The 144,179-nt window shown below is 34.0% G+C and overlaps 1 protein-coding gene across 1 annotated transcript; it reads left to right on the top strand.

The window, feature by feature from the left end:
- The first annotated feature begins 41,651 nt into the window (after positions 1–41,651).
- Positions 41,652–133,416, top strand: LOC149535557 (uncharacterized). The gene is made up of 2 exons (XM_089806158.1): positions 41,652–41,720; positions 132,817–133,416. Exons 1-2 carry the CDS (start codon positions 41,652–41,654, stop codon positions 133,414–133,416), a joined length of 669 nt encoding a protein of 222 aa, XP_089662284.1.
- Positions 133,417–144,179: the final 10,763 nt, after the last annotated feature.

Here is a 144,179-nt window from a genome sequence, read left to right as displayed (position 1 = left end):
ATCCCAAAGAGATGTTTTTTAGTTGCCCATAGTAGAAAATTTAGCCTTTGAAGGAGTTTTTTTTGGAAAATACCGATTTGAAAGAAGCTGGTTTTGCACCAAGATTGAATAACATTCAAGAGGAGGGTAATGAGAGATAGAGCACTTAGGACACTTAGAGTGAGGAAATTTATGATGAGGATTCATTGTTGGCACCAACACTAGCTATATGTAGGATGAATATCGAGACATTTAACTACAATCATAACCAAAATGGACTCCTAGGGCTAGACCCCTGCCCACTCCCATAGTTTTTGCTAGAGCTACTAGAAAAGGGAAGAGGAATATCTAGACTAATTTTATATTTTACTTGACATGTATATTTGTCTATCTTTTTACAATTATAATTTTCTATTACTAGTTTGTTTTACAGTTCAGAGTCTCTAACTATGGTCGTTGACCATTGACATTCCACATGAGAATGAGATTTTGTTACATATTGCATTTATATAATATCTAGATTAACTTGTTTGGCTTGTTTACTCATTTACTGAATCATTAGATGTGTCCCTTTATTGATTTTAAAAATAAAAATTAAATTTAGTTCATTTTTTAAAATTTCCTAATATTCTCTTGAGTAGTTATCGATTTAGCTCTAATATTTGTTGTGAATAGTTTGTATATCTCATCGAAAGTGGAAGGAGATAAGATTTTGAACTTTAAACTTGTCAATTGGAAGTGACCAATTAAAAATCACAAATCTCAACATAATTGCCATGTTATATGTGTGTATGGTAAATGTCGAGGCATATGAAATGTTTTAAGGATTCAACCAATATGATGGGCATGTATGCAAATAGTGAAAGCAAAGATTAGCGATGTGAAATGTATGACATGGTGCCATAGAAAATATTCAATATTTTTTCACACTTTAAGAGAAGAACTTACACATCCTACAAGCAATGGAAAGCATGTTCATTATTGTAAGGAAAATTAGTATATCGACCAATTTAATATAGTGAGAGTAGTCCTTGTTATCTTGATTTTCTTTATCGATATAGATTTTGTCTTCTTCTCTTGCCCAAGTTTTGAAAAGATAATTTGGCTAGACCAAATCATGTAGAAACCTTGAGCAATAATTTTCATGGATAAGAGTAAGTAGGAATTAGTAAGTTGTGAAAAGTTGTCAATTTTTCCTTTGTACTTGCTACATAGATTTTTTGCAAAGTCTTTCCTATAATAAAAAAAAATCATGGATTTTTGTAAGCATGATATAAAAGCCATTTTAAAAAATAGTCTCAAATAGGAGAGATGTGCTAGTAGCTATTTTTGGCTCTCTTCCATCCACTTATGTGTAATCTATGAAAGTTGTTTCTTATAACAAAAATAAAAGCTAATAATTAGTCAAGGAGGAAGTTGAAATTGTTAGCATCACATGTTGCTCAAAAGTTTCACTTTAAGTAATTGACTAACAAACAATGTTGGTGAGAAATATAAGTGATCCTAAAAGCTACTGTATTGTACACATGATTTGATGAATAGTTTTGCAAAGTACAATATATTCATAGAAAACATTTGTATGTAACACAAGGCAATGAAATGGACTTTTATTGAAAATTGTTTAAAAATTATGAAATTGATGACTAAATATCAATTGTAACTAGAGGCTAAACTGATTTACCAATGCTATAAAAGTCTGAAGTTTGGTTAGATGAAAATAAAAAGGGTTTGAAACCAATTAATTACAACCAATTTTTTTGATTTCTTAGTGTAATGTGTATGCAACTATCAGCATACCAGTTGACAAGGAAAGGGGCTTCAAGTCTCTACCAACAACAAAGCTCATGGTTTTTTATTTCTTGTTTTTTGGTTCCCCTTTTAAAGCCTTCCTGTAAAGCCTTCCAATAATTACATGAGAGCAAAAAATGCATATATAGATTTAAGAAAATGTTTGCTCAATTTATCTATAAACAACAACAACCAAAATCATAATCCATAAAAATTCATTAGTTATGCACTCCTATTAGAATTCATATGTATAGAAGTATTTTTTTGAAATCTCAATTGTGTACATGTACAAGGTACACATGATTCATGGGATTTTAGCGTAGGAGTCATTAGAAAGGGAGGGAAGTTTAAAATTTATTTTATCAATACCATTGAAAAAAATTAAGAATCCCTTACAAGTAACCAAGTTTAGCTCTTGGTTCTAAAATCTGACACATTGGTGGAAATGAAGAATAAAGGGAAGAAAATAAAATGGAACAACCAAAGACATTGAAAAGACATACCTAATCATGAATCAATAGGTGAAAAGCCAAGGAATCTTGTGCTTTGATAAAGTTCAGTTTTGATAATAAAGGGACCTCCATCAGCAACAAGCAAGGGTTGTGGAAGTAAGGAGACACATGACTATGCAGTCATGTCATGTAATAGCTATGTGTTGTATGTGCCAACGAACACATGGTACAATGAAAGGCTACAATAAAGTTGATTTTAATGTTAATAAATAAAAAGATAATTAAGAAAATTGTGTGAAAACTAACACTATTGTAGTCACTGATTATTAATATACTATTGTAAATGATTATTAAACTATCGTAAATCAATTCACAGCTAATATCAAAAAATAACACAACAGCAACTTCACCAATAAAATACGAAAAGAAATTCACAAAACAAAGAACACAATATTTTCGAATAAATTGTCCCTGGAAAAACCCCTAAGTGAAAACCAGTTCTGCAAATGGAAAATATATTAACTTCAGCAAATCAAAAGATACAAAATTCTTTTCCTCTCACCGGCAAAATTTAGTCAGCCTCCTAATTTCTCCTACTGATATTCTCCACTATTATCTCCAACATTATCACTGCACTCTTGCTAATACTGCAATATTGTTTGCTATCACTATTAGACTATTTGCTATCATTGCAAACTCATTTGCTAACACTGCAAATGTTTCTAAAACTAGTGTTCCTTTGCTATGTTTTCTTCTATTCTTCAAATGCCTCCCTTGACCCCCCTTTATACTATCTAACCAAGAAGTTTTTAGTTGCTTTTTGATCAAGACAATCTAACCAAGAAGTTTCAAATTGCTTTTCGATAACAACTTAATCAAAAAGTTTCAAGATGTTTCTCGATTAAAACAACCTAACCAATAAGTTATTAGTTGCTTCTAAAAGAAGTCAATTAATTAACAAATATTTGCTAATTAATCACAAGAATGAACAGCTGTCCAAGCTACCTAAAACTAACAAATCGTCCCTAGGAAAATTCACAAGGAAAATAGCGATAAATAGAGCTGAAGTAACAAGGTGGATTCTTCTACGTTGTTTTAGCATTTTGGCGGAGTCCCCAGAACTAATGGAGAAATGCAGTGAAAACATTATGGGCGGGAGGACGTAACAAGAATAGAACAATGGGACCACAATTTACAAGGCACGAGAGTACCGAGCATAGGACAGAGAAAATACTAGAGATGCACGCTGCTGTCCAAAGAAATAAAACGTATGCAGATAAAAATAAAGGTAAGAGTGACATATTTGTCGATTAAATCTGGAGTGGAAGCAGAAAGCTTTGGAATGTTGGTCCCATACGTGTCGAGGAAATCGACCAAGCAAGAATGTAGCGTGAGATGGTTGATCCCTTCTATGTGTACTGCGGAAGGGCGATTACGTTCTATAAATTGCATTGCAACTCCTTCACAACACATGATAAAATGGCAATGGCAATGTCAATGAATTTGTTGGGCGTGCTGCTAAAAATGTGGTGTGTGGTGACAACAATATTATATTATAATAATATTAATAAAGATATGTGTTCTTAATGGGTAAAATAAGATTTTTATTTTAGATTATATATTATTGTATAGATTATTCAAGTTAGAAAGAAATATAGCTATGGATATATGTCATCTTATATCTTTATTTTTTGTTGGGAACATGTATATTTCTCATAATAATCATTAGGTACTATTCAATTGTAGAATCATCATAGTTAGAAAATAGATGGTCAATTTATTGCATGTAGTATATAATTCTCTTAGATTGGGAATAGATACAAGGGAGATGATTGTTTTGTGAGGGAGATTTTATTATTTTGTAATGATTATGTTAAATAAGGGAGATGATGATGTGTGCTTATCTACAGGTACTTTTTGCGCCTCATTCTAATTCAGTGTCTATTAATATATGTGCAATGTCTTCATCTATTATCTTTACATATAAATGAATGCCCTTGTTTGAGGACTGTTCCCTTTAATAACTAGAAAAAAATATTTGTGTAATTTTCCTTTCCTAATTATTCCTATCTTCATTTGCAAAACTAGATATTTTTCATGAATTGAATAATAAACTATTTTTTTTTATAGTTTCTATAGGAAATTATTATACTCATTAATGTGTCTATGAATTAGTGAAAGATTTTATTATGTATTAAGTATCTTTTATGATACTTGATCTACTAAAGTGACCACTTACTCTCAACTTGGAAAGTTCCAAGTTATTGAAGTGGGAATATGTTTTATTCCTCCTCTCAATTCAATAAGCATGCAAAAAGGGAGATGAAGTAGGTTTTTCTTACTTTTTTTTTAATATCTATATTTTAATTGTTTCCAATATTGCAAAATGAAGGAGATGCTAAGATAAAACAAAGATATTGTAGATGCAATCTCAAGATGTCCAATTGACTTTCAAACAGGTAGAATACTTCATCACAGGTACAAAGGTTTTAATTTGTATTTATTTAGTTATTGTATGGTATATGAAATATTTTTACATATTCAACAATCAATGATCTATATTCCAAGAGATCTTTTGTTGTCAAAATAGAAGTTTGAAAATTGATGAAAATCTAATATAAGTTTATGTTGAAAATGGTTCTAATCTTTTAAATTAAATTCACCAAATAAAGTTATTTGAAAACATATTTTGTAGTCAATAAAGAAGTTTGAAACATAGAAAATGTTATTTATTTTTTATTTGTTTCATAGAAAGATTTTGAAGTCAACAAAAGGAAAATCAAGTGATGAGATTTGGTTCCTCTTATATTCAATGATATAGTTCTATTATCTATCATTTTAAAAAAAAATTATTGAATATATAACTTAAATTTATTTTAAATAAGTCTTAGGTTCAAATTTATTCAATATTTGATTTTTTTTTCAAAAACAAGAAATTCTAACCCACTTGAAGATTTTTTGTGACATATGACTTTTGATGAAATGGTGTATTCACAAAATAAGAAGTATTACCAATGTAGGATGGAATAAATTATTTATTATATCATCCCCAAAATACCTCAATAGGAGACAAGAGATAGTTGAATCATGAACTTTCCATTGAGTTTGAAGTTATTTCTAGAAAAAAAAAATGTTTTTTTGGAGAATGGTAACACTATAAAAGACAAGTTATCTAAATAGATTATTGAATTTTTTCTTAGAAAATATCAACTAGGATAAGATTATAAATCAAGGATAACAACATGATTTGGTATCCTATTTCCAAGATAAAATGGGCTACAAAAAAAGCAAAGTGGTTCACTCATAATATTATAAAATGCTAATTTGGGTATAAATTATGTCTTGTAGTCTTTATGTGGTTCATTTGGTTGGTCATTATTTGAAAACTAGGAAAATATAAAGATCAATTAAATAGTGATAATCATTTATAGTTTTTGTATGAATGCATTTAGACTATTTTAAATTAAATATATTGATTTTCCTTTTCATTGAGTTGTTATGATAATGTTGTTTGTTTCAAATCCATATAGTAGATTAAATAAAATGTCTCATTATTTCTATATTCACCACTACTTATAGGTGAGAAAAGAACATTCAAGCATTCAAGGACTATTGTGATATTTTTTATGCTAGCTCACAATGTCCAATAGACTTTCAAACAACTAGAATACTTCATCACATGTATGAAAGATTTAATTTATAAAATGGTTATTATGTGGTATATGAAATATTGTATATATTCAACAATGAACATTCTATTGTTCTCTTGTAACATTTAGCAAATAGTCTAAATACTTGACTTTCTATAATATTTTTTACGCACATTTTTGGGGAGCCAAATGACAAAGATGAGCTTGAAACATTTGAATACATTCCTTTTCATATGAGTGATTACGAACATATGTCAAGATAGATTGAAATATACATATATATTGATATCACACACTTATGTAGTGCACATATTTAGACATATGTAATTGCTTTTAAACATGTTAATCTAGTGTAACTTATAAATTGTCTAGTATAAGTCTAGGTTGAAAAAGGTTATAATTTTTAAAATGGAATTTGTCAAATAAAGTTATTTGAAAGGATTTTTTTTAGTCAACATATAAGTTTGAAACAAAGAAAATGTTGTTTATTACTTTATTTGCTTCATAGAAAGATCATGAAGTCAACAAAAGAAAAAATAGGTGATAAAATTTTATTCCTGGGTAGGGCCACAATAATGGTTCCCACTTTCTATAATGAAGAAATCAGATGGAAAGTGGGGAAGTTAAATTTTAGGGGGCTTCAAATGAAGATAAATCTTTGAATGAAGGTCCCAAGGGGCTTCACTCGAAGTCTTCATGCCGATATTGATGTTGGGGCTTTGAATGAATCATAGGGATTCATTCAAAGACGACATGCAGACTTCATTCATAGTCCTAATAAATGGTTAGAAAAGTTTTTAAATCCAACATTTTCACTTTTTTGTTCTATGGTTGCATGTATGAATTGGTGGACTAGGGCACTTAGAGAGAATTCCATAACACCATACCTTGCATCAACATCTCTGTCTGCCATTTTCTTACCTCTTTGGAGCATTTGATTATGTATTTTCTTCATTTTTTTGTTATTCATGAATATTCAATTGTTTTTAATGAGTATTTAGTTAATTGCAATGAATGTGTAGCTATTTTGAATGAAATTTTAGTTATTTTAAAAAAATTTCTTGATTAATTTTATGTTTAGATGTTATCATAGTTAGTTTTATGTGTACATGTTGTAGTTAGTTTTATGTACATAGATTAGTAATTTTTTACTATGTTAGATAGCTTTTAACACAACAATAGTTGGAAAAATATTGAAGAAACATAGTTTTCTAAGTATTAGTTACCAACCAAAAGAAAGCACGGCTAACCCCAGATTACAAAAAGGCTCAAGTACAATTGAGAGTCACCTCCCTTTTATCTAACCGATACTAGTTTTATGCTTTAAAAACCAAATAATGTTTAGCTCCAAAAAAGAGTAACCCTTATCAACAATCTTACCCCTACTAAACATGTAAAATGGAAATTTATACTAGTAGGCATAAAATTTATTGTTGCTACTAGTCTAGTTCATGATCATATTCAAAACAAAAACTCCATAGTGCACTAAGTTCAACAGGATCCAAAACATAACAGAAAACCAAAAATAAAGAAATAGGGGCTAATTTCCCACTTTCTCTCCTTGTTCCTCCTCCTTTTCCATAGGCTCCTCCTTGTTCAAATCTACCCCTCCTCTTTGATGGGTTTAACAAGCTTCATCTTGAACAAGCTGTAGATGGAGTAGGTAGTTTTTCTCTATTTTCTCATATCTTTCTTGTCCTTGTTCACCTGCAGAAAATAGAAGGTGGTGGCAGAAAAGTGCATCACCTTCATGGTGAATTTTACAAGGTGTCATTTTTTGGCAAATGCCAATGTGGTCATCCTCAGGCTCCTTCATCAAGCTCTCCAGCCTCTCTAGCTAAGCTGTGTTTTGGCTCTATCTGTGGTTATCTCTCCCTTTCTTCACCTTGCCTTTAAGAGTTTCTTTCATAGGGAAGGTGATATCCTCATGCACCTCCCAGCTTCTATTCAGGGACAAGATGGCTTTTAGGGCATCTAAGGAACTAAAATCTTGTTTAGGGGGATTTTTTATGTTTTCCATTTGGAGTTGTTTACTAGCTCTCCTAGCAGTTTGCTTGTTCCTCATCATATCCATGTTAGACTTAATGACACTTATTTTTACCAAATAATTAGGGATTTTTTGACTTTTCTATGGCCTAAGCTAGGGCTAAGGTTTGTGGAGACTTAGGGAGTAATAGTAGCTAGTAGATTGACAAGAAGTAGTAGGTTTATGGCAAGATGGTGTTTGTAAAGTTTGTTCATGAAGCCTTGTTGGATTATATAGAAGGATTTGCCTCCCTCTTTCTTTTTCCTATCCTTAAAAACACAGTATTCCATGGAATGAAGAATAAGGTACAAAAAATAAATCAAACCTTGGTTCCTAAAGTGGTTGAGAATGGGGAAGTGGTAGTAGTATAGTACCTAGAACTAATCTTCAAGAGTAATGTATCGCATAATGGTGTAACAAATCACATCCTAGGGCTTCGGTAGATCTTCTATGCACCTCTCATGCATACCAAATCCTCTTTAGGTTTAAAGAACTTCCTCAAAATCATTTCATCAAACACCCTAACTTGCTTGCACCATTCTTACCCTCCAAGGATAACTCTCCAACCCTAGTAATGAGCTCCTTCATTATTTCAAAAGCCATCCCATTAATGTTTACCTTCTAGTCATTATAAGAGTTGATGAATTGCATGGACATTTTCTCATCATGATCTTCCATGCCTTCTATGAATCACAAAAAACCTCCTTCCTATAGGTAAACCCATGCAACTCACTCTTTTTGATGTAATCCTCAATCTTCGCTAGTTTAATGTGGTCACTAGCACCCATTTCTTCACCAAGATCAACCACCAACTTAAAGTCTTTTGAAATCCACTTCTTTTGGACCAAATTGTAATAACCACAACAAATTAATGTTTTTAGATTTAATCTAAAATTGTGAAGGCAACCAAAACTCATCATAAGATTACTAGGTTTCTGAGCTTCTAAAAACCCTCTCTTAATGGCATGCATGATTGCTACCTTTCCTTCCAAAATTCATCATTGTCAGTTGTAGAGTTGGAGTTAGGTTTGGTAAAAGTTTCCTTGCAATTCTTCCCTATCAGTTTTTTGATTTTGACAGAATTGGCACCTCTCATCCTTTTCCAAAAATAATTAATGCTCTTGATGATAAAATCCCAAAAGAAAATCTTCACTAAATCTTTCCAAAGATCAATATTATAATAAAAATTCCAATTATTTTCTCACCCATGCAGATTTACATAACTATGCCACCTATTGTAATGATTCATGAAACATTGTGAGAAGTATGCTCATTTTCCACCATATCTTGAGTTGATAATGGGGTTTGGCTTACATCCTCCCATTTTATTATTTTCATGATATTGTGGCCAATTTTTTTCAAATCATCTGCCACTCCATTTCCTTTAGAGTAGGTGTGGCCCACATGGACTTCTTCACACCCTTCCATCAAAGTGTTAATTTGTTCTATTATTATTTTGATCTTCTAGTTGAACTAGCCCTTTCCTTCCATTCCTTTAATAATCAACATTGAATCCCCCCGGATTATCAATTTATTAAGCTCTCTAGCTCTCACAATTCTCATTCCCCATGGCAGCGTAAGAGCTTCAACTTCATTGTTCGACCCTCCTCCATAGTTCCTATTATAGGAAACCACCAGCTTCTTAGTATTATTCTGGAAGATACCCCTAGCTGATGTGCTCCCAACCAAGGCTGTCCCATAAAATTTAGTTTTATCCATGCTTTAGGAGGGGGCTACTAAGTCTACTCACTCTTTTGGAGTTATCAAAATTTTCCACCATTGGGCTTAAGTCTAGAGTGGAAACTCACATCATATGTTGTCTTCCCAAGGGATTCAGGGGTTTTCAATTGCCAACTCCCACTGCATTCCTTTAAGATTCTTCTTATATGTTAAACCACTACTGAACTAGGATAGGCTTTATTCCTAAATATTTTGTTATTTCTCTCCTTCCAAATTTTCCACAAACCATATGGGGGAATTATTCTACATAAGATTTTGAGATATGGATGATTAGAGGGCCCATCCCAGTTAACAGATTGATGTAAGTTCTCATTGACAAACCACTGGACCTCCCATAATGTAAGGATTCCCCTCTAGACTTCCAAGGCAAAAAGACAGTGAATGAAGAAACATAGCTAAAACTATATTTGGAAAAATAATAGGTTTAGAAAATAAAAATATATAGTTCTACATAGAAAACAAAAAATATAAATGTAGTACTAGGTGTATAGTAAACAAATAATAATTTAACTCACTCTCTCTCTCTATTATCACTCTCCTCACTTCAGTCTATCTCCTCACTCTCTCTCCTCTCACTTTTTCTCTCCTTACCATCTCTCTTTAGTTTCTCTATCCTCACTTTCTCTCTCCTCACACTAGACCTCTCCTCTTTTTTTCTCTCATCATTCCCTCTCCTCACTTTCTCTCCACTATTACTCCCTCTGCTCTAACTTTCTGTCTCCTCATCATCTCTCTTTGGTTTCTCTCTCTTGTCCTTACTCTCTCAATTTCTCTCCCCTAACTCTCTCTCAATTTTCTCTCTCCTTACTATCTTCTCAATTCTCTCTCTCTCTCTCTCTCTCTCTCTCTCTCTCTCTCTCTCTCTCTCTCTCTCTCTCTCTCTCTCTCTCTCTCCTACTCCTATTAACACCTAATTTAACCTATTAATGCAAATTCTAGTCACATTAACATTCAAATCTATCCTATTAACCCCTAATAAAACATAGATGAAGATGTAGTATGACCTATACATGTTCCCTTAATAAGATAAGTCTTATGGCCTAATAGTCCACCTCTTAACTTGTGATAGGATAGATTTTAACATTTAATAAAGCCTAGTTAACATTTCATTTGCACATGCTACCCATGTAGATGACATCACATGATAGAGATCAAGTTCAAGGACAAGATCATGGTCAGCCTCGAGATCAGGGTCAAGATCATGAGTAGCCTCAAGGTCAGGGACAAGATCATGAGCATGGACATGGTCAAAGGTAGGAAGAGAGGGAAGTAGAGGAACAGGGATGTGGATAGTGAGTTTGTGTTCACCCATGCACTCCCCATGGAGATAGTATATTCCATTTTGCATCTACAAAGATTGCATGACTCAGAGAATCAATTTATAGATCTATTGATCATCTACATAGATGTATTTATGAGTAGATTTATATGATTCTTCAAGATCTTACTAATAGACTTATATCATGGACTAAATTTTCACCACATTCTATTGATAGGATTTTAATAGAGCTCAGAGCAGATGTATCAAGTGATATGTCCCTAGCCTAGGTTTAGACCCTAGTCCCTATGGAGATTATCTAACAAGATGTATTCCCATATTATGAGGGTTCAGCCTAGGTGAACTAATATCAATTTATGGAATGTATTATTCCATTGATTTCATGCATGATATAGTCTCGACTTCTTGTGGCACATGGTTGTTATCCCAATAATGATAAAATACCATTATATTTTTCCCAACAATTGTACATGGATGCTCATTTAGGGCACATAGTCAACTATTTAGATCTTCCACGATATTATGGTTAGGGACATGGCAGAGTTGCAGATCATGATGAGTATCATACAATTAGTTGACCTTAACATGATCTTCAATAATTAGTCAGTCAAAGGACTCCATTTGTGATCCAAATGATGGTTGCTACTATAGATAGAGTTGTTATTACTTCTCAAAGGGAAGAAATCAATAGGATGCGAAACATTGCAATTTTAGCTAGTAGTATTACATATAATACTCTGATTAGATATATTATTAGTAGACCTAGTCAATCAAGATCATCTTTAAAGGTGTCATCCAATACTACATCTATTTTGCTAAGTGGTGAGATTTATAAAGTTACATGTCTTCCTGCTACTAAAAATGTACATGGCCTTAGTCGGGGAGAGTAGACATATGGATATGGAATTGTATCTTTTAGATGAATTCTTACAAGAATAGTCTTACATTGATGATATTCAGAGGATATTGTTATAAGACATGGCAGATAGGATTAGAGATACACAACAAGGTGCACTCAGCAAAACACCCAGCACATTTTTCATCTTAGCACTTAGCTAAGCACCCATCACAATGCTTGGCACAACACTAAGATGTACAATAGTCTACTACAACTCCAGTGGATGGGATAAAATTTGTAGATGTTACTATTACTACTGATAGAGTAGAGAATATTTAGGAGTAGTTGCGAGAGTTGAGTAAGATTGAGGTTAGCACTAGGATACTAGAATCATATATGGAGATCATATTTCGTCATAATACCACTGACTCTACACCACTTCCATCTCACCTTGTGACCCCTTTGAACCCTTCATTATTGTAGAGGATGGAGATGATTGGAGACGGAGTTTCTATTGATGACACTACAATATGCTTCATGGATGACCCTCTTGCTCATCATATCTAGGTGCCTCTTTAAGAAAGAAATTGTATAATAGTTTAATTCTATACACATTTGTATATACATGTATTGATATTTGTGAATGAATAATCCAGACACAAATAGTTGAGCTTACTTCTTCCATTGTGGGATCTTATCATGGAGGGAATAGAGACATTATCAATATGGCACCTACTTGATGAAGGGCCACACCACCCTACCAACTCATAACCATGAATACAACAAAATGGAGACAAGAGATGACCAAAATGCTTCCCAAGAAATTTTATTATACTTAAAAATCAAATAGCAATTACAATAACATTTCTACAAGATCTCTCAAGATCCAATCCAAACCCAAGCTAGTCCAGATCTACTCTTTGGTAGAAACCTCTAAGATCTCAACTTGTGCTCGCAAGCCACCAAGAAACCTCCTTGTTTCTAAACCATAGCCACTAGCTCTTCTCCAACTTTACCCAAGATCCAAGTGTAAACTACCTCACATTCAACACTCTCTCCACACATTCACAACTCCATCACAATCCTACTTTAAACTGCCTAACATTCGGTGCTCTGTCCATAGACTCAGAAAAACTCACTCCTCTACTTCCTCCTCCAAAGAAGAGATCACTCTTCAAGCTTCCACACCTTGAAGCCTTCACACCTTCCAGCTTTCACACCTTGAAGCTTTTCCTTCCAAAGCTTGATTAGAAATGCTCATATGCCTTGCTTAAATAGGCACTTACCACCCAATGCATGATTTATCCACAATATTCTAGAATTCCACCTACACAATATCCACAACCTTCTAGGATTCCACCTACACACCTCGAAAATATAAATTCCTCTTTTCTTTTCTCCTTTTTCCTTTTTTAAATTATTTTTCTTTCTATTTTTGTCATTTTCTCTCTCCTCCATAAATTTTTCTTTTTAAAAAACCATCTTCATCTTCACCAAAGGCTTCCACCTCAATAGGGACAAGAAAACCAACATGCAAATCCTCCACATTTGCATCACTCTATCAAACACTAGAATCTCAATCATCCAATCATCATGCTCATTCCCAGAGACAAACTAAATGTAATGCTTCATTAGCAAACCCTCATCCACATCAACAACTAGTAAATCCACACCAATCGCAAAAAAATTCATATCAACAACAATATGTAACTCCTCAGCAACATATGCCAAACCAATGATGTCATTGCTCACAACAAGATGCTCTGCAGCATACAAGTCACCACCAACAACAACTAAACCATCCATGACCAAGTGCCCTGCAATATCCATGTTAGACCTAACCAACTGATCATAAAATCCAATCTCCATCCCAACATCAACAAGGTTAGGAATATCTTTAGCAAAAACCTCTAGTTGCTTTGCAAGTTCTGTATCAAGCTCCACAATCTGATCAACAAAACCAACTTCTTCTACCTCAACCTTGTGATGCCATCTTCTCTCTCGAACAAGTCTCTTAACTAGCCAAACAACTCTCTTCCACATCGGTAGACTCTAGCTTCACAAACGTTCACAAAATTCTTTCCTCACTTCATTCTTAACTCAATCAACCAAGCTAACTTCAAACTGAGCAGTCATCTCAGAAAACCTTCTCTCCACTATAACATGGAGTTTTGTAATCATCTCAGGGTCCAATCCTCTTGGATCCATCTCCTAAGATCTTTGTAAACCCTCTACAAAAAATCCTTCCCATGCTCCTTGTGACAACCTTGAATTGTTTACAAGTCAAATCGCAATTGGCCACCTCACATGAACAATCAAGAACTACATCACAAGTCTAGGACAATGGATCTGCAATCCACAAAATCTCTATGATCATGCTTCAACAAGATCAGTCTTCCATATTTGCATCCATCTACAATTGCAAGCTAGAACCACGATCGGCCACCTCACAACCAGGAGATCTAGGACTCGAAAAAGTACAATACACAACCAAATCATGATCAACTCAGATCTACTTCTCTAACCCAAGTCCTAGTGCAAACTGCCACAATTTTGGTGATCTATCTACATGCTTAGGAACAACTATGCTCTAATAAACTTCACCCAACCAAGGTCCTGGTAAAAGTTGCCTCACAATTTGGTGATCTGCTTGTACACTCAAGAACTCTCACTCTGATACCACTTGATGAAGGGCCACACCACCCTACCAACTCATAACCATGAATGAAATAAAATGGAGACAAGAGATGATTACAATGCTTCCCAAGCAATTTTATTATACTTGAAAATCCAATAGCAATTACAATAACATTTCTACAAGATCTCTCAAGATCCAATCCAAACCCAACCTAGTCCAGATCTACTCTCTGGTAGAAACCTCTAAGATCTCAACTTGTGCTCGCAAGCCACCAAGTAATCTCCTTGTTTCTAAACTGCTCTTCTCCAACTTTACCCAAGATCCAAGTGTAAACTGCCTCACATTCGATTCTATGTCCACACATTCACAACTCCATCACAATCCTGCTTTAAAATGCCTCACATTCAGTGCTCTATCCACAGACTCAAGAAAACTCACTCCTCTACTTCCTCCTTCTCCAAAGAAGAGATCACTCTTCAAGCTTTCACGCCTTGAAGCCTTCACACTTTTCATCTTTAACACCTTGAAGCTTTTCTGTCATGCCCAAACTATGAGGGCAAAAAATTTTTTTTTTTAAAAAATTAATAATTAGAATGCTCAAAGTTCGATAAGGTTGAGATCACATTACAAGAAAAGATTATCTTCATTACATCTTAAGTTACATATGATGTGAAGGCATACATTGTTAAAATTTGATGCTCTCGCTATCAGGTTGATATTGACAAAAGTTATGTTTGTACATTTCTTATATAACATTATAGTTAAAATTAATTAAATCAAAAAGTGTAGATGACTTCAAGTTAGTTGGGTCGAAATATCTAAAAAAATAGAAACTACTTATGAACTAGTTTTAATTAGCCAATAACCTTTAAATTAAAACCAATTAATACTCAAAAAATTAAACTAACTTTAATACTAAAACTATCTAAACTTTTAACTAATCAGAAAATTTGTTTTTTCTAAATTAATTAAATAACTTAATTGAAACCTTAATATTAAAAATAACCATAATTCTAAATTTAAATACATAAATTAATCATAAATTTAAACTTAGTTAAACTTAAACTAACTATCTTCACTTAAATTTAAAAACTAAATTAAATTACATGACAACATTAAACAAACCTATATATATATATATATATATATATATATATATATATATATATATATATATATATATATATATATATATATATATATATATATATATATATATATATATATATACATATAACTAACTAAAAACTATTATCAAAAACATAAAATAAAAATTTGCAAACATAACATAACTAAACTTAACACTAATACTAACAACTAATACTAATTAAACAAACTAAACTACAATTTAAAAAATTAAATATTAAATTATACTAACTTAAAACTAAAATGCTAAGTCTAAAATAACTTACAATTTAAATTAATTCAACTAACACTAAAACCTAACATACTAAATTTAATTTAAATTAAAATTTGAATTAACTGAACACAATTTCCTAACACCTATACTAACTTTCTCCCATCCTACACTAACCTCTAACTCTACCCCTATGCCCACCCTATTCCCTAAGCCCCACATGCTCCATGGGCAAGCACTTCCCAAGGAGTGCTTCCCAAGCGCCATCCTTGGGACAACGCTCTGCCCAAGGGAGGCGCTGACAGACCGCCCCCTCCCTCATCAAAACATGCAATATAAAAGGAGGGCAGTTGGGAGAAAAGCAAGTGAAATTACTTGCTGACTTTGCTTTAAAACAAAACTTTATTGTTTCCCCTCATGTGAGCACCCATCTTGGGAGGAGATGGGGATGGGACATGGGGACAGGGTGACATCACCCCCCATGATTAATTGTTGACTAGCACAAACATATTTTTTTTAAAACCTTTTTAAAAGCATCTCCCAAACTGACGTGCAAGGGGAGATGGTTAAGAATTAAAGACAAAAAGTTTTCTAGGTAAGAAGGATGTTAAAAAAGGTATGATAGATATTTTTTTTGAAGTTTCTTTTGTTATTTAAACATATATATTTATGTTTTCTTTCTATTTGGTTTTACTTCCAATTTTAAATATAAGAATATTCTCTATTGTAAGGAGACATTTAATTTCTAAGCCCATACAAAATACAAAGGGCCTTTGCTCTTGGGCAAACAATTATTTTTTTGACAATATTTCTCCTAAGTGTAGATTACAAAGTAAAGTATATATATTTCAAGGGTATATTATTTGAATGGATTAAAAACATGGAATTAATAATTGTGTCACAATAAAAACATGATTAATTCATCTTCTAACAAAATTGAAATTGAAATATATCAACCATATCCTTTTTTTTTCTTTCCTCAACATAGTTTTCATATTTAACATATAAGGGAAACTTAAAATTTTTTCTTTACTAACCCATCATCATTTCATCCTATTTTTGATGTGCATCCATCTAAATTAAAATTACGATTAAATCACATGATAAACAATTATACTCAAACACCAATTTTATTCGCAAACCTGATTTAAAGGCTCAGCTAGGAAAGAACTAGGAAGAAAACCCGGCTTCGTTGCCATTACAACAAGGTCTTGAAATACACTTACCTAGGATTTCCTATCCCAAAATTACAACAATTTAATTGAATTTCTTTCATGACCCTCATCAAGGGTTTCACATCATTTTTCTACAACACATTTCTAAGAACCGTGGAGGGAACAAAATCTAATTAGGTGACAACAAGCATGACCAAGAAATAATTCAAACATTCATATTCATACAAGGTTTTTACAATAGGATTCACAATGAATCAAAACTAGGGAAAGGTGGATTTTTCCAACAGGAGATGTCAGACACAACACCAAACCAGGTGCCCAATCGGGGCTATAAATCAAGAACTTCTGTTCTTCCATTCTTACATGCCAAAAATCATATGTGGTTTGTGCTGATAGGTAGGGGCCCATAACACCATACCCTCAAAATTACTACTACTAGTGGGAGCATAGATATGATGGATGTGACACCAACTAGTGCTTAGGTAAAATTTTAGTTTAGACATTTAAATTAATTTAATTTTCATTCACTCACACACACAAACACACACATAGATGTATGTCTAACAAGTTGTTATACACCAAATTTGTAGGCATCAGTTGATATATCACGAGCACATTATGCTTATTAGTCTCACTCGGACTGTCGGGCAGTTCGTATGTGCATCAATGACTCTCTAGTTTATGATGTATGCATGATATATTTAATTTAATATTTATCTTTTGAGTGAAACATATACACATGTTTATGATTTGAAATGTATATAGGTATTGACATGTATTTACATGTTTATGGTCTATTTATGATACATGACACATTTGTATGATTCATATGATTAAATATTTTATATATCTTTCTAGTTTATGCTCAATGTGATATATCTTCATAGTTTATGATTACATGTATATACATGATTCTCATTAATTACTAGGTTCTATTTAATTTATAGGTTTATGATTACATGTCATTGATTACATTTGCAATCTTGATTGAATTGCATTGTTTAGATATTGTTTACGTGTGTGGTCCTTATTCAACTTAGGTGATTCAATATCTTATAACTTGCACACAATAACTAGATACATATAAGTCATTTAGGTTGTGATTTTTGAATAATTAGGAAATTCAAAATTATAGCACTTGAAAACTCATTAAAATGATTGGCCGAATGATTGATTAAATTGAACATGTACACATATCTATAAGTCCTAAAACATGATTTATGAACACATTGTATATACATACAAACTTCCTAAGTTATGTACAAACATGCCCATGTGCACATGTAAGTCCTAAATGCTAAATTAATTTACATATATGTACACATGTATATAAGTGGAAAAAGTGTTAATCTCATTTTATTTTTGACAAGGTAGTAACAAAAAACTCAAATCATTACTTAACAAAACTTTGTATAGGTCAAGTAAGTAGTGTATGCCAAGCAATGTACATAGTTAGTGCCAAACACTAGTATGTGTTGAGTCACTCAAGTACCAAGCAAGTTATATATGTTGAGTTATTCATATGCTGAGTCATTTAGGAACCAAGTTACAAAATTAAGGATATAGTGAATGTTGAGCATTAGAGATTTCAAGTGGCGAAAATAAATAGTTTTTGGCATAGTTTTTTGTAATGGCACAAACTCCTATATAAATTATTTTTGGGCCAACTTAAGGATTTTTTTACAATTATAGAAGATATATACATAGGTATATTAAAAATCCCTATGATTTACATGTAACTGATTAGAATAAGGGATGTTCAAAGTAGAAAAATGGATGAATCATAGTCACTAATTCCAACCTAACCCTATCTCACCTAAGTCTTCTTAAGGAGGGAAAAACCTAAAGAGTTTGTATTCAAGGTGAGAATAGAAGGGTGAATGCTAGGTGTAGAGAGAGAATTTGTGGTGACTAAGGAGGTTGTGAGAGAGGAATAAATTGTAGAATTAGGTAAAGGACAATAGAACAGAGCAAAGAGAGGATATAATAGGTATGTCCAATCAAGAGGATCAAGTACACATCAGGAAAGAGGAGATTTTATATCTAGTAGAGAGGTGCTAACTAAAGGATCAATATTGAAACATTCTAATAGGTAAATGAATGCAAATCTCTTAACTAAGTAGTCTTAACATGTTTTTGTAAATATTTTAACAAGGTGCTTGTTTTATTGCAAGTTTAAGTCCTCTAACAAGGCACACTTGTAGCAAGGTCTTGAAATCATTTAATAGGGTAAGATCTAAAAGTCTTTGTGAGCCTTTAACAAGGAAGACCTTTCACAAGGTAGATCATAGTTTATGATCAAACAATTGTAACCTTAATTGGATACACTTTACAACTACAATAGTGAAGATTTGTGGGTGTCATCTCCACTTCATTTTTACCTTCTCATTAGAGGGTTTTTGGCTAACAAACTTATTGTGTTGTGTTATTTTTTTCATGCTATGGATGAACATGTGTATATAGTTATTTCATTTAACATGATACATTATGAGATGGATGTGTGGTGAAAATTTTATGGTTAAAATTTTGAAGTCACCCCCCCACCCCCTCGAAATTCACTTTTCCATTGTAATTTCCAACAACTAGTATTAGATCTTAGTTCTCTAGAAATGAAATATTTACAGCTTGGAGGAAAGGTATTGAAGATGAAAGTCTACAAGTTGGAAAAGACTATTGAGAACCAAAAGATTGAAATCTAGCTTGCCCTACACCAACTTATGAGAGTAAGAGATGAATTAGATCATTCATTGAAGAGAAGGAATGAGATAGCTATTGAGGAAAATGATACTCATTACCAAGAGGAAGACACTAAATTCTTTGCAAATAGAAACTCAAGTGAGTTTGATGCAAGAGTTGTAGATCTAATGGAAAAGAATGGTGCCCTCACTAAAGAGGTCAAGACTATTAAGATAGAATACAAAGTCCAATTAGTATTATCATGTGAGGTGACTAAGTCGAAAAAGAAGATGACAAAGAGAAAGTCATGATTAAAGTTGACAAAAGAACATTGACCAATAGATTAGAAGAGAAGACATCACAGCTATAAAGGATTGCTAACATGCAACTGGAAATAATGAATCAAGTGATAGTTGCTAATCATGAATTGAATGGAAAGGATATTGAAATCAAAACCCTAAAGTTATAGAATGAACAAGTGATGAATGAACTGAGAAAAGAAAAGGAATATCTTGAAAGTTTCAACAAACTCGGTGAAGTCATCAAATACTTTGAGAGATTGATGAGATCTCCTAGATCTAACAATGATACTACTAGATTGGATACACTAGTACTAAGGAAGAAGAATCATCTAAAAGTGGTGGACAAAGAAACAACAAAGGTAAGAAATATAAATCCACTTGTCTTAATTTTGGAAAGTTAGGTCATAAATCAGATGTTTGTAGGAGCAACAATTTAAATTAGAACCCTACAAAGAAATTCAAAGGTTATTGTCATAAGTGAAACAAGAAAGGATATCAGTCACATAATGAAAGACCAAGACCTTAATGACATGGAGATTTCAAGGATATTTCAAAGTGGACATAAAAAAAAATACAAAGGTGCAATAAAGTGGAAAATCTTACAATTGGGATTACAACAAAAGATATAGTTGTCACTATTTTCAAGAGTATGGACATGTTCCTAAGAATTGAATTAGAACATATTTCAAAGGAAACTACAATAGATGGTTGAGTGAAACTAAATGCTTTAGCTATTTGAGGAGTAGTCACATTAGTAGGAAGTGTCTAACTAGATCACTAATGCCAAGTAATGGAAACAATAAAGGCAAAGAAAAGGTCAATGTTGAGAAGGTCAAAGTGCATATGAACAAATCATGGAAGCAGAAGGAATATTGCAGCACATCAAGTTTAGATGAGGTCACTTCATCGAATGGATTAGGAGATCACATCATCCCAAACTAAGAAATCATAATGTATGTGTGGGACTGATATTTCAAAGTTATTTCATACATTAGCTCCAAGAATTTGAGTTTTGAAAAGATAATATATAATCCATCAATTAATATGCAATGTATTGGTTAGAACCTATAATAAATCTATAGTTTTGTTAGTTTTCATGGTGTTTCCAAGTGATGGAATTATGGTAGTAGTGGTTGATCTTGTTGTGGTTTCCATCCATAGTGGAAATCATGTATAAGCTGAGTGAGTGGCAAATCCTATAATAGCTAAGCTTATAGTTGTATAAGCATTAAACATTTATTGTAAAATATCAAGGGTTATATAGTCCATTTTCAAGTCATTTTCCTTCATCAAAGATCTAAGAGTGCACAAAGAGCATAAGGAAAACTAAGGAGAAATATTCATAAGGTATTTATTGAGTGTCGAGTTATGCTATTTGAATTCTTACAAACACTAGTTACATAAAATGGCATCTAGCTCTTCTGCAAATGTTAGGAAGGAATGAAAATAAGTTTTTAATGTACAATTAATCATTAATGAAATTAGACAACCACCCTTTCAAGCTATTCATGAGATAGAATATAAGGGAGACCCATGTAGTGCACTATTGATGACACCACCACAAGTTTTAATAATAAAAGATGTTAGATGTTGCTACATTGGAAAGATAGGAAATGTTGGAGACATCAATATAAGAGATTTATATAATAGATAATGTGATAATGGAGTTTTGAGGGAAGAATATAGGATTTTTGAACAAAAAGGGTTAAATCATGCCTTAGATTTTCTCCAATTTTTTAAGAATGATCTGATATACATTGTTCTAAGCCATATTCATAAAAATTTCATTTGCTTAGAAAATGGACTCATTAAGTTCACTAAAATGATCATCAACCAAGTGATAGGGTATCCAACCCTAGATAGACCTACAACTATGAGGAGTTATGCAAAGGAGGTGATTGAGAAAAATACAAGGGCAATTTGGAATAAGAGATGAATGTCATAGACACAATTTCTAATCCCCTAATTGACTTTGGAGTGAGAGTAATTTCTCACAATTTCTTTCAATCAAGTATATTGAATAGTGTATCTTGCATGGTTGTGGATTTAGGTTACAAGATAGTGAAGAAAGACCACACTTATGACCTTGTCAAGTTACAACTTTAGCTATTATAAAAAAACTTGGAATTCATAAGGAAGACAAAGAGTGCACAATACAAATTTGGTTGCAAAATACATTTCCCGCATTTGAAAGATTGTGTGGAAGACAAACAAGCTAGTGATAGTGCATATTTCAGAGTTGATAGAGAAACTTGGAGAGAGTTTTGAAATGGTGATGACAAGCTACTTTGAAGATTTTAAGAAGTCTATGAAGCTAAGACTAAGGATTCTAGTGTCACTAGTGTAGAAACATTATAATGATGTTTTCTTTCTAGTTAATGCCTATTACACATATGTATAGGTTGCAATATCAAGATTCAGATAGATTAAGCCATTATCTTATGAAAATAATGTGGATGAGGCATCTATAGCCATCACAACAATATTGGAAAAGGAAGTAGACGAGAGTGCCACATCATTTGGAAATTATGAGGAAGCCAAGTCAAGAATAATAATAAACTTGAAAACAATTTATGTTCTTAGGAAGAAGAACAAATTAGTAAAAATGTTGAAGGAGAGAGTTGGTGAAGGGGGAGAAGGAGAAGAAGATGAACATGAAGAGGATGAAGAATGGGTCCAAGCCCCATTGGAACTCACACAAGGTCAATGTGAAGAAAAAGAAAAAGAATATAGAAGGTTTCAAGGAAGTAGAAGCCGAGGAAGCACCCAAATCTAAGAAGAAAAAGAGGAAGGCAAACGAGTCTATAGAAGAAAAGACAAAGAAAGTTGGGAATCCTACACAAAATAAGCTAGCTATACTTATTACTAGGGATAGCACAAGGGAAAATACAAGAAAAGAAAAAGAAGCTAGAAAACTTAAGGGTAAAAGGACTATTGCTACTATAGAGCAGAGTTAGACAAAAAGAAAAAGAGAAGAAAATACATTGCTTTAGTAGAGTTATATGAGGAGAAGAAATATTTAGATGACATGAGTCAATTTTAGGTGGTATAAGCCACTGTCCCTCATCTAACTTAGATAGCTTATGTGATAATATTAGACATAATAGTGATTGTCAAGATTCACACATGTTGAATTTAATAAGATAGGAAAATTAGATATGAATAAGGTGGAGGAAGCGATATATGAGATGATGGCCACATTTAAGACCACACATATTGAGATTACCAACTCATTACCCAAAAGTTTGTATGAAAGAGTTGAGCAGAAATGGCTATACAATTTACAAACTAAAAGACAAATAAGGGAAACTACTTTAGCCCAAGTCATCCCTAAATTGCCAAAGCAAATGATAGATGAGGCTATAGAGTTCCACAAAAGTAAATTTACTTCCAAAATACATAGCATTCAATATCTTGAAGAAGAATATAGAGGATGTGGTAACTAAGAGTAAATCTATATGGAGATCTATTTATAAATTACCCATTCCTTCTATAATAGAGAAATGTGAGAAAAAAATGCAAAATCCAAAGAAAGATGAACAAAAGGCAAAAAAGACTACAAAGATGTATCATTAAAGGATGGTCATGTGGAAGGAACTAAGGAAATAGTAGGAGAAGAGGCCACAGCTAAGGATGAGTATCAAGATTATCAAAGTGTACCAAAGGTACAAGTGTTAAGTGTCAGTCCTCCAAATGTAGACCAAGTAAGTCAGCAAGACTTAATAAAAATCAAAGATGTTTCTAACAATTCTAGTTAGAAAATCAATCCATTAATAGATGATGATTTGAAGAATATTTTGAAGGATTCCACCATGGTAGCACAACTGTGCTCAAATCCTATATTTATTAGAATAGGTGAAACTAAAAAGGCAAAAATGGCATCAACAAGGGAGAAGAAAATTGACACTTCTAGTGTGTCCCAAGAGGTACAAATTATAGAAGATCTAAGTGCAAGAACTAAAAAGAAAGATGTCATTACAACACTAGTTGCATTACCTCTTGTGCCATTCATTCACATAATAAAGCTTTAATTAAAGTTGAAAAGGATGGAACTAAATTTAAACTAGGTCAAGAAGCAAGTTCTACACCTCCATCATAAACAAAAGGGGAAAAGAAGGAAAAGGCAAGTTAGATCAACAAGTCTGAAGAATTGAAGGTGACTACTACTATAGAGGAATAAGTTACCATCTAGACTCTAGCCACTTTACTAGTTTCTATTACTCCTACCAATATTCAAGTTATTTAGAGGACGAGCAGTCATGCCAACCCAATGCAAGTATCAAGGCCAAGTCAAAATACATCTAGAAGATCAAAAGATATACCTTATGAAAATGTAAGTCTTGATGAGGTGATTGAAATTCCAAATTTTGATCTTACAACAATCACCATTGAGAAAATGAGCATTCTATAGGAATCTCTACATAGGAAGAAACAGAAAGAGTTGCTAAGAAGGTAGCACAAGTAGAAGCAAGTTCTTCATGAAATAAAAGACATATTTCTTGATTCTTTTAGCCTCCCAACCCCTAATCAAGAGAAAAATAATCTTGAACAACTAGTACATATTATTGAGAATATTTGTGATGAAGGCCTTGACAAAAAAACCAAAACATTGGAATGGACTAAAAGAAAGTTTCACTCTAAAGTCCTTGAAAATATTTCTAGTGCTATTGCACTAAGACAAGTTGACTTAGCAACTAAAATGGAGGATGTGTAAAAGATGTTGGAGAATATCTTTTCTCTATACACAAAGCTTTGTGATGTGAATTAATTAACACAAGAAGTACAGAGGGCTATTGACTAGATCCAAGGAGATCAATAGTCCATAGGTACAATAATGAAACTATCTCTTGGTCATAGATAGACTCATTTTTAGAGACTACTATCTACTCATGGTAAGATGACCACATTACATTCAAAATATGAAAATATAAGGGCTACCTTAAATTAATATCCATTCCATGTTGACCACACACATTGAAGTATTGCATAAGGAACTAGCCTTTGCTGAAACATTAATGAAGAGAGATAATCAACTTTCAACACATGATGGCCTAGTTGACCTTGCTACCCAGCTAGATGTTCAATAACAATCTCTAGAGGTAGCATGCAATAATTGGGATTTAACATTGAAAATAATCATGGAGGTCCACAAAACATTTTTGGACAAACACACTATCAATGTACCACCCAAATGACATAAGTGTCAAAAAAGAGCAATAGTAGCTATAAGGGGATAGTGAATAAAAGGCCCAATAGTAAATGAACTACACATGTAAAACACAATTTTGAGATAGAAACAAGGGACAATAGTAGTACACCACATTTACTTATTAATAAATAGGAGTTATACAAAATTTAGTTACAAAAAGGAAATATCAACTCAAGGGGAGTTATGAAATTATGATGCAACAAGGTATGATAGTTGTGTCATCAGTTTTGTAAATTTTGTAATTTTGTAAGAGAGACAAGTAATTTATATAGATTATTTGAGTTATGCACATAAGTTACATACAAACATGCCCATGTATACATGTAAGTCCTAAATGCGAAATGAATTTACATATATGTACACATGTATATATGTGGATAAAGTGTTGATTTTATTTTGGTTTGACAAGGTGGTGACAAAACACTTAAGTCATTACTTTAAAAAACTATGTATGTGCCGAGTAAGTAGTATATGTTGAGCAATATACATAGTTAGTGTCGAGCACTAGTATGTGACAAGAAAATGATATGTGTTGAGTCACTCAAGTGTCGTGAAAGTCATATATTCTAATTGATTCATATGGTGAGTAATGCAATAGATGCTGAGTCATTTAGGAGCCGAGTTACAACATTAAGTATATAGTGAATGTTGAGCATTAGATCTTTCAAGTTCTGAGAAAATAGTTTTTGGCATAGTTATTTGTAATGGCACAAACTCCTATGTAAACCATTTTTGAGCTGACTTAAGGATTGTTTTATGATTATAGAAGATATATACATAGGTATATTAAGAATTCTTATGCAATACATGCAACCAATTAGAATAGGGGATGTTCTAAGAGGAAAAATGGATGAACCACAACCATTGATTCCTTCTTGATGTAGGAGCATCTAGTGGTGCAAGGAAAATTTTGTATCACCCAAAAATATGCTTTAAAATAGTTTCTGTTTAATGTATTTTCATTTTTAGATACCCATTTGCGTCAAATAAAGGTTCCAACTCTCATAATTCCACTATTAGTGTTTTGGGTTAGAGTTTTTAAGCACCTTCGAATACGTGTAAATGTTGGAAAATAGGACTATGTAAATGAGCCATAATTATGGTGAGTTAGAGAGTGTAAATTGGAGGGATGGTTATATTTATAATTTAGAACACTCGAAAAAAAGAATTAGGTCAAAAGGCTTCACAGTTAGAAAGTTATTGCAATTTTTTGGTTCTTGGAGACCTCCTAAGAGCACTTCAAAGTTAGATATGGGAAACTAAATGGCCTCATATAGGGCCAAAAAATTGGGGATGAGTGAAGCCAGTCCATAAGGTTGTAGAGCACATTGAGAGTTTTCCATAAATATAAATTGTTTGTCAATCGGAGCTACGGTTCAAAAGTTATGACTCCCGAAAGTTTGACTACCATTTCTAGATTCTTCTAATTTTACACCAACTTCTAATGTGATTTTTGGAACTTTTTGTTTTATTGGTGGATGCAAACTAGCATATTCTAGAATATATTCCAAACCTTAAACCATTTGGGGCTTATTTAAGAACATTTCTGGCATTGTAAAGGAAGAACTTAGTGGAGTTAGAGAGAAGGTACTGTGGAATATTTATTTCTCTAGAATCATATTGTTGTAAGCCCATAGGGAGTTTTTTATTGATGATAATATTTTCCCTTTTCTATTGTGTTCATTCTAGTCTTTGGTTGTATCTCCATCAAGTGGTATTAGAGCAGGTCTTCCTGAGTGTGTAGACAGAGTGTTGACTATGAGGTAGTTTGCACCAGGACTTTGTGGTTGTGGGTTTTAGTCAAGAAGATGCCTCCATGAAGAAATAATGGTGGAAGAGCTGACATTTTTAATCCTAAGGAGGTTAGAGCCCTCCAGAGGTAGGTTCAAGCATTACAGGAGGAGATTCGTAGAGGATTGAATGTTGTCGCAGGCAACGAAAGTGAGGAATAAAATGAAGAAAAAGAAATTGTATAGGAAGGGGAAGGTGAAGGGGAAGTCCTAAATAAGGTAGAGGAGAGGATTTTTAGGGCCATTTCTAAGCTTGGAAAAAGACCTAAAATTGATGTGGGTATGCTTTTGGGAACCCTAAATTCGGATGAGTTGATCGATTGGATCAATGAACTAGAGGAGTATTTTGATTATAAGGATATCAGAGACCCTAAGACGGTTAAATTTGTGAAGGCCAAAATGAAAGGCCATGCCAAAATTTGGTGGTAAGAGGTTCAGCTAGAAAGGAATAGAAGAGGAAAGGAGAAAATCATAAGGTGGGATCGCATGGTGGACAAACTAAAGAAGCAATTCGTTCCTGTAAATTATGAGCTTGATTTGTTCAAGAAAATGCAAGGGTTAAAACAAGAAGGAAATTCTATCCAAGAATATATAGAGGAATTTTATCAACTTCTTATTAGGGTAGGGCATGTAGAAGCTAATAAGGAGAAGGTTTCTCATTACCTCAGTGGGTTACAACCTAGCATTCAGGAGTTAAGTTTGGTTAGAATGACTAGCATTGAAGAGGCATACTAGTTTGTCTTACAAGTTGAAGAGAAGTTAAATAAAAGGTTTGAAGGAAGGAAAAGAGGGCATGGTCAAGGAGGAAGGGGAAAAAATAGGTCATCTAGAGGCCGAAATGAGAACCAAAAGAAAAATGAAGATGTGGGTACTAGCAGAAACCAAAGAAATGAGGGTTTCAACTGCTCCCATGATCAAAAATTTGGAGGAAGAGGTAGAGGATGTGGACAAGGATCATGAAGAGGAGGCTTATGTGCTACCTATTTTCATTTCAATGAAGAAGGTCATCATGCCTTTAAATGCCCTCAATGAAAAGGAAGGATAGATGGGAGGGCTGATGGTCAAGCAAGGGTTGCTCATGTTGACAAAGATGCATAGTCATTGTATTCTGAGGATGCAGAAAGAGGAGAGATTCTCATAAATGAAAGGGTCTTAGTAAGTGGTGAGACTGAACTTGGACAAAGGAGGAGTTTGTTTCATACCAGGTGCAAGTGTGAGGATAAGTGTTCTGATGTGATTATTGATGGTGGCAACACTGAAAACTTGGTGTTTGAAGAGATGGTCTCTAAGCTAAAGCTCAAAATGGAGAAACACCCCCAACCCTATCAGATTGCTTGGGTAAAGGATGATCATAAGGTCCTAGTTAGTGAGCAGTGTTTGGTGAAGTTCAAGATTGGGAGTTTACATGATGAAGTTCTCTGTGACATTATTCTAATGGATGTCTACCATTTATTGTTGGGAAGACCATGGCAATTTGATAGACATGCTATACATGATGGTCATGCAAATACATACTCTCTGACCAGGGATGAAGTTTTCCACAAACTAAAGCCCATGATAAAGGAAGGTGAAAAAGTATGCAGTAGTGCTAGGATATGTCTTGTTGATGAAAAAAAAATTTGGATGGTATGAAACATCAATGTATGTGTTATGCTTTGATTCCTAGAAGAGATAAGGAAGGTAGTCGTGAAATTCCACCTAAAGTTTCAGGCCTCTTAAGTGAGTATGGAGATGTCATCTCTGATAATGTTCTAGAAGGGTTTCCACCAATAAGACAAATCAGTCATCAGATAGATTTAATTCTTGGAGCTAGTTTTCCTAACAAGGATGCTCATAGGATGACTCCTACTAAAACTGAGGAGCTAATAGATAGGTTTAGGAGCTATTAAGGAAAGGTTTTTTTTAGGAGAGCCTGAGTCCATGTGTAGTACCTATAGTACTAGCACCAAAGAAGGATGGAGATTGGAGAATGTGCACTAAATCTTGAGCTATAAATAGGATAACCATCAAGTATTAGTTTCCTTTGCCAAGAATGGATGATCTTATGGACTGCTTGAGTGAAGTTTAGTACTTGAAAAATATAGATTTCAAGAGTGGCTATCACCAAATATGGATCTGAGAAGGAGATGAGTGGAATACTACATTCAAGACCAAGGAGGGTCTATATGAATAGTTAGTCATGCCTTTTGGACTGACCAACATGTCAAGTACCTTCACACGGCTTATGAATGAGGTACTAAAGAAATTCTTGGGAAAATTTGTTATTGTCTATTTAGATAATATTTTAATTTTCAGTAAGACTTTGGATGAACATTTATTGCACATTCTTAGTGTCCTTGAAAGGTTGAGGGAAGAGAAAATGTTGATTAATTTGAAGAAGTGTAGCTTTGTAAAAAATGAGTTAGTCTACTTGGGGTTTGTTGTATCATTTGAGGGTCTAAAAATGGATCCAAAAAAGGTAAAAGCCATCTTGGAATGGTTTACTCCAAGGTCTTCTACTAAGGTAAGATCATTTCATGGTTTGGTTAGTTTTTACAGAAAGTTCATTAAGAATTTCAGTGGCATATGTGCACCCCTAACAGAAACAATAAGGAGAGATATAGAAAAGAGTTCAAATGGACTACAACAACTGCAAGGAGTTTTGAATTGTTGAAGAAGAAGGTGACAGAGAAACCTATGTTGGTACTTATAGATTTTAGTAAAGTGTTTCAAGTAGATTGTGATGCTAGTGGCAGTGCTATTGGGGCTGTATTGAGCCAAGAAGGTAAGCCTATTCCATATTTTAGTGAAAAATTGAATGATGCAAAGAAGAAGTATTATGTTTATGACCAAGAGTTCTATGCAATAGTTCAGACCTTAAAGAAATGGAGGCACTATTTATTGCCAAAAGAATTTGTCTTCTATATTGATCACCAAGCATTGCAGTACCTAAATAGCCAATGTAAATTGAACCAGAGACATATGGAGTGGGTAGAGTTCTTGTAGAGCTATACATTTGTGTTGAAACATAGAAGTGGAAAGTCTAATAGGGTTGCAGATGCATTGAGTAGGAGATAGTTGTTGCTTATTGTAATTTTGGTTGAAGTGGTTGGGTTTGATGAACTCAAACGTTTGTACCCTGAGGATCCTGATTTTGTTGAAGCATGGAGGGCTTGTAGAAAACTTGTTATTGTAGATAGAACTAGGTGGCTAGACTATTTGATTCAGAATGGTATGTTGTTCAAGGGCAGTCAATTATGCATTCCAAGGAGTTCCATGAGGGAAAACCTGATCAAAGAGAAATACAGTGCGGGAATGGTAGCACACTTTGGTCAAGATAAGACCTTTTCCATTCTTAAAGAACATTATTTTTTGGCCTCAATTGTCACAAGATGTGAAGAAATTTTTGTAGAGTTGTCAAGTGTGTCAAGTAGCCAAAGGATTTAGTCACAATACTGGACTTTATCAGCCATTACTTGTTCTATCAAAGCCTTGGGAGGACATAAGTATGGATTTTGTTCTTGTATTACTGAGGACACAAAGGGGTAATGACTCAGTATTTGTGGTGGTTGATAGGTTCTCCAAGATGACACATTTCATCCCATGCCACAAGACTCATGATGCTGTACATAGTGCAATTTTTTTTTCCAAAAGGTGGTGAGACTGCATGGTCTCCCAAAGAGTATTGTTTCTAATAGAGATACTAAATTTTTGGGGTATTTCTAGAGGACTTTATGGAAGAAGTTGAGGAAAAAATTGAGGTTCAATTCCACATATCATCCACAATTTGTTGGATAGACCAAAGTGGTAAATAGAATTTTGGGCAATTTGATGAGATGTTTAGTGGGAGATATAAGCTCAAGGGGTGAGATTTGATTTTACCACAAGAAAAATTTTCTTACAATAACTCTATAAATAGGAGTACTAGTAGATCACCATTCTAAATTTTGTATAGAAGTAGCCCAAAGACTGCACCAGAATTGAGGAAGATGGAGCAAGGGGAGAGGACAAGTGCTGAGGCAGAAGAATTTGCTAAACATATCAAGAGCCTACATGAGGAGGTCCATGCACACATTACCAAGATGAATCAATAGTATAAAGCTAGGGCTGATCAAAGGAGGAGACATAAGGAGTTTCAAGTAGGGGATATGGTTATGGTACACTTATGAAAGGAACGATTTTCAGTGGATACTTACAACACGTTGAAGATGAAGAAATTTGGCCCTTGTAAAATTTTGAAGAAACATGACTCAAGAAATGCATATGAGGTGGAGTTGCTGGATGGGATTCATATTTCTCCTATCTTCAACATTGTAGACTTAACAAAATTTCATTATGATGGAGCAGATGAGGTTTTGATGCTAGAACCATGTCCAATTCCTACTTCTAAGAAGGAGGAGATAGAAGATATTCTGGATAGTTGTGTGGGAAGGAGTACCAGAAATAGGCAATATGAGGAGTACCTGGTGAAGTGGAAAGGATGACCGATAGAGAATTCAACTTGGATATCAATAGTGGAGGTTAGCCATTTGGGTTTTCCTCTACCATAAAGTGACAGGGTCACTTTTCAATCTACCTTGGGTGTCTGATGCAAGAGCATCCAATTTTAAGTACCTTGGGATACATGTAAATTCCAAAAAATAGGACTATGTAATTGAGCCATAATTATGTTGAGTTAGAGGGTTCAAATTGTAGGGATGGTTATATTTGTAATTTAGAACGCTCCAAAAAAAGAATCAGGACAGAAGGCTTCACGGTTAGAAAATTATTGCAATTTTTTGGTTCCTAGAGACCTCCTAAGAGTGCTTCAAAGTCATCTATGGGGCACTAAATGGCCTTTTATAGGGTCAAAAAATGGGGGATGAGTGAAGCTAGTCCATAGGGCTGTAGATCACTTCAAGAGATTTTTGGAAATGTAAACAATTCATCAATCGGAGATACAGTTCAAAAGTTATGCCTCCCAAAAGTTCGACTACCATTTTTGGATTCTTCTAATTTTACACTGACTTCTAACATGATTTATGGAACCTTATGCTTTGGTGGTGGATGCCAACTAGCATATTATAGAATGTATTCCTAACCCTAAACCATTTGGGGATTATTTAAGAACATTTTTGTCATTGTGAAGGCAACACTTCGTGGAGTTAGAGAGAAGGTACTGTGTGGAGGACTTCTTTCTGTAGAATCATATTGTTGTAAGCCCATAGGGAACTTTTCATTGATAATAATATTTTCCCTTTTCCTATGTATTCATTCTGGTCTTTGGTTGTGTCTCCATCACTTCCTAACCCTTGCTCACCTAAGTCTTCTTAACGAGGGAAACCCCTAAGGATTTTTGTATGCATGGGTGAAAGAGAAGGGAAAATACTAAGTGTAGAGAGAGAATTCATGGTGACTAAGGTGGGTGTCAAAGAGAAATGAATTGCATAATTTGTTAAAGGATAAAAAAATAGAGAAGAGAGATTACAAAAGATACAACTGATTAGGAGGATCAAGTACACATCAAGAAAGAGATTTGATATCTAGTAGGGAGGTGCTAACAAAAGGATCAACATTGAAATATTCTAACATGTGAATTAGTGCAAATCTCTTAACCTAGTAGTCTTAATAGGCTTTTGTAAATACTTTGATAGGTTGCTTGTTTTATTGCAATTTTAAGTCCTCTAAGAAGGCACACTTTTAGTAGGGCGTTGAAATCAATTAACAGGGTGGGCCTTTCACAAGGTAGATCATAGTTTATGATCAAATAATTGTAACCTTAATTGGATACACTTAGCAACTACAATAGTGAAGATTTTTGGGTATCATCTCCACTCTATTTTTATCTTCTCATTGGAGGGTTTTTGGGTAACAAACTTATTGTGTTATGTGTTATTTGTTTCATACTATAGATGAACATGTGTAGCTAGCTATTTCATTTTACATGATAAATTATGAGATGGATACGAGATAAATATTTTATGGTTAGAGATTTGAACTACTAATTTAACCACCCACCCCCCCCCCCCCCCCCCCCCCCCCCTCCCCCCCTAGAATTGACTTTCCTATTGTAATTTCCAACAATAAGTTCATGAAATGAACATAAATAGTAACTTATCAACTTATGTGACTCAATATATGTTATAACTTGCACATGATTAGTGAAATTAGAGTAATTCCATGACATCAATGAACATCATATAACTTATCATTGTGTGTGAATTATGACATGTGTGGTCTTGATTCAACTTAGGTGATTCAATATGTTATAACTTTCATGAAATTAATGAAATTAATTTAATGCCCTAAACATGAAATGAACATTATATAACTTATTAATGTATGAGAATTGTGACATGTATTGTCTTCATTCAACTTAGGTAATTTAATATATTGCACAAGTCAACATGAACATACACATGTACACATATAAGTCTTATGTCCTAAACATACACATTAATTATAAATGATTGATTAAATTTAACATGTACACATATCTATATGTCCTTTAAACATGAAATGAACATATGAATATGCACATATACACATATAAGTCATAAATTTTAAATAAATGTACATATATATGTACATGTGTACATAAGTCAACTAAACATGACACATGAACTTAAATACACATGTGTATAAGGCCTAAACTTTATACATGAAATGAACATATCATAGACATACACATGTAATATAAGTAGACTAAACAAGAAATGAAATGAAATGAACTTGAACATCTATAAATCTTGAACATAAAATGAATGTATGTACATGTGTACATATATGTTGTAAATATTAAATGAATATACATGTGTACACATAGACATGCATAAGCCCTAAATGTGTTAAATGAACATACATTTTAAATATCTCTTAACTGAAGATAAATATGAAACATATCTAAAAACTTCCTAATTATATTATATCTCACGTGGTTCCAAGTGGATCCACATGCTCATGGAAGACATTTAATATTCTCTCATGGTCCTCTCTATCTAGTCTTCACTTGTGACATCAAGTTTTATTTTTAACTATATGTAGATAAATGGAGGTAGTAACTATAGGCTAACTATATTGATGCACCTTATTTTTAGGTTTGTAATCGACAAAGTGAATTCCATGTTCCACTAATATGGTTTTTCCTAGATGTGGTCCCTCCAAAAAAATTGAACCTCAGACAACTGTTAACCTTAGATTGGTTTTGACATATGAGTGAAAATATAATTAAGTCATTTACTTATTTCATGTTCAACAAGTAATACATGTTGAGAAATTGTCAGATAATATATCCCAAGCAAGAGATATTTAGTATGTGTCGTATAACTAGTAAGTGCCGAGTCACTCAAGTGCTAAGAAAATAGTAACTAGTGAGTCATTCAGATGCTAAGTGATCAATGCATGCTAAATCATTCAGAGGCCAAGTTACAACATTGAATTTTCAATTGATGTGCAACATTAGGGACTTCAAGTGTTGAGTAATACAGTTTTGACATAGTTGTTTGTAATGGATCAAACTACTATGTAAATTGTTTTGGAGCTGACTTGAGGATTGTTTTGTGATCCTAGATGATAAGGGTGAATCTTTGTTGAGAATCCCTATGCATTGCATGCAGTTGATTAGAAAATGGGAATAATTAAGTAACAATTTTGGTGAATCACAATCATTGATTCATACCTAACTCTAAGTTACATAGGTCTTCTTAATGACAAAAATCCCTAAAATGTTATGTCTATGGAAGGAGAAAAAGAGAGAAGTTTATATGCACAAGTAGAGTATTCATGGTGACTAAGGTATTGTGAATTTTGATACATTGTAGAATTAGTTTGAGCTGAATAGAGGAAAGAAGGTTAAAGGACATGAGATAGACATTTGATCAGTGAGGATCAAGTACACATCAGGAAAGAAGTGGTCTACTATGTAGTAGCTGAGTGTTAACTAAAGAATCATTACTAAGACATTCTAACATGTGAATCAATTAAATTTCTTAATTGATTATTTTTAACAAGCTATTGTAAATCCTTTAATAGGGTGCTTATGTCATTTTAAGTTAAAGTCCTTTTACTAGGCACACTTATAACAAGGTGTTGAAATCCTTTATCAGGGTGAGGTCTAACAATCTTGTAAGCATGTAATAGGGAAGACCTTTTCTAAGACAGGTCATGTTTCATGATCAAACATTGTAACCTTCATTGGATACACTTTATTACTACAATTGTGGAGATTTGTGGGTGTCATCCCCACCTCAGTTTTACCTTCTCCTTGGAGGATTTCTGGATAACCAAATATCTTGTGCCATACATGTGTTGAATGTTATTTACTTTCAAGTTATGAATGTATGTGATTAATTTAGTGTTTTAGTTTATATATATATATATAGTGAGATGGTTGTGTGGTAAATGAATTTATGATCAAAGTTTTGAGACACTAATTCTTCCCTCACACTTAGAGTTTACTTTCCCTATTGTGTTTCCAAAAATTGGTATTAGAGCCTAGCTCTCTAGAAAGTAAGGCTTTGCAACTTTGAGTAATGATCTTGGAGATGGAACTCTACAAGTTGGCAAAGATTATTGAGAACTAGAAGATTGAAATAAAAATTTCCTTACATCAACTAAATCAAACAAGAGGTGACTTGAAGCAATCATTGGTAAGAAAGAAAGAGATAGCTATTGAAGAGAATGACATGCATTACAAAAAAAATAATACTACTAAATTATTTGTAGATGGAAACTAAAGTGAATTTGATATAGTAGTTATAGATCTAATGGAAAATAATGAAACCCTAACTGAAGAGTTTAAAAGTCTCAAGATAGAGCAAGAAGTCCAATTAGTATTTCTATGTGAGGTGACTAAGAAGAAAAACAAAGATGAAGAGGAAAAAGTCACAATTGAACATAACAAAAGGATACTAACCAACAAACTAGAAGAGAAAACATTAGAGATCACCATGATCACTCACATGCAATTGGAAACATTGAATCAAATGATGATTACAAGTCATGAATTAAATGAAAAAGATATTGAGACCGTAACACTAAAGTTTTAGAATGAACAACTGAGAGATGATCTAAAAGGAGAAAAATAGTTTTCTAAAATCTTTAACAGACCTACTAAAGCTATCAAGTATTCTGAGAAAGTGATGAGATCTCCTAGATCCAATAACAATACTATTGGATAAGGATAAACTATCACTAAAGAAAGGGAATCATCTAAAAGTGGTGAGGAGAGAAGTAACAAAGGAAATAACTCAAAACCTACTTTTCATAATTGTGGTAAGATAGGTCATACTGCCAATATTTGTAGGAAGAAGACTACAAATCTGAATCCTAAGCAAAAGTTCATAGGTCACTACCATAAATGCAACAAGTAAGGACATCAAACACATGAATGTAGAACCAAGACCATAAGTACACAAATATTTCAAGGATACTATTATAACTATCATAAGTATGTACATAGAGCATATGAATGTAGATCCAACCCCAAATGGTCATCTAACAAGAAGACAAAGATAAAGCACAATGACAACTCTTACAATTGGTATTATAATACTAGGTATAGTTGTCACTATTGTCAAGAATATGAAAATTTCCTAAAAAATGCATTAGAACACATTTTGCAAGTGACTACAAAAGATGGTTAAGTCAAACTACACGTTTTAGCTATTTGAAAATTGGTCACATAAGAAGGAATTCTCAAACAAGGTCAAGGGCACCAAGTAGTTAGTTGTACAAAGGTAAAGGAAAGGTAGATATTGAGAATGTCAGAGATGAGATGAACAAGATGTGGAAGATAAAGGAAGATTGCAACACATCAAGTTCAAATGGGATCACTTCACCCAATGGGTCAAGTGATTACACCACCTCCAATTTAGAAATCAAGAGGTATGTGTGGGATTGGTATTTAAAAGATAGACTATACATTAGTTGCAAGGATTTAGTTTTGAAAAATATTATATTTGCATGAAGAAATATTTAAAATTTTGTTTATAATTTTGAAGAAATATTTAAGTTTTATCAGTTTTTATGTTATTGTCGAGCATGAAAAGTTTCACTATGGTTGCTGAGTGAAATATAGTTAATGCTGAGCTATCGCAAGTGATAGCGTTGATTGAGCTCATAGTGGTTGTTGAGCATAAAATAAACTACATGAAAGTTGAGTAAGTTGAAATTTTTATTCAAGCGGAGCTTACATCTATGTAAGAAATGAGTATTAATTATGAAGTTTTAAGGTCTAGATGATCAATTTTTTGACTCATTTGACATCATTCGAAATTGGAGAGAGCATGAAGAGCTGAAGAAAAATTAAAGAGCTCACTCCAAGCATTTTTAGAGAAAATTCAACCACCATTTGACACCATTCATCATATTTGTGAAGGTATTTATGATGTGTTGAGCTACACTATTTGAATTTGTGCAAACCCTAGGTATTGAATATAATGTCAAGTTATTCTTCTACTAAGCTCAAAGAGGGAAATGAATTTTTTAAATGTTAAATTAATAAGGAATGGTATTAAACAACCAAATTTCAATTCTATTCACAACATTACTTATAAACAAGACTCGTCTAGTGCATTGTCCATGATACCACTACAAGTCTTAATGATTCAAGATGTGAGATGTTGTTACACATGCAAGGTGGGTAGCATAGGACATATGTATATCAAAGACCTATGTGGAAAACTATGTGAAAAAAAGATATAGAAGGAAGAATATAAAACAATAGAAAGAGAAGGGTTAATGTGCGCCCTTGATTTTTCAAACGTCTTTAAGATATAATGGATAAAGATTGTTTTGAGCATAAGTCATGATAATTCTATATGGTTAGAGAATTGACCTATCAAGATCACTAAGAAGATTTTGAAGAGGGCAATAGGGTATCCAACCCTAGATAGACCCAATGCTATGAGAAGTGATGCAAAATAAGTCATTGACAAAAATATAGCGGTAGTATGGAACAAAAGAGGAATGATAATTGATACCATCACAAATCCCCTAATTAATTTTGTAGTAAGGATTATTTTACACAAATTATTTCAATCAAGAAGGTTGAATAGTGTACCTTGTATTGCTATTGATGTAGGTAAAGAAGGATCAAACTGATGACCTTGTTGAGCTATAGTAGCAAAAATTATCAAAAAACTTGGGAGCCATAAGGAAAACCAAAAGTGCACCATGCAAGTTTGGATCAATACTTGTATGTATATTTTTCTATGTTTACAACACATTTCTTTCATTTGGAAAAGTTTATTGGAAGACAAAAAAATCTATTACAGTACAAATAGGTGAATTTATTGAGCAAATGAGAGAGAATTTTGAGTCTATAATGACTAGTTACTTTGAGGACTTTAAGAAGTCTATGAAACAAAGACATAGGATTCCTATGTTACTAGATGAAAATTTTTTTAATGATGTTTTCTTTCTAGTTGATACTGATTAAACACATGTACATTCTATGATTCTAAGGGTAAGATGGTTAAGACCTCTAGGATATGACATTGATGTGGATGAGACATCTGCAAAAATTAGAACTTTTCTTGTAGAAGAAGTAGATAATAAGGCTAATGCCTTTAGAAATTATGAAATTGAAAAATCAAAGATAACTATGGACTTGAAGACAACATCAATGATAAGAAAGATGAAAAAATTTGTTAGGAAGCTTTTTTTTAAATTGGTGAAGGACCAAAGGAAGATGAAGAAGAGGAAGACAATAAAGATGATGAAGAAGATGATGCTCCTACTCAATAACTATTGGCCCTAATACAAGGACAATCAAAATATCAAGATGAAGAGGAAGCCAAGCTTGAAGAAGGTGCCAAGGGAGAAGAAGATAGTGAAGCACCTATTGCTACAAAGAAGAAGAGGAGAAAAGCTAAATCTCTAGTAGTTAGCAAACCCAAGAAGGTTGTAAAACCTAAGCTGGCAATTCCTCCTACTAGAACTAGCACAAGAGTTACTACTAAGAAAGCTAGAGAAGTCAAAAATCCAAAAGAAATAAAGGCCAGGTAAACTATATAAGTTGATGAGTCTCAGAAGAGACAAAGGAGAAAGTACATTTCTCTAGCTAAATCAAATGAGGAGAGGACACAATCTGATGATAAAATCTAATTACAAGTGGTAAGTCATAGTCCTTCTTTTCATTTGGATAATCTATGTGAAAACATAAAGAATAATGTAGATTTAAATGGATTTTTCATATTACATTTGATAATCTTGGAAAATTGGATATGGATAAGGTAGAAGAGTTAGTATATACCATGATGGAAACATTTAAGATGACTCCAATAGAGGTTACCAACTCTCTACCAAAGAATTTATATGATAGAGTTGAGCAAAGATGGATATATAGTCTTACAACAAAGAGAAATATAAGAGAAACCACACTCGCAAGATTGATGCTAGATTTATATAAATCTGAGATGAAAAAGGCCATGAAGAAGTATATAGGAAAATTTTCTCCAAAGTTCCAAGCATTCAATATTTTGTAGAATAAAATTGAACATATTGTTTAATAGAGTACCCAAATTTGTAAGGTAGGTTTTGGGCTAACAATAATTAAGGAAATTGAGCATACACCTATTGAGGTAGGTGAGAAAGAAATAACTGAGGTTACTATTGTCACTTAGGTTTGCACCCTTGTCCAAGGCCTATGCACGAGGACAACCTAGTGAAACATGGAAACAACCTCCAAGCTGTGGGACTTGAACTGTGAGGTTGAGTCTCTGGAGAAGGCCGACTTCCTCTTACTATCAGGGTGCACCTAACTACTCTTGGAAGGAAAAGGGGAAGGACGAGATGCAGAAAACAACTCTACCCTACCTAAACTACAGAGGTGATGCACCAAATAGAGTGTTTAGACTCACTTCTGCCCATATATGCACTACAAAACCAAGGTAACATTCAAAAGACATACACATCTAGACTTATGTCAATTAATAACCACATACAGATCAGGGAACCAAACTGAATAACATAAGGAAAGAGGGATTTCACTTATATGTTATCCAATAGGGCCAAAATAGATACAACATGCAAGCTATAGATCTCAATAATACACCAATGAGAGGCAAGATTCATGCACATGCACATTAATGGTTGAAGGAGATGATATAGAATGTTGTACAGCTCAGAGAAAAAGGGAATTTTACATTGTAAATCTACAAGCAGTAGCAGAGAAATCAGAAAGGAGTCGACCTTAAAAAATGAAAACAAAACTTGCCTTGATAGTTCAGGCATAACTGAGGATTTTTGCATTACATTTACTTCTCACCCTGAGAATCTGATCAAAGATCTAATTTGAATAGGGTTTTGAGTACCAAAAATCTGATATTCCTTTGAGAAAGAGCTTGGAGAAGACAGAAATGGTGCCAAAAAAATCCCCTAACATAGTAGATAGATCTATAATGGTGGTAGAATGTCCTTGCACTTTGCATTCACTTCTGAGTTGGTGGCATTGATCACATGATCAAAATCTTGCAGCAAAAACCTGATTCATTGTTTCTGGCTCATGAATCCGCGAGGTCAAAGCAAGTCAAACAGTTCCTTATGTGCCAACTAGGCCACACAGGCCAATCATCTTTATTTTTCCACCTCCTCAAGGTTCCACACACTGACCATGTTCCATTAAAGTGCTTGGGCACTATGTCGCTATGGGCACCATGCCCTGAGGATCATTATAGCGACATAGTGCCCCACTGTTATCTCTAACTACGTTGGTCACCAACCTGACTGCTACATCACCAAACTATTACTACGATGCCCTAACTTGACTGCCAGCATCAAACTGCTTATGTTACTATGCCTCCTTCCCAGGCCCACGAGGACACGTGTCCTTAGGGTGCTAACTCGCTATGGAAAAATATCGAGTACTTCTTGATAGCGAGTTAGTGCCCAGTGTTGATCTCTGTAGATCTGACATTCACGAGCAACCCAAACCCTTTACTGCGCTGGCTACATGAAAATATGGTCCCACTAGGACACGTGGTGCCCAGGTGCTATGTTGCTATTAATATCTCTTGAGCAGTTCCTCATAGCGCGATGGCACCCGTCGTAGATCAATCTCAATCTGACGATCAGAACCACCTCATACTCTGCACATCCTTCCCCCTAAAAATTGCTGGGCCCGTGAACCACATATGCTCTGACTCATACACTTGGTACCTCACTATTGGCCTTCAAAGCACCAACCTAGCAGATTTTGGTATTGTTTGATCCTGACCACGCCACGTGTCAACCAGGTGCTACGTCGCTATCGGGAAATCGAGGCCAAATTCCCATAGCGCCATAGCACCCAACGATAATACTCCCTTCCTTCGTAAACATGTCTTCATCTGATTGGCTGCTATAGCATTGGACTTTCTTACCATGCATGTGAAGTACTTTTTGGGACCCACCGTGCCTAATTGCTCTTGTCGTGGTCTGATCTTCTGTTTGGGTGCTATGTCGCTAATGGAAAACTTGTGAGTTTTTCGTTGGTGCCATGGCGCCTTACTACTTTTTGAAACATTCCAGCCCCTCAAAACATGTTTGCTCAAACCTTCATAAACATTTTTCGATATCGCAAAACTTGCCCGCCGAACACTGGGACTCACCGTCGAAGCACCCTCCGGCCGGCTGGGCGCTATGTCACTATGACATTATTCCGACCAACACACGATAGCGACATGGCACCCATGGTGCAGCAAAACTTTTTTGACCTGCCCCCAACCTCTGCCTTGCAAGCTAGACCCACCGAACATGCGTCAACAGGTGCTATGTCACTAACAAAAATCTCGTCCAACTTCTCCATAGTACGATGGCGCCTGCCCCTGATCTTTGCACATCTGACGATGGAGAACTTGCAGGCCACAAAATATATCATAAGGTTTAAAACTTTGGTATTTAAATATTTCCACGGGTATTTTACTATGGATATTTCAAAGGCGGGAAGGGCAATATGAATTATGAATTTGGTGGGAAGATTAAAATACAACAGTTACTACAATTGATACTAAGAAAGATGCACATATGGAAGGCACTAAAAAAAATATAGATGCATAGGCAATAGCTAAAGATGAGAAGCAAATAGAATAGAGTATACCAGATATATAGATGTCAAGTATCAATCCATAATATGTGACAAAAGTAGACATTGAAACTATAAATATGAAGGATGTTTCTGACAATATGACTCAAAACATCAATAACCTAATAGGGGAGCACATCTAGAAGATATTGTGATACACCACCACCAAGGCACAATTATGTAGTAATCCTATATTTGTGAGTATAGAGGAACTTAAGAAGGTAGCGAAGACATCTGAAAGGGTGGAAACATAAGACATATCACAAACCCCTCAATTTACTATGATATAACCTACATTACCCATTGTAGTGTATCAAAGAAAGGAGTCATCAATGACAAATATCAAAAAATTGGTGCATACTGTGTCAATACTAGAAGTTGCAATAGAAATATAGGATGGAACACAAGTTTCAATAGGTTAGGTAGACAGTCATGTACCTACAACACAAGTTCAAGGTGAAATCAAAAATAAAAGACACGAGGAGAAGAGGATTGAAGAAATAGACTTGACAAAAATTCCTAAGGAGAAATTAGAACTACAAACACTGGTTACCTTGCCAACAACTACTACTCCTCCAATTCAAGCACTTCATAGACCAAGTGTAGAAGCTACATCATTGTAGTCATCAAGGCCTAGTCCTAGTACATCTATAAGAAATGATAAGATAGAGAAAGGAAAGAAAACAATCCAAGCAAGTTAAGTGTGAAATAATGTCACCATGAGATAAGAAAAATCCCAGAGCATACACCAAGATAGTTCAACAATGGAGACAAGGATTTGAAATGGGAGAGAAAATAAAACCCCTTGTGAGTATTATGAATGAAGAAAAATGCCTAGAGAGAGAGAGAGAGAGAGAGAGAGAGAGAGAGAGAGAGAGAGAGAGAGAGTGGTGGAGAAAAAATAGCTCAATAAAATAACATCAAAATGATGTGTAAAGAGGAAAGAGAGAGGAGCATCTCTTTTAAAGAGATGAGAAAGGATTTGCATGTGTTCACATGTGTAACTCCCATTTCTATGAATGCCACATTCATAATAGGTGTGTGCAAAGTGTCAAGATCCTCGTAAGGAGGATAAACTAAATTCCTTAATAAAGGAATTATAAAAATAAGTTGTCCTCACATGTGGACTAAAGGACAAGTAAATGACATGTCCTTGACATGTGTACAATAGGATAAAATACATTTAGCAATCCTTCAAATATCCCAATTAAATACATCCAAGGGAAGATTAATATTTCTAACACCCCCCCTTAATCTTTACTTGGGGAGCTTACATAAAAGGGTTGTAAACCCAAATTTTTACAATGAAATTGAAATCTCTCTTTAGAAAGTGGTGTTTTCAAAATATCAGCCACTTGATGTTCACCCTTACAATAAAGGAGGGTAACTTCCTTGTCTTCAACTTGTTCTCGAATGAAGTGATGTTGAAGAGAAATATGTTTGGTCCTTGCATGAAAAACTAGATTCTTCGCCAAGGCAATGGCACTTTGATTGTCACAATATATAGGGGTAGGTGAATCTTAAGGTAGACCCAAATCTTCTAGAAGTCTTCTAAGCCATAAGCCTTCCTTAGCTGCATTAGTACAACCTTTGTATTCAGTTTTAGTTGAGCAAAGAGAAATATAGTGTTCTTTTTTACTTTTCCAAGAAATTGCACCTAAACCAACAAAGAAACAATAGCCACAAGTGGATTTCCTATCATTGGGATCCCCACCTAGATCGAAATCAATATAGCCTTGTAAAATAAATGCAGAATTGGCATCATAAAATAATCCCATATTAATAGTTCCTTTATGTACCTTAAGATTCTTTTAGCAACTTTAAAATTAGTTTGTTGAGGTTTAGACATAAATCTAGAAACTAAACCAACACTATAAACAATATCAGGTCTAGTAAGAGTTAAATAATTTAAACTTCCTACTAGATTCCTATACAAAGTTTCATCAACAAAATGAGTATTCATATCAACCATTAATTTAGTTCCTAATTCACATGGAATTGAAACATGGTTAGAATCATTCATCTTAAATTTTTCTACAAGTTCATGAGCATACTTTCTTTGAGAAATAAAGATACCCTTAGGAGTTTGCCAAATTTTCATACCTAAGAAGTAATGTAAAATACCTAAATCAGTCATCTGGAATTTCTATGTAAGCTGAAACTTAATATCAGAAATCAAAGCATCTGAACTCAAAGTGAGAATTAGATCATCCACATAAATAATAACAATGATAATATCTTCTTGAGTATGTTTAATATATAATTTAGGATCATTATTACTTCTAGAAAAACCTTGAGAAATAAAGAATGAATTAATCTTAGAATACCATTCTCTAGGTGATTTTTTGAGACCATAAATAGATTTTTTTAATTTGCAAACCAGATTTTCACTACCTTTCTTAACAAATCTAGGGGGTTGAGCCATATAGATTTCTTCATGTAAATCACCATTTAAGAAGGCACTTTTAACATCCATTTGGTGAAAGGGCCAATTCATTTTAGATGCTAAAGAAAGAACTAATTTGATAGTAGGCATTTTAGCAACAGGGGCAAAAGTTTCATTATAGTCTAATCCTTCTATTTGTAAAAAACCTCTAGCAACTAATCTAGCCTTAAATTTACTAATTTCATTATTATCATTCAATTTCATTTTGTATAACCATTTACATGAAACTATATTCTTGCCATGAGGTAACTTGACTAAGTCCCAAGTTTGATTAGCAATTAAAGAGTCATATTCCTCTTTCATGGCCTTTTCCCAATGAGGTTCAGAGTTAGCTTGATAAAAAGACTTAGGATCATTAGAATTCATAATAGTATTCATCAAAGAATAATTACAATAATTAATCCTTCTAGCTTTAATTCCACCAAATCTAGTAATATAGTCATCACTTTCATTAATTAAGCTTTGGGCCCATTTAGGTTTATGTTTAGTTGTAATAGAATCATCACTAGAGGATGAATCATTATCAATAAAAGCATCATTAGTAGCTATTTTAATATCATTACTAGTAGAAGCAAAAATAATAGGTGGAGCTTGAGTTGTAGGCTTAAGAGGAGTAGGGTTAAGAGAAGGAGGTTGGTCCTCCACTAGCACAATTTTAGTGCCACTGAATTTTGCATCATGTGTAGTAGAACAGTCGTGAACACCATTTTTTGCAATGAAAACATCTCTAGCAACTTGAACTTTGTTAGTAGTAGAATCATAAACATGATAACCCTTAGTATTTTCATCATAACCCACAAAAAAATAAGGATAAGACTTAGCATCAAATTTATGTCATTTCTATTTAGGAGTATGAACATAAGTAATAGATCCAAAAATTCACAAATGATGTAAATTAGGTTTCCTACTAGACCAAGCCTCTTCTAGAGTAATATCCTCGAGAGCTTTGGTAGGAGTCCTATTAAGAAGATAAGTTGCACAAAACATGGCTTTACCCCAAAATTTATAATGCAAATTCTTAGCATGTAACATACATCTAGCCATTTCAACAATGGCCATATGCTTTCTTTCCATCACACCATTGTGTTGTGGTGTATAAGGAATAGTAAGCTCGTGTTTAATTCCACATGATTTCAAATAAGAGTGAAAAGCATTATTCCCATATTCCTTTCCATTATCAGTTCTAAGAATTTTAAGTTTAAAACCATATTTCCTTTCAACATATAACTGAAATTCAATTAATATATCAAGAACTTGATCCTTGCTATGCAAAAAATAGATCCAAGTTCATCTAGAAAAATCATCAACAAAGGTAAGTGCATACCAACAACCTTGGATGTAGTTATTCTCCATGGGGCCCAAAAGGTCACTATGGACAAGGTACAACTTATAAGTTGCCTACCATGATTTACCACTTGGAAAGGGCTCCCTATGCATCTTACCACTCATACAACAAGTGCACGCAATCTTAGAAGGAATAATGTGAGGCAAACCATCAACCATATTGCTTTTTTGCAATAAAGTAATATAATCCGAATTTAAATGGCCAAGTCTTTCATGCCATATATTGAAATCAATGGAAGTATGTAAAGAATATCGTGAACTAGAAAATTCATGAAATTTAAATAAATTATCATTATCCATTTTAGCATGAGCAATTACTTGTTTAGTTTGAGGATCTATCACATAACACATATCTTTATAGAATTCAACTTTATAGTCTTGACATAACTTTGAAATAGAAAGCAGATTAGTTTTCAAATCAAGTACATATAGTACATCATTCAATTTACCATTAGGAATAGTTACATCACCTAAACCTTCAAATTTACAAGTCTGATTATTAGCTAACTAAATAGGAATATTAGCAATATCAAGTTGCAAAGAATCAAAAATTTCCTTATGAGAAGTGACATGTTGTGAAGCACCACTATCAACAATCCATTCTGAAGGTCTACAAACATTATAGCTACAAGTAAAAGCATGACAAGAATTAGAACCATTAGAGTTACCTTTTTTATGATTTGATTTTTTATTATGGTTACTATTGTTCATAGGTTTTCAATCATTTTTTCTTTTTAAAATAGTTATTGATAACATGACCATCTTTGCCACAATAAGAACAATGAGGTTTGGAATTTGAATCATTCCTTTTATTATTATTATTATTATTACAATTGTGATTATGATGATTGTTATGGTTATTGTTAGTATTGTTATGTTTGACATTAGATTTATTATTGGAATTATTAGAATTATTATTATAGTGTTTGTTATTACGATGATGATTATTATTATTATTTGAATGAAAGTTATTACTGTTTGAATTCTGAGACATAAATGCACATTCAGTTGATTTAAGAGTACCAAACTAAATTAGCTTAGCTTCTTCCTATCATAATAAATTTTGTGAAATAACATAAGTTAACTAAGTAGTTAATGTAGGAATAGCAAGTTCTGCATGAATATTAGTTATAAACTATTGAACCTGTCTAGGAAGACACTTTTTAAGAATACCATGAATTAACCATATGTCAGCTAAGTTAATACCTAAACTAACTAGATCACTTTTAATAGAATCAAATTTTAATAAAAATTCATCCATGGTCTTAAAATATATATACCTGAGATCTTCAAGTTGATCCTACAACTGTATTTTGTAGGATTCATCTGCACTATCATACTAGGTTTGCAAAATTGTCCAGGACTCATGAGCTTTGGAACAATTTGCAATTAAAACATATAAATCTAGAATCATGGAAATACCAATTAAACTTAAATCTTCTTCATTTTTAAGTTTCCAAGTATCTTTTTCATCTTGGGTAGCTGATGAACCAGATTCAATAGAAGGATCGGTGCCTATCAAGAACAAGTGTTTAAAACAAAAAATGAACGAAAAATGTGTTTTCTAGGAGTGATAATTAGAGCTATTAAGCTTTATTTCTAGAATTAAGGTTGACATCTTTATGGGGAAAAAATATGTCCCCCTTATAGAAATATGAGTTAAAAGTTAAATGAAATTAAAAGAACACTTGTTGATGAAACTATGAATAAGTTTCTGAAAGAAAAAAAAAATGATACAACCCTGCAAAGAAAAGAAACTCAACAAATGAAAACAAAATGATAAAGATAAAAACAAAATGATACAGCCCTGCAAGAAAATATTAGAATAATGATTAATTTTTAATGTAAAAGAATAATACATAATTGTTATGAAATGATTTAAATGATTATAGCATTAAAAAAGAATGAATGATAGATGAATCCAACTAGCTATAATTAGGATTCCTAATGATTCAAAATGATTAAAAAAAAAACTTATAAGGGGTCAAAATTTGAAGTTATGAATTAATTTTATAACTCTCTATTATGAACACAATAAATGATAAAGAAAACAAAACAAAACTAAACAAGCTTTCAACAAAGGACAAACTAACACTTTGATAATTAAGACTTAAAAAACTTGTTAATAGAAATGATTTAAAAAAAAAATTAACAAGACTTAAAACTTTAAAAAACTTAACAATGCTTAATGCTTTAAAAACTCAAAAAAGTTGTAATACTTTTTAAAAAAAAAACTTAACACACCTTCAGAAAAAGAAACATAAACATCCAGTCACATTTCATAACCTCACCATAAATTTAAGCAACCCAGATTCTTCTCTACTTAATTTAGGGCATTTAAGTTATGGAAGCAGCGATGAGAGATCAAGCTAATGGCTACCAGAGAAATGATACGCTAGGGGTGCATGCCAAACCCCTTCCAATCTTACCAGAAAAAAGGGTTTCGAGGAATGAGTTTGCCATTAGAGGATCTTAGATAAGTAAAAAATTTGGGAAAACCCTTGCTCAAAAGTTGAGAAAAAATATATATAACCCTCAATGAGAAAATATCAGGCTAAAAAAAAATGCAAAGTAATGAGAACTAATAACAAAGCTTGAGAAAATGATGGAGAAATGTGAAATCTTTATAGATGCACAATAGATATAGAATGAGAAGAGCTGAAAAGTAAACCCTATGCCTCCAAATTTTTTTCTCAGGAAGCCGCTTAGGGTACTAACAGATATTAATAGGCTTGGCTTCAAGAATCTGCCAGTTAAATCTACAACCTAAGCAAAAATTCTATAAATTTTGACTTGCTCAAATTTCTTATGCCAAAGGCAGCTAAAAACCATGAAAGTGTAGTGCATATGCCAAACGCCTTCCACGGTAGCTCTCAAACCTAGCAAAAATTCAAAATTTTCCAAGCAGTGCTTAGAAAATGTTTTCAATCCTACAGAAAACATACATTTGAAGATTACACAGAGACAATGATCAAAGAAAATAGAGTAAAATGGAAGGCTTAAAAATTAGGAATGAGATTTAGAAAGAGGAGTTGGGAAAAGACACAAAACAGGAATAAACAAGGAAAGATTCTTTAAAAAATTCTAGAAAATATGCTAAATGATCTTGAAAGAAAATCAAAAGGTAAGATTCAGATTTGGGAAGTATGACATACTAAAAAAATTTAAAATCTCATAGATTAAAATAATTTTTTAAATTTCAAAAGAGATATATTTTAAATTTCAAAAGAAATGAAGATTAAAATATATTTTAAGATATAGATTAAAATATATTTTAAAGTTCAAAAGAGATTTAGATTAGGAAATGTTTAAAATTTTAAAAAAAATATGAATAGGAAATATTTTAAATTTCAAAAAAAATAAGTTTTAATTAATCTATTGCATGTAGGATAAAAAAATAATAATCACACTTAGGATTATTTAAGTATTCCCTACAATAATAATTTTAGGGAAATAAATTTTTTAATTAAATGATGATAATTAATCTATGAAATTGCACAACTTAAATTCTATTGAAATAAGTGATGATAAATATTTAAAATATTTAAAATTAAAAAATGCACGATTTATAATAAATGAGTGCTATATAAAATGAATGATAAATGCTTCTTGTTTTGGCGACACACCTTCCAAAATAAGAGAATTTTTTTTTTGAAATTTTTGATAAGATAGAGCAAGGAAAGAAAACAATCCAAGTAAGTTAAGTGTGAAATAATGTTACCATGAGATAAGAAAAATTCAAGAGCATACACCAAGATAGTTCAACAATGGAGACAAGGATTTGAAAGGGGAAAGCAAAGAAAACCCCTTGTGAGTATTATGAATGAAGGAAAATTTCTAGAGAGAGAGAGAGAGAGTGGTGGAGCAAAAATAGCTCAATACAATAACATCAAAATGATGTGTAAAGAAGAAAGAGAGAGGAGCATCTCTATTAAAGAGATGGGAAAGGAGTTGCATGTGTTCATATGTGCAACTCCCATTTCTATGAATGCCACATTCATAATAGGTGTGTGCAAAGTGTCAAGATCCTCTTAAGGAGGATAAACCAAATTCCTTAATAAAGGAATTATAAAAATGAGTTGTCCTCACATGTGGACTAAAGGATAAGTAAATGACATGTCCTTCACATGTGTACAATAGGACAAACTACATTTAGGGATCCTTGGAATATCCCAATTAAATACATCTAAGGGAAGATTAATATTTCTAACAACATCCAAGGTAGATAAGGTTACATCATTTGGTGATTGAAAATTGTATGAAGTGATATTTTTACCAAAGTTTGACCTTGCCACAATCACTATTGAACAAATGGGCATGCTATAGGATGCACTTGTACAAAAAAAGAAACAAGAACTAATCAGAAGGGAACTTAGAAACAAAAAAGCATTTCAAGACATCAAGGATATATTTCTTGAAGCATTTAGCCTACGGTACCTAAAGAAGACAAGCCTATTATGGAGTAGTTGGTAAACATTGTAATCCAGATTAATGATGCAGACCTGGATTCTAATGTAAAATTACTTAAATCATCTAAAAGAAAATTTCAATGAAAATTTTATGAGAAGATATCAAATGCTATTGCACTTAGTTAGGTTTAGCTAGCAACCAAGATTTATAGTGTAAAGAAAGTATTAGAGAATATTTTCTCAATTTACACCAAGTTGTGTGATACATCTTTGTTCCCACAAGTGTAGTGCCACATTGACAATTTGGAGGGAGATATGAAGGAAAAAGGTACAACTCTATCTCATTCTCCAGCTCAAAGTCAAAATAACTTTAGGAATTTGATGATTTCCCAAGGTCAGTTGGCATCACTAAATGCTCAAGATGTAAATATTTGAGCTATGTTGATCAACATCCAATCCATGTTGAACCCACACATAGAAATACTTCATAAGGAGCTAGCCTTTTTCAAGACATTAATGCAAAAAGATTCCTATCTTTCTATACTTGAAGGCTTAGTTCAACTTGTTGTCGAGTTAGCCATCCAAATCCAATTATTTGAGGTAACTTGTGATAATTGGGATGTAGCTCTAAAGATAATACTTGAGGTCCACAAAATTTTTGTGGAAAAACACATTATAAGTGTACAACCCATGACATAAGTGTTAAAAGGGGGAGAATAACTAAAGGGGGAGGATGAATGAATGAAGAGATAAGTTATGGGGGAGACTAAATAGAGTTAGTGACTCAGGATATGTAGAATCTACTCAGAAGTAGTATTCAATTCTTAGTTTAGAATGGGAAAATCAATTTAGGAGGACTTATTGAATTTTGAGGTATGACTAATGAGTGATGCATCATCAGTTTTGCACAATTTTTGAAGTTTTAAAATTTTGTATGTAAATGGATATTATCTAAGTTATGCTTGAAAGGTTAAGGTTATTCATGAATGACCAAATATTTTTCCACTCATGTCAAAGAAGGAAATTGTTAATGAAATGTCCCTTTACTGATTTTTATTGATATTTCCAGCCTCAAATCAGAACTTTAAAATCAAACAACCAATATTACAAAGATCTGCCAATTTCCCAATAAAACCCAAATCGGGTATGTCCAAATTAGTGCCAAAAACTTCACAACTTCACAAATTATTAATAAATCTGAAAATGGACATTTTTACAGAAATTTCAGCAGCATAACAGCCTACAAAATGACATTTCCATATTTGTATAGCCTTTACACAAAAGCTCACAAATGTAGGGCAAAACTATGCTCAATCGAGCTCCCGAAATTAACACAAAAATGCTCGAAAACACCACAAAACACTCATAAACTATCTCAGAAGTTTAATCATGACCCAATACATATATTCAGCTCTATTTTAACATCATAAAGTTTGAAATACAGCAGCAAACCAAACTGATATGAAACACTCAACTGAAAACCCAAACTCAAACCAAAAACAACCCCGAAAACACCCAAATCGGCACTATTCAGCACAAAGGCAAACTCTGTATGAGCAGGCACATGGAATGGCTTCAAAATCCCATCCTTAGCCTTCTTGGAAAGCTACAAACTCCCGTTCTTGGGTCTCCTTCTCCACAGGTTTGGTAGCCTCTGAAGAACAACAAGAAAATTAGCAAGAATCAAGATGTAGAATGAGCCCAAAATGCCTCCAAACCCCTTTTAAAGAGGGCATAACCCTAACTCATGTCCAAGAGGGGTTAATAAAATATAATTTAATAATAATTTTTATTTATTAGTCCATTGGTTTCCAAAGATTAACCCCTTTTTCCAAAATTTCACCTTTTTGGAGCCTGCCTGCCTTAACAAAGTTTATTTTTATTTTTTAATTATTTGAATAGGGGACATGACAAGTCCTCCCCTCCCAAATATTGCTTGTCCTCAAGAAATGAAGGTTGGAATTCTCAAGAATATGTTCTCCTTCCCAAGTTGCATCCTCTAGTGGTAATCCTTTCCATTTGACCAAATGCTCTATGATGCTCCTATTTCTCAACCTTTTCTCTCTTGTATCCAAAATCTCTTCTGGTATCAAAACTAATTTCCCTTCATCATCAAGAGGTGGTAATTCTGTAGATACTATGGTTTGCTGGCCTAGAACCTTCTTTAAGCAAGATACATGAAAAATATTATGTATTTTGCTGTTTGGTGGGAGCTCCAATTCATAAGCTACCTCTCCTACCTTCTTGATGATTTTATAAGGCCCATAGAACCTTGGCTTGAGTTTCTCTGCCCCACTTCTCTTCAAGTTGCTTTGCTTATATGGCTGCAACCTAACAAATACCAAATCTCGCACCTCAAAAGATCTTTCAATCCTTTTCCTGTCAGCATATATCTTTTGTTGGTTTTGTGCATGTTGTAGATTATCCTTGAGGGACCTTATTATGTCTTGGCTTTGCTTGATGAAATCACTTGCTGCGGGTACTCTGCTATCAGAAAGTATTAGATCAATAAAGGAAAGGGCATCATAACCATAAAAAGCATGAAAAGGAGGCATACCAATAGACATGTGATGAGATGTATTGTAACAATACTCCCCTAGGTGTAACCATTTCACCCAAGCATGTTGTTGATTTGAAACATAGTTCCTCAAATATCCTTCTATCCATTTATTAACTATCTCTGTTTGTCCATCTGTTTGAGGGTGATAGCTAGTATTGGGAGTGAGTTCAGTTCCTACCAAATGAAAGAGCTCCTTCCAAAAAGAGCTGAGGAATCTACTGTCCCGGTCACTAACAATGTTTCTAGGCAAACCATGTAATCTAAAAATTTCCTTGAAGAACAATTCGGCCACTTGTGATGCCTTGAAATCAGATGTGATAGGAAAGAAATGTCCATACTTAGTTAGTCTATCTACCACCACATATATGCAATCCTTACCTTGAACCTTGGGCAACCCAGTGATGAAATCCATGGAAATACTTTCCCATTTTTGTTCGAGAATAGGAAGTGGCTGCAGCAACCCTGCAGGAAAATTTTGCTCACTCTTGCTTTGTTGGCATACCATACATTCCTTAATGTGTTTAAGGACATCCTCCTTCATACCCTTCCATGAAAATTGCTCTCGAATTTTCCTGTATGTCTTGAAGTATCCCTGGTGACCAGCCAAAGGTGTGTCATGAAAGGCCCTCAATATCCTCTCCTTAGTTTTTGACCCTGGCACTAAGAAGATCCTGTTCTTGTAATAAATCAATTCATCAACAACCTTGTACCTGTTATCATCCACTAACTTATCCAAAATCTTGGTGGCAAATGAATCTTTAGCATACTCTAAAATTATGGAGACTTTCCAATCAGCAGAGATAGATGATAAGGAACACAAAGTGGGCTTTCTTGAGAGAGCATCAACAACCACATTATTCTTTCCTTTCATGTATTCAATATCAAAATCATAAGCTTGCAATTTGCTTACCCATTTTTGTTGATGATCATTCAAATCCCTTTGGTTCAAGAAGAACCTGAGGCTATTATGGTCTGTCTTTACAATGAATCTCCCACATACCAAATATTGTCTAAACTTATGAAGTGCATGCATGATTGCCAACATTTCCTTATCATAGATGGAGTACCCTTTCTCTGATTGATTTAATTTTTGACTCTCAAAAGCTATTGGATGTCCCCTTTGAGTTAGGACAGCCCCTATACCTTCTCCCGAAGCATCACATTCAACAACAAAAGGTAAAGAGAAATCTGGAATTGCAAGCACAGGGCATGAACTCATTACCTCCTTAAGCTTATCAAATGTTTTTTGTGCCTCTTCTGTCCAAACAAAAGCTCCTTTCTTTGTCAAATCAGTCAAGGGGGCAGCAAGCTAAGAAAATCCCTTGGCAAATCTCCTATAGTAGCTACACAACCCAAAGAAACCTCTCAACTGTGTAAGATTAGTGGGTGGAGGCCAATCCAAAATTTCCTGGATTTTTTGTTGATCAACTTGTAGTCCTTTAGAGCTTATAATATGTCCCATATATAGGATCTCTGTCAAACCAAAATCACATTTAGATAGCTTAGCATAGAAGGATTTTTGCTCCAAGATTCCCAAAATAGTGTCTATGTGCTTTAGATGCTCTTCCCATGTTTTACTGTATATCAAGATATCATCAAAAAATACCAAAACAAATTTTTGAAGATGCTGACTGAATACCTTATTCATACAAGATTGGAATGTTGCAGGTGCATTAGTGAGTCCAAATGGCATAACAAGAAATTCAAAGTGCCCATAGTGACATCTGAAAGCAGTCTTTTCCACATCTTCACTCCTCATTCGGATTTGATGGTAGCCTGATCTTAAGTCAATTTTTGAGAAGTATACAGCACCATGTAACTCATCAATGAGTTCATCTATGCGTGGTATGGGATACCTATTTTTTATGGTCTTCTTGTTTAGAGCCCTGTAGTCTATACACATTCTCATTGTACCATCCTTTTTCTTGACAAGTACCACAGATGATGCAAATGGACTAGAGCTAGGCCTTATGAATCCCATGTCCGGGAGTTCTTTAATAGTTTTTTCAATTTCTTCCTTATAACCTCTTGGATGGCGGTATGGGGTTGTTATAACTGGTTTGGCACCCTGTTCTAACTCTATAATATGCTCAAAACCTCTATCTGGTGGTAATCCTGTAGGCAAATCATTGAAAACTATACTATGCTTATCAAGAATATTTTGAACTTCAAAATGGAAATTACCTTGATTCTTTGGAGAGCTTGTTGGTTGGATTATGACTCCTGCTGCCCATGTTACTTGTCCTCTTCGAAAAGTCCTCTCCATCCTCTTTGCAGAGATCGCCTTAGGTGCTCCATTCGATAACCCTCTCAATATGACTTCTTTCCCATTGGAATAAAATTTAAACTCCATAGTTTGATGGTTCATGTAATAGCCTCTGATAGAGTGCAACCATTGAACACCCAATACAAGATCTGTCTCCCAAATACCAACCACATAGAAGTCATCACATAACTCATAATCTCCTAAGGTCATCTTGAGTTGTTTCACCACCCGTGTGCAAGGCATAGTGAATCTATCAGCTACAGTAACATTGAATCCCTCAAAATCTTCTGCTTTAAGCCCTCTTTTAATGACAAATCCCTCATCAATAAAATTGTGAGTTGCCCCACTATCAAGAAGAACAGTCAACCTTTGCCCTGCTAGTACCCCTCGAATTCAGAAGGGATGATATCTTGGGACTCCTGATAATGCTGCTAAAGTGCCATCCTTGCTGATTTATTTTACTTTCTCTTCTTCTACCTCCTCCTTAGTATCATGAAATTCCTCATGCTCATCTGAATCAGATTCTGAAGCAACTTCAATATAGTGTACTTGACCTTTCCCCAAACATCTGTGTCCTGGAACCCATGGTTCTCTACAAGTAAAACAAAGCTTTTTCCTTCGTAATTCACTCCTAGTCTCTTCATCTACCTTCTTTTTTGCCACATTTGTCACATCTTTTGGTGGTAGTGTTGGGAAAGTCTTTTTCTGAAAATTTCCCTTATGTTGCCAAAGATTTGGGGGTTTTTGATTAGTGATTGATTTCATAGGCACGCAAGTTTCAAGTTGCAAGCTTCTTTTGATAGCTTCCTGTAAGGTTGAGGGTGAGAAAGCCTTAACCAAACCCTTAACAGAATCTTCTAAACCATCAAGAAAAAGATAAACGGTCCTCTTTTCACTCATATCAGGTACCATAACAGCCACTTTTTGAAATTCTTCTATATACTCATTAACTGATTTGGTTTGCTTCAACTTTGACAATTCTTTAAAGTACTCTTCATCATCCTTGAGGTCAAATCTATCTATCACCCTTTGACTGAAATCTTCAAATGTAGTTACCTGATCGTGACCTTGAGTAGTCATTCCATGATACCACCAATCATAGGCTGCATCTTCCAAGTGTAGACTTGCAAATTGAATAGCATCACTCTCTTTCATGGAGTTAAGTGTGAAGAAAGTTTGTAATTTTTGTAGCCATGCTCTAGCTGAAATTTTATTTGTTCCACCAAAAGTAGGTGCTATAAACTTGCTTATTTTATTTTTGAGCTCTCTTCCACTTGTGTCATGCTCCCTCCTGTTCTCTTTCTTGGGCATCAAAGCGTTCATCATATCTACATATTCTCTAAAAGGAACTGAACTACGAAAGTCATCATCTAAGCCATTGTAGGTAGCTCTTAATGTAATCAAATTACCTGTAACCTCTTCCACTAGATTAATGGCTGGATTTGGTACTGGTGGCTCATCTGCAGGCAAGAAAATAGATTTGGTTGATTTAGATGGTGTGGATCTCCCATTTCTCGGCTCCTCTGAAGTGCTCCCTTTCTCATTAATAGATGCAATTCCTTGTAATTTTTCTATCAATATTCGCAAAGCCTCTCTAGTTTCCGCCAAACCATCCACTGTTTGCTTTTGAGTATTTTGGATGTCTTGGAAGAATTTCTTTGCCATCTCATCTGGATCAGCCATACTTTTTTCTTCCTTGGATTTTGTACTTTTGTTTTCAACTAGGGGTTTGATCAAAATTTCTTTATTCTTTTCTCGCTGCAAATATCTTTTTTCTCTTTCACTTAGTTGCATGCAATCATAAAATATGACATGCAAGATCTGGGTAGTTATCAAAACTTGACATGCAAGATCTGGGTAGTTGTTAAAACTGACATGCAACTTCTACAAACCCTCAGGCTGGCAAGATCACGGCTCTGATACCACTGAAATTTCCCTTTACTGATTTTTTATTGATATTTCCAGCCTCAAATCAGAACTTTAAAATCAAACAACCAATATTACAAAGATCTGCCAATTTCCCAATAAAACCCAAATCGGGTATGTCCAAATTAGTGCCAAAAACTTCACAACTTCACAAATTATTAATAAATCTGAAAATGGACATTTTTACAGAAATTTCAGCAGCATAACAGCCTAAAAAATGATATTTCTATATTTGTATAGCCTTTACACAATAGCTCACAAATGTAGGGCAAAACTATGCTCAATCGGGCTCCCGAAATTAACACAAAAATGCCCGAAAACACCACAAAACACTCATAAACTATCTCAGAAGTTTAATCATGACCCAATACATATATTCAGCTCTATTAACATCATAAAGTCTGAAATACAGCAACAAACCAAACTGATATGAAACACTCAACTGAAAACCCAAACTCAAACCAAAAACAACCCCGAAAACACCCAAATCGGCACTATTCAGCACAAAGGCAAACTCTGTATGAGCATGCACATGGAATTGCTTCAAACTCCCATCCTTAGTCTTCCTAGAAACCTGCAAACTCTCGTTCTTGGGTCTCCTTCTCCACAGGTTTGGCAGCCTCTGAAGAACAACAAGAAAATTAGCAAGAATCAAGATGTAGAATGAGCCCAAAATGCCTCCAAACCCCTTTTAAAGAGGGCATAACCCTAACTCACGTCCAAGAGGGGTTAATAAAATATAATTTAATAATAATTTTTATTTATTAGTCCATTGGTTTCCAAAGATTAACCCCTTTTTCCGAAATTTCACCTTTTTGGAGCCTGCCTGCCTTAACAAAGTTTCTTTTTTTTTTTTACTTATTTGAATAGGGGACATGACAGTTAATTTCAGATTGGTTTTGACATATGAGTGAAAATATACTTAAGTCATTTACTTAGTTCATGCTAAACAAATAATACATGTCAAGCAAGAGATATTCAATAGGTCTCATGTAACTAGTAAGCATCGAATCATTCAAGTGCCAACAAGATCATAAGTGGTGACTCATTTAGATGTTGAGAATTTAATGGATTTTGAGTCATTCAGAGGTGAAGTTACAACATTGAAGTTGTAGTTGATGTTGAGCATCAGGGACTCCAAGTGCCAAGTAATATAGTTTTGACATAGTTGTTTGTAATGGCACAAACTACTATGTAAACCATTTTGGATCTAACTTGAGGATTGTTTTGTGATCCTAGATGATAAAGACAAATCTTTACTAAGAATCCCTATGTAGTACATGCAGCCAATCAAAAAAAGAGAAGAATTAAGTGACAATTATGGTGAATCAAAATCATTGATTCATACCTAACCCTCAATCACCTAGGTCTTCTTAAGGAGGAGAAAGCCTAAACTTTTATTTGTTTGGAAGGAGAAAAAGAGAGAATTTTGTATGTGCAAATTGAGTATTCATGGTGACTGAAGTATTGTAAATTGAGATACATTGTAGAAGTGGTTAGAGGAGTACAAAGAAAAGAATGTTAAGGGATAAAACAGAGACATTTGATTAGTGAGGATCAAATACACATCAAGAAAGAGGTTCAATCTTTTATCTAATAGGTGAGTGGTAACCAAAGGATCATTGTTGAGACATTCTAACAGATGAATTAGTTAAAGATCTTGATAGAGTAGTATTAATAAGTTGTTGTGAATCCTTTAAAGGAATGCTTACTTCATTGTAAGTTAAAATCCTTTTAATAGGAACACTTCTAACAGGATGTTGAAACCCTTTAATAGGGTAAGATCTAACAATATTGTAAGCCTTTAATAGGGAAGACCTTTCACAGGGTAGATCATGTTTCATGATCAAACATTGTAACCTTCATTTGATACACTTTACTACTATAGTAGTGGAGATTTGTGCATGTCATCCACACCCTAGTTTTACCTTCTCCTTGGAGGGTTTTTGGGTAACCAAATATCTTGTGTCATACATGTGTTGAATGTTATTTACTTTCAAGTTATGAATATATGTGCTTATTTCAGTATTTTAGTTTACAAGCATAGATTGTGAGATGGTTGTGTGGTTGATGATTTTATGATTAAAGTTTTGAAACACTAATTTAGACCCCCCCCACTCTATAATTTAAATGTGAACACACATATATAATAAATAAACTCACTATTTGACCATTCAAGTTATGAAATGTAATATGTATAAATTGGAGAATAAACCTTTAGGTGATATAAGAATAATCCTTTGTGGAGGAATATTCCATCACTTTCTTTGGGATCATTTAATTTCATCTTTTTTGTAGTGCAACATAGTCAATAGTAACTCACTCTTTCTACATTTCTAGGCTCAAAAATAATTGCAAAGACTTCCCCTACACATAAGAAATACATACATGTATACACATATGTGACCTAAATGATCCTTGTGACATTAAGACACACACACACACATATTAATAATTTTTAAATTAAAAATACTTACCAATTTAAACTAGTCCAGAGATATGGTTATAATTAGAAGAAATCAAAGGGATGTCATAAAAGTTTTCATCTTCATCCGCATTAATTGTATTAGTAAAAACAAGCGGTGACAAATTCCATGGACCTAAATATCCATAATTATGGTTGATGCATCCAAAATAATTCTCATCAATGTAATAAAAATAAAAACTAAATTTTCTCTGATCTGCAATGTCCAATTTTTCTAATTCATACTCATACCAAAATGTAAGGATCATTCTTTTCTATCCTCTTGCAACCATACATAGTTTTTATATCAATAAATATTATATATAACCCTAAGTCACCTGGGTCTTCTTAAGGAGGAAAAATCCTAAGCTTTTATGTTTGTGGAAGGAGAAAAATTAAGAATTTTGTATGCACAAATTGAGTATTCATGGTGACTAAGGTATTGTAAATTTAGATTCATTGTAGAATTAGTTAGAGGAGAACAAAGGAAAGAAGGTTAAAGGATAGATGAGAGACATTTGATTAGTGAGGATCAAATACACATCAGGAAAGAGGTGATCTTTTATCTAGCAAGTGAGTGCTAAGCAAAGAATCATTGTTGAGACATTCTAACAAGTGAATCAGTTAAATATCTTGACAGAGTAGTATTAATAAGATATTGTAAATCCTTTAAAAGTGTGTTTACTTCATTGTAAGTTAAAGTCCTTTTACTAGGTACACTTCTAATAGGGTGTTGAATTCCTTTAATAGGGTATAATCTAACAATCATATAAGCCTTTAACAAGGAAGACCTTGTTGTCACTTAGGTTTGCACCCTTTTCCAAAGCCTATGCATGAGGACAACCTAGTGAAACATGGAAACAACCTCCAAGCTGTGGGACTTGAACTGTGAGGTTGAGTCTTCGGAGAAGGCCAGCTTCCTCTTACAATTAGGGTGCACCTAACTACTCTTAGAGAGGAAAAGGGAGAAGGAGAGCATGAAAGCAGATCTACCTAATCTAATCTAAAGATGTGATGCACCAAAATAGAGTGTTCGGACCAAACTTTGCCCATATATGCACTATTGAACCAGAATGAAACTAAGGATATACACATTTAGACTTGCTTTAATCTAACAATCACATGCAGATTAGAAGACCAAGAGGGATGATACAGGGAAAGAGAGATTCACTTATATTATCATTCATAGGCCAAGGAGATACAGTCATGCAGATCATAGATCTCTACAAAACACCAGTAAGAGGCAAAGAATTCTTGCACTTTCATACCAATGACTGAAGGAGATAAGACAAAAGATCATGTAGTTTAGAGGCATGGGGGAATTTTCATTGAGAATCTATAGAGCAATAATAGAAAAAATAGAGAAAGTTCTTCCCTACAAAATTCATAAAATTATGCCTTTATAGCTTAGGCATAACAAGGGTGTCCTCCAACTATAATTACTTTGCAACAACCTGCGATTAAGTCCTGTAGAGAATAATCATGGAGAAAATTTGATCTGAATATAGCTTATTTGGTACCATGAATTTTGATCTTTAACTAAAATAAGCTTTGAAAAGATAGAGGTGGCACTATAACTGTGCTTTGACCAAGTAGATAAATTAGATCGGGGTGGTAGAGTGTCTTTGCATGCTTCACATTCACTTCTGGTGGTTGGAATCGATCATAAGATTGGATGTGTGTAAAACCTCAATTTCTTATCATTTTTGGTGCATGAATCAGCAGAGTCAGCGAGTCAGCCAAACACTGTAAGCAAGACAGGCCATGTGGACCAATCAGTTCATTTCTCTTTGCCACCCATAAGGTCTTCTCAAGGTTGACCAATTTTCTTTACTAAATGCTCCACCTTGCAACCCTGACCACGACAGTCACATTAACTGCCAGTGCATCTAATTGTTATTGCCTGCACTAGACCCACTGGGACACATGTCATCAAGGTGCTATGTCACTATGCATAACCTTTGAGCAATTTCCCATAGCGAGATAGTGCCCACCATGGATCCAGACTGATCTGACGGTCATGAAGACTCGCCGTATTACTGCACTATCTCCTTAAAACCTCTGGGCCCACGAAACACTTGGAAACCACCTAGCACAACTTGGCATCCTCATCTTGGTGAGACCTGGTCCCATTGATCCATGTGGCACAATGGTGCTATGTCTCTATGGGTAATATTCTGGTAGCTTTCCATAGCAAGATAGTGCCTATTGTCGATTTCCTTAGATCTATGGTGATCAACAAAATTGTACAACTGCACACTGAGTTAGCTGAATGGACCAAGGAAATATCACCATTATACTATGACCCACCTAAAAAATGCCACCAAGGATGAGCGATAATATTACTTTGGAGAAGGGCCGGCCCATTATGTCATTTATGCCACACGTCACTGAGGCTCTATGTCGCTATGGATAATATCCTTGCAGCTTTCCATAGAGAGATAGTGTATATGAGAAATGTTAGTATGCTAATAGAAACCAAATTTAAATAAAGCTTCTACAAACTAAACAAAATTCATAAACTTAAAGATAGACTAAGATGAGCTCTTAATTGAGAATATGAGCCATTAATGGGCTCTCTCAATAAGAAGCTCTCTTGTTGAGTAGCTTTGTCTAAATAGATAGGATGTATGCTCAAGCTTTATGCTTCAAAAAGGGCTTCAATGGATGATTGTGGATTTTTGGTGTGGATAGATGGCTTTAGTATGGATTTGGCTCTCAAAATAGCATTATAACTTTACTTCATGGATTGTGTTATTTTGCAAAGGGGAAGGATCCAATTTATAGGCAAGAGGCTTGAGGGATTGAGGGCTAAGATGCAAGGATGGAGAAAAGCTTATGGAAGGCTCAGATTGCATGAGAGGAGAGCACATGGATTGTGCTTCCTTATAGCCAATCAAGGAGTGACACATGTCACATGGTGAGAGGATGGAGGAAAGGGCAAGGATGAGTCAACAAAGGAGGCTCAAGAGATAAAATCTTCATAAAGACCCTCATAATGACTTGTAAGAGCAATAAAAGGGCTTGTAAGAGTCATTTATGACCTAGTGGACTTCATAAAGTTTTATGGTTGAGATATTTTGAGGGTGATGAGAGAAAATTCGACTTGGACTTGATTAGAAATGTTTTAAGCTTGTTTAGGCTTGTGCAAATGATTAGAGGATGGATTAGGATGGTTTAGGATTAGCTTAAGGATAGGCAAGTGGATGGCATTTAATGAGGGTGGGTGAAGGAAGAGATATTTGTTAACTTTGGCTTGGGTTAGTAAGTTTTAACCCATGTTTAGGGAATGTGACAAGGTTAGGAGGGGATTAGGATTAGGTTTAAAGACATCTTCTAGAAGAGTCTAGATTTTGGATGAGGATAAAGACTTTCTAGAATAGTCTAGAATTTCCTAGGATGAGGATGAAGACTTTCTAGAAGAGTCTAGAACTTCTTAGGGTGAGGATAAATTAGATTTTTAGGAAATAAATAAAGTTTTATTTATTTCAAGGGTTTGGGTTGAGGAGATATTTATTAAAACTTTTTTAATAAACATGAGGATTAATATTTAATTTTAATTAAATATTTTGAGTTGGGGTTAGGGGTAGGAAATGATGAGATTAGCCTTTAATTGAAATTAAAGAAGGATTAGAAGATTTTGGAAGAGGTTATTGGTCATAAGGAAATTGGCCAATTTTTGGGCAAAAAATAATTTTTTTATTTATTTTAGGATTTTTGGTCAATTTATTAATTAAATAATTAATAAATAAGGAAATAATGTTTAAATAAGATTTAAACATTTTTGGGAGGGATTCCTTAATTAAATATTTTTAATTAAGATAAAGGGATTTAATGGCATAAAGATTAATTAATTAATTAAATAATTAATTAATTAATAAATGATGATGTCATCAGGACTTTTTCAGAAAATAAAAATACTTTATTTTCTAAAGGTTTTTAGGTGTCTACAGATAGCACCCACCATTGATTTTCTAAGATCTGGCAGTGAGCAAGATGGATCTAACCTATCAGTATACCAACCAATAGAAACTAGCCACATGCCAACCTATTTGACAAATCCTCATTACTGATAACTGACGGGGCATACTTGGGACCCACTTCCTTCTGATGTCACCGCAGTATCACTTTTCATCTGGGCACTATGTTGCTAATGGCGAGGAACACAAAATTTATGATAGCGCCATTGTGCCCACCATGGATCTAGCAAAATTTGGCACTAGAAAAACGAGGAAAGGGAGGACGCACCTGACACGTGGCCAAAAGGTGCTATGTCACTATGGAAAAACAACATGCAACTTCCCATAGGGAGATAGTGCCAACCGTAGATATCTCTTGATCTGATGATGGGGACTTGCGAGCCTGTAGAAACATTTAAAATGCGCAGGGAAAGAAATATTACCAAGTTACCATAAATTATTTCATGCCCCTTTTGAATATTTGGATATTTAAAACCCATGAACATTACTACGTTGAATTCAAATGTGGTGATTCTGGCGGGAAGGCAAAAATAACCAACAAATTTGGCGACTCAGAGGGGATGCAAGCTAGCTATGCGTAGACCAATAAACTCATGCATCCATTAGGCTACAGTGTCAAAAGATGTGGATCTTGTGTATACTATGAAACCCTAACCCTACCTTTAAGAGGGAAACCCTAAAACCCCTGTCTTTGCAACTAGAACCAGAGACCAAAACCTCCTTCTACACCCTTCAAAATTTCAAAACTTGTTGTCTCACAGAGACAATCCTGTGCTCGTGCACTTCTTGGAAAAGCAGGGAACAAACTAGAAATAAAACTAAAGTAACTACATACATGGAATCTCAAACCCTCAGAAACATGGCTTTAGATAGATCCCATTGATTGGGATGGGAAAAATTTCACCACTAGGCCTACTTAACTAGAAAGCATTGGCCTGCTTGCAACTGAAAATCAGATAGGGACCACTCCACAATGCATCAAACTTTGAGTGTCTTCCTAGTTTTTCCCTATCTGCATGCCATTTCAGAACCAAATCTCCCTCCCTGAAGATTTTGACCTTAGCCTTCCTATCAAAACTCTTTTTTACTTGTTGTTGGTGTGTCTCTAGGGTCTGCATTGCTTCACTTATCTTCTCTTCCAAGTCCATCAGCTCTGCCATTCTTACTATCATGGCACCATCCTCAATCAACTCCAACTGATGAGCTAGCTCTAGGGATGGGAACTCCAATGAAATTGGAAGCCTTGCTTCTCTGCCATAGACTAACACAAATGGTGAATTCCCTATTGACCTTTTAGGCGTTATTTTGTCAGCCCATAGTGCAGTCTTTAGGTTTTTATGCCAACACCTCTAGTTGTCTTCTATTGTCCTTTTCATGATCCTGATTAGGTTCTTGTTGGAGGACTCAGCCAAACCATTACCTTCAGGATAGTAATTTGAGGATGTTCTCAAATAGATATTATGATTCACTACCCATGCACAAATCTGAGCTCCAACAAAAGACTTTGTATTATCTAAAATAATGGTTGAAGGGGCACCAAATCTGGTCACAATTCCATCACGGAACTCAACAAGTGAAGATTCAGTGGCATCCTCCAATGCAATTGCCTCTGTCCATCTGGTGAAGTAGTCTGTAGGAGCTAAAATCCATTTGTGACCTAAATTAGAAGGAGGATTGATAGGGCCTATGAAATCCAATCCCCGTTGAGCAAAAGGCTGGTCCACCTAAATATGATGAAGGGGAAGAGCTGCAAGTCTTTGTTTGCCAGAGAAGAAGGCACATTTTTCACACTTCCTCACATACTTATGACAATCATGAAACAAAGATGGCTAGTAATAAGTAGCCCTCATGATCTTCATTGCAATTGTCCTTGCTGAGAAGTGGCCGTCATCAGGACCATCATGAAGTTCTTTGATCATTCTTCTAGCCTGGTCTGTATCAAGGCATCTTAATAGGGCTCCATTAAAATATTTTCTAAAGAGGACACTGTCAACTATGACATAAGGAATTGACTGTAATCTATATTGTCTCCTTTTAGTTCTATTTAATCCTTGAGGGTATCCATTGCCTAATAAAAAATTCATCATATCATCCATCCAACTCCTTGGGTTGCTATTTCTTACCTCTTGTTGCTCTGTCAGTATCATAGAAGCTTCCTCATCAAGTTCCTGAGATGATAGAATCTATTTACACAATTCCCTCCCTCTTACTAGCTTGGTAATCTAAATGTCAATATCATATTCCATCACTTTAGTAATCTAACCAGCTCTTTTCTCACTAATATCTTTTCTCAAAAGGAAATCCTTTACACTTGCATGGGGTACTAACTAATGAATCTTATTATGAGATAGGAGGTGTCTAAATTTCTTTAAAGCTCTAATGACTGCAAGGGCTTGCTTCTCTAGATAGCTATCTTTATCTTCATATTCTTTAAGCCCTTCACTAAAGAAAGCTATGGGCTGCTCGTCACCTTTGTCATTTCTTTGAGTCAGGATAGCAAAAATGCTTGACTCACCACCTAGGGTATAAAGGATGAAATCTTTCTCAAAATTTGGATTCATGAGAGTAGTGGCTGAGGCTATGGCTATCTTGATCTCTTCAAAACTTTCCTTCCCTTCCTTGGTCCATGCGAAGACCATACCTTTCTTGAGCATAGCTGTAAGAGGTTTCACCATGCTACCAAGATTAGGGATAAATCTTCTCACAAAATTTATCCTACCTAAGAAACTTTGTAGCCCTTTCTTGTGTTTAGGAAGAGGAAGGGCAAGTATTGCTTTTGTCCTCTCTGGATCAATGGTTAAGCCATCCTTAGATACAATATGTCCTAATAATTTTCCTTGGTTAGTAGCAAAGACACACTTTCTTGGGTTAAGGGAAACCCCAAACTCTCTGCATCTTAGGAATACCTATCTTAGATGATCAAAATTATCTTCTACATCCTTTGAATACATAGTGATATCATCAAGGTAAACTAAAACAAACATTTCAATCAATCTTTTGAAGGCCATCTCCATTGCCTTATTAAATGTAGCACCTACATTAGTTAGTCCAAATGGCATTTTATAATAAGAATAGGTACCCCATTTAGTTTTAAATGTAGTCTTGTACCTATCAAACTCTTTAATTAGCACTTGATTGTAGCCAAAAAATCCATCAAGAAATGAAAATCTCTTTGAAGCACTGACCTTGGAAAAAATTTGATCCATAGAAGGGAGAGGATGGTGATCTTTAAGGGAAGCTTGATTAAGGTCCCTAAAGTCCACACACAATCTAATTTCTCCATTCTTCTTCCTAATAGGGACAAAATTTGCTACCCATGATGAGTGTTTGATTGGAAAAATTATATTGGCTTCAATCAACTTGGATAGCTCTTTTCTCATTAGGGGTTCAATCTTGGGATTCACTCGTCTCTATTTTTGTCTTACTATTTTTACATCATTAATTAAATCTATGGTATGCTAAAATAACCTTGGGTCAAAACCCTTTAAATCATCATATGTCTAGGAAAATATATCATTAAATTCTTGATATAGATGAATAAAACTCTCCAACTCAATTTTAGAACATACCTCACCCATGTTCAAGGATTTTCCATCAACAACCATGACTAGAGTGAATTCACTTTCATCAGTAGCTAGGTTCATGGCCCTACCCTTTGTTTGGTCATCAAGGTTGAAAACACTTTCTAAGGTAATGAGACCCTTAGGAAATTTGTTAGAACTAAGATGAATGATCTGATCACCATACTGATCCTACAGTCTCAATTGGTTCTTGCCTAAAAACTCTACTTCATTCTGCAAGAAGCTAACAATTTTTTGATTAGATTCAAACACTTGCCAATGGATGTTGTTATCAGGGATAGAAAGCCTTACTACCACTTCGATTTGTTGCTTCTTTTCCTCCTCAAGATTCCCTGGCACATCATAAGATGCACCTATTGCTACAAGTCTATCAGCATATCTTTTTTCCTTTCTAGGGATGCTTTGAATATTAAATGCATTGAAACCTTCGAGCAAATCCCATACCCTATTTTTATAAGACTTGAGCAAACCATTTTTGGTGGTATTTTGATTTCTCACTTGATTAACCACCAACTCACTATCTCCATACATCCTTAAGGCTTGGATTCCTCTTTTTTGAGCAAGTAGGAGACCTTGAATCAAGGATTCATACTTGGCTACATTATTAGTGCAATTGAATTGGAGCCTAAAGAAAAATTAGTACCTTACTTGTGTAGGAGAAATCAACATCATACAAACCCCTGATCCATTTTTATTCCTTGATCCATCAAAGTACATAATCCATATCCCACTCATATCTTCTTTAGTCTCCACAAGATTGGGAACTAGAGCATCTTTCTCCAATATACAATATGTACTAAGACCCGTCTCAAGGGTTTCTGACATAGGGTCAAATTGATATGCATTAGACCAGTCATCCAAGAAAAAATTAGGTATCTCTGCTAGGGAAGTGGTGGGCTCATTCACTATGTCATTCTCATCCATCTCTAGGATAGGACAATTCATGTTGATGGAATTAGGGGTGTAAGATTCAGTATGATGGAGGGCTTGAGGCTCTAATCTGATTGAAGCATTGGCTCCATACCTCATCTTGAAAGACATATATGACCAATCAGAAGATATGAAACCACCGATTTGGGTAGTGAAGTCTCTTGACAGATAGATGGAAAAATATGGCTTGACCTTAGCAACAGAGATATCTTGGGTTACAGTACAACCAGGGCATGCATGTAAGGTCATCTCCACATTCCTAAGGATCCCTATAGTCTTGATAGTATTACCATCCAACTGTAATACATCCCTAACAATGGGCTCATATTTCATTCCCAAAGCATTAGCAACACACCTAGGCATTACTGAACTGCTAGCCCCTGAATCAATCATGCAATTATGGACTAGTTTTCCTCCTATAATTAGAGAAACATAGAATGGAGGAGGTCTAACCTTTTTAATTGTTTCTACCTCCCTTGATGGTTGTACTAGGCTTGTGGCACTTTTTGTGCTGAGTGTCTGATCCTTTGGTTCAATTCTTTCCAATTCTTGCTGCATAAACCTCTTTTGCATGGGTATAGTAGCAAGAGCATCCCACATGGACATATTCACATTTGTCTTATTCATTTTCTCTACCACACTAAATGGCATAGCAGGTGCTTTGTTAGAAGCTTTGGGAGCTGAAATTGTATGAGGTTGAGATGGAATAACCCGAGGATCACTTGCATCCTTTCTGCCGTGATTTTGCCTTTGCTACTGAAAGGTACTTGATTGATTATTTGCTACTTGCTCATGAGATATCACATTTGAAGTTGAGGCCTGATTGGGAAGAGGAGGGACAACATCTTCCATAGCTCTTCTTTTACTTCTAGTGTTATGAGCAATGAAATCTTGGTTTACATTACAATTCTCCCCCATCTGATGATTCATAAAAGAGAAACTGCCCTGTTTTTGCATATCTGAGGCATCTTTAAATTGGTCCTCCTTGTATGATTGTTTTGCTATAGGTTCTTGGACTATCAAAGCCATAAAAGATTCAACCTTCTAACACATACAATAGTCATAGGAGTAGTTATAGGAGGGACAAAAATCTTGATCTTGAGCCATATTGTTTTGAGGGACTATGGCCCTACTTTGTTTTACATTTGAGGTTGAAGCATGGCCACCCTGCCTACTCTGATCAAAAGAATTGTTCCAATGATTAGGATTTGGAGGCCTACCACTACTTGGAGTTTGATATTGCAATTGATGAGTTTTACTACCTTGAGCTTGTTGTCTTTCTAAAGTCACCACCTTGTTTCTTACTTTCTGCATCATAGAGGAGTTATCCTCCAGCTTCTTCCCATGATCTTGCAATCTTTTCTCTAGGTTCTTTTCTCTTTTATCCATGTTCTGCATTAGAAATTGCATCATCTCTTTTATTTCATTTATCCCATTTGAAGATGTGGAAGCTTGAGGGATTGGGACAAGGGATTGTGATCTAGAAGTTGTGGGAAGAGGAGCCATTGCGGGTTGATGATTTGGAACATCAGGGAAGAAAGGCATAGGAGGCCTTAGAGCTAGCTTACCCCCTTGTATTAGGATGTTCTCTAATTTCATTGCTATGTCATAAGCATTAAGCAAGGTATCTCCTCCCATAGTTTGGATTGTAGTGGCAATATCACTATTAAAATCTCTAAGGTAATGCAAGAAAGCATTACCAGGGGTAGACTTCACTGTAGTAGGTATTTTATCCCATGTCATTTGAAATCTATAATTAAAATCAGTCATACATTCATGGGGGGCTCTTTTTATAGTAGTCAACTACTCTAAAAGTGATAAATAGTCACTTTTATTTTCAAAATGTTTGCATTATCCTACTCCTAAGCCATCCCAATCTATTATAAAACCATGAGCTAAACCTCTATACCATTGTAGTGCTTTTCCTTTCAAGGATCAGGCTAGGAGCCTAACTACAACATCGTCCTTTGTAATACCATGAATATTGTAGACATTTGCAACCTCTTGAATGTGTTCTAAGGGGGAGATAGAAGTTTCACTAGTAAACTCTGGTATACTTTTGAGGGCAGCTACTAGTATGTCATGTCTTTGGATTCATAAGAGAGGGCTCCCACCATTAAAGGTGGCAAAAGTATGAGCTCTAGGCAATGCCATATAGACAAGTGATCTATTGCTATGTATTGATGGCAGTCTAAGCTGAGATCTAACAATAGGAGGAGTAGAGATAGATCTTGTAGGTATATTTGTTACTATTGCACTCCTAACTCATGATAAAGATATTTTAGTCTTCCTTCTTCTAGGGTTTGAAAATGAAACCTCTTGATACTAAAAGTTACCTCTAGAAGATGCCCTTGTTTCAGCTCTAGGCATGAATCACTGCATCTTTGGTCTGCAACCAGATATGTATTTGAAGCTCAGAGTCACCAAGTACTTTGAAGAATGAGCCTCTTGAAAGTTTAAACACTGAGGCCAGTACTATCTCCTCGGTATTGATCTTGAAATCTTCCCTTTTGACACCAGTAGGCTTGACATTTTCTAAAAAGGTGGGTCCCACCAGGCCTGCCAAAAAATTGTTGTTACTTAGGTTTACACCCTTGTCCAAAGCCTATGCATGAGGAAAACCTAGTGAAATATGGAAACAACCTCCAAGTTGTGGGACTTGAACTATGAGGTTGAGTCTTTAGAGAAGGTTGGCTTCCTCTTACTATTAGGGCGCACCTAACTAATCTTAGAGAGGAAAAGAAAGAAGGAGAGCATGAAAGCAGATCTACCTAATCTAATCTAAAGAGGTGATGCACCAAAATAGAGTGTTCGGACCAAACTCTGCCCATATATGCACTATTGAATCAAAATGAAACTAAGGATATACACATTCAGACTTGCTTTAATCTAATAATCACATGCAGATCAAAAGACCAAGAGGGATCACACAAGGAAAGAGAGATTCACTTATATTATCATTCATAGGCCAAGGAGATATAGTCATGTAGATCATAGATCTCTACAAAATATGAATAAGAGGCAAACAATTCTTGCACTTTCATACCAATGGCTGAAGGAGATAAGATAGAAGATCATGTAGTTCAGAGGCATAGGGGAATTTACACTGAGAATCTGTAGAGCAATAATAGAGAAAATAGAGAAAGGTCATCCCTAAAAATTTCATAAAATTTTTCCTTTATAGCTTAGGCATAACTGGGGTGTCCTCCAACTATAATTACTTCACAACAACCTGCCATTAAGTCCTGTAGAGAATAATCATGGAGAAAATCTGATCTGAATATAGCTTTTTTGGTACCATGAAATCTGATCTTTAACTAAAATAGGGCCTCAAAAAGATAGAGGCAGTGTTATAACTTTGCTTTGACCAAGTAGATAAATTAGATCAAGGTGGTAGAGTGTCTCTACATGCTTCACATTCATTTTTGGTGGTTGGAATCGATCATAAGATTAGATGCGTGTAAAACCTCAATTTCTTATCATTTTTTGTGCATGAATCAACAGAGTCAGTGAGTCAATCGAACACTATAAGTCAAATAGGCCACATGGACCAATTAATTCATTTATCTTTTCCACCCACAAGGTCTTCCCAAGGTTGACCAATCTTTCTTTACTAACTGTGCCACCTTGCAACCCTGATCGCGATAGTCACATTAACTGCCAATGCATCTAACTATTACTGCCTACACTAGACCCACTGGGACATGTGTCACCGAGGCGCTATGTCCCTATGTGTATCCTCTAAGAAATTTCCCATAGTGAGATAGTGCTCACCATGGATCCAGACTGATCTGATAGTCATGAAGACTCGCCATCTTACTGTGCTATCTCCTTAAAACCTCTGGGCCCACGAAACACTTGGAAACCACTAGCACAACCTGGAATACTCATCTTGGTGAAACCTGGTCCTATTGATCCACATTGCACAATGGCACTATGTTGCTATGGGTAATATCCTAGAAGCTTTCCATAGCGAGATAGCGCCTACCGTCAATTTCCTTAGAACTACGATGATCAACAAAATTGTACAACTACACTCTGAGTTGGCTGAATGGACCAATGAAATATCACCATTATACTATGACCCACCTGACAACTGCCACTAAGGATGATTCATAATATTACTTTGCAGAAGGGCACACCCATTACGTCATCTACGCCACGTGTCACCGAGGTGCTATGTCACTATGGATAATATCCTCATAGCTTTCCATAGTGAGCTAGCGCCCACTGTTGATTTTTTGAGATTTAGCGACGAGCAAGATGGACTAACCTATCAGTATACCAACCAATAGAAATTGGCCATATGCCAACCTGTCTAACAAATCCTCGTCACTGATATCCAACGGGGCATACTTGGGACCCACCTTCCTTCTAATGTTGTCGCAATATCTCTTTTCATCTGGGTGCTATGTCGCTAACGGTGAGGAACATAGATTTTTCGATAGCGCCATAGCGCCCACTTCCCATAGCAAGATAGTGCCAACCATAGATATCTCTTGATCTGATGATGGGGACTTGTGGGCCCACAAAAACATTTAAAATGTGTAGGGAAAGAAATATTACCAAGTTAGCATAAATTATTTCATGCCCCTTTTGAAGATTTGGATATTTAAAACCTGTGAACGTTACTACGTTGAATTTAAATGTGGTGATTCTGGTGGGAAGGAAAAAATGACCAATAGACCTTTCATAGGGTAGATCATGTTTCGTGATCAAACTTTGTAACCTTAATTAGATACACTTTATTATTGTAGTAGTGGAGATTTTTAGGTGTCATCCCCACCCTACTTTTACCTTTTCCTCGGAGGGTTTCTAGGTAACCAAATATCTTTTTTCATACATGGGTTGAATGCTATTTACTTCCATGTTATGAATGTATGTGCTTAATTCAGTATTTTAGTTTACATGCATAGATTGTGAGATGGTTGTGTGGTGAATGAATTTATGATTAATGTTTTGAAACACTGATTCAAAACCCCTCCCCCCCACTCTCAAAGTTTGATTTCCCTATTGTATTTCCAACAAAAACATACATTTAAATGTGAGAACATATACAATAAAAAACTCATTATTTAACAATTTAAGTTATGAAATGTAATATGTATAAATTGAAGAATAAACCTTTAGGTAATAAAAGAATAAACCTCAATGGGACAATATTCCATCACTTTCTTTGGGATCATTTAATTTCATGTTCTCTGCAATGTAACACAATTAATAGTAACTCACTCTTTCTACATTTCTAGGCTCAAAAATAACTGCAAAGACTTCCCCTACACATAAGAAATGCATACATGTACATACATATGTAACCTAAATGATCCTTGTGACACACACACACACACACACACACACACACACATATAAAATTAAAAATACTTACTAATTTAAATTAGTCCATAGATATGGTTATAATCAGAAGAAATCAAAGGGATGTCATAAAAGTTTTCATCTTCATCTGCATTAATTGTATCAGCAAAAACAAGTGGTACCAAATTCCATAGACCTACATATCCACGATTATGGTCGATACATTCAAGATAATTCTTATCAATATAATAAAAATAAAAACATGAATTTTCTCTTGTTTACAATGTCTAATTTTTATAATTAGTACTCATAACAGAATGTAAGGATCATTCTTTTCTATCCTCTTGCAACCATGCATAGTTTTTCTATCAATAATTAAGCACACATATCCATCTATCCATATATATATATATATATATATATATATATATATATATATATATATATATATATATATATATATATATATATATATATATATATATATATATATATATATATATATATATATATATATATATATACTTGTTTACAATGTCTAATTTTTATAATTAGTACTCATAACAGAATGTAAGGATCATTCTTTTCTATCCTCTTGCAACCATGCATAGTTTTTCTATCAATAATTAAGCACACATATCCATCTATCCATATATATATATATATATATATATATATATATAAGTGTGTGTGTGTGTGTGTGCATATATATATATATATATATGTATATATATATATATATATATATATATATATATATATATATATATGTATATGTATATATGTGTATATATATATATGTGTATATATGTATATATATATGTATATACATCTATGTAAATATATGTATATATATGTATACCTATATGTATATACATGCATATATATATATATAGATATACATATATATATGTATGTATATACATATATGTATACATATATTTACATATATATACATACATACATACATACATACATATATACATGTATATAGCTTTAAAAAAATGATGTATAATTGTGTCACATATGTCATATATCTCCCAAAAAGACTCTACGTGTGGTACTAATTGAATCATTCCTAATGATGCACCAAACCAGTCATTTGATACATAATGTGTCTTGTGCAATTCAACAACATGATGCACTTTATTTATTAAAAATCCCTTATAATTTATTTAATAATTTCATAGAGAATGTTTGATGCAAGCTCTAGCACCATCATGTTCACCTTTCACATGTCCACTCTCAAAGAATCTCCATACATGCAGTATATTTTCATTATGATGATATCGACAAAGTGCATAAAATGGTCTAAATCATTTTAAATTTGTAGCACACCCATCTAACCATAAATAATTTTTATGAATAATTATGCCCCTCTCTTTCACATATGCAAAAAAAAAAACAAAATGAAGCAATGTTCTACATAATGAATGTCATGTATTTTAGCATCACTTATGTAGAAGTGATATTCTTTCTTGATGAACTATTCTTCATTTTTTCTTTGAGTACCATCCAAACCTAACTATGCATGATGATAACACACTTGTACCATAATAGTAATCTGATCTGAAAAATAGTAGTCTGATTGAATAACTTTTTGATAAATGAATGAATAGTTTTATGCAAAGTCAACAACTAATAAAATGGTTTCAAGTGGAAAATTATCTCTAAGTGTTTGAAATTGTTGTGCTTGCCACTTTGAAAAAAAGTATTGATGAATATATGATTTATTCAAACTTTTAAAGTTGTCCATAAAAGCTCCAATGGTTATCTCCTCTTCAACATATTCTAATCTTCTTCTTTTTTCTTTATCAATTTTAGTTTCATTCCATACATACTTGCAACACTTGCAATTTATCATTTTTCTGACATATATATCTTCATTTTTCAAAGGAAAAGAGCTAAATCGTCATGTCTCACATCTTCCTTTAATGAAATTAATTTAGCTAACAATATCATCTATTTTTTCAAATAAAATAGATGAAATGAACATACTCCATCTACTAGGAGGAGCATTTTTATAACTGAAAGTATCTTCTATATGTTTTCAATAAACCTTATAGTGGAGATAAAATTCAATATGATAATAACAAAAAGTTTCAAAAACCTAATTTCTCCTTACATGATATGGCTTCAATCTCTAAAATAATGTATGCCCAATCTATATATTGGGATTTGAAGGCAAAAATGGGACATACATTTCATGTTGTATTATGCCCAACCAATTTTTTGTATGATGCCCATAATAATAAGCCCTAAGCCTATATCTAATAACATCCCTAGTCTTTGAGGAAGGATGAGTATTATCATTCTAAAATGATATTACCAAATATTTGATTCTATTGTCATTCCTATCATAAGAAGAAGCTCTACACATAATTGCCCAGTTTCCTTCCAAAGTACTATCATCCAAAGCTATTCTTCTCTTAAATTATTTTGATATTATTTTTTTACTAAAACCAATATTTGATGAAACAAAAGGAATTTGTCTATTTTGAGGTATATTACTACTAAAAATAGATGTCAACATTACTCTTCTTGTCACAATCTTATCTTTACTTCGAGTTGTCTTCCCTATAGAGCTCAAACCTTTCTTAAGATTTCAATAATAACAATTTGCATGTTAGATTTTTTTTTTAATGTTGTGTCTACAGCCAACAATTTCAATAGTTTTTTAAAAAAAAATTCTAGAAAAACATCTAAAAATACTTGGACATTTTCAAGTGTTTCTAAATCATCAAATTTCCTTGTTAATTACTTCTACTATCGTATTCAAAGCTCTCTTTTTGGAAAGACTTAATGATTTAATATCATCAAGTGATTTCAATTTATCTACATCCAATACAAGTAAATGATCTAAATTTCTATGTATGTTATTTTTCTTTACACTTATAGCTAGTCTTAATTATTCATTCATATGAATAGGAGCAATTGATCTTGACCCTTCTCCAATTTCCATTATTTCATATCCTAAATTTTTATGTCCTAAATTTCACGTACTGAATTTTTGTGTACTAAAATATCATGTCCTCAACCTTCCTCAACATCTATTTTCTCATCTTCTAATTGTTTATTGTGGGCTACATGCACATAAATGAATGAGATTACAATGTGTAGAGAAAATAAAAAATAATAGACAAATATGAATGTAAAGGTACATACCTTCTCTCCTTCGATGATAATTTGCTAATGATTTTCATGATTTCTCTATTTTGCATCAACTAATTTGTTTCTTACCAATTTACTTTGTCTTCCTTTCTTTTAACCATCTTTGTTCTTCACAAAACTATTAAATTTCCTTTAAAATGAAAAACTCATATATTTTATATTTTTCTTATTTCTATTTCTTTCAAAAATAATAAATTTGAAGATGATTTGATATAATTTACATTCTAAAAAAATTGTATATTTATATACATAAAATATTCTTGAAATATAAAAACATTAACCTAGGCTGACATGGCTCCAAATGAAGCCCCCCAGGTTAATAAGGGGCTTCATTCAAAGCCCCTTCTGCCCATCCTTGGTCGATAAGAAACTAGTCAAGAAAGTGTCATTGGGGCTTTGTTTAAATCTTCCCTTCTACCACACACATTGGAAACAAGGGCTTTGAATGAAGGGAACTTCATTCAAAGCCACTTAAAAAAAAAATATTGCAAATTTCATAAAAACATTCCTCAAATTTTACCCTTCTTAGGGCTCAAACAATGGCTAAATAGGTTTAATTTTTTAAAACTAAATATATCACCTTGTTCTAATCTGAATAAGATTTCTATTGACTATAATTTTATTATACATTATGTTTATTGTGATGTTTTATTTGGTTTTTTATGAATTATAGGTTGCTTGGTCATCTCATAAGTCTTAGTTTGAACCTTCAAGAAAAATATAAAATGAGAAAAAAATGAAAGATATGTTCTACTAAGGTATGTATGTTACCTCTCTATCAAAATAAAAAAAATTCATTTCGAAATATACAAAATAAATTATATTTATCAATATCAACATATGTCTAATTTATCATTAATGTCACTTTTCCATTGAATGAAATCTACAGTTTTTAAAAAATTCGAGCAAAAACAACTAAAATGAATAGGTATTGATGTTATCATTCTAACCTTGAAAGAATTTTGTCATTTTCATATTTTTAAAAATCGTTATGTTAATCAAAATGATCATCACTCTTTAAAAATGTTGCTTTTTCATATATACTACTTCTCAAAGGAGATAACATAATTTAGTACAATAATGTTAGAATTTTTTTTTAAAAATAGTATTAGAAACTAGATAGAAAATACTACAAATAACTAGTTTACATCATCTTGAAAATCTTTAGAGTTTTTTTTTTGGAATTCTTTATAGTTGTTTAGTAATACAACTTTGAAAGTGAATTTTTTTTTTTTAATATCTATTTTAGTGTCAAAGTTGGTGGAAAAGTGGGAACCATTATTGTGGCCTAACAGATTGTTTTGTTCAATGATATAACTATGGTTAAGAACCAAGGACTTATTTAATAGTTGATATATATTTTTTTAAAGAAATTTTACCCAACTTGAGGAGTCTTGTTACATAGGACTTCTAAATGATCTATGAGAAATGTTATATCTTATAGCTTGAAAATCTTCTAGATCAATTTGGTTTACATTATTACTGCAAGTCTAATAATAAAAAACTATATATATTTGATCATATATATGCATATACATTTTGAGATAGATTTAGTTATTTAAAAAAAAAAAATCCTTCTAATCTACTAAATATATACATATAATATTTAACATTCACCACACAAAGAGTTTTTTTGTATGAAGTGAACTTCACCAAACAAGAAGTATTACCAATATATAATGGTATGGATTATCTGTTATATCATCTCTGAAATATCTCATTACTAGACAAGAGGTGGTTGAGTCATGAACATTCCATTGAGTTTGAAAATATTTATGGAAAATATATGCATTTTTGGAGAATTTTTAACACTAAAAAAGAAAAGTTACCTAAATAGATCATTGACTTTTTTGTTAGAAAGTATTAACTATGATAAGACTATCAATCAAGGAGAACAACATTTTTGGGTGTCTTATTTCCAAAATAAAATTGGCTAAAAGTAAAGGAAAGTGATTCATTGGTAAAATTTCAAAGTGCTAATTTAGGTATAAATTATGTCTTGTTATCTTCATCGAGTTTATTTGGTTTGCAATTATCTTGAAAATGGGAAGATTTCAAGAACAATTAGAGGGATAATCATCTATAATTTTTGTATCAAAAAAATAGTATGGTTTATATTAAATATTTTAATTTTCCTTTTAATTTAGTTTTAATTAGGACTTATTTTGTTAAACCCATAGAATGGATTAAAGAAAATATCTCATTGTTTCTATATTCATCACTTCGTATAGGTGTAAAAAGTTCATTCAAGAATTCAAGGACCATTGTGATATTTTTTTAAAAATAGTCAAAGGAAGAAAATTAAATATAAATTATTCTTAAATATAGTTCTCTCTATTTCATATATCAACAAATATTATCTTTTCCATAACCTATTTTATTGTATTTATCTAATGAGTTTAAGAGCATTGAGTTACAAATTATTGAACTATTAATTGCTTCTATCTTATTGTTAATATTACATGAGAGGTAAAGGATGTGGGCTGAATGTAAGAGAATGTTCTATTTCCATGTGATATTGTACTCTTTAAAGTCTTTGATATGGATTCCTCATAAATTTTTATTTGTTTTATTAATCCGTTGAACCCAATGCAAAGGTCATCTTAGGTATTGTCAATATAATAACAAAGCTCTCTAATACTAAAATGGAAGTTCATTTTGAGCCCAATTTACCCCAAGTGATATAATAAGTAGTTTTTAGAAGAAAGGGAAGAATTATTAGATATTTTATTTAATTAATTATAAGAGATTTAAAGTCCCTTAACATGGATATATTTGTCAACTCAAGAAATTTTAATTTGTATTGATATATAGTTCTAATCCATTAAGAGATATGGTTATGCATGAATGATTCCAAAGATAAGTCCTTATTGGTTCTATTGTAAAAGTTATCGTGTTTAATTTATTTCATTATATATGTGCTCAAAGATTATATTTAATAATAAAATTTGGAATAGATGAGAATAACAAATTTTAAGGTAACAATCAACCATGTTAATCTCTAGCCTTCTTGAGTTAAGATGGATAGTTATCATAGGTAAATTAAAATATATTTTATTTTTGTTAAAATTTAATATTCACTAATTACACTTTACTTAAGATTGTTTAGGATAAATTATTACATAGTTATATACTTGTTGAGCACCTAGAGGTTTGTACCTTATTATTGTAGATTTTTTAAGAAAAATTCCAATTTAGTTGATCTACTTGTTATCATTGTCCACTATATGGGTGAGATCCACCTTTAATACATTTACCATAGTATCATCCTCTACATGCTTCACATACTTTATATTACAATAGAGGATGGTCTTTCTTTTTGTGGAAATATGATTATTCCTATTGTGGGTGATATGTTATCTTCTTCTCATCTCCTAGTTATCATGTATTACCTATGTATGTATGTATGTGTATATGTGTTTGTATACACATACACGTTTGTGTCTTTGTGTGTGTGTGTGTAGTGTGTGTGTAGAGAGAGAGAGAGAGAGAGAGAGAGAGAGAGAGAGAGAGAGAGAGAGAGAGAGAGAGAGAGAGAGAGAGAGAGAGAGAGAGAGAGAGAGAGAGAGAGAGAGAGAGAGAGAAACTGACTCTTTAGAATTGGATAGCTATCTTTGTTAAATGGTGATTCATTTTTGATGAGAATTAAACTTATTATTATTGTATAACTAGTCTCTCGAGTTCAACTCATTGAAAATTTATTACACTACATCAAGGAAACTATTACATGGTATGTTGCTCCAGAGTAGTACAAGGGGTTGAATTAGTACAAACTTCCCCAAGTGTTGTTCTTTTGTATCTTCTCATGTTCTTCTTTTATATCTTTTATGCAAAATTCATGTTTACAATATTCATCTACATTATTAGGTTCAACTTGTGATATCAAACATAATTCCTCAATTACCTTGTTTATTGTCATTACTCCTTTGTTTTTAGTCCCAATGATTTGACTTTTAGGGTGATTTCTTACAACATATCTAGATGTTTATTGTTTTCTATAACTTGTGATCATGGTTAAGTTCTTTGTTCTTCCCTTTGTAATCAGTTTGCAAATCAGTGCCAAACTGCAAATAAGTTCCTTTGATTAATGTCTCCATTAGAATAATATCAAGTGTTCTTTCTTAATTTCTAAACTTTCTTCAACTCTCACATTAGAACTTTCAACAATTGTCTTCAATCTTTGATCAAAACATCTATATGTTTACTCTTCAATAAATATCCAAGAAAGATACCTTCATCACTTCTTCAAACAAACTTTGTACTATCATCATATATTTTAATATAACTCTTACTTCTAAGGATTCTAAAGTATTTCATAGTAGTTGCATACCCAAATCAAAGTTCATAAGGTGTTGTACTAGTGCACTATCTAACTTGAGCTATATTCATTCTATATACTTGAGTGTTCACTTCTTCTCTCCAAAAGATATGTGATAATTTATTTTCAAACATCATTACTCTATCTTTTTCACTTTTGGATTTTTCCCTTCTTTTTTCTATCCCATTCTATTCTGACATCTTGGGAGCTAAAAGTTGTCTCTTTATACCATTATCTGTATAAAAGATGTTGTATTAATGTGTAATAAATTCTCCTCCTCTTGATCTGATCTCAAACATTTGATCTTCAAACCAAATTCATTCTCAACTCTACTCTTAAATGTCTTAAACTTCTCAAAATCTTTATATTTTTCTCTAAAAAATGTTACCCACATCATACTAGTAAAATCATAAATAAGAAACATAAAATATCTTTCACTATGAAGTTCTCTTGTTATCATAGGACCACTCAAGTTTGTGTGCACAATCTTGGTGTAGAGGCCTTAGGTCCTAAATAAGGTGGTCAAACACCAATTTTGGATAGATTAGGAGGATAATAAGTATCCAAGTTGATGCAAGACAATAATTCATTCTCAAGAATCCCTAGAATGTGTTAAGTAATTTTTATTTCATACTATAATAAGGCCTATGTGAAAGTTATAGGTCACCCAACATTGGTCAACACTATAAGATGATCAAAATTGTTCAATTTTATGTTTTTTTAGGATTCTTGCATAATTTATCAAGGTTTGGTAGGAATTATAAGGAATTTTATTTGAAATGTATAAAATTTACAAAAATTGACCAAAATTTGCTCATACAACAAAAATTGTTGCTAAACAAGTTTTCTTGCAAATATGGAATGTCAATAGCCAGATTGTTATTTTGATCCAACATGTAAGGGTGAATGTGAAAGGTCAAGAGGCTTGGCCTATAAAGTGAATGTCTTCAACCAATGAAAGTGTTGAAGTTGTGTTGTATGGAATTGAATCAATAAAGAAATTTTTGGTGAAAAATTATGTGCAGACAGTAAGTACAAACTTAGATCTCCTTGGAGAGTGATAGTAGGTACATGATGTAATTGTGGAAAGTTGAGTTTTGGTTTACTTGTGAAGGTATTAATTTGATTGGGGCATATATAATAATCTTGAAACACTTTTGGTTTTATTTGTGCCTTTTGTTTAACCTAACCTTTGTTTAGGGTTTTAATTGGAATGCCTTCTCCCTCCTGATCCCCACAGTGGAAACCCTAGATTTTTGGATAAATAGTTTTTTGTTTTCCACCACCCACCTATTTGGGGTATTTTGATAGTATTTGAGCTAAGCATCTAATGTGCTTAGCATTCGGATAGTCAAATTTAATGCTATAAAAGGCATAATGATGGTCATGGGAGCTTGAGATTTGGAAGATGGTAATGTGGGAGGATGCCCTAAGACCACTTTCCTTCTTCCCTAAACCCCTACCCTAGTTATAGTTCCTTGGTCACTACGCTACTGAGAGGAGAGATAGAAGGTGCTCCTGGTGTATGCAAAATAGAATTTTTATATATTACTATCGAGCCCTACCTGGCATCCTATAATTTTATGGGCTGACACATTCTCTATTCCTTTGGTTTTAGTGGGAGGGCATCCTCATGCATAATCTAAAGCCTTTTCTTAGCCCAAACTAAAGGTAGATGCTCTTTCTCACCCATGGGGTCTAGTCTATAAGTATTGGTGGTAATCTATTGACTAGTTGTATCACTTGATGGAGGTACTTCTAGTGTGGGTTTTGTTATGGTATATTAGTGTAAACTATGGTATTAAGCCTATTTAGCCCTAAACTAGAGCTTAAAAGCTAAGAGGTAAGGAGAGTCAATCTAGAACCCATCTTGTGGAGTTTTTTAGGATTTTATATCTCTTTAGAGATTCTATAACTGGTTTAGTAAGTTGTTTGGAAGTTTTTTAAGTTTTTGATTAAACTAGTTCAACGGGGCTACTATGAAAGAGCCCCTATTAGGCCTCTGAGAGAAACTTGCAGTTTTGGCTTAGAAGGAAGCCCAAAACATATCATATGGTTGTGAAACTTAGTGAAATGATGGAGAAGAGTAGGAGGAGGTGTAGTAGAGTTTGAGATCCTAGAGGGTGCAAGGGAGTGAGGTGTGGATAATTTTTTGTTTCCTTTTTAATGGCTTAAGGCTAATTTTAAGATAGGGATGGCATTGTTAGGTGAAGTTGGTGTGTTGAGAACAATTAGATAGTGTTGCCACGAGGCAGGTTGGATATTTGAATTCAGTTGACTTGATGACATGGTTGACTTGGTGCATCATGAATACTATCTAAACTAGTAGTTCGAGAGATTAAATAGAAATAATTTATTCCCCTACAACCACTTTATTTTTCCTTGATGACATTGCATCTCATCCTCCTTAAATTTATATCATGATCAATTCTAATTAATTTTATCTCTTGCGAATGAGTGCACAATTTTCCTTAGTCATTCTATCATTTCTTGCAAGCAATTGCACTTCATGATTTTTTTTTTTCATCTGACTCTTAGTTATTTCCCTCATATGTAATCTAATCCTATGGTCATTGAAGTTAAACTAAAGGTTGTATCTAGGTTATGCATGCACCTTATAAAGGCAAGTTTTTGTTTTCTTGGATCAATCTTTCTCTTTTTCTAGTCTTCTACAAATGTTCTCTATAAACTATCTTGCCTCTTATTTAATAGAAATCATTGTTGTCATATCCATTCTCATCTAGTTGAATTTGTGTAACTTAATTTTACCTCATTTCTAGATATATTTTGGCAATTACAATATTGTGTGCTCATGCTCATTTCAACTGACTAATATGTTAAGTGAATTTGTTGTATTTCTTGCATGGTTATGTTAGTTCTTGATTATTCCAAGGAGTTAAGTTTGAAATAATATAGATAGTGGAATGTCTTGTGAGGTCTCTTTGGTTTTAGTATTATTTTCAGAAGGAGATAGATCAACATACTATTTGGTGTATCACCCCTCTAGATTAGATTATGTAGTTTTATTTTGATACATTTCCTTCTCCCTTTTCCTCTCAAGAAGTAGTTAGGTGCCTCCTAATAGTAAGTAAGTCATCCTTCTCTAGCGATTCAATTACTAATTCTAAAGTCCCACAATTTTGATATTTTGTCCATGTTACATGAGGTCACTTGAGAGTCATACCTTAAGCAAGGGTGCATACTTTTGTATCAATAATTTTTGGCATGCCTGGTGGGACATTATTGAAGCACTTATTAAGTCTAGTAGTTTTTTGGTTTCAAGAAAAGGGCTTCAACTTCTATGTTGAGAAGATAGTGACTCTCTTAGAATTTCAATCCTTCAAGAGGATCTCATCCTAACACTTAGCTACTCCATCTCTATATCTCGGTTTCAAACTAGAATTGTTGTAATTCATGTCCAAGGCTCAAACAAGGGAATATTCTAGAGGTACTTTTCAATATAGTAAACTTTAATTTTCAAATCCTAGAAGAAACAGAAGTAGACTCTCTCTATCACTAGTTAGGAGTTCAGAAGTAGCACATAAACTTGCAAGATCTCTTTCTACTCCTATTGATAAATAACAACCTAGGATATCATCTTTTCATCTGAATAGACATTTATTCCACATGGCCCTCCCTAGGAACTAAGTTATTTCTACTATTAGTGGTGGTAGTCCTCCTACTATACTCCGAAGACATAATATCCTAGTATCTTCTCTTAAATGTGTAACAGATTTTATTAATGAAACTTCAATTTCCCCAATAGAACACATTCAAGAAGTTTAAAATATCTAAAATGTGCATCATATCATAGAGGATGATGTTGTTTTTAGACTTTTAGCTTCATCACTTATGGGAAAATATTTACAATAGTATAGGAGATTTCCACATAACTTCATAAATAACCAAGATGACTTAGGAGAAATATTATGTAAACACTTTAAAGATAAGAGTGAACATCTATTACTCTTGGAATAGCTAACTACAATTAAGAGGGCAACCCATAAATATATGACAGATTTCAATTATGGATTGCAAGAAACATGGGATAGAATCCATGCTGCAATGAAGCCTACTCATAGTAATGCTTTCTTGAATTAACTTATAACTTTTAATAGTGATATTTCTACCACATTGAAAACCATGGGAGGGGACACTTTTCTAGTTTCTTATGAAATTTTTATAAGGGAAATGAACAATCTAATTCAAGGATGAAAGCTATCTCCAAGGTCTCCAACGCCATTATTTCCTAACATTCCTACTCATCAACCTACAAAAACCTCCATTCCTATAAATCCACAAGATAACATATTATTTTTGCCCCTTCAAATTCCACATCTTATATTGGAATATATAAAATCAATGCCATGATGTAGGTAATGATGCAAGATATGGATAAAACATTTCAAGATCAAAATGTAGGAATGTGAAAAATCAGCAATAAGGTAGTGACTTGGGACACACAAAGCTCATAGTAGTAGGCCTTTTCAACCCAATTATTACAATAATTCATTCAATAGGAAGCCATGTCATGTAAAGCCCCATACAACCAAAATAGACTTGCAGGAAATGTAGCCCCTATAAATGTGAGTGAAAATCCAATAAGGATAGTAGTTCCTAAAAATAATTTAGCCTAGGAACAAGAGTATTGTTCATTTTGCAACTTTTCATATGAGAAATGTATTTTCCATAGGGTGGAACCTTCTCAAGCATTTCCTACACAAGAAAAATAAATAGGGCATCAATATGATGCTAATCAACCCTGCATTGGTTTCCAATCCCAGCAACGAAAGGATTACACTTTCATGTATTATCATCCAGGAGATTACTGCAATGGAAATCATGATGGCAATGATGGAATAACTCATAAAACTAGAAGCAAAAGGAGAGTCATAGAGAAGGCTCCATCCTCTTCATCAACTTATGTTGTAACTTTGAAGGCTATTCCACATGTTACATGTGAAAATGTACAACATAATGTTGTTGCTCCATTGCAAAATCATAACAATAAGAAGACTAAAGAGCCACATGTTTCTCCCACTCATATACCAGAACTTGTAGTCACCAAGGTCCTGGCCAAGTTGGCATACACTCCTCTTAACATTGTAGATCAAATGAAGAGGACTAATACCAGTGTTTCTACCTGGGATGTTCTTGTAATGCCATCTTAATCAGAATTGTTGCAACAAGAATTAAACACTATCAAGGTGCAAAATGGACCAGCCACCATGGAGTGACCAACAAGCTTTGTGAAACCTATAAAGTAAGAATAAATGAGTAAGAAGAGTGAGTCTTCCCCTATTTTATCTCTCTTTATTTATAGAAGATAAATTAGTCCACAATTGCATGACAGACTCGAGATATAGCAACTCAATTATGCCAAAATATATGGTTGGTGGTCTTGGTATCCAGTATGATCCAATGACTAAAGGGGTTCTTCTATTGGATGGTAGTTTTATTAGAATAGTAGTGTAAGAATTTTCCTAAGGGAAAAATTCACCCAAGAACTAAGAACTCAAACACAAGCACAATTATAGACCAAGAGAGAGAGTATGATCAGAATGATCATATATTCAATATGCCATGATAAGAGTACACTAGGAGTGCCTATATATAAAGGCCTCTAAGATACATCTAGAATACCTTGTAATCAACACCACAATAAGTCATACAACCAGGCACATGTCCACCAAATATGGGTTATCCTCCATTAAGCATGAAAGTATGTGCGATGATGAGAGGATAAGCCTACAAAGGTGTGACATGCAAATCAATGTTGTAGACACCATGTGCTAAAATAGAATTGCATACTCCTATTTTGTCACAAATAAAAATAATAAAATAATGCATTAACCTAAGTAAACTTAAGTAAGTGTAAATAAAAAATAAGTATTTACACCAACACCCCCCCTTAAGTGCAACTTAGGGGAATGCCCTTAAGCTTAAAAAACTAGGATGAAGATGCAAAATGGGTCCCGGCTACTAGGCCATGTTAGGTACCCATGTACATAATGATATGCAATCTCTCATAAAGTAGAGAAAGAGGGAAAACCTCATGGGAAAAACCCTCCCCATAAAAGAGAGATAAATAAGGATGAATCGATGGATGGAGTAACCAAGACCCCCCCATTATGAAATACATATAGTATATACATAAGAGAATGATGAGACAAGGAAGAAAGATAGAATAGGATCCCTCCCTGCAAAGGAGAATGTTGACAAGTGAAAGTTGCTCTGATGAAGAAGCTAGTCTACGACTGTAGAAAGGTGTTCCTCCCCTTAGGAAGAAACAAAGGTAAAGGTACAATCCCAAAGATGTATGGTGGCCCTAAAACCTGCTCAAGTATCCCTATGTTGATTTTGATGCTCACCCCTTCCAACTGTACTGAAAAGAATGAGTGCAGATCTGGCAAGGATGTCTATTGAACCTGTTCCACTAAACCATCTATCTCTTTAATTGACAAAGAGACCTCCAATAATTTTTGTTCATAAGGATCCACAATCATGCCAACCTATGAAGATTGACCATGTAGAGAATGGACATGAGGGTTAGAGTGAGCCCTCACAACAATTGTAGAAGGATCACCTTCATCAATGAGAAGATGTAAGTCCTCAAGTCTGTATCCCAAGTTAACTGAAGTTGTAGCTAGAAGACGAGATGGACCATGTTGTGATGGATCTTTCACTATGGCAATGTAAGCATGTGGACTGGATTGATGTGACCTCTCACTACAACTATTGAAAGAACCCCACGTGTTTGAACTTATTGAAGCACTATCACTACTGTCACTATCAGTTTCCACTGTGTATGATGTGCGGAGAGGAGTAGAGGATAAGCTTGGAGAACTTTCCTCAAAGTGAACATCCTTCTCCACAAAGATGTCATCAGTCTCTAGATCCATTAGTCTATATGCCTTAGCATTGTCTTCATATTTGATGAAGGTACAAGGCCTAGGTGTCGATGCCTTGCAACTCTTGGAAGATAGGTTTGCCTATGCTAGACAATCAAAGACTCTAAGGTGACTCACAACTGGTTTTCTATTGCACCATGCCTCAAAAGGAGTCTTCCCATCTAAGGCATTATGAGGATACCTATTAAGTATATGAGTAGCATTGCTAATGGTTTCAACTTCAAGTGTAGGATCAAGAGACTTGGCCTTTATCATGCAATTTGCCATGGTCTTGAGAGTCCTAATCTTCATAGATGCAACATCTATCTTGTGTGGACTGAATGCTAGTGGATTCTAAGGATCAATCCTCTCAATTCTACAAAAGTTCTTAAGTCTTTTGTCTACATATATGTTCTCATTGTCCACCCTTAGTACCTTGATGGCTTTCCTTGACTTTTGTTCAACATGATTCTTGAAGTCTTGAAGCTTATGAACCACTTCATTCTTATGATGAAGGAAGTAGACCCAAGTGAACCTTAAAAATTCATCAACAAATGTGAGGATGTAGCAACCTTGGCTAACTGGAGTGATAGCAAAGGGTCATGCTAAAACCATGTGAACTAGCTAAAGAACAACTAGAGCTCGAGAAGACTTCCCTTTATCATACTTCTCCTTGAGATTCATATCCACTGAACAAGATGAACATTCTCCCTTAGAAAAGTTGATATTTGGTAGACCTTTGACCGTATGTTTTGAGCAAAGTTGCTGAAGAGAGTGGAAGTCAAGGTGACCAAACCACTCATGCCATAGGTTGATGCTTGAAGTAGAGTGAGTCAACAAGGCTTGAGAAGGATACTTATGCATAAAGTGGGAGAAGGAATAAAGCCTCTTGTCATCATTGAATTTCCCAACTACAATCAATGAATCATCTCTAAGACTTCACAACATCACTAAATCTAGAAAGAACTCAACCTTCTGACCATCTCCAAGGTGAGTGATTTGGTAAACTAATAGGAGATTGGAGCTAAAGTTTGGAACATAGAGAACATCCTTGAGTTCCCCATTTTCCATTTCCACATTTCCTTTCCCTTCAACTTTCAATTTAGTATCATCTCCCATGAAGATGTATGGTACCTTTGACTACTTCAATGAAGAAAAGTCTTCCTTTGAAGAACCCATATGGTAAGAGGCACCTGAGTCAAGTATCCATACTGAAGAACTTGTGTTTTCCATAAGTGCTTGCCCTTTACCCTTTGAAGAGGTTGGAGTTGAATCCTTGGAAGTACCTGGCACTTGAATCTTGTTCGTCCTGAGTAGATTTTCTAAGTCATCGATTATTTTTGTCTTGCAATGATGCTCCTCATGATTTGGCTTTTTGCAATATGTAAAAAATAATTTTTCCTTCTTGTAATTACTTCCCTTCTTGTTGGAAGAAGAATTTCCTTGTTGAGAGGAGGATTGTTGTGTCTCAAATTGTGATTTCTACTTCCACTACTTCTTCTTCTTGTTACTTTTCCTTCCTTGACTTGATTTGTGATTATCACTAGCCACCAAGGCTTTGGTCTTTGATGACTTGAGAAGTCCTAAATCCATCAAGTGAGATTGTTCAAAAATCAACATCTCTACAAATGCATCAAAGGAAGGCTTGTGGTAAGCAGATCCCATGGTCAACCTGTGAGTATTAAAACTTGAAACAAAGTTAGCATACTTAGAAGGTAGCCTCTTTAGGATGTGATGAATCAACCTATCATCCTTCATGGGATTTCCACAATATTTAAGAAGTGCCCTATACTCATTGATTTTGATGATATAATCTTGAATTATGTCAAAATTCTTGGGATCCAAGAGAAATAGATCATCCTCAATCTGAAATCCCTTTTCTTCATCCACTTTACCATACAACTATTCAAGTTTATCCGAAGCTTCTTTAGATTCTGAACAATTTTTAATGTGAAAGAGAATATCCCCATGTACACAACTCCTAATAGCTCCTAAAGCCTGTCAGTATTGAGTTTGACAATCAATGAGTTCTTTAGCATCAGTAGGTTTGGTAATTGTACCATTAACATAAAGACTATAACCTTTTTCCATTAATCTAATCCATGCAATATCTTTCCATGTAGAATAGTTGCGTGAAGTTAGAGGAGGACATTTAAAACCCATGATGCAGAAATGAAAAGAGCACAAAAGAGAGACACAAGAAACATAGTACACACCCCGCCCCTTTTCATTCAATCAAAAGAACCCCCCAAAAAAGATGCTTTTGGCATTTTATAAGTACTGCTTGTACAATGGGCCATTTGTCAAAATGTACAAAGTGGACTTTCTAATTGTTTTTTTACAACTACCTTATGAGGCTCAAATCTGTCACTTAAGCACTGTAGCTCATATTTACAACAATTCTGAAAAATAATCAAAGCTTTCCAATGCCAAAAATGGCCTAATTCTGAAAGTGAGATTTTTGTCCACACAACCCTAGAATCTTGTTGGAAATATTCAGGATAAGATAGGTTATTGAGAGGGGAGGGGTGAATCAGTAATTTATAAAACTTTTGAATAATTCAACATTTAACCATTCATCATTCATTCATCTAATCTACTACATAAATGAAAAATCAAACATTCATTGCACATGTACACAGAGATTTGGTGACCTAGAAACCTTCCAAATAGAAAGTAAAACTAAGGTGAGGATGATGCCCACAAAACTTCAATACTACAACATAAATTTGGCTTGTTAAGGCTTACAATGATCACTTCTAGTGATCTACCCTATTAGGAGCAAGTAGGACTGCTAGATCCACCTTGTTAGAGGATTTACAAACATACAGTGAAGTATGCACTCTGTTAAGAGATTTATAAAAAGACTGTTAAATCTACCCAGTTAAAGGATTTATAAACTAATTCACCTATTAGGATGAAGCAGTGGATCTGCTTACAACTATTTGCTGATAAGATCCTTTTTTTATTGATCACTTGATGTGATAGATATAACCTTTTTGCTCCTATGTTGACCTTACTGTATTCCTTTTACTCTACTATTCACTTTCACTTTTCTCAAAATATAGCAATACCTTCTTCACATGCGAACATCACTCTCTTTCTTATATACACCAAACTGCAAATTATATCATACATTACATATATACCATTCCAATATTTACAATTGCAAGGTCGGCCAAAACACAAGTGAACAAAACATTACTGAGTCAGCCTAATAGTAAATAACTCAGGTTCACTAAACTGACTCGGTGACCTTCTGATGCTCGGCATCCACTACATTACTTAGCATCATCATGCACTTAGTAGGAGTAGAGGCTCAGTCCATAATTTCTTGGAACTCGATAACCATTGCTGACTCGGTAGATATAGTGTCACTCGGTAGAAACTAACTTCTTCATTTACCTTTCTTTACTTAGTAAACACTAAGTCCTTCGTTTACCTTCTTCACTCGATAAAAACTAATTCCTTTGTTTACCTTTTTCACTTGGTAAACACTGAGTCCTTTGTTTACCTTTTTCACTTGAAAAACATTGTCGAACTTCTCATTCACTCGGTATCCTCTGGAATGCTCGATGAGAACTGTTTACCTACTGAACTTACAAGGTAACCACTGAATGCTCGGTATACATTGTAGACTAAGTGATGAGCTAGATAAGCATTTAAAATTGAATAAGTGTTTCCACTAATGACAAATATATCATAATTCCAACAATCTCCCCCTTTGGCATTAGTGACAAAAACACTTATGAGCAAAAAACTTATGTGCAAAATTTGACATACTAATTTACACATAGCTTCACACATAGCTTCCTTATTTACATATATCTCCCCCATACAATATGCACAGAGTATTTACAAATATCCCTATCTTTACAAATGGCTTCCTTATTTACATATATCTCCCCCTTTTTGACAATAATGCCAAATTACACAATATGTATTTACAAAGAGACACAAAAATGAGAGATAAACTCAGAGTGTACCTTAAAAATAAGAGCCAAAGTATTATTACAATTTTCTTGGAAAATTTTGTAGGTGGAGATTGCTATTTGAACTTCAGCTGAAAATTCAATCATATGATCTACAACTGAGAAATTGTTGTCATGGATCAATGCTTTAGAGTAGATAATGTGTTTCTACATTGTGTCCATGATAGGAAGGATCATATTCTGAATGTCAATCAAAGTAGCCCTGATCCTTGCTTCCTCTTTGAACAATTCTGCCTACTTTTCTGACAAAAATCTAATTCTAAGATGATGGGATGAACTTGAATTGGGGTCAAGTTGCAGCATTTGGGCATTGACCTTCATATCCTCATCAATTTTATTCAATTTTTCTTTGATCTCCTTGGTGTATTTGGTAACATCATAAAGTTTGGAAAAAAGTGAAGTTAAATTATTAAAGGAAGTTTCAAGATTGGCCAAAATTATGGACAATTCTACCTATTTTATTGCAATGTGTTGAGCAATGTGCTCAAGCAGCTTATTATCAAATTTCTTTTCAGCCTTTTCAATCAATTTTTCTTGACCAGAGGTGTCCTCATTAAATTTATTTACAGCCTCTTCTAACTGAATCAAAATGTGTTGAGTGGAATCTACTTCAACACCTATAGCATCTGTAATTATATTCTTAGCATTCTCAATTATTCTGTATTCCTTATCCCTTTTAGACCTTAACTACTTCTACATAGCTTTCATCTCTATTAGTTGACTAGCAAACCTCATCTCTTCAATGGTAGCATTTTCATTGTCAATCTTTGGTATCACTATCTCTGTGTCTAAGTCAATATCTTTTGGAATTTCCTTTCCAATGATCATAAGTCTTAATGGATCCTTTTGTTTGACTTCTATGATGATTGGTTTGATCTTAGGAATAGACACAATAGTGGAGATGGAAGGACTAGTAGTAAAAATTGGGATAGGACTTGAGGATTGAATTCCAATAGAAGTATTTACCAGATCAACAACTGGAATACTTCCCAAAAATGATGATACACTCGGTATAGTAGTATCTAAACTAATTGGATTTGAAGTAGATGCAAATAATGCTGAAAAAATTGTAGAACAAGTTGGAACTAAAAAAATTGTGGAACTTACTATTATACTGACTGATGATGATGGAGCTAAGGAGGCTAGCTTGGTAGATGAAGTGGTAGAAACTTCCATTGATGATACCTAGAGCTATGATGTGGTAGGTGCAGATGATAAATCTAATCTAGATGTTATCAAACCTGCTGAAGCTGACTCCAACCTTGATGATGTGACAATTTTAGGTGGAGAGTGAGGAAGGGATACAATAACTGTTGCTACAATTTTTACTGAAGAAGAGGGCTATAGCTTGGTAGATGAAGTGGCAAATACTTCCATTGATGATGCCTAGAGTTGTGATGTGGTAGGTGCAGATGATAAATCTAATGTAGATGTTATCAAACCTACTGAAGCTGACTCCAACCTTGATGATGTGATAGTTTTAGGTGGAGAGTGAGAAAGGGATGCAATAACTGTTGTTGCAATTTTTACTAGATTAGCTTCCTCCTTATCTTCCTCTTCAACTTCTTCCTCCATTCCTTCTTCCTCCTTGTCTTCTTCCATTAGTGCATGCTGCTCTCCTAGTGAGACTGTGATGGATGGAGTCTCATTAATATCATCACTGTCACTGCTGTCATCATCCTTGATTTCTACTGGGTCTTCACTAGGTTTATGCAGATGATAGGTGTTTTTTCACATGTTTGTTGCATCATTTACAACATGCTCAATGTTGTTGATTAAAATAAAATAGGTGTGAAATCTGATCATCATTTTACCTTCATGATTTTTCATTTTTGTCTTTATTTCTGCTCCAATGAGACTTGGTCTAAGATTCTTCAAAGATTTCTCATAGATTTCTTTTACCATTTGGGTGGCTGACTCCCATCTTAGTTGTAATCTCTCCAGTAGTTCTTTGGAGATTTGACAGGCAAGCTGGTCCGGGGAGTATTTCCATTTAGCCATCTTGGAGAGTACCAGTTTCTCAATCTACATTTTCTCAGCATCTGTTCTTGTTTCAAATTTCAATGCCTTGAAATTTGTGATGCTTGCTCCTTCTTCCAATTGTTTGACTTTCCTCAAATGTGGGTGGAGGCCTAACCACTATAGGTTCCTGTTTGCCTTTCTAGTTCTTCTGGTGAATATTGCAGTAGGCTTCTTTTTAGGTTTGGTAATGATTGGCTTACCTTTCTTCTTTGGAGGTTCTTCTTCATATTCTTTTTCTTCTTCTCCACCTTCTTCATCATCTTCTTTGTCCTCGCCTTTTCCTTCTATTAGCATGAGAGGACCCATTGTAGTTTTCAATTAAGCTATCTTCCTCTTGCCTTTGCTTATGGCCTGTGGAAGCTTGATTTTAAGCTCAATTTTGGCCCTTGCTTCATCATAAGTTCCAAAGGTAGGGATGTTAGGAATAGCTGGTTCATTCACTAGTGCCTCAATGATGTCTTTTGCTTCATCAATATTTAATTCATAAGGCAATGGTTTTACCCATGCCACTCGGGGTATGACTGCCTATATGTACACTTTATCATAGTTAACCATGAAACATATATCGTATTTATAATCCTCAACAAGCTTAGGAGGAATTCTAAACCTGTTATTCATCCTTTCCTTGAAGTCTTCAAAATAGTTATCCATGACTTTGTCAAAATTTTCACCCATTTCTGCTCTAAACTCATTAATCTGATATAGAATTGGAATGTCTTTTCTCCATACTATTGTTCCTTTTGATGGAAAGAATTTTTGCACATAGAAAAATAAACAGATCAATAGAGAACCAAATTTACAAGGATTATTATTTGAAGTCCTAATACTTTCAATATTCTTGTTTTAACTGTTTCAATACTAAGTCTGCCAACTCATATTCTAGATTTTTCTTTACTACCTTAAATGCTAAATCCACAGCCTCACATGGTACACTATTCAATCTGATGGAATTGTATAGTTTATATGCAATTACATAAATGCCAAAATTAAGTTTCATTTTAGATATATTATTAAGCTTCAGTCCTCTTCCATCCCATTCTGCTAGGGTTTTCTTCTGCAACTCATCTCGACCTAGGGTTTTAGTGGTTTTGGCTTTGCTGAGCATAGGCAAACCCATGATCTTATGAATCATCTTCTTGTTTATCAATACGAGTTGCTCCAACCATAACTAACCATTGTGTACATGGCTCAAAACATATCTCACCCATTTAACTTGGAAATTCCTTGGCAGGTGCAAAATGTGGGTCAAGCCTTTTTCTTCTAAGGTTTTATGGTAAGGTTTTAGGGCTCCCTCAACACATAATTGTCCTAGGGCATTGTCCATATCTAATGTACCAATTTCTTGAATAGTGCATTTGAAATGAGTGCAAATATCATTAATAAGAAGTACCTTAGGTGGAATTTTCCATTGAGCTCCATGTGGGTCAAGTGATTCAGCAATTGCAGGCACTAGTTTGAATTTTGGGGCTTTCCATTTGACTCCTTTCATGAGCATTTCAGAACCCCTTTTCGCCTTGCTACTATTGGTGCTTGTGGATGCCATTGCTACTTGGTGGATGATAAATTCTTCAAACAAATTTTTTGCAGGAAATTCGCTTCAAATTGGTTGGAATCACTGGCATGCAACTGGAAATATTTTAGCTCTAAGTATTCTTAAGTCATGATCAAAAATGAAATTGAATTTTGCCCTTTTGATGGAAATACTATCATTAATGCTTAGTACAAAAGTGGCTGAGATGACATAGTGCTTGTCAATCTATCATTGATTTACTTGGTAAAACATTATAGCTTGGTGGTCGAACAAAATCTTTGATACTCCCAACCTAGCTCAGTAAGGTCTTTAGCTAACCTTGCTCGATAGATGCAACACAGTGAATGATAATCTTTTCTTTGATCCTTGTATCTGAAATATTGATTTTATCATTTGCATTCTTTCACTCTGGAACTACTTCAAATATGGCTAGAAGATGCAGTTCTTGATTCTTCTTAAATCTAATTGGAAATGGTGAAGTCACCCATTTCTTGAGTGACATGACCATCATTTGAACTGTCTTGCTCAGTAGATTTAGGAATCCACTGTTGTCTCATCTACTTCTAAATGTTATCAGCTTTAGCTTTCTTTTCATCTTCAATTCTTCCAATATCCATGCAATTCTTGGCTATATGACCAAGTTCAGTACATGTGTAACATCTTATGGTTGTATCCTTCTTCCTTAGGTGATTTCTTGCACAGTTTATCCCAATGTGTCCATATTCTCCACAATAGTGATACTTGCACCTAGTATTGTAGTCCCAACCAAATATTTCTTTGATAATTTTTTCTGTTGGATTGAATGTTTTTGATTTGCATTCAAATGCCTTGTGACCTTGTTTCTTGCATTTGTGACATTTGCCTGCAAAAATTTGTTTTTCTTTTTATTCATTAGCTTTGTGACCATGTTGCTTGCAGTTGAAGTATTTACCATTGAATTTTACCTTTCCATTACTCCAACATTTGTTTGATGTATAACCTATCTTTCCATAGTGATTGCAAGTGGTTCTTTGATTCCTTTGTGCACCTTGTTTGGAGGTTTCACCTTCTTCCTTATATCCAAGACCAGCTTTACCTTTTTGTCTATGAAGATTTTGCTCATTTTGTTGATTCAATTGATTCATGTCTATTTGAGATTTCATCATTCTTTAATTGATTTTCCTTTCAGTGATCAAGTCATTTTCCAAACTTTCATTGATTTGTCTTTCAGTGATTAAATCATTTCTCAAACTTTCATTCTTAGATCTTAGATTCATAATTTCTTCATTTGCATTAGATAGTTGACCTACAAGATCTTCATGCTAAAGGGATTAATTATCTCTTGCCTCTAAGTCTTCATTTTCCTTGTTTCTCTGTTCCAAAACTTCACATAACCTAATTGATTGGATTTCTTGTTCTCTTTTAAGCTTTCTTACTTCTTCTTGCAGAGAACCATTTTTTGCTAGGAGTTCCTTAATTGCTTCATTAGCTTCATTTGAACTGCTTGATGGTAAAAGGTCTTCAATCTTTTTTTCAACATACTGATGATCATTCATTTGTCTTGCAAGTTCCTTACTTCTTTTTAGAGATTGAGAAAGATGCTCCTTTGCTTCTTTGAGTTGAGCCATGGCCATTTCCAGATCTAGCTTTTCATTTTCAATAGATTTGTCAAGTCTAAATATCTCCATTTTCCTTGATCTTTGCTCAAGCTGTCAAACTTTATCCTATGAACCACAAAGCTCTGATACCAATTGTTGGAAATATTCAGGATAAGATAAGTTACATAGAGGGGAGGTGTGAATCAGTAACTTATAAAACTTTTGAATAATTCAAAATTTTAACCATTCATCATTCATTCATCTACTCTACTGCATAAATGAAAGATCAAACATTCATTGCACATGTACACAGAGATTTGGTGACCCAGAAACCTTCCAAATAGAAAGTAAAACTGGGGTGGGGATGATGCCCACCAAACTTCAATACTAAAGCATAAAGTTGGCCTATTGAGGCTTACAATGATCACTTCTAGTGATCTGCCCTGTTAGGAGCAAGTAGAACTGCTAGATCCACCTTGTTAGAGGATTTACAAACATACGGTGAAGTATGCACTCTGTTAGGAGATTTTCAAAAAGACTATTAAGTCTACCCTATTAAAGGATTTATAAACTGATACACCTATTAAGATGAAGTAGTGGATCTACTTACAACTATTTACTAATAAGATCCTTTTTGCATTGATCACCTGATGTGATAGATATAACTTTTTTGCTCCTATTTTGACCTTGTTGTATTCCTTTTACTCTGCTGCTGATTTGCTTTCACTTTTCTCAAAATATAGCAATACCTTCTTCACATGGGAACATCACTCTTTTTTTTATATACACCATACTGCAAATGATATCATACATTACATATATACCATTCCAATATTTACAATTGCAAGGTCAGCCAAAACACAAGTGAACAAAACATTATTGAGTCGGCCCAATAGTAAATAACTCAGGTTCACTGAACTGACTTGGTGACCTTCTAATACTCGGCATCCACTACATTACTCAGCATCATCATGCACTCAATAGGAGTAGAGGCTCGGTTCATACTAGCCACACAACATTGCTTGGAACTCGATAACCATTGGTGACTCAGTAGATATAGTGTCACTCGGTAGAAACTAACTTCTTCGTTTACCTTACTTTACTCAATAAACACTAAGTCCTTTGTTTACCTTCTTCACTCGATAAACACTAAGTCCCTCATTTACCTTTTTCAGTTGGTAAACACTGAGTTCTTTGTTTACCTTTTTCACTCGGTAAAAATTGCTGAACTTCTCATTCACTCGGTATCCTCTAGAATGCTCGATGAGAACTGTTTACCTATTGAACTTACAAGGTAACCACTGAATGCTTGGTATACACTGTATACTAAGTGATGAGCTAGATAAGCATTCAGAATTGAATAAGTGTTTGCACTAATGACAAATATATCATAATTTCAATAGTATCTAACTTCAAATTTGGAAAGTAGACAAATAAATACGCGCTTTCAAAAAAAATTAAACCTAAAAAAGTGAACAGATGTGCTCGTAAGGAGCATTTGAAGTTGCAAAATGTAAGATTATGCAAGTATAGTCACCAAAAAACAAAATTTCTATAAAATATATGCACCAAAACTAGAAAACAACATAACCACTAGAAAATTTAGGAAATTCTACCCAATTTTTAAAAATATTGCACCTAAATCAGAGTCTGGATGTCTATGTTATGGGCTTGCAAAGTTAGGCTGCCAAACTAAAAAGAAATCTAGAGAGGGATCTGGAGAAAATACTACATGCTTAAATTTGATGGTCAAATGGCTATCTCTATAGTTATAAATCACTTGGGTTTGAAGGTCAGATAGTCATCAAATTTAACTTAGCATTTTGCTGATGTAAGCAAAAAATTAGCACCCTAGCTAATGTGTGAGACTGAGTTGGCCATCTATACTATACAAAATGATGATGTGGCTTCTATACAGTTGATGTGGTAATACGAGTCAGGTTCCATGGGTGACATGGAAATCTTGGATCTTATATGGAAAAATTGATGTGGCAATCTGAGTCACTACGATGATGTGTCCATGGATGTCCGAGTCAGTCTATGTGACAGAAGAATAGTCCACATGGCTATTGTCAAGCTAATGATGTGTATCTTGTGGGTTATTTAAACTTGCTGAGAATGTTTCATTCATGTGAAAAAATGACATGAAAAATAACAAACCCTCACCAGAATCTTCTAAACACTATCATAGTCTGTGATGCCTGGGAAAGTTGGTCGAGAGATGAGTGTTGACAATGCTAGAATGTGCAAGGCCAGAAAGGTTAGCTTGGTGCTAGAAACCTGAAGAGGGTGCCAAGTTCAAAGTGGATAGGTTGGAGGAAGACTATAGCACCAGAATCTTTGTTATGCAAAACTAGAAAGTGTATGCCCTCACTGGTGTCTAGGATTTTAATCCCACATGTATGGGAAAAGGAGGCTCAACTTGTGTTTATAAACAATACCAACCACTACATAAAATAAGAAAGGTTCCATCGGGGACTTTGGTCACCTGCACGTTAAGTGTGGCCAGAAATTATAAAGGCCCTTTGTGATGGCTAGTGGTCATGTGGCCAGTCTCGCCTATGTGAGGGCACTCGCTGATGTAGGTGGTCAGTTGGATGATTGCAGGTTCTAGTCTGCCTATATGTAGTCAGATTTTATAAAATCCAATACCTAATATGCTCGCTAAAAATTACTTTTCCTGCAAACAAAAACAAAATACTGTGTAGGGCTGGGAGCTCACAACCCGGTTCTACCCAAAAAAATTCTCTGCTACCAACCCATAGGGCTAAAAAATTTTTGAAAAAATATAGTTTAAATAATGAAATTGCAAAGAAATTAAAATTATAGATCTAAAAAGTAAATTGTAGATCTAAAAATAATGACCATACCCGAACTGCACATTGGGGCCTCCGAGTTTTGATTTGCAAAAAAAAATTGCCTCATCGTTGACTTTGCGCCAAGGTAGCTGAGTTTATAGCAAGTGTGGTCTCAAATGGCTATGTGATGAGAAAATCTCCAAGCTCTGATACCATGTAAGAACTTTCCCAAGGGAAAAAGTCACCCAGGAATTAAGAACTCAAACACAAGCACAACTATAGACTAAGAGAGAGAGTATCATCAAAATGACAATATATTCAATAAGCCATGATAAGAGTACACTAGGAGTGCCTATATATAAAGACCTCTAAGATACATCTAGAATTCCTTGTAATCAACACCATGATAAGTCATACAACCAAGCACATGTCTAATAGATATGGGTTATCCTCCATTAACCATGAAAGTATGTGCGATGATGAGAGGATAAGCCTACAAGGGTGTGACATGAAAATCTATGTTGTAGACACCATGTGCTAAAATAGAGTTGTGTACTCCTGTGTTGTCACAAATAAAAATAATAAAATAATGCATTAACCTAAGTAAAATTAAGTGTAAATAGTAAATACATATTTACACCAACAAGTAGGAGTGATTGAAAACATAAAGATGGCATTACATGCATGTCCTAGTTGTACCATCATACAAGACATCTCATTTGTTGTGCTCCCTCCACATTTTTCCATTTTTCTATCTAGGGACTTTACCACACAAATTAGTGGTTATATTACATCTAACTAGTCCAACATGTTCTTCAAGACAAGATATGGAATGAACACTTTGATAAATTCTAAACCATTGGCCCTTAGTCACATAGAATATTATACTCTCAATCCCACATATATGAATTCCATAATTCAAGAAGAGGATGAGGAATGCATAACTCATGAACATGTGATGCTCTACACAGGGTTTTATGACAAACTTTTAGATGAATAGTGTAATTCTTTACAACCTAACCCAATACAAGAAGCTAAAAAGATAGGTCTTGGGATATATTATATATTTGAGGAGGGTGCTCCTATTCCTAATCCCATGAGAGAAAAAGAAGATACAATTGGATTGTGGAATATATTATTTGATGGATCAAGGAACAAAAATGGTTTAGGTTCTAGTGTAATGCTCATTTCCCCTAGTTTGGATAAGTATTACTTGTCATATAGAGTTCAATTCAGTTGCACTAATAATGTTGCCAACTATTAAGCCTTGATCCAAGGTCTCTAACTTGCACAAAGAAGAGGCATTAAGCTCTTGAAAGTATTTGGGGATAGAAAATTGGTTGTCAATCAAATTAGAAATTAGTATAACATTAAGAACAACATTCTGAAGTCATACAAACACAATTTTGGGATCTAGTTGAAGGCTTCCAAGCATTCAATTTTTAGAGTGTTCCCATGAATAAAAAAAACATGTTGATAGGCTTGCAAAAATTGGTGCTCATCATGACATACCAAAACATGTTGTTGATGAAAAGGAACAATAGATCAGACTTTTTGTAAGGTCCATTGTCCCAGATAATTACATAAATTGGGAATTGTTTGATTCTAACTTACAAATTATAAATTTTGTTCAAAATGAAGTAGAATACTCCACTAAAAATTAGTCTAAGCTACAAAGTTTGTATGGAGATCAGATTATGAATCTTAGTTCCAACAAATTAACTAAAAGTCTGGTCAATTTAGAGTGCATATTCAACTTTAATGACCAAAAAGAAGCAAGGGTTCAAACTTGACTGTAAGGAGGGATGACTACATCTGTGTCACCATTCTTGATAGAAAGACTCTCAACTTGGGGATGATATGGACTAAGATTGGACAAGAAGTTTTCATTAATATATGTCAAGAATTTATTGGTGTTATCACTTAGACATATGAAGACTTAAAGGGTTTTGATCCAATCTTATTCTAGCATACTATATATTTAAATCATGATGCAAAGCCTATTAGACAAAAAAATGGCTAGTCAACCCAAAAATTGAACCATTAATGAGAAAAGAGCTATCTAAGTTCATAGAGGCTAATATCATTTTCCATATTAAATACTTTTGATGGGTAACCAATCTTGCTCCTATTAGGAAGAAAAATTGAGAAATCAGGTTACGTGTATATTTTAGGGATCTTAATAAGGATTCTCTTAAAGATCACCATCCCATTCCTTCTATGGAAATTTTTTTGTCTATGTTAGTGGTTCATAGAGTTTTTCCCTTTTATATGAATTTTTAGGTTATAATCAAGTGTTAGTCCAAGAGTTAGACCAATACAAGAGAACCTTCACTACAAAATGGGGTACTTATGCCTATTGTAAGATGCCATTTGGATTGACCAATATAGGAGCTACATTTCAAAAGGCAATGGAGATGGACTTCAAGGGTGTGCTACAAATTTTTTTGTTGATATATCTTGATGATCTAACTATCTTTTCTAAACATTTAGCACATCACTTTAATCATTTCAAGCAAGTGTTCATTAGATGTAGTGAGTATGGTGTATCTCTAAATCCAAAGAAGTATGTATTTTATACTGATCAAAGAAAACTCCTAGTACATGTTGTGTCAAGAGATGGGCTAACAATAGATCTAGACAGGGTGGAATCAATTCTCTCCCTCCCACTTTGAAGCCACAAGAAAGGATTGTAGATTTTTCTTTGTAGGATCAACTTTGTGAGATGGTTCATACCTAATCTTTCTTCCATGGTAAAACCTCTCACATCCATGTTGAAGAAGAATATGATGTTCACTTGGACCAAAGAAGTGAAGGCCAATTTTGAGGAGATCAAGAAATCAATTGCATTAGCTCCTACTCTTGTCAATCCCACTTTTGATAGATATTTCATCCTTTACACTCTTGGAGGTGAGTCAAGTATATTATCTATTCTAACACAATTAAATGAAGAAAATGTGAAGCAACCCATTGCTTTCATTAGTGAAGGGCTTAAAGATTATGAGATAAAATATAGGTATGAAGGAAATAATTGTATTGTCATTGTAAGGGCTTTCAAAAATTTCAGACACCTTTTGTCCCATAACAAGGTACAACTCTTGGTCCCAAATACAAGTGTAAAGGAGTTCGTTTTGAACAAGGATATCAAGGAAAAGAGAGCTAGATGGATCTCCAAAGTTATGGAGCATGAAATTGATATTAAAATAACCAAGATTGTGATAGGAAAAGGATTGTGTCATAAAATGGCCTCATCTTTTGAGACACCTGAGGAGGATGCCCCATTAATGCAAAGTGAGAAACTAGTAGAGAATGAAAATCAAAATGATTGGTTTCACAACATGACTACCTTCTTTGTGGAAGGAAGATATCCCCAAAGTCTAAATAGATTCAAGAGAAGAAAATTAAGATTACAGTCTATTTCTTATGTCTTAGTGGATGGAATATTGTTTAGAAAGGATCTTGATAGAGTCCTATTGAGGTGTATCCAAACTAATCAGATCAACATGTTGTTAAAAGGGTTCCATGATGGCCCTGTTGGTGGTCATTTCTTAGCTAGGATTACAACAATGAAGATAATGAGGGTTGGTTATTATTGGCCAACCTTATTCAATGATTATCATGAATGGGTGAGGAAATGTTAGAAATGTAGATTCTTGTTAAGGAAACAAAGGTTAGATGCCCTTCCTCTTCATGGGCTATTCAACTAGATCAACCCTTTCCTAATTTAGATTTCATTGGTCCAATAAACCAACCCTCTAGTTTTGGTCATAAATGGTAACCACATATTACTTCACAAGGTGGACAGAAGTAATAGTTTTGAGAGATGCAATAGAGGCTTTAGTGGTTGAGTTCCTTGATGGGATGGTCACCAAATTTGGTGTTCCTCCAACTATTATATCAAATAATGCTAAGTCTTTTGTTGTAACTCATAAATGCTCTTGGGCTCTTAAATATGGAATATATTTGAGCATTTTCTCATATTATTATACCCAAGGAAATGGCCTAACTAAATCCTTCAACAAGAATCTTATTAGAATAATAAATAGGAAAATTGAAGATAATCAGAGGTGTTGGCATTCCAAGTTGAGGAATTCCCTTTGGATTGATATAACTATACCCAGGAGAGAAATTGGGAACTTGGCCTTTATGTTGGTATATGGAAGGGAAGAAAGGCTTCTTATTTTACTTGAATTTCCCTATCTTGAATAGACTTGTCATTTGGAGTTAGCTAAGAATGATGTTGTGATAGTCAGACTCAAAAATTTGGTTGAATTAGAAGAAAAAACACAAGTTATGCAAATACTTGAGGCACGAGAGCAACAAGTCAAAAGAAGCTTTGATAAGAAGGCTATAGCCAGAGTTTTCAAGGATGAGAACCTTGTTCTCAAGTGGGATGTAGATAGATCTAAACTAGGTAGACACTTCAAGTTTGATGCTATTTAGTGGCCCACATGTTATCACCAGTTGTAAAGAGGCCAATGTTTTTTAGTTATCCAAGCTTGATGATGACATTCTACCAATTCTAGTTAATGGAATTTACCTTAGCCTTTCTTCTAGAGAAGGTTAAGGATTTATGTACATAATAGAATGGTTTTCCATTTTTCAATAAGTGCATGAGGACATGCTATTTCTTGTGAGGTACAAAATTTTTGAAGTTTTGAAGTTGCAAAGGAAGATTTTGTGAAGTTTTAGGTGGTACGATAAGGCCCATTTTTGTGATTGTAGCCCAATGGATTGTTTAAGGCCACTGGTCCATGATTACTAGGAAAGCATCTCCTTTGAGTTGCTAGAAATTCTAACCATTTTATACCCCTTCTTTAAATTCAAATTTTTCCATCTTCATGAGACTTGGGGTTACAGTCACATTCCATGTCTTGATGAGTTATTATAATAGTTGTGCAAGCATAAAATTGATACGTAAAACTTTGGTTCTTTATTTTTAGTGTATCCCTAGGTCCTTTAAATTCTTTAGATCATATGACAAATATTGTAAGTGTTCAATTTGTGATGATGAAAATCCCCTTTATCACCCTATCACTCCAAGTTATGGTCTAACTATCAAATGGGCTATGAAAGTGCAAAATAGTAAGGTTCATTATTAGCACAAATTTACAAGTATTTGGGCCAATATTTAGATTTGAGTTGTGAAGGTGTGATATCATTTAGTTAGATAGTTTTCATCATTTCTCAATAGTCAGTGCGAAGGAACAAAGAGCAGCCATGACAGAGCAATCAATGATTGTCGGATGTCATCTTAGCTTTGCACAATTAAGCTGTGAGAAAGGACTTTAAGTTGTGATACTGTGATAGACTATGAATAGTAATCAATTTTCAATGTTTCACATCCTTGCAAGGAGTTAGTGCTAACCTATTATGAGGGCCACAATGTTTCAAAATACATTTTTTGTACTATCACACTTTATTAAGAGTAGACCATGGGTTGGGAAGTGAAGTGGCAATTTCCTTTGTTGCATTCTCCCAAGGTCAAGACATGAATTAAAAAATTAAGTCATGAAGTTGTGATATGAAGTTAAATCATTGAGTTAGCTATTGGAACAACATCATATGGTGTGATCTATAGTTAAATTATTTGGTTGCAAACCATGAAGGGAGAAGATAATTAATCAAGCAGTGTTTGCAACATTGTGTGTCTTAGACAAACTTCATATTTGGTAGTTCTAATAGGGAGACAAGGTTAAAGATAAAGGTATCTTAGCATCATCACATGATTAAAGGATTGTTATGTCCTACCTATTGTGAGGGTGTGAAGTAGCTAGGTTATTCATGTTTACAAGGTTGATGTACTTAGAGAGCTAATGTGATTTTAGGCTATAAAGTAGCAATAGGGCACAAAACAAGGAGGTTGTAGTTCTGTAGGTCCATGCAATTAATGAAGGTTTTGAGTTGTGAAATCACAAATAGATGTAGGCATAGGTCAACATAAGTTATAGAAAGTTAAGTGAAATGGAAAAATTCTTAACGAATATAGTGCCACATGGTGGGGTGGATAATTGAATTTAGTTGACTTGATGATGTGCCTGACCTAGCATGCTATGAATACTATCTAAAGCAACAGTGAAAGAGATTAAAGAGAAATGATTTGATCTCTTGCAGCTAAGTGCACTCTTTTACTTGCACATTCTATCATTTCTTGTGAGTAGATGCACTTCATGATCAAATTTTATTTTGATTCTCAGTTATTGCTCTCATCTATAATCCAGTCCAATGGTCATTCAAGTTAAACTCAATGTTGTATCTAGTTATGCCTACACCTATAAAGGTAGATTTTTGTTAATTTGGATTGATCTCTCTCTTTTTATGGTCTTTTGCAGATATTCTATGTAAATGCTCTTACATCTTAATCAATAGAAATCACTACTATTGTATCCATTCTCACCTCGGTGAATTTGTGTAACTTGATTATACCTCATTTTTCTAGATATATTTTGACAATTACAACACTGTGTTATCATGTTCATTTTAATTGATTAATATGTTAAGTGAATTTTTTGTATTCTTTGCATGGTTAAGTTAGTTCTTGATTATTCCATGGTGTTAAGGTTGAAATAATATAGATAGTGGTATGTCTTGTGAGGTCTATTGGATTTTAGTGTAGTTATAGGAAAGAGGTAGATCAACATAGTATTTGGTGTATCATTCCTCTAGATTTGATTAGGTATTTTTATTTTCATACATCTTCTTCTCCATTTTCCTCTCAAGAAGTAGTTCGGTGCATCCTTATAGTAAGGAAGTCAACTTTCTCTAGAGATTCAATCTTTGATTGCAAAGTCCCACACTTTTGAGATTATTTTCATGTTACATAAGGCTGCTTGAGGGTCATACCTTAAGAAGGGTGCAAAATTTTGTGTCAGTAATTACCTCATTTACTACCCCACAAGATTTCATGGTTAAACTAGACTCATGGCTTTACAGTAGAAGAGCAAGCATGGGTAGAATTTGAACTTGGTTAGTACAAGGATAGGGTTATATGTAAAATTATTCCTATGGATGTATGTCAATTGATCCTAGGAAGACCATGCAAATATGTTGTAAAAGCCAAACATAATGGTGAAAAGAATACCTATTGGATGGAGAAGGATGGTAGACAATTTAGGATGGATCATTTATGTGATGATATGATGAAAAACCAAGATGATAGTGCAATTAGACTGATCAAAGGTAAGGAGATCATGTAGTTAACTAAGGAGGAGTATTTTTAAGGGTATTCTTTGATTGCTAAACCAAAAGAGGAACTTTGAAACAAAAAATCACTACTTGCAAAGGTTGAAGAATTATTAAAATATTACCCTTCACTAGTTACAAAGGATAAACTAGAAGCATTACCACCTATCAGGAGCATAAGCCATTAGATTGATTTAGTTTTGAGTGCAATATATCCTAATAATCCTTCCTACAAGCTCACACCATAGCAAAATGAAGAGGTAATTAGACAAGTTTTGAAATTAGTGAATAAAGGATTAGTGAGGAAAAGTTTGAGCCCATGTACATATCCTTTAGTTTTAACACCCAAGAAAGATGCTAAATGGAGATTATGTTTATTCAAGTTCAATCAATAAGATTACAAATAGGTACAGGTTTCCCATGCCTAGAATTCAAGACCTAATGGATTATTTAGAAGGATCATATGTATACTCTAAATTGGACTTAAAATCAAGATATCACCCCATTAGGATTAGATAAAGGGATGAATGGAAATTAACTTTCAAGACTAATGAGGGACTATATGAGTGGCTATTTGTGCCATTTGGCTTGAGAAATGCACCTAGCACATTTATGAAATTAACGAATGAGGTATTGGTACGATTTAGTGGAAAATTAATAATGGTCTATTTAGATGACATTCTGATATTCAACAAGAACAAAGAAGAACACTTAGAGCATCTTAGAATGGTGATGAAGAAATTGCATGAGGAGGAAAAACACATAAACTTGGAAAAATGTGGTTTCTTTAAGTCTGAATTTTCTTACCTTAGTTTTGTGATTTCAAAAGGGTGTCTAAAGATGGATCCTAGTAACATAGAAGCTATTTTGAATTGACGTAGTCCTAAGGCAGTGAGGGATGTTATGAGATTTCATGGCTTAGATACCTTTATAGGAACTTCATTAGATGATTCAGTGGGATAGTAGATCCCACACTTGATACCATCAGAGGGGGAATCAAATGTAAGTTTAGGTGGACTAAAACAATAGAGAGGAGTTTTCAGCTTTACAAAAAGAAAGTGGTAGAATTTTCCACCCTAATACTATCTAGTTTTGATAAGGTTTTTACTATGGAGTGTGATGTTGGTAAGTGTGCTATAGGGGAATTTCTTAGTTAAGAGAATTATCCCATTAGATTTTTATCAAAGAAGTTAAATAAAGCTAAGTAGAAGTATTCCACTTATGACATTGAGTTGTACTCCATGGTTCAAGCCCTAAAGAAGTGGAAATACTAACTCATGCCAAATAAATTTATAGTGTATATTAATAATCATGCCCTTGGCTTCCTAAATAGAAAAGATAAACTCAACCATAGACATGTTAAATCAGTGAAGCAAATTCAAGAATTTTCCTTCTCAATAAAACACAAAAAGGGGACTTTCAGCAAGGTGGTTGGTGCTTTAAGTAATAGGATACTTGCAATCCAATAAGTCGAGATAAAAATTTTGGGATTGGAGTAGATCAAGGATTTGTATAAGGAAGATTTTGATTTTAGAGAGGCCTATAAAACTTGCTTGGATTATGCTAACACTTTTCATGGTTAATTTTCTGACTATGTGTTGTAGGATGAGTTATTATTCAAAGAAAATATATTATGTATCCCTAAGTCATCAATGAGGGAAAACATTATCAAAAAATTCACAATGGCACTCTTGGAGGTTATCTTGGAGAAAATAAGACACTAGAACAAGTGGCAAGGTTCTATTATTGTCTTGGATTATAGAATGAGGTAATAAGATGTGTATAAAGTTGTTTGATTTGTTAAAAAGCCAAAAGCACATCATCTAATGTATGGTTATATCAACCTTTGCCAATACCTACTAAACCTTAGGATAGCATAAGCTTGTGCTTTGTGCTTGGGTTACCAAAAACTACTAGAGGAGTTCATATGGTATTTGTAGTAGTTGATAGGTTCACAAAAATGGATCACTTTATCCTCTATAGGAGCAACCATGATGCATATTACATTGAAAACCTTTTCTTCAAAAAAATGGTGAGAATTCAATGACTCCCTATGAAAATAGTGACTGATAGAGACACAAAATTCATTGGAAATTTTTTGAGAACTTGATGGAAGAAAATTTGCACACATTTGGCCTATTCATCATCTTTTCACCCTTAGATTGATGGCCAAATTGAGGTAGTGGATTGGTCTTTAGGAAATATATTTAGGTTCCTCACAAAAGAACATGGTTTGGTTTGTGATCAAGTAATCACTCAAGATGAATATTCATATAATAACTCTATTAATAGGTCAGCATGCAGAATGCCTTTTAAGGTAATATATGGGTTTCACCGAAGGGGACCCATAGAACTAAGAGATTCACAAGATATGAAATCAAGAAGTGCCACAGGGGAGACACTTGTAGAACTGATGAATATAGTCCATTATCAAGTGAAAGATCACTTGGAAAAGTCAATAATGAAGTATAAAGAAAGGGTAGATCAGAATAAAGAGATTCATTTCAAAGTTGGTGACTTGGTGATGGAATTTCTAAACAAAAATAGGATACTGAAAGGTCCAAGTAGAAAAATATGAATGAAAAACATTAGTTGTTTTAAAATTTAGCATAAATATGGAAACAATGCATACAAACTAGAACTATCATATGGGATAGGTATATTGCCTATTTTTAATGTAGCATACCTTACGTTGTACAAAGTGGTTAATAATAGCATGTGTCTGGATAATAGCAATAGGATAGATTTTGAAGTAGAATGGGTTAAGGACTTACCACCCAACAAGTCATTATAGTTGGAGTATATGTTGGACACTAAGATAGTAAAGAAGACAAGAAACAAAACCTAGAAGGAGTACCTAGTCAATTAGTGGTAAGGATTACATTAGGTGGATGCAATCTAGATGATAGAGGAAGATATTATGAAGCATGGCACCACTGTTCAGCACCTAGAAACTCAAGGGACTTGAGTTTTTCAAACTATGGGAGTATTGTGCATGGACATTAGGTCCTAAACAAGGTGTTCCAACACCAATTATAGATATATTAGGAGGTTAATAAGTGTCCAAGTTAACACAATATAATAACTCAATCTCAAGCATCCCTAGAAAGCATTTAGAGTAGGTTTTTGGAGTTACTCCCCTATGTGGAATACATGAGAGATGAGAAGCTTAATTAAGGGTCTTAACTTATCCCTATAGGGACAAGTGTGATTGGATTTTCCTACTACTTTTAGAGAGGCAGTTGAGATGGCATTGGTTGCCAAAGACATTCATTCTAGATAGGAATCTCGGGATAGGTCCCATAATCAAAATTCCTCCCAAAAGTTAGCTCAGTAGAAACCCTCTTAAAAGGGTAATTAGAGTCAGTCAGCAGGGCCCTCAAAAGGGCCATAGACACAATAGAGAGGGTAACAGGACACTAGGCAGAGGCCATCACAGGGTTACTAGGGCTCGAAGCTCAAGAAATGGTAGTCACAGGGCCCTAGACAAGATTGGAGGGCACAAAGCTAGTATTCATAGCTAGCCAGGACTCAACAGTCCTTTAGGGGAGGTTTTAATGGGTCTAGCAAGATCGAGAGTCAACAACAGCCTAGGCCACAGGGAGTACAAATTCAGACCCGTGGACCATGTTATGCTTGTGGTGGTATGGGTCATATTGCAAGAGAGTGTCCACAAGGTCCCATAGGAAGCAGTCAGTGAAGAGGCACCTTAGAGCCTATAGTAGGTGATATGGGCAGGTCTCACAGGGTCTTTGCAGTGGTTGATGACTGCCTGGCTGAGCATCAAGCTACAGTGATTGAGGCTATAGGTATGATTAGGGGTTTTGAGGTTACTATACTATTTGACTCCAGAACCACAGACTCCTTTATTTCTCCATTTGTAGTGGAGCATTGCAAGTTAGTGGCAGATAAAAAAGATGTTGACTAGGAGGTTGGGTTAGCTTCAGGGGCTAGGGTGTTAGTTGATTCCTTGATCCATGACTACCCAACTTAGATTGGAGGAATGACCACCACTTTAGACTTGTGTATTACTCCATTGGGATCTTATGATGTAGTCCTTGGCATGGATTGGCTTAGTGCCCATAGTACTAAGGTGGATTGTAGACATAAGAGGATTGAGTATGTAGATGATCATGGTTCACCTAGGGTGTTCGCAAGAGTTTAGAGTCCAGTATCCCTCTGTATGATTTTTGCCATGCAGCTTATGCGGTGCATGCGAAAGGGATGTCAATTTTTTTCATCACCATCAATGATAGAGAGGAGGATGTAGGGGAGGAACTCTCCCTTGATGACTATCCGATATTACGGGAGTTTGTAGATGTATTTCCCTCAGAGCTCACTAGTATGCCACCACCAAGAGAAGTTGACTTCCATATTGATCTCATACCAGGAGCTAAACCTATATCTATAGCACCCTATAGGATGACCACTCATGAGCTCAATGAGCTTAAGATTTAGCTAGAGGAACTCCTAGAGAAGGGTCATATCTGACCTAGTGTATCACCTTGGGGAGCACCAGTGATTTTTGTAAAGAAGAAGGATGGATCACTTAGATTTTGCATTGATTACCAATAGCTAAATAAGGTGACTATTAGGAACCAATATTTGTTACCCAAGATTGATGACTTATTTGATCAATTATAGGGTGCCCGAATATTCTCCAAAATAGACTTGAAGTCAGAGTACCATCAGTTGCACATCATTGAAAGTGACATCCACAAGACTGCATTTCGCATGAGATATCATCACTATGAGTTCATAGTGGTACCTTTTGGTCTCATGGATGCCCCAGCTATATTTATAAGCCTCATGAATGGGGTATTTCACACCTTCCTAGACAAGTTTGTAGTAGTGTTCCTGGATGATATATTGGTCTATTCTCATGATGAGAGGGAACATGAAGAGCTCTTATGACAAGTATTATAGCGGTTGAGGGAGAATCAACTTTATGGTAGCCTATCAAAATGTTCCTTTTTCAAGCAGGAAGTGCATTATTTGGGTCATGTAATATCAAGGGATGGGATCTCAATGGACCCATCCAAGATCTGAGCCATCATGGATTAGCCAGCACCTACCAATGTCATAGAGGTTAGAAGTTTCATGGGATTAGAAAGATACTATAGGAAGCTTGTGGCAAGTTTCTCTAAGGTAGCTCACCCTATTACCTCTCTTCAGAGAAAGGGGAAAAAGTTTTTGTGGAAAAAAAAGTGTGAAGAGGCCTTTCAAAAGCTCAAGAGAGCACTCACTAGTGCACCCATTTTAGTAGTACCCGACCCCTTGAAGGATTTTGTAGTATGCACAGATGCTTCCTTGGATGGAATTAGGGCTATTCTTATGCAAGAGGGTCAAGCCATAGCCTATGAGTCAAGGAAACTAAAGGGGCATGAGCTCAATTATCCTACTCATGATCTCGACCTCGCAGTAGTGGTCCATGCTTTGGCACAATGACACCATTTTCTTCTAGGGCAATGATTTGAACTTCATTCATATCAACATAACTTACAGTATATTTTCACATAGCCAAATCTTAATGCTAGGCACAGGAGATGGATGGAGTTCCTATGCGAGTATGATTTTGATGTACACTACATTAAGGGTAAGGAGAACATGGTGGCAGATGCCTTGAGTAGATGGTGTCATGAGCTCACTTCCATTGTTATTGGCACAGATTTTAGGGAGCGCATTATACATCACTTGCTAGAGGATGAATTCTATGTAGAATTTTGCTAGATAGTCCAGTCTCAGAGACCTCTTGAGGGTAAATTTTCTAACTATTCTTTAGATTCTGAGGGATTACTACAACATAAGGGGTGCATCTATGTACTCTCCATAGGAGATGTACGGGAGTTCATCATTTTGGAGGCTCACAGAGCATGCTATGTAGCACATCTAGGTGCTAAGAAGCTTCATGCAGATTTCAAACAATTATATCATTGGCTAGGAATGAGAATGTAGATTGCCAACATCATTACTAGATGCCTGGAGTGTCAGAATGTGAAGGAAAAACATTTTCATCTAGGAGGACTTTTGTAGCCACATGAGATACTCAAGTGGATGTGGGACACTATCTCCATGGATTTCATTGTGGGTCTTCCAATGTCTACTCATCATCATGATGCCATCATGGTGACAATTGATACTTTGACCAAAGTTGCTCACTTTTCACCAGTCTGTACCACTTTCATAGCACCCACAGTGGCACAAGTATTCTTGTGAGATATTGTTAGACTCCGCAACATTCCTCCTAAGATAATATCTGATAGAGACTCCTTATTTACATCACCCTTTTGGAGGGAGTTACAGACAACACTTGTTACCAAGCTCAAATTTAGCACTGCCTATCATCCTCAAATGGATGGGCAAATAGAGAGGGTTAACCAAATCATAGAAGAAATGCTACAAATGTATGTGATGGACCACCAATCGAAGTGGGAAGAGTACCTCCATCTTGCAAAAATTTCCTACAATAATAGACACCACACTTCTATAGGCATGACACCCTATCAAGCCTTCTATGGTAGGCCTTGTAGGACACCCCTAAGTTGGGATAGGATAGAAGATAGGGTATCTTTAGGGCCACAGTTAGTTAAGGACATGGAGCAGCAGGTAGTTTTGATCAGACAATGCCTCAGAGAAGCCGAAGATAGATAGAAGAAATATGTAGATGTAAAGAGGGTGGATAGAGATTACATGGTTGGTGATAAAGTATTTCTGAGCATGCAACCTTATAAGAGTCCAATTTGTTTTGGAAAAGACTCTAAGTTAGCACCTTGCTTTGTGGGTCCCTTTGAGATTTCAGAGTGGATAGGACCAGTTGCTTATCATTTAGCCTTCCCACCTAGCCTATCCTACATTCACGATGTATTTCATGTATCTATATTGAGAAAGTATGTATATGATGAGTCTCACACCATAGATTGGGATGCTTTGTAGGTAGAGTCAGATGGGCAGATCACATTGGAGCCCATTCGCATTTTGGCTCAACGGACCCTCACACTTTGAGGTAGAGAGCTGGACCAAGTTAGGGTCCAGTGGGATTGTTATGACGAAATCATAGCTTCATGGGAGGATGCAACTCAAATGAAGGCACAATACCCATATCTTTTTTATGAACTCCAACAGCAAGTTCATGACTAATGGGGGAGGATGTGAGACCTCACCCCGACCCATCATTGCCTAGATGTTTTATTTTCATTTTGATATTTGAGACCTTGATATTTTGACAGATTTGGATGGATAGTGGATTTGCTTTATCTATGGATTTTGATACTTTAGTAGTGTTTTACATTGTTATATGCACTAAGACCTGTTATTGAGTAAGAAATGTACAGACATATATGGATGCAACTTTATGACAAGATATTATCAGACTTTGATGCAATGTGAAATATTAATTTGATTAATGATGACTTATGACATGTAGATTTTGATGTCTTAACATGTCAAGTGGAATAATTGAAAAGACTAGGAAAGCAAATCTAATTCGATTTATGTTGATATGGATATTATTATTTTATGCACTTCTATTGTACATGTTTATTTGACTCCTTGGACCAATGATGCTTGAGTTTGATGTGCAGGAAGAGGAACCATGGAAAAATTAACGGGGAAACAAGGTATAGACACATGTTTAAATGACTCTGCCAAGGTGAATCTTTGTAAGATTCCTAAACCTCATTATGATGTGCGTATTTCGTAAACGTGAGTTGTATGCATGTGGCATGTGTTTCATGTGTAGATTTTGAATGCATCATGTGTGATGTTGAGTGCATTTTGTGTGTGTTATTTGACACTTGTGCTCGTTATGTGAAATGACATGTTCTTTGATGATGGATTAGGTGGCCATCTCATTCTGAATTAAAAAATGCCTTAATTGAGAAATCAAATTATAGCCCTAAATTAGTTGAAAGAACAAGGTTATCACCATGAGAAAATTTAAAACTTGAAAATCATAGTACCTAGAATTGAGAGGGTCATAAAGTAACTCTAGGGAGAAATTGTGACAAAAATAAACCCTACCTATGTTAATACTATAAATTAGGAAGCTATTAATGACTTCTAGGGTGCCTAGTAGGCCTAGGAGACCCCAAAAAAATTGCATCCTTTATTCAATCCGAAAATGAAAAGGATATATAGAGGCATGGCTAAATTTGAAACTCATTTCGCCACTCTCTATCTTTAGAGACAACTAGGGTTTGGAGAAAGAAGGAGCTCTTCTACAACTATCCATTGCCATTTTCTTGGAGTGAGGTTGGTACCATTGATCCATAGTGTTCTTAATTTTGTATGCAGCTTGATATGGTGTCTTTCATTTCATGGTGAATTTTTGATCTATTTTAGTTGTGTTTGTGGAAAAAGATCTTGTTGTAGTGTTGCATGTGAGAAGTTTTGTGGAAATCCTCCCTTGAATCTTTCTTGTCTTCATGTTATGTGTTTTGTGTAATGGGTGTGAAGCATCACTCACCCTTGGGAGGGAAGAGATGCTTGGGTGAAGGCGTTAGTTGGGCTCACACATGTAGTTGAGGAACTCTCCCATGTGTGGAGAGGGTTGTATATGCTCAATGGAATGTGTTCATCTTTCTTACTTGCATTTTGGGAGGTATTAGGAGGTTTGTGGTTGAAGAACTCTCCCATGTGTGGAGATGATTGTATATATTCAATCAAATGTGCTCATCTTGCTTGTTGCACTTTGGGAGGTATAAGGAGGTGTGTGGAGAGGAAGATATTGTAAGCCCCAAAAGGGCATGTTGATAATGAGAAGAGGTGTATATTGTGTATCATAGCTTGGAAATCCTCCTCATGGTGAGAGCCCACCTTCAACCTATATTTGATTCAATTGTTGAATCTTTGTGCAAAGCCTTGGGATGAGATGTGTTGGAATGTATTATGCTAAATCTGGTCTTATTGCTGTGATCGTGAATCGCATGTGAATGTGTGGTATGCAACCATTTATGCCTTGTTTCCCCAACCTCAATGGGTGGCCTCCTTGAGGTCTAGTTTGGGAGGTGAGCCTCCATGGTTTCCCCATTTGTCTCTCTTCTGCAGGTATTCATTTAAAGAACTTGGAAGCTTGATGTTATGTAGATTATCCCTTGCATAGGAGAAGACCTATTATTATTGTGTTAGAAATGGAGAGATGATCTCCACATGTTATGTGAAGCAATTTGTATTGTAAGAATGTAGGGATTGTTTCCAATTCATATGTCCACAAAAAGAGAGAGATTTGAATAATGTATGTTTCAAAGGTCCTTCCATTGTATGTAACTTGATTGGTCATTCCACCACCCTTGTTCATATTGTGTTAAAAGTGAATTTTGAAAGGAGCATGTAGGAAAATTTTGTTGTGCTGATGTTGTCTTATCTATACTCAATTTGGAAATTGTTGAAGAAAATAATTGTATCATGTTATACCTTGAAAGAATGGTTTGAACACTATCATTTGATGCCTTTATTTCCTCAAACTTCATCAAAATAATTTAGTTGCTTGATGTACAGTTTGGAATTTGAATTAGTTATATGAGATGCAATTGATAGTAATGGATTGAAGATGGCTTAAATTTATGGACTTGGATGAAATTTAAGTATTTGAATATTTGATGCATTGAAATTTTAGTTCAAAACTTCTTCAATTCCATTTTGAATTTTATTTCTCTAGCAATATGATAGTTTGCTTCATAATAAAATTTCTTATTAGAGTAGAAAGTTAATGCTTATAACAACAACAAACCATCACTAATTTAATCTTATCAACTGAAGAGAATGCCTGATAAGAGCTAGACAATTAGCTAAGTTAAAATGAGACCTATAGATGCATATTTGCATTCCAGAAAATGTATGGGCTAAAAACAAAAAAAAAAACTCATTCTATTACAGTCTAATAAAATAATAAACCTTGCATAAAATATTAATATCTTGGTTTTTCAAGTAAAAATAAATCATTTCAAAAACATCCTCCTATTTAATAGATATCAGACTTAGCCTTTTTCATGATGTGACCCTATGGAGAGAATAGATACATAATATAAATAAAATAATCAATAATATGCTCTGTGATTCTTAATGACTTGACACAATAAATGAAAACAAATATTTACATACATTGGTTATGTAATTTTCCCTTACCTAAACTTGGAGTAATGCTAAGAAAAATCATTTTTTCTTTTTTTTTAAATGAGACACTTGCAAGGCTCCCACCTACCTAGTCATGCACCCCTCAGCCTACATCAAATCAAGCATTAATTTAGACGAGTGTAAATGCCAAGAAATCCCCACCTAGGCAATATATGCCTTGAAAAAAAATTTATGAGAAAATATTGCTAGGTCATTGTCATGGATTTGACAAGTGTCAGGTCCCATCAACTTGCCTAGGCACTTAGAGTCTTGATAGTAAACCTGACACTTTAATATAATTTCCCTTCTCTATGTAGCACGCCTTGGAAAGTACCCCCTTGCCTACCAAATAATGATGTTGAGAGTGGGAGGTCAAATTTTCATGGGGATTGGTGGAGTTAATGCTTAGGCATAAGGTACCTTTTGACTTTTCTTGTAAGGGCACATAGATTTTTCCAAGTTAACAAATGTTTTATAAACTCCTCCACCATAGTGCTAAGAAAAACAGTCACATGTCTAGGGAGTATTATAGGTCAGTGTTAATGAAATTTAGGAGGAAGAGATATTAAAGTAAGATAAATGAAATCTATGAAAATTAACCGCAAATAAGGGAGAATGTTATGTTAAATTAATTAAGTGTTAGGCCAAGGTAGGTAGTTTCCTGGGAAGTAGCAATGGTAAAATTTGTTATTAACTTGTTAGAATATAATTGGATTATAGTGTACTAGATAAATTTAAGAAGTGTATATATATATATGTGTTACTTATACATTGTTTTGTTTCCATTATATGTTGATCATAGATATTTTAAGAAAGTAATAGATACATTGAATAGTTAGATTATTTTTTTAAGTTGGTTAGGATATAATGACAGTTTTTACTTAATAATTAATTGGACTTTATCATAAATATGGTAAAATTTAGTTTAGTATTAAATATTAATAATGTTAACATCAAAAAGGAAAGTGTATATCGAGTAGAAGTATAGGTGTTCTAAATTAGTAATAATAATAATAACAACATCAATAATAAAATAAATAAAATTTAAACAAAAATAAAATATAATAATATAGAGACCTAACATCATTAGAAATTTAAAGATAAATTGATCTAGCATCTTCTCGTTTCAATCTTGGAACTTTCGCTACTAAAATGATACAATTTTTGGATCTCCCTTACATAATTTGGGTGTCTCATATAGGGTGCAAAAGATTATGAGCTCTCAACCCTAACACCCCGCATAGTTTTTCTTTTAGCCTTAGTAAATAGGCAACCACCCCCAAGTGGAACTCAAGATCTAGTCTCGAGTGGACAATTTACTACCACTAACTTTCTTCATTCCCTCTTGGTTCAAGGTTTGATTGTGCTCTTACCATCTCTCTATAAAAAAAATAAAAAAATAAAAAACTTAAAAAATTAGTTGTGCTACCATATTGTGGCATGAAAATGAAGAAGAAGATGAAATTGTTTACATTGTTGTAAAAGATGAGTCTGATAGTGATGAAGAAATGGTACTTATTTCTCATGTGAGAAAAAATGATACATGGATTATAGATAGTGGTTGTTCTCATCACATTACTGGTGATAAAATTAAGTTTGAAAATTTTGAAGACTATAATGGTGGCAGTGTAAGGTTTGGTAATAATGAACCTTGTTGCATAAAAGGAAGAGGAAGAATCTCGCTAACCAAAGAACTTGTATGTGATAATGCATATTGGGTAGAAGGACTAAAATAAAATCTATTGAGTGTGGCACAACTACTCAATAATAGATTCAAAGTAGAATTCATGCATGCAAAATCAAGATTGTTGGATGGCAAAGGAAAGTTGATTGGATCAGGCACTCAAACTAATGCTAACCTATTTTATCTTGATCTTGGTGAATGTTCATGCTTTATTGCTCAAGTTGAGGAAAGTTGGCTAAGGCATAGGAGATTGTGTCATGTGAACATTCATAACTTGGTGAAAATAAGTAAATTTAGGAAAGTAAGGGGCATTCCTAACATAAAGAAACCTAAGGTTGGTCTATGCAAGAATTGCCAAATTGGGAAAATGGGAAAGACTAGTTTTAAAAGTAAGAACTATCAGTCTAAAGAAGTTTTAGAAATTGTGCATATTGATTTGTGTGGACCTATAAGAATTGAAAGTTATACTGGTGAAAAGTTCTTCATTCTTTTTGTTGATGATTACTTAAGAATGATGATTTTCATGTACCTAAGAGAGAAATTAAAAGCATTTCAAAAGTTCAAATGGTATTTGGCCAGAGTAGAGAAGGAAATAGACAAAAGACTAAAATGCTTGAGGTTAGGCAGAGGTGGTGAATTCATTTCACATGAGTTCAATAACTTTTGTATTGAGAGAGGAATCAAAAGGAAAGTTTTAGCACTTGGAACTCCTGAGTAAAATGGAATAGTTGAAAGAAGGAATAGATATATCATGGACTATGCAAGAACCTTAATGATTGAAAAGAGCATTGCTATCAAATACTAGAAGGAAGCTATCAGCGCTATAGTTCATACCTTGAACTGAGTATAGCTAAAGAAGGACTCATTCAAAACCCCCTATGAGTTATGGTATGGCTACAAATCCGACGTAAGTTACCTATTAGTATTTGGAAGAAAATGTTACATTTTGAAAGAATCTAGAAGAGGTAAATTTGATGTGAAGGGTGATGAAGGAATATTTTTGGGATATTCTTGTAAGAGCAAAGCATATAGATGTTTGAATTTTTCTACTCACAAAGTCATAAAAAGTGCACATGTGAAAGTTGATGAATTTGCATAAAGAACTGAAGAAGAAAGAAAAAGGGAACCGGAAGACTATAGCAGATTTGTTTTCATTGAACCTGATACAGTGCCAAGTACATCTGTCAATTAGGAATCTTCTACTCCCAAGTCTTCAATAACCAAGTTGTAGGAAATTCAAATTGAGCTATAGGAACCTGAGTCACATTTTGATGCTACTGAGCCAATATCTACTGAGTCTGAAGGACCCCTGCAACAGATAGAATAGTCATAATCTGAAGCTGAACTGTAAAAGGATGAAAATGCAAAGCATTCAAAAGGCAAGGAACTTGTATTAGCTAAGTATGTCAGGAGGCGTCATGCACCAAAATAGATCATTGGAGATAAATCTAAAGGAACTATGACAAGAAGTAAGTTGAAAGGTACCTATTTATTTTCTGATTTTGAACCTAGAAGTGTAAAAGATGCATTAGAAAATGAAAGTTGGAGTGAGGCCATGAATGAAGAGATAGAGCAGATAAAGAATAATAAAACATGGACTCTTGTACCCAAGCCTAAAGACAAAAATGTGATTGAAACTCAATGGGTATTCAGAAACAAGTTAAATGAAGATGCTAAGGTGTCAAGAAACAAAGCTAGACTGGTATGCAAAGGATACTCTCAAGAAGAAGGAATAGACTATGGAGAAACGTGTTCTCTTGTTGCGAGATCATAAGGTGTCAGGACCTTACTTGAATATGCTACATACAAAGGATTCAAATTTTATTAGATGGATGTCAAGTCAGCATTTCTCAATGGTATACTAGATGAAGAGGTTTACATTGAACAGGCTGAAGTTTTTGTTGATCCAAACAAGAAAGACATGTTCTGCAAATTACATAAAGCATTGTATGGTCTGAAGCAAGCCCCAAGAGCATGGTATGAGAGACTGCAGAACTATCTTATTTATATTGGTTTTCAAAGAACTAATGATAATAGTAGCTTATATATCAAGGAAGGACTAGATAATAAGATTGTTTTGGTAGAAACATTTGTGGATGATACTTTGTTCACAGGAAATGATGATCTTTGCAAAGAATTCTTATTAAAAATGAACAAGGAATTTGAGATGTCAATGTTTAGAGAGATCAAATTCTTTGTTGCTCTTCAAATTCAATACAATAAGAATGGTATCTACATCACTCAATCAAAATACATCAAGGAGATATTGAAAAATTTTGGTATGGAAGACTGCAAACTAGTTGGGACTCCTATGTGTACTAGATTGAAACTTACCAGGGATGATGAATCAAAGGAAGTGGATTAGACATTGTATAGATCTATGATTGGAAAGTTGTAGAATGTAGTGCATACAAGACTTGATATTGCCCTCACAATTGGTATTGTAGCAACATTTTCAAAAAAACCAAGAGAAAATCACATGATGGCAATCAAAAGGATCATGAGATATTTGAAAGGCATTGAAGATTATGGATTATGGTATAAACTTAGAGGAAATCTAGATTTAAAAATGTTTACTGATGCAGATTGGGCAAGAAACATTGATGAAAAAAAGGGTACAAGTGGAGGAGCTTTCTTTTTTAGAAATAGGTTGGTTTCTTGGACAAGTAACAAGCAAAATTGTACATCCCAATCCACAGTAGAGGTAGAATATGTTGCAGCAGTAGTAAATTGTTCAAACATTGTTTGGTTTAAACAATTACTAGAAAATATGAAGGTGGAGAGTAAAGGACCAATTGTCATGTTTTGTGATAATACAAGTGCAATTTACATTTCAAAGAATCCAGTGATGCATTCCAAAACCAAGCATATTGCTATAAAGTAACACTTTGTTAGAAAATTGTTGCAGGATAAGGAGATCAAATTAGAATATGTCCATACAAAGGAACAAATTGCTGGCATGTTCACAAATCCTTTACCTAAGGATTCATTTTTGTATCTAAGAGGTAATTTAGGGGTCATTTCCCTATCTAAAGCTCACTAAAATATAGTTTTAGTGATGCATCAACAGGAACAGAGTTGAAGATCTATCAGTTGATGCACCAAAGTAATGAAGACATTGCATATGAATTGGTACTTAAGGTACACTAAAATTCATTTGAGATGTGTTGTCTTTGGCATGTTTTGTCAAAGAGGGAGAGTTTACTATCATATCTTTCTGAAATTTGCAAGAAAGTGAGTTTATGCAAGGGGGAGAGATTACTATGAAAGAGGGACAATTTTCCTACAGATAACTAAAGTTTGAGGTGTAAAATTCTAGAGGGAGAAAACCTTCTACTAGAGAAAGTCTTCTTCTCAAATTTCATTATGCTATGACATGTTGTGTTTCCATCAATGCCAAAGAGGGAGATTGTTGGATACAATTATCCAATTGTGTGTTGTCATTGGTGTTACACAAATGTCATACAAGTCATCTGTTAGCACTTACCAAGCTTAGTTGGTTTCCAAGAAGATTTACAGTGTCTACCAAGTGTTCTCAGACTTTACCTTATGTAGACAGTTGTTACTGACTTTTCAAGGTTAGCAAAGGAAATTTAATTCCTACCAAGCTCACTCGATCATCAAAGAAAAATATGGCAGAAAATAATTCTTACCAAGCTCTCATGGTCAGTGAAGGAAATTTAGTTCTTACTAAGCTCTCATGGTCAGTGAAGGAAATTCAGTTCATACCAAGTTCACTCACAAGCCAAAGGATTTTGCAAAATCTATAGTGTTAACCGTGTTGAGATGGTTAACTCAGGAAATTATTTATGAAGCAATGTTTACAGAGCAGAGTTGGCTAGTAAAGAAATTTGTTAATTTATGATTTAATGCTTAATTGTTTTAGTATTATTTCTAGCTGACTATGGTAATGATTATAGGTGATTGTAACTTGTAATTGAACCAAATTTATAATTTGAATGGTATATATGACAGGTCAAGTTGAAAATTTTAAGTGTGATGAATTTGATGTGATATGAATGTGAAGGTGGACTGATTATTGTGAGAGTGAATTTTGAAGGATGATTAGAGATCATTAAGGAGAAACAAAGCTATATTTGATCAAGGAGGATCTAATGGTGTAGGATAGAGATCTGTAATCAAAAAATTTAGTTGCATCTTATTCAAATCATTTCATTGTTACTTTCTAACCATTGTAGCAGTGATTCCAAAATATCTTAATAGAGTTGGTTTAACAGCCATTTTGTAAATCCTCTAACAAGGTGGATAGTTCCACTGAATTGTTCTAAAGACCTCTAGCAAGGCCACTCCTAACAAGGTGAATAAATCCTTTAATAGGGTCACACCTAATAGTGTGTTTTGTAAACCTTTAACAAGGTTGGCTCCTAACAGGGCTCACTTGAGAAGAGTGAAAATCACTAGCTAGTTACTTGGTAGTTTTTTCGATATTGGGTTTACATGTTAAATCTAGTGTCTCTTATGTTCATGTTATTTCCTTTTTCATGCATGTTAATAATTGTGATTGCATCAAGATCAATAACAAATTAATCTATTGAGTTAGAACATTTTATTTTGGCTACTATGTATCAACAGTAACTAGTTATTTAAGACATCTAAGGGATCTGTGGAGTTTTTTTTGTGGTAACTGATTCACCCCCCCTCTTAGTTACTCCATCTATGATTCCTATAGGAACATTTCCTTAACCATGCATCTCTTCACAATCAAAATTCTTTTAGTACAATCATTATTTATATCCACTCATATGCTAGTCTTCTCAAAATTACTACTATGTTGACATCAATAACAAATATAGTCATGAATGCAACATGTCAATACTTACATATGATTTCCAATGCCTAGGACACTCCCCCAAAGGAATACCATCAAAATTTATGCTAACAATCTCCCCCTATGGAATTGATGAAAACATAGATGAAAAACATATAGGTTCAAAGAATACCAAACAATACTCTATTATTGTTGTTGTTGTTCTCCTGTTCTCAAATCAATAAAATCTAAAATCCTCTAGAACACTGCTTTGTTAGGATTGGAATCAATTGTTCATATACTAAACAACTCTCAGCTTCTCCCTCATACATCAAATCTTTTCATATTGTATGTATCCCTAATAAATATATTCCTTCTCCTTACTTACATGAATCTTCTTAAATCTCCCTAATAAGATAGAGATATTTTGTTAGAGTAATAAAGTTTTTTTTTATAAATCAAAACAACTTAATTTAATTATTAATTCACTTATTATCTCTAGTTTACTTAAGATAAACTTTGGGCATATAATAATTAATTCTTTTATTTATTATTAACATGCAACCTAGGTTAGATTCTTCTTAGGATTTTGATTTCCCTTTATAAGGAGTGGTCTCTTTGTAATTTATTAATTCACTTTTGATTATAGCAATTTCTCTTTTTTCTCATCAAGAATGTGTCATCTATGGATCTGAGAATTCCAACCTCCATCATTTTTGATTCTCTTCTTTGAAATTTTTAGCATGCAAGTGATTCTTGGGAGTTGTGGAGTTGATCTTTCATCAACTTCAACATGGTATCAGAGCTTAAGATCTTCATGCCCCTATTCTATTTAGGACAGGTTTGGTTTGGCTTTCAGATCTCTTTTTTTTCTTTTTACAAGGTTTCATTTTTTAGAGTTATTTTGTATTGAATTTGGGAGGTCACTAATTTCTAGGTCTTTTTGAGCCCAAACAGACATCACTGTTGAGCTCAGAGTGCCAAAAAACCCCTAGTTTCATATAAAATAGTTCAATTTCAACATAATTGGAATTTGAGGCTAAAACCTATTGCTCCCATATTTGACATGTTTCTTGAGGCAACGATTTTTTCTTTTTAGCAAGCAAATCAAGAGTTTTTATCAAAAATTAAGAATTTTTAGAACACAAATTGAGATTTTTTGTATCTAAAATCAAGATTTTTTGGGATGCAAATTTGGATTTTTCGGCTTGGAAATTGAGATTTATTGCATGCAAAATAAGATTTTTGACATGCAAAGTGAGATTTTACATGCAAATTGAGGCAAATTGGTATAGTAAAAAATGGCATGAATCTCGAGGTAATTCTAGTATTGGTAAGAATGCTTCCTCGCATATTTAAGTACAGATCCAGAGGCAACAAGTTTTTTGTTTTTCCACCTCTTTTTTACCTACCTATGTATTTTTGGCTGCAACTTATTCATTTGGAATCATTTTTTGGCAAACAAAATATTGTTGAAAAGTTGATTCTGAGCCTATTGTGATGGTGTAGTTTACTTGGACTTTTGATGTTGTTTGGTTTCTATTTAATGAAGTTAAAGTAAGATGTTATATTGTTAACTCTAGGAGACATATTTTGATACATTCTATTTTCCAAATTTTACTCCAGGCACATCCCATTCAATTTTATTTTTTTTGCATTCTAGTGGATATCTTAGTTGTTTTAGGTCTGGAGATTATTTTTGTTATTTCAATTGATTAATCATGGGTTGTACCATCTATTGACTAAGCCTTATGCCTCTTTTGATCTTTTTTGACATCTTTTTCTAATGTTTTTACAAACACAATGAAATAAAGTGTCACTCTATTCCATTTTAGGATCTTGGTTGTTCTTGCACTACATTATAAAGTGCCTAGAGGATTTTCATATTGGCCATATTTAGCATCTTCCTTTTCCAAGTGAGTGTCCCTTCCATAATATTAGCCTCATGATGTGTTGATGACATGTGCCATTATATTTTTTTGTACTTCTTTTACACTCTCAATGTTCTGAGTTCTTCTTTGTGAAGGAGATATTGCATTCAATTTCAGTGTTCATGTCTCACCTTTCAACATTATATGAGGGTTATGTTGGTCCTATTTCTTTCTTGGTTCAATAGAGTGAGCTCTATTTTTAGTATTGGATCCTATGTACTAGACTATTGTAGTGGCTAGATACCTATGCATTTCAGTAAGATGGATCATTCGCCATATAGACATTCTTTCATTCATATTTTTTTACGCCATGAAGAAACCTTCCATCTTTGATTGATCAACTCTTTAGATTTATTCTTCTTTACCTGGTCGTATTCTATAGAGTGGAGGTTCTTCAAGTCAGCAATTTAACAGTGTTTGTAGCTTCATGATTCAGTGTTATTCTTCATGATCATCTTTTGTTACTATCTTTTGGGAAATTCCCTAGTTTGGAGGCTTCTTCAATCCTTCACTAGTTCTTTTAGCATTATTTCTATATAGATTTTTTTTCATTTGTTTTTCCATATTTATCTCTTTCAAGAGACTTGGTTGTGCTTGGGTACCTCATCAGGCCTTGTTTTCGAGACCAAATTCTTCTTTCAGTAGTAGTTTCTAGGTTTTTAGATACTCCCTAAGTTTACCTTAAGGGGGGATGTTAGAGTAGTAAAAAAAATTCTTATTAATTAAATCATATTAGTTTCATTATTAATTCACTTATTATCTCTAGTTTACTTAAGCTAAACTTTGGGCATATAATAATTAGTTATTTTAGTAGTTATTATTATGAGACCTAGGTTAGATTCTTGTTAGAGTTTTGATCTTCTTTTATAAGGATTGATCTCTTTGTAATTTATTAATTCACTTTTGATTATACCAATTTATTTTTTTTCTCATCAATAATGTCTTATCTATGGATCTAGGAATTCTAGCCTCCATAGCCTTTTGACTCTCTCTTTTGTGATAGGTGTTTTCATGCAAGTGATTCTTGGGAGTTGTAGGTTGATCTTTCATCAACCTCAACATGGTTTTCATGTGTATATCTCCCCCATTGACATTAATTAAAAAGGCCTCATTAAGTCAATTCTCCACTTCAAGTCTATATTCATCTCAAGTGTCTAAAGACACTATTTTAAGACCAATTAATAAGAGTCCTCAAAGAATTTTCTCATCTCAGATATTCCCCCAAATAGGAAGCATCAATATTCAATCTAGTAAAATGATAGTGCTTTGTACCACTTGACTGATGCAATCCTTGTAAATTATTCTCTAAATTAGGCAAGGGCATAACCCCAAGCATAATTCTCATGTACTCAAATGTATGTTTGGGTAAGGGCTTTGTACAGATATGTTTAATCTATTCTTTAGTACTAACATACTCCGATATGATTTCTTTCTCTACAACATTCCCTCTCAAAACATGACATTTGATAGATATATTCTTAGTCTTAGAATGAAATACATGATTATGAGACATACTTACTCTACTTGTGTTGTCATAATATATGATTGACATGTTCTAAGAATTCTATCTCAATATCCCTCACCATCTGCTTCATCCATATGACTTGCTGCAATTATTTGTTGCTACTACATACTCTGCCCTAGCTATACTTAGTGAAAATCCTTGACCACTAGTGCTTTCTCTATCATCTATATTGCTTGCCCAATATGCATTAGTATAAGCACGTAAAGTAAAATTACTTGATCTATCATATAATTCCAATTACATTTTCTCTATCTAGTCTAATGTGAGTTAGATAGTGTAAACCTCTAATGATGAACCTCTACATCTTTTGTTCAAGTATAGGTGTCTCATCCTTTTTAGATAACTTGTGACTAGTTTGTTGGAAATTTGATTGAAAGGCTCATAATTGTTGAAGATCAAAGAGGGAGACTATTGTAAAATAATGTTTTCAATAATTGTTTTGTCATTGATGTCAAACCTCCTATTTGTAGGAATGATATTTTTTTATAAGATCCAAGCACTATCAGTTAGTTGATTGATAAAGAGGATTTGATCAACAAGATGTAACAAGAGCTCCTAAAGGAAAGGTTGAATTATGATGTTGTAATGAAGTGCAATGATTAGTTAAGAAAATGGTTAAGTAATGTATTGATGACATACTCAAAGATACAGAGGTTGGCCACACTTAGAAACATTGGAAGAAGAAGTTGTAACAGGGTTGACTGCAAAGCATTAACTAAGATCATCAGTAGGTGCCGAGAAAGTTAGTTGAATCCTAGAAAATTCTTAGTAGAATCCTAGTATCAGAAATTTCTAATATGTGCCAAGCGATCTTTGGGTGCCGAGCATCAAGAAAAACATAGTTGATGCCAAGTAACATAGTATGTGTTGAGCACCAGTATTTCAATAGCCCCAAGTTGCTGCATTATTTCAAATGATAAAGATTCACCAAATCTAAGCCAACATAGTGGTTGCATTGAATTTTTTCAATGAGTTGGAAGATAAGGATGATAAATTGTTGGCACAGAATCTTATGTAAACTATTTTTGGGAAAATTCTAAAGGATTATTCAAGAAGTTTCTAGAGCAAATAGAATGTGGGTTAGATACAATGAATCCTACCTAATCCATGCAAATTGAAATTGAAAATAGAAGAATTGAGTGAGAACAGGAACTCCAAGACTTCTATTTAAGAAGTCATAAACCAATAAGTAGAGAGCTACTGATACTGTTACTATTGAAGTGCCAAATCTATGAAGTGGTTTAAAGGATGTCAAGAAGGATACATCTAGGAGAAGGAAGATCACATAGGCTTTGCTTCTATGAGTGGTCATGAAGAGATGACTGCATTGGTACATTAAGTATGAAGACTCAAGGAGAAAAAGCTTGAAATAAAAGGTAAGTTGTTAAGAGTTACAGAGATTGAAGGCCAGGCAAGGGTATGAGTTGAGAAGTGATCTGAGATCTGTAAGATAAGTTGTATGTTGTAGTCAGGTCAAGATTTTCTAATACTCTCTAGAAATTTTATTAGAAAATGCTACTCAGTATGCTACAAGAATAAAAAGAAGTGGTGAGTGCAATAAGAAGTCTAGGTGGACAATTGGATGAAGAAACATCCATAAACAAATACTTAAGAACTATACTCCCTATCTATGTTATAAGAGTTTTAGCCATCCAAGAGCTGAGGTGTATACAAGGGAACACACAAACCTTTGAAGGAATAGTTGGAAGACATACTACATTTGAGCTATCCAATTTTGACAACTACAAACCTGAGAACCTTGAATCTACTTTCAAGGCCAAGATGATGATAAAAGATATTGAGGAGGACACATCAATCAAGAGAAGAAGACATGCATCCAGTCATAGGAGCACAGATAAGGAAGATGTGGAATAGTTAGAAGCACTACTTGCCAGGAAATTCCATAGAGGTAAAGGCAAATTCAAAGGTAAGCTCCCTATCATATGTTTCAATTGCAATGAAGTAGGTCAAATAGCTACAAGATGTCCATAGAAGAAAAACTATAAAGAAGGAAACAAGTTTAGGAACAAAAGAGAAGATGAAAGCAAACATTACAAGGAGAAAGGCAAGAGATGCTACATTGTTGAAGAAGACTCTTATGAAAATGATGATGAAGTAGTCTATGTAGCCATGAAGGATGAATCAAACAAAGATGAAGATGAAGCAACAACATTAGTTACCTGTGTGAACAAGAATGACAAGTGGATCATAGACAGTGGATGCTCACATCACATGATAGGAGATAAAAGTAAGTCCATTACCTTTACTCAATATGATGGAAATAGTGTTAGATTCGGTAATGACGCTCCATGTTAAATCAAAGGAAAAGGCTCTATCAAACTTACAAAAAAAAATTCATGTGATAATGCATACTATGTTGAAGGATTGAACTACAACTTGTTGAGTGTATCACAATTAGGCAATGTAAGTTACAAAGTTGAATTTTGAAACAAAACTGCCAAGATATATGACATTGATGGAAATCTGATAGGAAAAGGTGAACAAACTAGGAGTAATTTATTTTACCTAGATATGGAAGAAGAAACATGTCTTGTTGTTAGACTTGATGATTTGTGGTTATGGCATAAAAGGTTGTGTCATGTTAACTTTGATAATTTTATTAGTATCAACAAGAAAAAGAAAGTTAGAAGATTTCCCAAATTGAAGAAACCTGAAACCACAATGTGTAAACAATGTTAACTAGGTAAAATGACTAAGTCTAGTTTCAAAAGTAAAACATACACTTCCAAATAAGTACTAGAGTTAGTTCATGTAGACTTATGTGGCCCAATAGAAGTGCAAAGCTACCGAGGAGATAGATACATAATGCTATTTGTAGATGATTATTCCAGGATGATGACTGCTATGTTTTTAAAGAAAAAATTTGATGCATTCTAAATGTTCAAGTGGTATTTGTCTAGAGTTGAGAAGGAAACAGGAAAGAACCTAAAGTGTCTAATGTCAGATAGAGGTGGTGAGTTCACATCAAGAGAGTTTGAAACATTTTGCAATGTACTATAGTCTATACATTTTGAGTTCACAGTACTTGAACATTTGGAATGCATCAAATTTTGATGATGGAGAAAAATGTTGCACTAAAATACTGGAGAGAAGGGTTAAGTACTATAGTCTATACACTAAATAGAGTTCAAGTCAAGAAAGGTACTAATGCAACACCCTTGGAATTGTGGTATGGTCATTCACCTAATGTTAAACATTTCAAAGTGTTTGGTTGTAAATGCTATATTCTAAAAGACACTAGAAATGGCAAGTTTGATGCAAAAAGTGATGAAGGTATATTTCTTGGATACTCCACCAGAAGTAAGGCATATAAGTGTTTGAATACTAATACTAACAAATTTGTGGAGAGTGCAAATGTAAATTTTGATGAGTGTGTAGAAGTTCAGGTTGTTGAGTCAAAGCAAATAGAGGAGTATAGATCCTTTGTATACTTCTATGAAGGAATGATAGTTGAAGAAAATGTTGCGAATCAAGTTGGGAATCAACAAAAAACTTCAATATTTGTTGAGTCTCAACCAGTGAATGCTGAGTTACATTCAGAAGCTAAGTTGCAAAATGTAGAAAATGCACATTCTGATTTTCAAAATAGCATGCAAGAAAGTAATGACAAAATACCATATGAAGAAGAATGAAATGACTCTGAAGCTGAAGGATCAAATATAGAAAGAAGGATGGAACCCAGATTAGCCGAGTATGTAAGAAGACATCACCCTACAGATCAAATCATTGGTGATAAATATGCTAGACCAATGAAAAGAAATATATTGAGGAATGAATCATGTCTACTGAGCAAGGTTGAACCCAAAATAGTCAAAGATGCACTACAAGATGATGACTAGTATAAGGCCATGAAAGAAGAGATAGATTATATTGAGAAGAACAAAACTTGGTCTCTAGTTCCCAGACTAGCTAATAAGAATGTGATTGGTACCAAGTGGGTGTTTAGAAACAAACTTGATGAGAATGGTAAAATAACAAGAAACAAAGCCAGATTAGTTTGCAAAGGCTATGCACAATAAGAAGGACTGGATTATGGAGAGACATTTGCCCCTATTGGAAGAATGGAAGGAGTAAGAACATTACTTGCATATGTTGCATATAAAGGTTTCAAGGTCTACTAGATGGATGTGAAGTCTACTTTTTTGAATGGTATACTAGAAGAGGAAGTCTACATAGAACAACCAAAGGGATTTGTTGATGAAAAGAACAAGGACATGGTTTTCAAGCTACACAAAGCAATTTATAGATTAAAGCAAGCACCTAGAGCATGGTATGAAAGGTTGCACAAATATCTTGTAAAGATATGATTTGAAAGAATAGATGACAACAAAAACTTGTAAATCAAAGCTAAGGAAGCTAAAGACATTTTGATATCAGAAATCTTTGTTGATGACATAATATTTGGAAGAAAGATGTTTTATGCAAAGATTTTACTGATCAAATGAAGTATGAATTTGAGATGTCAATGTTTGGAGAAATCAAATTCTTCGTTGGATTACAAGTACATCAGTTGAAGCATGGCATATTTGTGACCCAATCCAAATACATCAAGGAAGTACTCAAAACATTTGGGCTAGAAGACTCAAAACTAGTTAACACACCAATGACAATAGGTCATAAACTATCCAAGAATGATGAATCTACTGAAGTAAATTAGACATTGTATAGGTCAATGATTGGAAAGCTACAATATGTTGTACATAGTAGACCAGACATTGCATTATCTATTGGAATAGTAGCAAGATTTTATGCCAATCTAGGAGAAAATCTCTTAATGGCAGTGAAGAGAATAATGAGATACCTGAAAGGAACTAATGAATTTGGTTTATACTACGAGAGGAATAAGAAGTTTGAATTGAAAGCTTACACTGATGTAGATTAGGGAGGTAATATTGACGATAGAAAAAACACCAATGGAGGAGCACTTTTCTTAGGAAAGAGGTTGATTACATGGACAAGCAAAAAGAAAAGTTGCACCTCACAGTCTATTACTGAAGTTGAATATGTGGCAGCTGCTATAAACTGCACCAATATTGTATGGATCAAACATTTGCTACAAGGTATGAAGGAAGAAGTAATTGAGCCTATGACACTTTACTCTGATAATACAAGTCCTATCAATATATCAAAGAACCCAGAAAAGCATGCTAAAACTAAGCATATTGCAATCAAGTATCACTATGTAAGAGAGCTGGTGGAAGACAAACAAGTGAAGATGGAATATGTTAGCTTAAAGGAACAGATTGCTAATATCTTCACAAAAGAACTACCTAAAGATACTTTTGAGTATCTTAGAGGTAAGTTAGGGGTGATACCCCTAGCTAAGTCTACTTGAACCAAAAAGCAAGAATGTAATGCATAAAATAAGCTGAATGTTGAAGATTCTACACATTGATACATAAGATGTTTACTTTGGGATCCTTGCCTAAAGTAGTAGAAGTGCTAAAACTTCAAATCAGTGACAAGCAAGGTGATAGAGGGAGACATTAAATGAACTTGTAAGAGTTACATATGCATATTAAGATGTTAATATGTCTTTGACATTGTTATCAAAGAGGGAGAAGTGAACAATTGATCAACAATTGTTGAAGATAATAGATTAGAAAAGAAGAGGGAGATTTTGGAGGTTGATTAGAATAGCAGAAGATGAATAATGCAGAGGGAGAAACATAAAGATAAAGGATAAAATAGCAAAGAGGGAGAAGTGAAATGAAACAATTAGAATAGTAGTAAGAGATGTGGTGTTACAATTTACTTTTTGGCATTTGACTTACCATTCTAACCTAGTAAGCTTTTGGTGGAATAGTTTAGTCTGATGGTTGATCAGATTGGTTTGCCATTAATTCCAAAGAGGGAGATTGTTGGAAATCTGATTGAAAAGCTCATTGTTGTTGAAGATCAAAGAGGGAGATCGTTGTAAAAGAATTTTTTCAATCATTGTTTTTCCATTGATGTCAAATCTACTATTTGTAGGGATGATATTTTCTTATAAGATCCAAGCACTATCACTTACTTGATTGATGAAGAGGATTTGATCAACAAGATATAACAAGAGCACCTAAAGGAAAGGTTGAGTTATGATGTTGTAATGAAGTGTAAGGATTAGTTAAGACAATGGTCAAGTAATGTATTGATGAGTTATCTCATCTTCGTCAGGTCTTCTCCTTGAATGGATATCCGTGCAAGCAAATTTCTAGGGCTCTTCGCCAGGCCAAATCCTTCTTCCTTTCTTGCTCTAGGCCTTCCCTGTCCGCGAACCTCCCCGCTCTGCATGTCTCCATTCCTTTTGTGGATGGCATCTCCCAAAAGATTGCCAAAATCTTAACAAAAAGGGGCCTCCGAGTTGCTTTCAAACCCCTTTCAAAGTTAAGTAATCTTGTCCCGCAGCTCAAGGACTCCAAAGACTCATTTCTTGACTCAGGAGTCTACAAGATTGTGTGCTCATGTGGCACCCCCTACATTGGAGAAACTGGTCGTTCTTTTCGGACCAGGATACGTGAGCACGGGGCAGACATCTTGCATGATAGGGTCCAAAAATCGGCCTTAGCAGAGCACTCTGTCACCACCAAACATCACATTTGTTTGGAGCAAGCGCAAATCCTTTGCAAAGAGAGCAATTATTTCAAGAGAAAGCTCAAAGAAGCCATTGAAATTAGCCACCACCCCCTCAACCTTAATAGAGATGATGGGTGGTCCTTGAACCCCTCGTGGCAACCTTTGCTTCGCTCGCTCGATTGCCGGCAACAGCATGGATAGCCCCCCCTCCCCTGTCTGTGGTTTGGTGTCCTGGTACGTTGGCTCTTCTTTGTCTTGTTTTTTCTTTGTTTTTTCTACTTCCTTTCTGTCCTCTTCTTTTCGGTCTCTTGGTTGTTTCTTTTCGCGTGCGGCTTGCTTCTCTTTATGTTGTTGGTCTTCTAATTTTATTATTTTTCTAATTTTTTAATTTTATCAATTTATTCATTATTTTTAATATTTTGTATTTTTATGGTTTTTTATGTTCTTATTTTTTGCTTTCATTTACTTTGTCTCGTGTTTCGAGTTGGTCTCGGGTTCTTTTGCGATCTCTCCTTTATAATTATATATATTTATACATTTGGTTCTTTTATTTTTATTTTTATTTTTAGATTGATTTAATTTATTTTTCAATTATTTATGTTTATTTTTATTTTTAATATTTTTAATCTTTTAATTCTCTCTTAAAAATTATTGCTATAGATTCATAAATTAAAGAGTTATTTCTCTACTCTTCCCTCTTTCTTGTGTTTCTTCTATCTTGTTGTTTTTTCTTCTCTTGTCCCCCCACTTTTTAAAAAATTCTTTCTCTTCATTTCTTTCTTTCTCTGCCTCGTGTTGTGTGCTCCTCCCCCTCTCTTCTTTCTTTTTATTCTGTTGGGCTTGGCTAGTCTGCATACTTTTTTACTTCCTTCTCTCATCCTGATGATGGATCACAGAGTGTGATCCGAAACGTTGATGATAAAAAAACTTACACAATCGAATCCAGAAGCAACATCATCATTAACAATGGATTGTGGAAACTTGATATTATTAACATTCTTCATTTCTTCATCAAATTTATCATTTTCTTCATCATTACCTCCAAAAATGTCATCATCAACAAATATTATAACTATCGACAAACCATTCTCAATTTCTTTCAAATACAAGTTACTATATCTCACACCTTTAGCAAATCCATTTTTTTCCAAATGTTTGTCCAACCTTGCATACCACATTCTAGGTGCTTACTTTAGACCATACAAAGCTTTCTTCAATCTACATATCATGTCTTTTTTCTCTATCAAAGGGAAACCTTTAGGTTTCTAAATGTATACTTCTACCTTAAGTTCTCCATTTTGGAAGGTCAATTTAACATCCATCTGATAGACTTTGAATTTCTTATTTGTTGTATAAGCTAAGAACATTCTTACTACTTCCATTCTAACTATAGGAGCATATGTCTCCTCATAGTCTATTCCTTCTTGTTGGATATATCCTTTCAACATAATTCTATCTTTGTTCCTTACAACTTCTCCTTTCTCATTCATCTTGTTTCTCAATACCAATTTGTTTTCTATTACATTAGGAACTAACTTCCATGTGTCATCCTTCACAACCTGATCTAATTTGTCATCCATTTCTTGAATCCAATGACCATCTTTACATGCTTCATCTTAGGTTCAACTTGAGAAATTAAACATATTTCCTTATTAACTATGTTCCTTGTCATCACTCCTTTGTCTTTGCTTCCAATTATTTTCTCTGGTAGGTGATTCTTTGTCAAGTTCCTATTAGAAGTGGGAGTTTCTACTTCAACTCTTATCTCTTCTCTTGGTTTGGATCTTTTCTCTCCTCTTTGCTCAAATATTTTCACATAATTTTGTAGATCATTGTTAGTCTTAAAGAAACCTACAAAATTCTCTCTAACAATTTCCTCTTCTTAATCAGAATTGTAATCCATAATCTTTACTTTGATTCCAAAAATTTCACCAACTTTTACATTTGCACATTCAACTATTGTATTGGTTCTATGACTAAAACATCTATAACCTTTTGTTTTCAATGAATAACCAAGAAACATACTTTCATCACTTCTTGGATCAAAGTTGCTTCCAAAGATTCTAAAATACTTTACTAAGGTTGTATTACTAGACCATAATTCATAAGTTTTCTTATTCAAAAAACATTGTTCTATACTTTGTCCATTGCATATATTGTTGCATTGGTTTCTTCTCTTCAAAGAGTCTTAGATACATAAATCTCAAACAACATTGTTCTTGCTACCTCTAATACTTACCTATTTCTTCTATCTACTATTCCATTCTTCTTAGGAGTCATAGGTGAAGATAATTTCCACTTAATTCCATTTTCTTTACAAATTATTTTAAACTCTCTAGAGGTGAACTCTCCCCCTTTATCTGATCTCAAACACTTTATCTTAACAATTGATTCATTCTCAACTGTATTTTTAAATATCTTAAACTTCTCAAATGCTTCAATTTTTTCTTTAAGAAATGCTACCCATATTATTCTAGAGAAATCATCAATAAAAATTATAAAATACCTTTCTCCATAAAATCCTCTTGTCCTAGTAGTACCACTCAAAATTTGTGTGAATAATCTCTATCTTCTCTATAGTAGTGAACTTCTTACTAGGAAATAATACCTTCTTCTACTTATTTGTGATACATTCTTTGTAGACAACATTAGTAGGCTTAATTATTTTAGGAAATTTTTGAACTACAAATGTTCTACCTACCCTCATAATGTTATCAAAGTTTATATGAAAAAATCTTCTATGCCATAACCAACTATTATCCATTTTAGGAACCAAACATGTCATCTCAATATGATTCAATTGAAATACATTACCTCTAGATCTTGTACAAATTCTAATCAACTTGTCATCTTTATCTTTGATAATGTAGACCTTTTTAGTGAACTACAACTGATAACCTTTGTCCACCAAGTATCCAACACTCAACAAGTTATTCTTTAATCCATCAATAAAGTAAACATCATTTATGTTATTCTTTCCATCAAGAGTAATAGATGCTATCCCTATAATGTGATAGGTTGAATTCTTACCAACTCTAACAATAACACAAGGAGAGATTGAATAGCTAGAGCCAAAGGCACACTTGACTATTCAAACACCTTACTAAGGAAACACGAGAGAGAGAGAGAGAGAGAGAGAGAGAGAGAGAGAGAGAGAGAAACTTTTATTGATTCCTCTAATTATTAGCATGCATGCCTAGATGTAAGGTCTTATGGGTTATGGCTATATACAAAATACAACTTCAAGATCCCCTATCTAGCTTCAAATTTGCACTTCTAGACACATCTTCCCTAACTCCCTTATCCTCTCCATAAAATAAATACAAAAACCATATTTAAACTTGTCAAAATGGCTTACAAAAGATTCTAGATCATTACATAAGAGAAAGGTGTACCTTGAAATGGTTTGCACCTATCCCAAGAAAAGATCCTATCATTAAATTCACGATCCTAGTAAAATAAAAAATGCAGCTCACACTAAGAAATAATCATGAAAAACTTGGTCAAAGAAGAAACTAGGACATAATTAAATATCATGCTCACTCAGTACATGAAGGAATACTTGGCCAACACTAGACAACTTGACAATAACTAGAACTCAGCAGCATCTGGAACTTGATCGTAACTTGAACGTGATAGTAACTGCAACCTGACACTAACTAGGACTTGGTAATTCCTAGAACTTAGTAGTAACTAGTAAAATAAAAAAAATGAGCAAGATTATAAGGAAACCTAGGATGATCCTATATTAAACAACCTAGGTTGAAAGAAATAATTCTCTAGAATCATTGAGATATTACAACTTGAACTAAATCCAACCAAGATTAAAAACAACCATGTAGCATCTTCAAATGGTCTATTCTTGGACTTCACCAAATATTCATAGTAATATTTTCCTCTTGTTCTTTTATCAACTCTCTAATCCAATATATGTTCAATCTATCAAATTTTCTTCTTGGGATAATCATCTAGTACAACAACTTCCTCATTTAACTCATGGTACTTATGTAAATCAGCAACATTGAATATAAGAGATATATCCATTTCATCAAGTTTCTCAACTTCATAAGCATTACCACAGTCAAACTTCCTCAAGATCTTACAAGGTCTAAACTTATTAGTTTTTAGCTTACTATATGTTCCAACAAGAAATCTTCCTTTCTTTAAATGAACCATCACCTCATCACCAACTTGAAAAACATAATGTCTTCTATACTTATCAATACTCTCATTATACTTCTAACTACTTTGTTCCATCTTTAACTTCACTTCCTCATGCAAAGATTTCATAAAACTAGTAAATTCTTCCCCTTTAGCACTTCTCTTTTCTTCACTAATAACATCCCTCAAATCAGATATTCCTCTAGTATGCATTGAAGTAACAATCTCAAAATGTGTTTTTCCTTTACTCCTATTCACATAATTATTATTTGCAAACTGCTAATACTTGTACCTAATTACTTAGCTTATCTCCAACCAAAATTATCAACAAATTACCCAAGCTTCTATTCACAATGTTTGTCTATCCATCTATCTATGGATGGATTGTAGAGTTAAATCTCAACTCAGTACCCATCCTCTTCCACAAAGTCCTCCAAAGATAGCCAACAAACTTACTATCTCTGTAAGAATTTTATTTTTTTTGTAATCCATAAAATATAATAATCTCTTTGAAGTAAACATCAAAAATATGCATAGCATATGATGTCTTCTTACATGGTATGAAATTTTCCATCTTAGAAAATCTATCCACAACAACGAATATAGAACCATACGCTCTTGTTGTCTTAGATAATCCAAGAAAACAATCCATATTGATGTCGCTCAAAGGTTTCTGAAGAATAGAAATAGGTGTATACAAACTAGTATTTTGAATTATTCCTTTTGTAACTTGACAAATTCTACAACTCCTTATGAACTTTTGAACATCCTTATACATTTGTGGCCAATAATACTTGTCCTTCAACAAACTCAATGTCTAATCAATTCCAAAATGTCCAACCAATCCACTACAATGTGTTTCCTTAATCAAAAACTCTCATAGAAATTCTTGGTATACACAATTGAATTTATTTTAAGAATATACTTTCTTGAATGAAATACTCATCATACATACTCATATGATTTTATAGATTTGGTCCTCTGCTCTCTCTCTGTGACTCAGAAAAATCAGGTCCAGTATCATACAACTCCTTCATATTGTCAAAACCAAGAACTTCAAGCTTCATCTTGGTCAAAAGAACATCTTCTACTCAGTGCATCAAAAACTAAGTTAGTAACTCGAATTTTATGTTTCATCAAAAATGTGAAACTCTACAAGTAATCAACCCACTTCATATTTCTCTAACTTAACCTACATCGACTTCCCAAATACGTTAAAGATTTATGATTAGTATATAGTGCAAACTCCTTAGGGATCAAATAATGTCTCCACTTCTTCAAGCAATGAAAAAAAAAAACTCTTGATCATACACACAATACTTCCTTTTAGCATCATTCAAATTTTCACTAAAGAAATCAATAGGGTTACCTTCTTGACTTGACATAACCTATTGTACTACCACTTGTATCACATTCAACTTGAAATATCTTATTGAAATCCAGAAAAGCCAATACAGGTAACTCAACAACCTTTTTTTCTAAAGTCTCAAAGCTCTTCTCAACTCTATATGTCCACTTAAAATCCTTTTTATCTCCTCATTGTCTCAGTCAAAGCATTACAAACACAATTTAAATTCTTTATAAAATTCTTGTAGAAACTATCCAAACCATGAAATGATATTTCTTCACCCACATTCACATATGTAGGTCATTCCAAAATTTCTTTAACCTTCTTTAGATCCATTCTCAAACCATAAGCTGAAATTAAAAATCCAAAAAATATGCAATAACCTCTTGCATAAAAGAATACTCTTTCAAGTTAGTCATCAATGTCTCCTCTTTTAATCTCTACAATACTTGTCTAAAATTCTCAATATGTTCTTCCTGAGTCTTACTAAATATTAAACTATCATCCGAATAAATAAGCACAAACTTACCCAAAAATCTCTTGAGAACTTCTTTCATAAATTTCATGAAAGTACTAGGTGCATTAGTCAAACCAAAAGGCATTATCAAGCATTCATACAAACCATATTTTGTCTTGAAAGTAATATTCCATTCATCACCTTCTCTGATTTTGATCTGATGATAACCACTCTTCAAATAAATCTTGGTAAAATACTTTGCTCCACTCAAATAATCCATTATGTCATCCATCCTTGGCATAGGAAACCTATATTTCATTATGATCTTGTTAATAGATCTAGAATCAGTAGACATTTTCCATTATCCATTCTTCTTAGGTGCTAATATAGTAGGTACAACAAATGGGCTCAGACTTTCTTTGATCAAACCTTTCTACAACAACTCATGCACTTATTTTTTGAGCTCTTCATTCTTTGTAGGTGTCAATCTATATGGTACTTTATTTAGAAATCTAGCTATAGGAATCAATCCATACAATGACATATACTTCTTACAGGTTGTAAACCATTAGGTATATCTTCTAGACAAATCTCCTCATACTCATTCAAAATCTTTCAATTTTTGGTGGTACTTGGCTAACACTACTTCTTACTACTATCACTTGGCCTCTACTAGTTTCTATTTTCACTCAACCTCTACTAGCTTCTATTTCTCAATCATTGCTACAAATATTGATTCCTTTAGGAATTATAGAAAAATAAACTTGGTTCCTTTTCATTTATTTTTCAAATTGATTTCATTAACCATGAAAATTCTCAAACAGTAGTACAATTTATCTCAACATGAAGCTTCATCAAAGACAACAATACTTTCTTTACTCCATTCACCCAAAGAGTGTATTAATACAATCTTCCATGATCTATAGCATATCTATCATGTTTCCAATGTCCAACCAAAAAAATATGACAATAATCTATGGGCATAATATCACATAGAACTTCAACAAAGTAATTTCCAATCTTAAACTTTACAACACATTATTCACTTACCAATATCTTATTCCTATCTCTGATCCATGAAACATAATAGGGTTTAGGATGCTCTAGCCTCTACAACTATGACTTTGTAACCAATTCCTCTGATGTCTATTTTTTTTAACTTCCACTATCAATGATCACTTCACATCATTTTCTGACTATCTTACATCTTGTCTTGAAAAGACTTCTCCTTAGGAGAGGTTCCTCATAAATTCCCTTATTACAAAAAGTTCTTCTCACCATCAAATTTCCTCCAACCTTAGGTCCACTTGGTGAACCCTCAAGGTCTCCTTGAATCACAAAATTTGTATTACCTTGTTCATTCTCACCAAATGATCTACACTCAAAGGATCTATGCACTTCATTTTCACATTTGAAACAATTACTACAAAAACCACCTCTAGAACAAAGATCACCTCTTCCTTAGTAATAATTATCACCTTTTCATCTATTTTTTCCTTTACCATCATTTTTCCATTCATATTTTCCCTTATCCTTCACAAGATTGTCAAATCTACCACTTTATCTCTGGAATCTACCACCTCTAACTATTTTTCTTTGTTCATGCTTCTTTGTCATGTTTTCCTTGGCTTTCAAGGCATATTGGTATGCTTATTCCACACTTTCCAATTTCAAAAAGCTTATTTCATCTTGAATTCATAATCTCAATCCATTCAGCTACCTTACAACTTTCTCAACCTCATTATCCACATGTCTAGATCTAATGTCCAATTTATAAAATTCCTCAATGTACTATTTCACAATCATGTCCTTTTGTCTTAGATTTTATAATTTCCTCAACAAGCTAACTTGGTAATCAATAGAAAAGAACATCTTCTTTACCGTGTTCACCATTTTTGGATAAGTTCTGATATTCTTCTTTTATCTTCTTTGTTTGTTAGTTTGCAAATGCTCCTACCACAGTGAGACATGACCTTTCAACCTAGTGACCAAAATTTTCACCTTCCTATTATCAGGAGTATTTTCAAGTTCAAAGAACTTCTCCATATAAGATATCCAATCCAACATAGAATTGGTGTCTAATTTTCCATAGTAGGGAACAACTTCTAGATCAAGCTTTGTGTGTGCCCAAGACAATACTCTCAACAATCTTCCTCATCTTGATCTTCTCTAGGTTATCGATTAGGGTTTGGTGTCATTACTTCATCATCACTCACATCATCAAGATGTACTCCTTTCCTCTAGACTATCTCCAAAAAATCTAATCTATCTCTACAATTTTTGTTAACATGTCCATAATATTAGTATCAATATTTCCTCTGCCTTGAACCATCTTTACAAATAGGTTCTTGAAAGATTGTTACCCTCTACAAGTTATACATCAAATTTTCAAATCTGCTATGTTAAAATAAAATCCAACTTAGGGTTCTACATCATCCAATCACCACAAGGATTTACCTCAAGCTTTAATAACACCTATCACAAGCAGGGGTTGAATAGCTAGGGCCAAAGGTACACCTAACTATCCAAACACCTTTCTGAGTAAATGCAATGGAAATAAACATAGAAAAAAAATAGTTTTATTAGTTTCTCAAATTATCAACACACATTCCTAGCTATAAGGCCTTCCAAGTTACAATGAGATATAAAATACAACTTCAAGATCCACGATCCAGCTTCAAATTCATACTTCTAGACACATCTACCCTAACTCCCTTAGACTCTCCCTAAACCAAACCAAAAACCCTTATTTATACTTTCAGAAATGGATTAAAAATGATTATAGACCATTACATAAGATAATGGTTGACCTCAAAATGGTTTGTATTCATCCCAAGACAAGATCCTATCATTAAATTTGTGATCCTAATTAAATATGAAATTTGGCTTACACTGAGAACCAATTGTGACAAAATTAGTCAAAGACTGAACTGAGCATTAGTAAATATCCCACTCACTTGGCACATGAAGTAATACTCAGGTAACATTGGAAAACTTGGCCAATACTAGACAACTTGATAGTAACTGTAACTTGATAGTAACTACAACTCAGCTAAAATTTGAGCTTGGCAATAACTGGAACTCGACACTAACTAGAACTTGATAGTAATTGGAACTCGATAGTAACTAGTAGAATGAAAAAAGATGAGTAGGATTACAAGGAAACCTAGGATCCTCCTACATCAAACAATAATTCCATCATCATTCCTAAATTCACCAAGCTTATTCATATCATCAGTCATGTGATGCAAGCATCCATTGTCTATCTAATTAGATTTCTTTTCAACGTGAGAAACTAGAGATTCCTCTTCTCTAATTTTTATCTCAAGATCATCTTCCTTTATGGCCACAAATCCTAGTTCATCATCACTTTCACTCTTAACTCTTTCATTAGATTCCTCATCTTCATTAGCATATAAAACATTTGTAGGTCTTCTAGGATTAAGTTTTCCCTTATACTTTTTTCTCTCTTTTAGGACATTTAGATGCATAATGACCAAATTCATTACAATTCCAACATTTAAACATATTTTTACCATCTATTTCTCTTCTTAAAAGAAGGGATATAGCTTCTCCAATCTTCTTACCTTCATCAAATCTAGTTTTACTGCTACTAGGAAAATCTCCATGAGTTCTTCCACTTCTAGTTATGGATGTACAAGCAATTAGTGCACTAAGATTTTTTTCCACCCTTGTCAATTCTATTTATTTCCTCAATCATTCTTTTATTGCTTCCAATCTTCCAAGAAAATTTTCCTTGGAGAAATTTTCATTTCAGAGTATCAAAAGTACAATCATTTGTGCTACTTGCTTGAATGGTGGTGTTAAATATTTTAAATTCTTCCATAAAATCTCCTCTTCTTCCTTGGTTCTACCATCTAATTTGATTACTGCAACAATCTCAAATATATTCTACCAACATAGCTTCTTACATATTCAATTTCCATCAGTTTATCATCTTGAAATGTGCATATCCAATTCGGAAATCTTATCCTTTTTGTATCTTTATCTCCTTCAAAAGTAGATTCTAAAGTTTTCCAAATCTATTATGATTTTAATAGAGTCTTTACCTTATTGTATTCATTCTCTAGAAGATTTGATAGTAAGGCTTCTTAGGTTTTCATGTTATGCATAAACAAATCTCTTTCTACTTCATTGCATCGTTCACACTTTTCTTCTTCTACAATTATTTTTCTACTTCTTTTCAATAGCCAATATCATAAACCCACACATAGTAGATGATTCTTCATCCTATCCTTTCAACTATTATAGTTGACCTCGTGAAACTTAAGAATATTCTTTCTAAAAAGATTAACCATGATCTCCCAAAGTTGTTAAGCTTTTCCTTCAAGGACCTAAACATTTGATACCAATTGTTAGAATATATAGTCTACCAATATAATCCAGAGAGGGGTGAATTACTTATATAAATATTATCACAATTATCAATCTTATTAAATCTTAACCAAATGAGAAATTTAATTAGAAACCACAACAAGATACTCATGTATAATAACACCAGATATGTTAACTAGGGAAACCCTTGATCAAAGGGAAAACTATGGTGGGCATGGTACCCAAAAAATGATGCACTAATATAAATATTCCCTATTAGAGGATAGACCCTATTAGGAGTCTTTGAAATACATTTATTATGTATTAGTCCATATTATGGGACTTTAAATCCCTATTAGGAGATTCCAATTGATGTAGCAGTGGTCAACAAAAGCTTCAACTGGCAAGCAACAAGGTGAGTTTGGAATCCTTCAATACCTCAAGGAGAGCGTATAGGCTAAGATAATTATCAAAAGTATCTAAAATTGACTCAAAAATAGGTTATCGCAACCCCAAGAAGGAAAGGAACCTAATCACTAGGTTTACCAAAGTCCTTAAACACCAACTTGCAAGGATTCTGTAAGAGGCCTATTAGGGAACAAACACCCAACCTTTAATGAAATTGGTTACAAAGACCAGAGATACACAGATACACTATTCTTG

Source organism: Cupressus sempervirens, chromosome 10, assembly GCF_028749045.1.
Source record: "Cupressus sempervirens isolate cs-2001-9-10 chromosome 10, ASM2874904v1, whole genome shotgun sequence".
Lineage (NCBI taxonomy): Eukaryota > Viridiplantae > Streptophyta > Pinopsida > Cupressales > Cupressaceae > Cupressus > Cupressus sempervirens.
This window is presented reverse-complemented; position numbering and strand designations above follow the sequence as displayed.

Excerpts from the sequence above, each read along its gene's own strand:
- LOC149535557 (XM_089806158.1), top strand. The coding sequence starts at position 41,652 with ATGGCGCCTGCCCCTGATCTTTGCACATCTGACGATGGAGAACTTGCA. Across the intron at positions 41,721-132,816 it reads GCCACAAAATATATCATAAG|GTCTTCTCCTTGAATGGATA; the intron begins GTTTAAAACTTT and ends CATCTTCGTCAG.